Source organism: Brassica rapa, chromosome A04 (assembly GCF_000309985.2).
Source record: "Brassica rapa cultivar Chiifu-401-42 chromosome A04, CAAS_Brap_v3.01, whole genome shotgun sequence".
NCBI lineage: Eukaryota > Viridiplantae > Streptophyta > Magnoliopsida > Brassicales > Brassicaceae > Brassica > Brassica rapa.
In genome coordinates this window covers 1,931,947-2,035,178 of record NC_024798.2, presented here as the reverse complement: position 1 = coordinate 2,035,178, position 103,232 = coordinate 1,931,947, and the positions used below count along the sequence as shown (strand labels likewise).

Genomic DNA, 103,232 nt, shown 5'->3' with positions numbered 1-103,232 from the left:
CTATACTTTTTTTTGTTTAATGTGGTATTTCTATTTTTATATAATTTACTACCATTTTAAGATAGATGTACATTTTAAGATAGATGTTTAAATCTTAATGTACTTTTTCAGTTTTTAAAATGTTTATTTCCATTTCTTATATTTTTACTTACGTAATATCTATATTTTATATTTTAAAATAGATATTTAAATATTAATGTACTTTTTCCATTTTTTTAATTGTGTATTTACTTATATTATATATTTTACATTTTAAGATAGATGTTTAATGTTTCATGAACTTTTTCCATTTTCTTAAAAAATTGTGTATTTACTTATTATTATATATATAATTCATATATTATATATTTACATTATTTACTTATTATTTATTTTCCTGTATATGTATTTCTATTTCCTGTACTTTTTATTTACTTAATATCTCTATTTTACATTTTAAGATAGATGTTTAAATGTTAATTTACGTTTTCCATTTTTTTTAAATTGTATATTTCTATTTGTTATACTTTCTATTTACGTAATATCTATATTTTAAATTTTAAGATGTATTTTTAAATCTTAATGTAATTTTCCATTTTTTAAATTGGGTATTTACCTATATTATATATTTACTTATTAATTATTTTTATTTATATTGTGTATTTCTATTTCTTACACTTTCTATTTACTAATAATTTTATATTTTAAGATAGATTTACATTTTAAGATAGATGTTTAAATACTAATGTACTTTTTTCCATTTTTTTTAATTGTGTATTTCCTTTTATTATACTTTCTATTTGCGTAGTATCTATATTTTAAATTTTAAGATAGATGTTTAAATCTTAATATATTTTTTTCATTGTTTTTAAGTTGTGTATTTCTTTTTCTTATACTTTCTATTTACTTAATATCTATATTTTACATTTTTAAGATAGGTGTTTAATATTTAATGTATTCTTTCCATTTTTTTAAAATTGTGCATTTACTTATTATTGTAATATAATTAGTATATTTATATATTTATAATATATACTTATTATTTATTTTTCTATATATTGAGTATTTCTCTTTCTTATACTTTATATTTAGTTAATATCTATATTTTATATTTTAAGATAGATGTTTAAGTTTTAATGTATTTTTCCATTTTTAATGTACAACGACAATGTTTAATAGAAGAATTTGGACAAATAGTCAAATAGTTATATTTATGTTTTTTTTTTTCCTTTTTTTATAAAATGGTAATGTTACATTATGGAGATAAACCGTTTTTTTAGTGAAAAATAGTAATCTTACACATGTTTAATGTAGATTTCCATTTTTTTATGTTGTATGTTTACATATTATTGTTATTTTTAAATGTAAAATGGTAATCTTACATATGTTTAGTGTAGTATTTCCATTTTTTATGTTGTATGTTTACATATTATTTATCATTTTCAAAATTATATATAATGTTTTTTTACAAAATAGTAATGTTACATTATGGAGATAAGCCGTCTTTTTTTAGTGAAAAATTGTAATCTTACATATGGTTAATGTAGTTTTTCCATTTTTTATGTTGTATGTTTGCATATTATTTTTAAAAATAAAAATGTAAAATGGTAATCTTACATATGTTTAATGTAGTATTTCTATTTTTTATGTTGTATGTTTACATATATTTATTATTTTCGAAATTATATATAATGTTTTTTGTTTTTTTATAAAACGGTAATGTTACATTATGGAGATAAGCCGTTTTTTTAAGTGAAAGATGGTAATCTTACATATGTTTAATGTAGTGTTTCCATTTTTTATGTTGTATGTTTAGATATTATTTATAATTTTTGAAAATTAGTAAAACTATATTTTATGCCACGTGTCATTTTTTGGAAGTAGTTTTTTTTTGCTGATGTGGACGCTCTATGGAGCCTCAAAAGGTCCCTTTTATTAGTATAGATATAATGTTTTTTTACAAAATAGTAATGTTACATTATGGAGATAAGCCGTCTTTTTTTTAGTGAAAAATTGTAATCTTACATATGGTTAATGTAGTTTTTCCATTTTTTATGTTGTATGTTTGCATATTATTTTTAAAAATAAAAATGTAAAATGGTAATCTTACATATGTTTAATGTAGTATTTCTATTTTTTATGTTGTATGTTTACATATATTTATTATTTTCAAAATTATATATAATGTTTTTTGTTTTTTTATAAAACGGTAATGTTACATTATGGAGATAAGCCGTTTTTTTTAAGTGAAAAATGGTAATCTTACATATGTTTAATGTAGTTTTTCCATTTTTTATGTTGTATGTTTAGATATTATTTATAATTTTTGAAAATTAGTAAAACTATATTTTATGCCACGTGTCATTTTTCGGAAGTAGTTTTTTTTGCTGATGTGGACGCTCTATGGAGCCTCAAAAGGTCCCTTTTATTAGTATAGATTAACGGACAATGTAATATCATTAAAGCCCAATAATTTATGAGAAAGGGTCCAATAAATCACAGACTTCAATTTCACGGAGGCGCCTTATGTAGAAAAACAAAAGAAACACCTGTTGCTCGCCACGTATCAAAAAAGTAGGATATGCTGAAGTGGACGCAAGAAGAACCTTTCTGCTCAACTTTATTAATATAGATATATATATATAGATTAAAGTATCAAATTTATATCATGTGTATTGTGTAAGCGTATTATACATACAAACAACAAAAGAAAGTAACAAACGATGCATTTATTTGATATCACAATTTGGAAAATTTAACACTTGATTTTGAAATAAAATTTTTTTCCCAAGTTTGCAAAAGACATATTATAAATTTCTATAAATTTGAAAACTAAAGGTTAATATTTTTAATAGTTAAAAATTAAATGTTATATTCATAATCTATGTGTCAACTGATTGCACTTATACAGACCAAAAGGACATGATGTTAATTCGGTTTGTTTTCCCATTTCTTAAAATTTTAACATACAAAATATTTTTTTACTTTATTTCAAATATGAGAAAAACTTTGAAAATGAGTCTAAGTGACAAATTTACAATACAAAAAACATATCAAACATTTACACTTTCTAACGGACCATAGAAAATCCTATGGACAAAACGCTTTAACTTAGTTTGTTTTCAACATATTAAAATTTATCACCTTGATCTTTTCCAAAATGAAAATATTTTGTATAGTAATTAATAGTTTTTGCAAGGTTACTTTTATTTGTGAAAAATTTAAAAATTTAGGGTTAAATCTGAAAATATTTTGTATGGTTACTAATACCTTTTATTTTTACTTTACTTCAAATATTTTCATTATGGAACAAAATATATATATATTTTTTTTACTTTACTTCAAATATGAAAGATTTTGAAAATCAGCTTAAGTGACAAATTTACAATACGGAAAAACATATTAAACCTCTACACCAGTAACAGGCCACATAAATTTTATGGACATGTGTTTTCAACATACTTAAATTTATCACTTAGACTTTTTCCAAAATGAAAATATTTTGTATGTTTAATATGATTTGTGAAATTTTATAGAATTTAGTGTTAAATCTGAATATATTTTGTATGGTTAATAATAACTTTATTTTTACTTAACTTTAAATATTATCATTATGGAACAAAGTTTTGTTTTACTTAACTTCAAATATGAAAAACTTTCAAAAATTAGTCGTGGTATAAAACAGAACTACGAAATGACTTGATCCTCGAAAGATATACGTAGGCAGCTCGTCAAAAGACGAGTTCAGCTATCCCTCTAGAGGGAGTGGGTACGTATACTCCCACATTTTAAGAGATGCATCATTGTAATCAAGTTTGTTAAAAATACACATTTTTTTCTTTTATTGAACACTTACGTTCCAATTAACGCAAAAAAATTTCATGACACGCTTAAAAGTCTACAAACATTAGACTTTTGTCAATGGCCTTATCCGGCCCAAACCGAAAGCAATCATTCTTAAGCACCTAAAATATACGTAAAGTCTTCAAAACAACTGCGAGACGTCGCCAAGTTAAAATTTGAAACTCTGCAAACAATTGTCCGAACGTGACCATAAAAACCCGACAAATATTTACACCCTGCTTGTCGATTGGCCCCGACGAACATGCCAGACGTCTTAAACAAACGCAACCCGATCACTCTTTTGATCCTCGAACATCCAACACAAAGATAAAAAAAAATCGAAATTTAGGTATAGCACTTCCAGTTGGCTTAAAAATTGTCTCTGGAAAGATGCTCAATTCGTACCACACAAGTCATATAAGCCGAGAACCTATCGCGGACTTTAAATCGGTACGAATCAGGTAGAATAGATCGCAATAGGAAAATCGATAGCCGACTAATCACCGCACAAACCTTAAACCGAGAGTAAACCTAGGTCTTGCCCTAAACCCATTGCATTGGTCTCAGACATCTCAAGACATGATATCTAAACGATACGAGATCCTAAACCATGTCTCTCTGTTCACACCTCAACATTCCCAAAAATCGTAAAAATAAATAATTCTTGCGAGAAAATCACGAACGAACCGACAGACTGATCATCTCAAAGAAATTAAATATGAGACGGCAACTCAACTCATGTTTACTTCAAACCTACTCAAAACAATTCGAAATAAACATCCATTATATATAAAGACGTAGGGATTCGAAGCCACCAACGGCCAGTCCCAGTAAATGATAAAGCCAAAACATGCTCATGCAATGTCTCGAAATAAAAGCCACACTCTACAGAAAAAGACAGATAAAAGCCATACTCGGCCACAAACGTAGGATAAATAAACAACCTCCTCCCTCTGGACGATTACTGAACCCCTCAAGGTTCAAAGTAAAAGATCCTGGACGCTTCGGTACCGGGAGAAACCGGGATGGAGATCCCGAATCCTTGGCTCCTCCCATCGATCGGGGGAATGAGCGTCTCAGCGTGAGCATGTTCCTTCATGCCGCCCTCCATTAACCTCATCTCCTTCTCGAAAACGTAGTCATCCGCCTGCGTTTTCCAAAGACTCCCGACCGAACCGCGACACTCACGGTAATCGCCCACCAAGGTGAAAGCATTCTTGAGGTTCCCGTACTCGATCTGGAATTGAAAGGCGCGAGTCTTCATCACCTCGACGATCTCCCTCTTGCCCTTCCATTCCGCCTTACGAACAGCCCTCGCATGATGACGAGCGAGTTGCGCATCTCGCTTCAAAATCTCGCCTTGCATGCGAGCAAGATGACGAGCAAGTTGCGCATCTCGCTTCAAAATCTCGTCTTGCATGCGAGCAAGGTCCCTTTCTGCTTTCTCCGCTTTGAAGCGATATACCATGGCCTCTCTATGGCTCGCCTCAATATGGCCGAGCCAAGCAAGCTCTGCAGAACCAATTAACATGTTACAAGCGGGAAAAGGTATACTTAGAGACAGTCACCAAAATTCTTGAGAACTAACCCCGTTGATGATACGAGACCCTTCGGCGATGACTTTCAGCCTCCCCGATTCGTTCGTAGGCGGAGGAGCATCGAAGCCCGAGGGTAAACCAGCAAAGAAATCATCGAAGTCCAGAATAGGGACCTCGCTCATACCGCTTCCATCGTCGTAAGCAAAGTCCAGATCCCACCCAGGAAGCATAGAATCATCCACTGAAAACTCTATGTAGATCAATATCTTTCCCCTTCGAAGAATTCAATCCCGTCGCAACCGTGGGACCGAAGCAAGACCGGGTTGCGCAAACCTCAACGCGTTTCAAACTCTCTTCAGCGTAAAGGAAGTCTAGAAAAACATACTGTTCCTAAGAAGATCCCTCCGGAAACGGAGCAAGCGGGTTGATGAAGGGACGATCATTCGGCAACCTCCGGAACAATGGGATACATCTCTTTTCGACAGACGCAACGGACAGACGCAACGTCTATACGAACAAAGAAGAAAAACTTCATCCACAAGTTGAAGTTGGAAACAAACTCCTTGACCACTGACATGAAGTTCCGAGGGACCAGCCTATACTCCGGAAGCGGAGCAAGCTGAAAAGCGCTTCGAAATGGCGACGGTAACTCAGGATCAGAACTAAGGGAGATAGCATGCTCGTAACTCAGGATCAGAACTTCGATGAGGTACTGAATGCTAAGAGGGTTCAGTTGACTTATCGTCACCTCAAAACGATCCAACACGCGGATGCTAATCTCGAGAATCGGGAACCACAAGCGGCACGCACACTACGAATGCTTCGTAACAAGTAAAGTAACCCTCCGGGGGACTACTAGCGCACTCTCCTTGACGAGGAACCCGGAATTCCACCGCATCCGAAATCCGATAGAACGACCGCATGGTCTCGAGAAATTCGCTAGTACTTTTCTTACTCGACATTTCGTATTTTCTTTTGAGAATCAAGAAGAAAAGAATAGAGAGAAAAAAGGAACTATCTATGAGAATAAGCAACTGAAAAGATTATGAAGAAGTTACCTCCCTTCTTATAGGCATGAGAAATTACTATTTACTTGCGGCTTGCGGATTTTCGAACACGCCAAAAGTGGTAGGGATTCAAAGCCACCAACGGTCCGTCCCGGTAAAATAATAAAACGGCCAAAACAGACCCATACAATCTCTCGAAATAAAGGCCACATGCGGCCACAAACGTAGAACAGATAAACAAACACCTCCCTCTCAATGATCACTCCATCTCTCAAGATCCAAAGTAAAAGTCTCTGGACAAGGAAGCGCCGAACGCATCCGCATGACTATCCACTTCCTCGAACGCATCCGCATGACACTTCCTCGCCACCACCATCGGGAAACCCGGTCGCGACCTCTTCAGGACAGTATCAGGGGAAACATGGAATCCCAGAATCCTTGGATCTTCCCGTCGATCGAGGGAATGAGCGCCTCAGCGTGAGCATGTTCGTTCATGCCGCTCTTCATCAAATTCATTTCCTTCTCGAAAACGTAGTCGACGCGAGTCATCGGCTCGCGTCCTCCAAAGACTTCCGACTAAACCACGGCACTCACGGAAATTGCCCACCGAGGTAAAGGCGTCCTTGAGGTTCCCATACTCGACCTGGAACTGAGAGGCACGAGTCTTCATCACCTCGACGATCTCCCTCTTGCCCTTCCTTTCCGCCTTGCGGATAGCCATCGCATGGTCACGAGCAAGTTGCGCATCTCGCTCCAACATCTCGTCTTGCATGCGAGCGAGATCTCGTTCCGCTTTCTCCGCTTTAAAGTGATAGACCATGGCTTCCCTATGGATCACCTCAATGGCCGAGCCAAGCAAGTTAAAGCTCTGCGAAACCGATTAACACGATTACAAGCAGAAAAAGAAACTCCTAGGCAAAAGTGAGACCCTTCCGGGACGACTTTCGGCCTCCCTGATTCATTCATAGGCGGAGGACCATCGAAGCCGGAGGGAAGACCAGCGAAGAAATCATCAAAGTCCGGAATAGGAACCTTGCTAGTACCGCTCCCGTCGCCGTAAGCAAGGTCTGGACCCCATCGCGGAAGCATAAAATCGTCCATCGAAAACTCTATGTCACCAAGATCAATATCCTTCCCCTTAATATCCTTCCCCTTGGAAGAGTTCCACCCCGTAGCAACAGTGGGGGCAGCGTTGGGACTCTGATCATTGGGCTCAGAGTCGCTCCCCGTTTCCACAGAACCTGGACGCACAAACCTCAACGCCTTCCGAACTCACTTCGGCGTAAAAGAAGTCCAGAAAAACGGAACCGTTCCTGAGAAGATCCCTCACTTCGATGATATCCTCGGGGAACGGAGCAAGCAGGTTGATGAAGGGACGGTCATTCGGCAACCTCCGAAACAGTGGGATACAACACTCTTCGACAGACGCAGCATCTATACGAACAAAGAAGAAAAACTTCTTCCACGAGTTGAAGTTGGAGATGAACCTCTTAACCACCGACAAAAAGCTCCGATGGACCAGCCTATACTTGTCCGTACCCTTTACGAGCTGTAGCCTCAAAAGTGCTTCAAAGTGATCGACGGAAAGGGATAGACCATGCTCGTAGCTCAGGATCAGGATTCCAATGAGATGTTGAATCGCAAGGGGATTCAGCTGGCTTATCGCCACCTCGAAATGGTCCAACACGCGGACGATGATTTTGGGAATCGGGAACCACAAGCTGTCCCGCACCTGGACAACGCACTACGCAACCCACCATGCCTCATTCTCGGCAGGATCTATGTAGCGACCGAGCGTCTGTCCCGCTCGGTAGCTACATAGAGATCGAGCGGGACGGACGCATGTAGCGAGAATGAGGCATGGTGGGTTGCGCATTACGGTTCGATCACTCCTCCCAAGCAGGAGTACCAATGAGTTTCTCGAGATCATGCGGTCGTTCTACCATATTCCGAACACGGTGGAATTTCAGGTTCCCCATCAAGGGAAGCGTGCTAATAGCCCCACGGAGGGTTACTTTACTTGCTACGAAGCGTTCGTAGTGCGTTGTCGCTTTTGGTTCTCGATTCCTGAAATCATCGTCCGCGCATTGGACCGTTTCGAGGTGGCGATAAGCCAGCTGAATCCCCTTGCCATTCAGCATCACATTGGAATCCCGATCAAGAGCTACGAGCATGGTCTATCCCTTTCCGTCGATCACTTTGAAGCACTTTTAAGGCTACAGCTCGTCAAGGATCAGACAAGTATAGGCTGGTCCCTCGGAGCTTTATGTCGGTGGTTAAGAGGTTCATCTTCAACTTCAACTCGTGGAAAAAGTTTTTCTTCTTTGTTCGAATAGACGATGCGTCTGTCGAAGAGAGTTGTATCCCACTGTTCCAGAGGTTGCCGAATGATCGTCCCTTCATCAACCCGCTTGCTCTGTTCCCTGAGGATATCATCGAAATGAGGGAACTTCTCAGGAACGGTCCGTTTTTCTGGACTTCTTTTATGCCAAAGCGAGTTCGGATGGCGTTGAGGTTTGTGCGTCCAGGTCCTGTGGAAATGGGGAGCGACTCCGAGCCCGATGATCAGAGTCCCGACGCTGCCTCCACTGTTGCGACGGGGTGGAACTCTTCCAAGGGGAAGGATATTGATCTTGGTTACATAGAGTTTTTGATGGACGATTCTATGCTTCCGGGATGGGATCCAGACCTTGCTTACGGCGACGGAAGTGGTACTAGCGAGGTTTCTATTCCAGACTTCGATGACTTCTTCGCTGGTCTTCCCTCCGGCATCGCTCCTCCGCCTATGAATGACTCAGGGAGGCCGAAAGTCATCGCGGAAGGGTTTCTTTTTCCGCTTGTAACGTGTTAATCGGTTTTGCAGGGCCTTAACTTGCTTGGCTCGGCCATTGAGGCAATCCATAGGGAAGCCTTGGTCTATCGCTTTAAAGCGGAGAAAGCGGAACGAGATCTCGCTCGCGTGCAAGGCGAGATGTTGGAGCGAGATGTGCAACTAGCTCGTGATCATGCGAGGGCTATCTGCAAGGCGGAAAGGAAGGACAAGAGGGAGATCGTCGAGGTGATGAAGACTCGTGCCTCTCAGTTCCAGGTCGAGTATGGGAACCTCAACGACGCCTTTACCTCGGTGGGCGATTTCCGTGAGTGTTGTGGTTCAGTCAGAAGTCTTTGGAGGATGCGAGCCGACGACTACGTTTTCGAGAAGGAAATGAGTTTGAGGAAGAGCGGCATGAACGAACATGCTCACGCTGAGGCACTCATTCCCTCGATCGACGGGAGGATCCAATAATTCGTGAATTCCATCCCCGTTTCCCCTGATACTGAAGAGGTCGCGACCGGGTTTACCGATGGTGGCGAGGAAGTGGATCGTCATGCGGATGCGTTCGGCGCTTCGTTGTCCGGGGACTTTTACTTTGGATCTTGAGAGGTGGAGTGATCATTGAGAAGGAGGTGTTTGTTTATCTGTTCTACGTTTGTGGCCGCATGTGACCTTTATTTCGAGAGATTGTATGGACCTGTTTTGGCCGTTTTATCATTTTATCGGGACTGACCGTTGGTGGCTTTGAATCCCTATCGCTTTAAGCGGTTTTTATATATATGATGGATATTTTATTTCGAATCGTTTTGAGTAAGTTCGAATTAAATATGAGTTGTCATCTCATATTTAATTCCGTTGAGACGTTCAATCTGTCGGTTCGTTCGTGACTTTTCGTAAAAATTACTTATTCTTACGATTTTCGAGAACGTTGAGATATGAACGGAGAGACATGATTTAGGATCTCGTATCATTTAAATATCATGTCTTGAGATGTCTGAGACCAATACGATGGGTTTAAGGCAATACCTAGGTTTATTTTTCGGTTTAAGGTTTGTGCGGTGACTAGCCGGCTATCAATTTTTCTGTTGCGATTTCTACCTGATTCGTACCGATTTAAAGTCTGCGATAGGTTCTCGGCTTATACGACTTGTATGGTATGAATTGAGCATCTTCTTAGAGAGAATTCTTAAGCCAACTGGAAGTGCTAAACCAAAATTTCGGATATTTGTTGTAGCGCGCTTTCGTCCTTGCGTTGGACGTTTGAAGATCAAAAGAGTGATCGAGTTGCGTTTGTTTAAGACGGCTGACGTGTTCGTCGGGGCCAATCGACGAACGGGGTTCAAGGTTTTGGTGGTCGCGTTCGGATAATTTGTTCGTATTATCTCAGAATAAGATCTATATTGCTCTCTTTTTCGATTTCTTATTTTATTATTGTTCTGGTTTCGTGTTCTGATTGCTTGGCATGTGGTATTAGCAGATATTTGTGACCTTTGGGAAACTAGGGTTCTCATACTTTCCTAATTTAAACGGAAATCGACAATGGGAATTTCGGTTTCCATAGTGAAAATATTTAAAATTTAGTGTTATATCTGAAAATATTTTGTATGGTTAGTAATAATACTTTTATTTTCTACTTTACTTCAAATATGAAAAACTTCAAAAATTAGCATAAGTGACAAGATGTTTTAGCTTGTTTTTTTTTTCAAGATTTTGTATGGTTAGTAATAATACTTTTATTTTCTACTTTACTTCAAATATGAAAAACTTCAAAAATTAGCATAAGTGACAAGATGTTTTAGCTTGTTTTTTTTTTCAAGATTTTGTATGGTTAGTAATAATACTTTTATTTTCTACTTTACTTCAAATATGAAAAACTTCAAAAATTAGCATAAGTGACAAGATGTTTTAGCTTGTTTTTTTTTTCAAGATTTTTTTCCAAAATGTAAATATTTTGTTATTAATAGCTTTAGTTAAATCCAAAATGTGTCAAATGTTTTGTATGGTTATTAATACCATTATTTGTGATAATATTTATAATTTTGTGTTAAATCTGAAAATATTTTTATGGCTAATAATACCTTTACTAGTGAAAATATTTAGATTTTAATTTAAACATCCGAAAATAAAAAGTGAAAGAAAAACAGTTATCATAAAAGAAATGAAACAACCTGTGTGACGTTTTCCAAAGTCTTTATATCTTCTTGGGCCAAGACTTCAATCTCGAAGAAACTTCATCATCTTTCTTTGACAGAGATGCTTTCCTCATATCGAAAGGTTCTGAGATAAAGAGAAGAGAGATTAAGCTCCTCTCTGTAATACATTCCGCAAAGCTTTGCTCGAGAATAAACGACAGTTATTATAAAGAAATTAAGGAAGACTCTCACCAATCACCATCACCAGGGACTTAGAGACAAGCCAGAAACAAATTTTGCTCTCTCTCTCTCTGAACACATATCATTGTAGCTTCCTCCTTAGTTCTTTAACTTGCTCTCTTCCTACTACTACCAGTCAACAACCAGAAACGCATACTAAGAGATCGAGTTCAATGAAATCGATGAAGAAACACGATCTAATTTCAAAATCGAAATAGGAGTACGTAAGAGATGGTTGGTACCAGAGAACAGAACCGTGACGATGACGAGAGGGGAGAGAGCGGGTTAGCAAGCGGTATCTCCGTGACGAAGAGTTTCAGACGAATATGTTATTGAGTTGCGCACGGTGAAGACATGAATCATCTTCTCTCTGCACTTGTTGGTTCCTATCGGTTTCTCTTCTTTAACCTCCTCCATGGAGAAAATCATAAAGAGTGAAAGACAGAGAGTTAAATAGATTATGATTTGAAAACAAAAAGGGAATTGATCACAACGGTCATATTTTGTATTACTGTGTAACGGTCGTATTTTGTATTACCGTGTAACGGTCTTATTTTTCTAATTGGTACAATTTTTTTTTTTTTTGCGAGTGACAACTACATTTCCGTTTGTCAAATAAGTAAAAAGAAGAAATTGATCCGTTACAAACTTACAACAGTCATATTTTCTTTAATGAGTAATAATTTATTTATCAAGGTAAAAAACAATTAGAGTGACTAAACCATAATTATGCCTTAATGGGCTTATTCGCTGCCCGTAGAGAGAGAATCATACCATCCCGCCAGTGGCAGAAACCTTCCTTCAAAAGCAAGCAAATCTAGAAGATGACGGAGATCGAATCCATCTCATGAATATCAAGATGTGAAGAAGCCCTCTCTCACGCCTCTGTTTCGGAGAGTAATCTTTTGGCTCTTCTCTAGATCTGCATTAGTTCGATTAACTAGCATGAATGAGAATCTCTAGATCTTACCTGTTCACAATACTGTTTTTGCGATTCTGGAATTTGAAAAATTTGAATATACCCAGACGCCATGAGAACACCGTTCTCAGGTCATATGGGGATCTTCCAATCTCGAGCTAACACAATTGTTGTGACTTGTAGTTCTATGTGTATATACTCTCCTTCACTCTCAACTACATTATACAAACACACTTGTTACACATTATCCATGAATCATGTGGCTTATTATTTAAATAACCAATATACTTTCGAGGCTCTTGTGCATGCTGAAGTCTAGTTGAAGATAGTTGTAAGCTTATAGTACTACTGATCAAATCAACCTGAGATCATGAAGCAGGTTGTTGAAGATGGAGAAAGTGATGGGGTTTGGCACAGGAGGAATAATTGATCATAGGCATGGCATTTGACCCAGATCCAAAGACTCGGACCGGAACCAACCCGAAAATACAGGTTGGGGTCCGGATCCGGGTCCTGGTCCATGCAAAAGTACTTGTTGGGTCTTTTTTTTGGATCTGCGGGTCTCGGTTCGGGTCCGGGTCCTAACTTGGGATCCGATCGGATATCCGAAGCAGAGGCGGACCTACATGGAGAGTAGGGATGTCAGCTGACACCCTTTAAATAATAAAGAGTGTCTTTGTAAGCCATTTACAGTTATCTATCTTAGCGCAGATGGTAAAAATCTCTTTCTTTGACACCCCTTAAATCCGCAACCCAAGTTCGATAGTCTTGGTTTGCACCCTTTTCTGATTTTATTTGTTTCTTTTTGTAACAGGCCAAAAGCCCAATATGTTTTCTACATTTTTATTTGGACCCAAATTAATATTTGGGTTGCACAGCTCACTTTAGTTATTGTTTTTATATATTTACGTGGGTTTCTAAGCCAAAATTGAAGATTTTTCTTTTTTTTTTTTAACCAGAAGATTTGTATTTTTTTTAGTTAACAGTTTGACAATCCAATATTATATGTAATCAATATTTAATAAAAAAATTAATTTAAACAATTATTATTAAAATATATTAAAATTCATAAATAATTTATTTATGACACCGGTAAAATATATTTCTGGGTCTGCCACTGATCCGAAGTACCAAACAATTACTGTATATATGGGTGACTGGGTATTTTTTGGTGTTTTAGATATATTTTTAAGTTTTAGGTTTGGGTTTTCGGGTATAATTTCATGTTTCGGATAAAATTTTAGATTTTCAGAAAATATAATTCCGGTATACAGGTATCTTTTGGGTTTTTGGGTCTGATTTTGGATAAAATTTTGGGTATTTTAGAGTTTTCGTGTATTTTTTGAGTTTTCGGGTCTAGTTCGGGTATTTCGGATCCTTTTCGAATCCTAAATATCCGAACCGACCCGAATTCAAAATATACCTGAAAATTACTAATATTTTACGAGTATTAGAATTATGGATCCAAACCGATCCGAACTGACCCAGACCATACAAGACCTGATTCGGAACCGACCCAAAAAATTATAGATACCTATATAGGTCTAAATTTCCAAGACCTGAAAGAACCGGATCCGACAAGAATCGACCCGAGGACCCGGATGTCCATGCCTAAATAATGAAACTCAACTTCCATTTTCTTCACTATGGCATGGAATATTTTGTTGTAATTATATATGCAGGGCCGCTAATTATATGAGCATAGGCCCTCAATTTTTTTTAAAAAAGTCCCCAAATTTTCTTAAATTTGATTTTTCAATGAATTTTTTATAAAAGTCGTCTAAGGCCTCCAAAATCTAAGGGTCGGTCATGTATATATGTAAAGAAAAAAATGAGATAATTTGATAGAATAATCGTACAAATTGTTTGAAACTTGAAATCTACACACAATTTCCATGAGAAAACTAAGACGTTGCTGGAAGCAGGTATACACACAATATCACATCCCTTTGCAACCTTATGATTATATAGAGAAAATCTAAATTGTATGGCATGGTTAAGGAAGTGAAAACTAAGTATATACAATATAACCTCTTTAAATTAATACTCTATAAATTAATATACACTAAAAATCTCTATAAAATAATATAATTTTATAGTCCCAAATTGAATTTTTGGTTCAATTAGTATATCAATAAATTAATAAAAACATATAGTTTTGGTGTAGTCCCAACATTATTAATTTATAGAGGTTTCACTGTATATATATATGGCCTAGAACGCTACATCGATAAGCGGCTCTGTTTCTACTTACCCAGAAATAAGTAAAAGAAATTAGAGCCAAGGTTAGTTAATGACTAATCTTATAAATCCCATTTAAATTTCTTTGGTGACAAATCTAGTAAATGTGATATGCAAGAAGTTTATTTTAGATCTCAATAATAATGAGAAAATGATCAATTTAAATTGGCAAGTGAGTATAAATCATAAGTATCAAATTGATTTGCTTACTTAAAGAAAAAAAAATGGCGGACGAGCTAGTTTACCTTATAAGTAATTCAAATTTCATAATTTAAGAGTAAGCAATCTGAAAGTTTAAATATGTTTAAAATGCCATGATCATGAAGCAATATATAACATTATGCATTTAAAAAAGAATTAGCTAGATTGACCTCAAATTTTAAGCTAGGGACCTAGACAACCCAATAAACACACATACAAAAAGGGTTAATTTGTGTAATAACCAATTTTGGGAGCAAAATTAAAAATATAGTATTGATTTTGACATTATTAGATCTCGTAGCATTTGTGCATTTTTTCCCAATTTTGTCTTTCGTTTGAACCGGTTGCCAATAATAAAGAAAAAAATAGTGATCGATAAATTGCGGCGGTAGTGGTTAACGCAACGATGATAGTGGTTATCGCAACAGCGGTGACGGTAACTATGAAGATGATGAATACAGTAAGAGTGAATACAGATGAAACAAAGGCCATTAATCCAAGAGAAGCAGTCATCTTTCATGCAAAGATTACTACGACTGTGATGGTGGTCATGCTATGCTATGACTGCGGTGATTGGAAAAAGAGATAATGTTATGGAAGAAGATAAAAATAAATAGAATAAATCATGTTAAATGGTATAGCTCACAATAATGAAATTATAAAATAGTTTTAATATATTATACTACTATATATGCCCAAAATTAACAAATAACATAAAACATAATTTTTATAAACCCAAACTTTCCATAAACTAAACTCAAAACACTAATCACTAAACCCTAAAAAGAATTGTAAACCCTAATTCAAATATCAAAATATGCACATAATACATAATATGAAACATTATCAAATAGAATAATAACAAACAAAATAACATAGTACATATTTTTAAATTTTGAAGTATTTATGATTGCAAGAAGGAGATAATGCTTACCCACTTTCCATAAAATAAATACAAAACACTAATCACTAAATCATAAAAGGAAATATAAACCCTAACCTAAATATCAAAATATGTATGTAATACATAATATGAAGCATATTAAATAAAATAGTAATAAACGAAATAGCATAATACATATTATCCAAATATCATAGTACAACCGAGAACTTAAGATACAAATGAGAGCGACCGTAACATCGTCGTGATCCGGAGATTTCATGGCTATGGTGATGGTGGTTTACTGATGAATGTGAATATGAATATGAATGAGGTGAAAATAATTATGAAAAATAGATATTGATTAGAAAAATAGATAGTGTGTAAAGAGACGATAAATACAAAACACACTGAAAAATTAGTGATGATCGTATTGTAATAGTGTCAGAGAAGAAGGTGGTAAAAATGAAATCAGATTGCTGGTAGTTGATAATAGAAGAAGAAGAAAAAGTATTTTCATTTTTCATTGATTGGTTACTACAAGTATTATAGTATATATTACATTAATAATAGAAGTACTTTTTTTTAGTTAGATATTTAATTATGGTTAATTATAATTTTCCTCCAAAAAATCAGTTGACAATAGTATATTTTTTGTAATTATAAGTTGATAGTGGAAACATGATATATGTTTTATTGCTAGTTATAATTTGACAATATTACTCCTAATAAAAACCCTACGTTACTGATTTGAATTCCAATTGTCTTAAAAGCAAGTCCAAAAAGTAGATGATATTAGTCCATCCATCGAGAATCTTTTAAGTAAACGCTTACTTTTCAAGCCACTTATTGCGGTTTCAAAAACACGCTTTTTGTCAACTATTAATTTCCTATTGAAACGTGGAATAAATTTGCTAACTAACCAATAAAATTTTTGAGAAGGAAGTTGTCAAGAAAGGCTAAACCGGTTCCTTAAAACCAAAAAACGGTAAATTTACATCTCAGAATAATATTTTCAGTTTCCCCTAATTTCGACCCTATACTTTATAGATTTATTTGCAGTCCCAAATTTTTTCCAAGAAGTTGAAATTAAGTACCCTAATAATTTAATATTTATCTGGTTTTTAAAAAGTGTTACTGTATATCTATAACAGATAAAATCTAAGATTAATATTTTTTCCATTTCAAATTAAACATCTAGATAAATTTTTTAATTATATATCATAGTTTTTCACTAATTTATCTTTTATGTAAATTTAAAATTATAAAAATTTATAATCAAATACAAATAAAATTAAAGATTTAACTATTTTCAGTTTGTGTAAAAATATTTAAAGACAACTAATTTAAACCCGAAGTAGTTAACTGCATTAGTCTCATTGTCTGGAAAAAATAACAGAAAAAAACGAAATAAAAACAGACTTTAGGGGCACATATGAAACAGAATAAAGATAGCGGATACTTCGTTCGCTTTTCCTACAACCTATAAATTTGACGCAACTTGGGAACGAAATCTTCATCATCATTTGTCTACATCTCTTCTCTCTCTTCACGAGAAAGAGAACAAGAAAAAATAAAAAAATAAAGATAAAAAGATCATTCAAGAATGGGGAAATACACGGAGATGTTGGATGCAGGGGTGAGAATAGCGGCGAGGTTTCATTCTCACTGTCCTCAGACGGCGCGTCTCTATTACCATCCTCCTTCCGACAGCCATCATCACCATCATGGTGTCACCGATTTAATGGGAGGTGGAGTTTTGGGTGGGTCGGGTCAAGATTCTACCGGGTTGGTTGGTGAGTTAGGAGGATCCGGAACTGCTTCTGGTTGCGGCCTCAAGGCTTCTCAAGGTCAAGGGTCTGAAGATGCCAGGGATCTCTTGTTATTCTCTGTTGTTTGATTGATTTATCACAAAAAAATAATATAAATATTATAGAATTATTATAACTTTTTTGGTTGAAGAAGAGATTTGATGAGCCAATGTTTTGATATTTTCAAGTTTTTTTTTCTGTTGTTTTATTATTGCAAAAAATGTTCCTATGAATTTTGTGATACATTGTAACAATCTCTGGATTCCAAAAAGTTATTGGATGTTAATGAGAATTTGATTATTATTTTCTTTGTTTTACTTGTGTTTCTTGATTTTTTTTCTTCTGGGGGCCTGGGGCTAACAATGATCTGCCGATTCTGTATAATAGAGTCAACAACATGTTCATAAGCTGTCGGAATCTCTAACATATGTACAAGGGTAAGTTATATGCTATGATGATTGATGATACATGTGCTGTTTTGTATTAAAACGAAACGATAGAAGACAATATAATTAAAAAGAAGTTATGTTCTATGATGAATACATGTTTTTTTTTAAACATATATGATGAATACATGTTTTGTTTTGTATTAAAACGAAACGATTCTAAAACTCTGTTTTTGAATGATAGATGATAAAGACTGTTTTGTTTACATACAATATTGTTTTGGTATATGAGTGTTTGTTCATGCATATCTTTGCAAATAGTTTGGGACCTTCTCAGAGTTTTAGCTGGCTCCATCCTTTCAACGACCCATAAAGTGGCTGAGACTTTCTGAAACCAACAATGTCTTCAATCTCTATGAATGGTGATGCAACTTCGTCTTTGTCAGACGCCATTTCCTTCAAATGTTGGCTTCCATAAACGCATATGCTCATCGATTTCTTCTTTGGTGCGTCTACTTTTATGTATGTGTCAAAGAAATCTATCAGTTCTTCCTTCTTTAGCTCTCTTAGTGCAGCCACCTAACCACAAAACAAAACCCTCAAGAAGTTGTGTCAACGGCTTCAAGACTTTGTTGGTAGACTAACAAATTTGGCGTTTCGTAAGTCACAGGTTCTCATTTATGAGCAGCTAATGTCTATTACCTCTTCATCTTTTCGGTTGAACTTGAATGTCCCGTTTTTAATCTCTAGCCAATAAAACGAAGATTCCTCGTTCAAGTTCTTGTGTTTCTCAAGCTTCATGTCTATCAACGCTGTTACATTGCTCTGAGCAAAAAGCATGTCAATTAGAGGCTTATAGTGTGGGAGGGACACCTCTCTTTACCACAATGTTTCTCTTAAGCAAATCTATATAGTATCTGGTTGGGCTATCTCACCTTGAATTCCTCATCGCTTAAATTGTAAAGTTTACTCTCAAGATCCTTGAGTAGTGACTCAACCCTTGAATCAATATGTCCAGGACCCTATTAACGGTAAACTCAAAAAGTCAAGTAAGTATATATGCATTAAATATACAAAGTTTTGAGTGATAGAGAGGCAATAAAAGTTGGTACCTTAACTGAAGACTGGATAATGAACTGTACACCATAGACACCAGAGTGGTTGCTGTGTTACAGAAAATGTGGTTACGCATAAAACATAATATTCACACACACAGAGAAACCAATGCACACCTCTGATTAAGTGAAGTGATGTAACCAAGTTGCTCCACTGATCTAAGCTGGTGAAATGTAGCTTGCTTTGCAATGAGACGGAAAAGCTGAAGTTTGATATTCATTGCAAATTCATCTTGATGAACCTGTTCATAACAAAGAATTTTTAAGTAACATGATCTACAAGAGAAACTTTATAAGCCATGCAAGGCTAACTATACCTGAATATAATGCACTAGGGCAGAGTTTTCATCACTAGGGTTTGAGCCTTCTTGATGGTAGAAGCACTTTATTCTTTTCCCTAGCTCTACAACCCTATTTGTCATGCTCTGGGATGGAAATATCGGACGAGAAATAGGTCTTGGATCGTTAAAAAGAACATCTTCAATATGCTTGACCATGGACTCAGCTTCATTTTTCTCAACGTTTCCTGAAAAATAGTTGTATATATATAATTGACACCACAATGTGTACAAGAACGTAAAAACAAAAGGACTAGAGACCAAAGAATCATACAGGAGATTAAGATTGGTACCTGATATGTAGCACTCAACAAATGTCCTTGATAACAACATGGGAACGAAGTTGACTAAGTCGTCAGCTTCCAAATGAGTAAGAGCATCTAGTTTCTCTGTCCAAGGCCAAGTGCGATCTTGTAACACCATTGAGCAGTAACTCATTGCTTGCTCATATGGTTGTTTGAATTTGATATTTTGGTATGTCTTGGTGATTGTTTCCTATTAAGGAAGCAACAAAATATGGATTCAGTGAACATGGTAACAAGGGTTATTGGATGCATCATGCTTTGAGGAAACTTTATAAGTGCTAATGAAGAAAAAAGGACAAGGTTACCTTGATAACAGAAAACCTGTCAGGTTTAACTTCGAATTTTGCAATCTTTTGCATGATAGCTTCCAACAAGATCCTCAATTTGTGGTTAAAGCCAACAAGATAGAGCTAGAGATGAGAACCACTTTAGTCAAACATGAAACTCATTAAGCAAAGGCAAGGAGACGTCATAATTCTTTAATAAACACACCTCGAAACCATTGCCCGAAAGACTTAATCCATAGTAAAGACCAGCAGCCCGAGCATAATAAGCTGAAACATAGAAGTAATGATGACATAATAGTTTTCATTTTTCTATGATATAAACAAAAAAAAAACTAGAAGTCTCATAACTTTACTCTTGTTGAAACAATTAAACTAGGAGGTCTATCTATAAATCTTACCATATTCATTCAAACAGTCCACTAGCAACCAAACAAAAATCTTTGAAAGAACTACAGCATCAGGAGAAGTTTTTGAAAGGGGGCAGTTGAAATCTATCTTAACATACGCCTTCGGTATGAAGAACTTTGTATCAGGCTTGTACCACATTCTTGAGAATGATGTCTTTCTCAACAAAACAGGAAAGATGTCCTGTTCCAGAAATTTGTTAAACAACATGAACATGCTTCATACACTAAAACATTATACGACATTTGTAATAAGTAACTAGAGTGATGGAACTAAACCTTATCTTTAACATCCTTTAGTGAAAAATCTGTTGGAATAAAGACATTAGGTACTGGTAGATGCAGCTTTACATCAGGGGCAGACTGCACCCATTCCTGTAATTGTTAAGCACAAGTATAGATTGAACTACTTCCTCCGTAGTAGTAGTAAAATATTCAATCAAACAAATAACAAATTTGAGCACATGAAAGAAACTGATATATCAAAAGCCAACCTGAATGGTGAACTCGGTTATATTCTCAAAAGAATAAGCAGTGTTGTACCATGGCTCAGTCTCGTCAGTTTGTCCTTCAAATTTCTTTGATCTCCAAAATATTCTACAAATATAATGGCATTAGATTCTGCAACACAACTAGCCTTCGGATTTACAATGCTTGAATGTAATTCTAACATAATACATTCAGGTCTAAGCGCTGCATAACTAAAACCGGCCAAAGAAAACGCTAGGTCATTGTTTTCTTGTGAAAGAAGCATTCCAACAAAAGAGACTTACCTAACATTGCTTGGAGAAAGCTCATTTAGAACCTTTTGTACAAAATCTGGATTAAATCTTGAAGGTAGTGATGATCCAACGAGCCAATGCTTGGTTGGGTATATCTAAAGCACATTTGCAAAAGGAAGTATAACATTTTTGTTCACTATAAAGGCCACACATATATCAACCAGAACTAGATATATAAGAGGCTTAAATGAGACCAAAAGAATGAGAAGTCATTGAACAACTAAAAAGATACTATTACCTTCATGTTTCTTGAAATAGCCATTGCATAAGAAAATGGGTCTCTTTTGGCTTGATAATGAAATTCTGCCTCACAAATTGCAGATAGCTTCAACAACAGAAAAATAAAAAAAAATTATCAAACTCTTTAAGGACAGTGAATGAAGAGGAGTATTAGCAAGATTAATTATACGAATACCTCATCAAAAATCCACTGGGAAACACCAGACTGTTGTAAATGCTTAATGTGTCTGAACAACAACCCTAAAATATCTTGCATATGCTCTGTTAACCAAGCAAGACACAAAATCAAAACCAAATCCAGATAATATCAGGTACTGAGTAAAAACATCAGGCAAAGTGGTAGCATCTGTCTTTCTTTTTGTAACAACAAAGTGGTAGAACATAAGAAAGTTGTTCCAAATTTTTGTAGAAATATCTTTAGAAAACAAGGAAGAATACAAAACCCTACCATGGCCAGCATCAGTAAGATCAACTGAGACATCGAAGAAAGAATATTCCATAGTCAAGTCTGATTCACCGGCATTCAGTCCAGTTGCCCAACCTGCAAGTATTAGGAAAAACCATAAGCAAGACTACTATATAGAGAGAAGACAACCCATCTTTAAGATTTTCTTGGCTATTAGCAGCAATAGCTTATCCTCCAATAGATGGTAGGATTTCATTTTGAGAATCAAAAACAAAGAGCTGAACACTAGAACTGTTTTCAGTTTATTACCTCTTTCGGATAGAATATGTACTAAAACATTTATCAGTTTGGCACCAAAGTAAACCTACCTAAGGTTTTTAACGCATGAAACAAACTTCCTTCGCCTTCATGACCAATTAGATGACCAAGGTAGCTGCATGGTGCTTCTTCATAATGATGGATGCTAGGTGTTACTGGCCATGAAACGGTAAGCTTGTGACCTTGCTTTATAGGTACAGCCTTCACAAGAACCTAGAACCAATGAAAAAAGCACCATCAAAGATACCATGTAAGAAGCATTATGGTAGCTGAAATAAATGTTGAACAGAAATAAAGAACAAAAACCTGCAAAAGGGCCGGAGTACACGGCTGACCAGGATATATAGGGATACTCTTGTTGGTGTTTCGAATTTCCTGGAACGTCTCTTCCACTAGACCTTGAGTTTTATCAAGGTTTTCTGAAGACATCCAGAGCAAAAAAAGGTACAATGGCTATATATGTTACTACATTTTTATAATCAGAAATTAAAGAAACTTGAGGTTTGGGTTAGCTTTAACACCTACCCTTTCCATAAACAACCAGATGCATGATACTGGCGGAATAGTGCTTGTCATAGAACTTAAACAGTTCATTCCTTGTATCAATTCCTTTTGCTTCGGGCCATACGTGAAGAGTCTCCATGTTCCCTAAGAAATCATATTACTTTCTTAGCAAAATAGATACTGGTGTGTTAGCAAAATAGTTAACACACCAATCAAGAATAGGTCGGAGATGAACCTGTGCTAAACTTGTGATATGGATGGTCTTCTCTACTTAGATGCTTCTTTAACTGTGTGAACCAAAAAGGAGTACAAAACACTCAGCGTCAGATGCTAGATATACATCAACATGCTTGTGGGTTTGTGCATGGCTTTTTAGATATGAGTACTATTACAAGTTCAAAGAAAATCCTCATTGTTCATTCTTATGCACTTTCCTTTCCATAGGTAATCAGTAAGATCAGTGCTAATTAATAACTAAATGGATACCTGATCCAATCGCCGAAAATCATACAACAAGTTTTTCCGATACTCTGCGTTACAGAGAACTCGTTAGAATACAAATTGTAACATGAAAGTCGTTATCAAGAAAATCAAGAAGCTAACCAGAGTCGACAGCGTTGATCTCCCTCATGGTGGCATCAGCCGACATCAGTGGTTTGATAAAGAACTGTGCAAACCTGGTTAGTAAATAACAAGGAAATATAAGAATCCAACACTGTAAGTAGTACACAAAACAGAAAAAAATAATAATAATTGTACGTCTTACCTGTCCAAAGCCTCATCAAAAGAGTCTGTGTTGATATCGAAATGGTAGTTTGTGTTTTCACGGGATGTATAAGCATTTTTCCTCCCTCCATGCTACAGATAAAAATAATAATTCCAATAAGCATATCCCAAGATACCGATGCCAGACATCAAACTATGATCAAGATTTTATTTAAGAGCTGGAGAAGAACAATATTAGTACCTCAGTGATATACTTGGAGTAACCATCTTCCTCTGGATATTTTTCACTTGCATAAAACAGCATATGCTCTAGACAATATCACCAACATTAAACTCAACATCTTTTTTTACATGGAAGAGTAGATAAATAACTGTCTATTAGACTCAACTTTATTAGTTGTTAGACCAAAAAAAAAAAACTTTATTAGTTGTTAGAATGAAAGCAACAGAACAATGAAACAGTTAAAAAAAAACAGATTTCAGCATCAAAGTGATCGTTTTAAGAAACTTGCGTTGGTCGTTTAGATGTTGTAATGAGCAGAAAAACAAGTATCCGGACACTGTTCACTTAAAAACGTGGTTATTAGCCACTTCTAACGTCTTTTGACTTTTATAACCAATTTCAAATGAATTTTTCTATTTACTTGGTAACCAAAACCTATTAAAGTTTCTTATGAGAAATAGAATTAATTCATTTTCTCTATTCTTCTGCAATCTCATTCTGCAAATTCTATCATAGAGATTGAATCTTTATACGAAGAAAAGCATTTAACGTACCAAGGAAATGAGCTAGCCCATCCAGTCCTTCGGGGTCAGAGAACGATCCGACGCTAACGTTCATTGAAGCAGCACACTAAGAGCACGCACGTACACAGACAATAAACTTCATTTCTTTTTTGTTCTTTAAGCAGCAAAACAAGAACATGAATCGATCTTACCTTGTCAGTCTCTGGATCGCTGATTAACAACACCTCAAGAGAGTTCTTGAGAACAATCTTCCGATATTCTCTCTTGTCCGTACGTGGCTTCAATATCTCGCCACCTTTATCCGCGGGTACCGCCTCCATGTTCTCCGTTCCAGCCACCATCGCCTCTTGAGTGATTGGGAGTAGTTGAGTCTACGCTTAAGTCTTCGCTCTTGTAAGTCCAACGTTTTTATTTTTCTAAACTTTAAGACAAGGAAGCTGAGAAGAAAATGGCTAGTGGGTTTATAGTCTACGTCTGATTAAAATATCAGTGGTCTATCTTTCCCCTCACGTCATAGATATCCAACGACGATTACTTGTTATAGTTAAAAGTCTTCTTTCGTATACGTCCAACGTCTTAATTTCTTCTTTTATACTCCCTCCGTTCTACGAAAATTGTAATATAGTGCAAGACACTGATGATATTACTAGAGTCTACCTTAGGCTATTATTTCAACGGCCATAACGCAGCGCCAAAACTTAGCGCACGTGGTAGATGGCAACGCCACCGTTGATTTTGTTAAAGGTGGTAGTTCAATATGATATCCACCGGTTTATTGATAGTATAATTAGTACCCAATGTAAATCCAATTTTACACACGATTTCTAATATATTTCCTATACCGGAAACCCTGAACAGACCAAACGAAAACATATCTCAAAGAATGTGACTTTCTGATTTTTTTTTAAATGGCTGGTGCAATAGTAAAATGACCGCTGTTAGGGCAATGATTAACCAAGATCTCTTAGCCAGAATTCTTAACTAATAATTTGACACTTTTGGTTTTTTTTTTTGTTTTTTTTAATATTTTCCGGCTAAGATACGACTCTTATATCTCTTATTTAATAGATGATTCTTAATTTTTCTTAATTAAAATCTAAAAAACCAAGAACCGTCTCTTAGCCGAAGCTAAGAACCCCAGTTAAAAGACTGGGGTTAATCATGATCTTAGATTTTAGAGCATTAAACAATTTAACAATTTAATAAGTATTTTAATAAAAGTAGTAGTTTTAAAATTGTTTTTCTTTTAGATTTCAATCTAATGTCACTTGGTTATACTCAGAATCATGAGTGAACAAAATATACATAAAATTGATATAAAGCCAATTGTCCGTTTTGCTAAATATTCATAATTTTACGGATAAAATCAAATATTAATATCTAATACCCCGTAAAATGAATCGAATCAAAAATATTAGAATTTAAAAAATCAAATATCCAATACGATATATATATATATATATTTGCACACCTAAATAATTATATATATTATGTAATTAATATTATCTATGCAAGTTTTATAATATTATTATTCACTGAATACATTATTTAAAAATATATTTTTTTTATTTTGTAATGAAACATACATTTTTATTTATTTTACTAATCGAACCAAGTATCTGTTTGAAATAAATATTTTAACGGATAATCGGTTAAAAGATATTTATGGTAGCAAACCAATAATAAGATTGGTAATCCAAACAAAACGAAGGACAAATAACTACAAAACCTCAGATATCCTACTCAGAATCGGTATAGATTATCATTATACAGTTCGCACAAATATGTAATCACCTCACTTGCATACTTCTATGCTTTAGATGTACCTCAGATTCCTTATCAATATGCGTCAAAAGATATATCGATCACGAAAACCTCTTGCTCCATTTCCGTCAAACCCTCTTGTTGGGTTTAGATTTAGAAGCCAATACTCTCTTAACTCATGCTCAAATATTTATGTAATCTGCCGATCCTTTTTTTATTAGTTCACCAGATTCTTTTTCCAATTTCTTTTTTTTTCTGGTAAAAATTAGATATTTTGTACTGGAAAAAATTATTGAGCTGACACATTGATATATTAAAAATATATATAAGAAGAGGCACATATAAAACAAGATGAACAAACCCCACCATTGATATCACCTGACAAGAGTTTGCAGTCAAATAAAGACAAAGGCTAAATCTAACTCAGTTACTAGTGAGTTCATAGATAAAATGAATCTAAATCTAAATCTATGTATATGTAGTTATATTTTGTAATAATAAATGAATCTCCAAATTTTAGCAAATATATATATAAATGAATCTCTGTATATATAGTTAAACCAAAAATATATTTTCTAGAATTTTTATGTTTATTAAGAATATAATAAATGTTTATATTTTTAATATATTTTTCAATAACTCAATAAAATTAATCAATTCGAATATTAATAATTAATGTTTTTAAAAATATATAAAAATATTTTAAATAAAAAAAAAATTTGTGGAACAATAATAAACTTTGAAAAGTTTATTTTCAAAAACGGAAGGAATATATAGTTAAACCAAGGATATATATATATATATATAATTCACGATGATCACGTTTTATTTTGTCAGAATAAATAATGCTCAAATTTGAGTCAAAGGGGGCTTGACAAGAAGCAGACGAGAAGTGGCAGAGAGGGTAATTAATGTGTGATGGGACAACAAAAAAATTACCTCTTGGTTTTGCCAAATGCATGTGATTTTGGTTTTTACACACACTGAGAACAAGTTGGGAATTGCAAAATTTAATTTTATCACATACTTAGTCTTGTTTTCTTATTTTTTTTTAATTTTTGGATTATCCAATTATATAATTTGATGACGTTGAAATGAGTCATGTGACGTGAATATTGTTTTTAAGCCAGTGCATGAGAATCAGTTGAGTACATATATAGAAAATCCTACAGGAAATAAAAGGATATAATTATTATGACAATTAAAAGTTTAAAACCATAAGTCTGTAATGCTTTATTTTATTATAAAGTCAGATCTGTATAACTACTTAGGTGTGATTGAAAATCACATAGCTATAACTTTTCTAGGGAGAATTAATTTTTTACTCATCTCTACTTATTTTTGCCAATCAGATGAAAATAATTTTTATCTCTCTTATTCTTATTCTGCCAACTGATTTTAATTGATGAAACCGAAGAACATACAAAGGTGAAAATCTAAATCCGATGGAAACAATTTAACATCCCCGAAAGCATAACCCATTAATTTAAATAGAGGTATATACTTAACTTTATTACTCACTGTTTTGGAAGTGCGAAGCAAATTACGCTAAACTTTTTTTCTTTTTTTTTTTGTCTTTATTACTCCACTAGTTTTTCTCCTAATTACTGTACATGACTTATGGCTCAGTTACTCTATAATTAACCAGTCCACACCCTTAGGTAACAACACTCTCCACTTCCAAGTATTGAACCCTTACCTCCGCAAGCTCACCTGAAACTATTTCCCTCTCACTTACTCTCATGTTCGGAGTCACGACAAGACTGGATGATCTAATGGGTACCACAACCACGCCAACCACAATATACGTGGACCCACCTCCCCAAGACCAGCCGAGTCATAGCTCGGACCACCGTTCAATAGAAACACTCGTTGTCGTGTTAGCCGTCATCACCATTTTATCCGTTTTAGCAAGCATCTTCGCTCGGCTCTGCGGCGGCCGTCATTTATCTAACGCCGGAGACCACGACATCGAAGGTTGGGTCGAGAGAAAGTGCCGTAGCTGCATTGATGCTGGCGTCCTCACGGTCGCCGCACCTCCTCCTCCAGCGACGGCAGCAACAGTGGAGGAGCAGGGTAAGGCAGCAGCCGCGGAAGAGCAAAGCAAGAAGTGAAGTAAGAAAATGGGTAAAGCTATATTCTTCGATTAAGCTCTTAACATTATGTAATCTCATTAACTTTTAAGATGTCATTTTGTATGTACCTTATTCTACGAACATTGATTTGAGATTTTTCTCTGATGTTTAATGATAAATATTTGAAAAAACACAAAAAAAAAAGCAAAAGTTCTTGTCAACTTTTATGTTTAAACCCGTTGAGATTAGAGACCAACGGCATTATAGAAAAAAAAAAGACATTAGTATCATATTGGATTATAATTATATACATCAAAAGTTTATTCAGTAGACCTTTATAGGAAAGTAGGCCACAAAGCAAGAAGTCACTGAAAACGAGTTATTTTGGTTAATTTTGGTATTTAACAGCTTATTTTATATAATAAGTATAGGAAACACACACTAACATTTTAGTTTCAGTTTTTGAGGGACATAGGCACAAACTCGGGGCATGTGACTTGGTGTATAGACAACTATTTAATTTGTAGGTTTCTGTGGTAATTTTTATTTACCAAACTTTTTGTGGGACCTGACTTTAACGAAATTATTACTTTGAAATAATCAAACCACTTTATGAAATTTTGATTATATTTCCACTTTAAGTTTATAACTAATATTTAAAATAATCTTATTCACTCCGTTCATGAAAAGTTGACAAACAATCAAACACTATTGATTATGTATATACACTAGACAACAAATCTTTCGACTATTGTATATATATTAACCATATATTAGTTCTTTAATATTCTACATATCTCAAGAATCAGATATGTAAATACATAGTATATGTATCTATGTAAATTACATAATTTGATAATTAGTTAAGGGCATTGAGGGGAAACGGTGCCTTGATCCTTAACATTGACGACATTTTTGCAAGAAGCTGTTCCTCCTTTGATGTTCACATTCTCAAGCACTATACATTGGCATGGATGTTTCTCACTGCAGTTAAACATTATCGCCACATCCGTTGCGCTCGTACCACTGATGTTCCGGTATACCACATTGTTCACTTGCACCGCAGATTCCTAATCAACATATTTCGCATTTCAAGCCGAGTGAGGCTAGCTTAAAAAAAATGATTAATGAATCAGAAACTTGGCCAAATAAAATTAATCAATCAATTACTTGTTGCTCGCATTTTTCCTTGTCACACTAGTTCTGGTCGATTATGATCGGGTTCTTGACATTGTCCATACGAATGATTTGAAATTTAATGTTCTTGGCAGTTCCTGACCCTCCCTGAAATCAATAAGGGAGTCGTTATATATTGACAATTTCAAGTTCCATTCAAGAGACTTATACATTTGTGAAAAAACAATAAAAAACGAAAAGCAAACCAATTACCTGGTAAGTCTTAATTCTTACTCCATTGTCAGTCTCAGAGAGCTTAGCACCATCCACATTTATTCCCGAGACATAAGCTTTGGAATTGTCATCCCCCAAGCTTCTCATATAAAAAAATTAAGGTCCATATGTTGTATATATATCCACTTTATTTATTTGTAACAACTATATATCAAGTTAAGATATACATATATTATTAAATCTGACTTTTTTTCTGGTAAAAATATTAAGATTTTGTTACCAATTTTAGTTTTTGACAGAATTATAGAGACAACAAAAAACAGATAATTAAAATGCAACTAAACTAACTAGACATAAGCACTAACTGAACAAGCAAGGGATAATACAACTAGCTAACTAGCCCACACAGAGGACCCATCAGAGTCAGAACAAATCGCTTGCCGCAAAAAGATGAACTGCAGTGAATACGAGATCCTGAGCCTGGTAAAAGTTGGCGTACCCGATGAACATGTATTTAAGATAAGTTCCATCTAAGAACAGCTCGCTAATGACCTCCTAATCCAAATCCAACACGCACGAACCGCTAGACCAGAGACCAAATACACCCACGAGACAGCCGAGCTTTATTCAACATGAACAAACACAGGCTGCGATGGAGACAAATCTGAAACGAGATCTTCGGATCCTGCCAAAAGAAAGGGAATAATCTGCTGAGCAAGCCAAGAGGCCGACCAAGCACTGGGATGGCCATTACGTAACCAGGAGACCCCGCCGTCCACACCACCGACAGACCCAACCGGAGCTACAAGACAACGACCTGATCCAAAACAGAGAACCTGCTCCGGTCTTTAAGCGCTTCACAAACACCCTTCTTAGAGCATGGCGAACATGAAGCGGAACCAACAAAATCCCTAACCACTCACGAAGAGAGTAGACCACACTCGACCAGATTCATGAGAGAGAGGAAGCAAAAGAAGAGCAACCTCGGTGACGGAGACAAGCAAGCCATAGACGACAAACCCTAACCACGCCACAGAAAATGCAGACACAAGCCCACAGAAGAAACGATAGCCACACGACAATCCAAACCATGTGCACGAACCGACAGATAACCGTACATGTCGTCTCCCTTGAGCAGGGCAGACCGCATGAAGACACCAGAACCCTAGCGCCGGCAAGACGAAGAGAAAAACACCCCTCTCCACACGAAGATAAACTTCAGATTCAGACCATAGAGATCAAGGAGAGAGCAACCTACTAAACACACACCTCCACCGCACAAACACCCCACCAGATCTGAAAAAGGAGAAAACCAGATCAAAGAGAGGGATTTACCCTAAAATCCGACTACGCACTCACCACACCGCCTCACCGAATCTCCAGAACGGAGGCCACCAGCCTCGGATCTGCAACTGCTCCGGGATCTACAACCCCCAGAAGCCCAAGCATATCAATGGCGCAGACAAAGAAGGATGAAACGGAGAAAAAAAGAAAGAGGGAGAGGAGAAGAGGAAGCCTCCGGAGACCACGCGCATCATCGCTGGTCACAGGAGCAAAGGAGGCTCAAAGATTCAAAGGTCGGAGGAAAGGAGGAGACAAGAGTTAAGGGAGAGAGAGACACAAAAGTTATTAAATCTGATTTTATTACACTTATATTAGTAGTATTCGGAAAATAATTACCTGATCCCGTGACCGGACCGCAAGTTAATTCACTGATTTGAACATTTTGTGATCCATCCTAAATGGATATACAATCATCGCCTACAGAAAAGTAACCATGAATATTATTACTAGATAATATACGTGTGTACGGATCAATAAAATCGAATATTAATATTATGGATCATCTTTTCTTTTGATAAGTAATAATGGATCATCATCATTACCTGGTCCAATGTCTGAATTGGAGATTCGGATGTTTTGGGTATTAGTAATATGAATACCATCTGTGCTGGGACTATCGCCAGGGGCAGTGATCTCGACATTCTTAACGTAAACATTGTTGCATTTCTCAATAGAAATCTGAATACCCAATGTGCATATAACTATTGTTTAATTCTGATTGGAGAGAGATTGTATCTAACTTTTTAAAACGCTTGTTAAATTTCTCAATATAACCTTGTTAAAAAGCTTAACGTAAACATTGTTGCATTGTATCTAACTTTTTTTTATAGCCATATGTCATCACTAGAATGATTCTTAGAATTTTTAGAGAAATAGGTTGGTTCATCTAAATATATAATAAGTTTTTTATTAAACTAACCATAAATACATTATTAATGTGCTTCATTATTTCCTTAAATAAAATTATGGAATTTTCTAATGTTGCTAAAGTATATATGATAATTAATGATTTTGAATAATAAAGATTTGATAAAAATAAGATGTCTTATATTATATTTGTTTAATTTTAAAATATTAAAATAAATTAAAAAACCATAGTAACCATAGAATAAAAATTAAAATTTTTCTTTGTATGTTATATTTTGAATTTTTAAAAGCGATTATAAATTACTAAAATTGTTAAAAAAAATTCACATTCAAATTTTGTGATCCATGGTTTAAATTTTTTGTTATGACTTGATACAAATAATTAAAAAAAATCATATAAGTTGAAAGTCTCATTTAATAAGTATTAAAGTAAAAGATATATATATATATATATATCATTTTAAATTAAATTATATGACCATATAAAAAATATATAAATATCTTAATTTTGAAATTTACTGTGAACAATTTGTTTTTGATAAAAAATATTGACAACTTAATTTTCTAAAATATTATAAATCACTTAAACTATTATTCTCACAGTGAAAATTTGTTATCAGTAATTTAAATTTTTTGCTATAACACATACAACTGATAAAAAAAATATATAAGCAAAAATTAATATTTAATAAATATTAATATTAAAATATACTATATATATGTTACTATCATTTAAATTTAATTATATACAATATCAAATAGAAAAAATATTTTTTGGATTAATCAAATTTATTTATATGTTCTCACCAATTTAATTATATAAGTAATATTCACCGTCATTTTAATTATTTAATATTTTTTTTTCATAATATGTTAAAAACATATAATATATAAAAAAAATTATATATATAATGTTCATCCCGCGCAAGGCGTAGGTTTTAACCTAGTATTAGCAGTATTCGGAAAATAATTACCTGATCCTGTGACCGGCCGCAAGTTAAATTACTGATTTGACCATTTTGTGATCCATCCTAAATGGATATACAATCATCGCCTACAGAAAAGTAACCATGAATATTATTACTAGATAATATACGTATGTATGGATCAATAAAATCAAATATTAATATTATGGATCATCTTTTCTTTTGATAAGTAATAATGGATCATCATCATTACCTGGTCCAATGTCTGAATTGGAGATTCGGATGTTTTGGGTATTAGTAATATGAATACCATCTGTGTTGGGACTATAGTCAGGAGCAGTGATCTCGACATTCTTAACGTAAACATTGTTGCATTTCTCAATAGAAATCTGAATCTGCAGCGCATTTCTCACTCTTAGATTCTTCACATTCAAGTTCTTTAAGTTGTATAAAGTAAGAGCCTGCATTAGCATAAACACACTGACACACATATATATACATGCCAATTTTATAATCAAATGACCACTTATAAGTTTGAATGTGAAAAATGAACATAATTAAATGTATATATGTAGAGAGCTTTTGTATGTACGTACCGTTGGCTTTTGTGCATGGCTGCATTAAAAGAGAATGAACTTTATTAATTAATATTAGCATGATGAAAATTAATTCGGAGTATATGTGTGATATATATATAGTGACTAGTGGACTATATACATACCTTAGATCGGTCGATTTTGCATGAGTTTTGCCACCATATTTTTCCGTTGTGGTCAATAATCCCTGCCGAGCTGCCATCGATTGATAGATTGTTAACGTCCTCCAAAATAAGCCAATGGTTTTTATCTTTGTTGTAATCCGATCGTCTTTTTACCATGTGTTTTTTCACCCTCTTATGTTCTATTTTATGTTTGGTGGAAATTAGTCCAATACACTGGACGTAATACTGGTCTCTGTTTTTTGGTTCAATGCTATGTCTCTTTTCTTTTTCTTTTTGGTTTGATTTTGTTCCTCAAGCTGTTTCCCTGCACAAGCATGTTATTTATGCTACGGCTTTTCTCCTCATGATCAGAAACATACCCAGACTCAGTGACTGGCCTTTAGGGACTTGGTCCTTGCTGGAATCATCCAGGTAACTTCTTTTGTTAAGATTGTAACCTTTGCTAAAACTGTCTATTAAAAAAAAAAGACTTGCATGCATGCATGCAGGCAACTTTAGCTCTCCTGTCTAACCTCTCTCTATTTTGTTGCTCTCTCCATCCTTGTCAATGATGGACAATCTCCAACCTCAGGAACTTGTCATAGTTTTACTCTGTCTGACTGTCTGTCTCTTGCTTCAACTTAGAATGAAGTAAAGTCTTTGAAAGATTATGATCTTTCCTGATTTTAATATAGACTTGCATTGGTTTTACAGTTGAGTAAATCTACAGTTCTAGTTAAAATTGTAGAACTGGCCTCTTTGATGGCATTGGTTTTACAGTTGGAAGAAGTGGCCTCTTTGATGGCATTGAAGAGGGCGGAATCAGAGCTGCTTGCTTATTCTTACAGCTCTCATGAAATCAATGCAAGACAGAGTTAAAGCCTCCTCTTTCTGTCTTTTTTCAAACTTGTGGTGTTGCTCTGTGAATGAAATGGCCATGCATTGGTTTGTCTATATATATGGTTTTGATCCAGAATCTGATTTGTCTCTTTCTCATCAACAGCTAAACAAAAAAAGAGGTCCATACTCATAACCGCATGCTTGACATAATGGTATTTCCCAACTTTTTCTGCTTCTTCTGGCTCAGAGAGATGCAGCCATTGTTTCTCAACATTTTGCAATGTAGTAGGGTAATGATATGGATTTATCAATGTAGGGTAAAATCTCCCTTAGCCTAGCTTCACTATGTGTCTCTCATCTCTTTCTTGCAGGTGTTTTAGACCAAAAATAAGCTGAAGAATGCTTACACATGATCCCAATCCATGATATTTTCATTATATCTCTCTTTGCTCTTATTATCCTCCCAATTGAAGGCCAAATATTAGTATGAAAGTTTCATTTGATGGATTTTAAACTGCTTTTACTCCTTCGATGAATAAGGGAAATTAATTGATGCTATATACAATCCTAACACAATCTGAAACAGGGATTTCAAACATATAAAATTGCATTGAAAAGAAAGCAAATGTAGAGAAACAACATGGCTTTTGTATGCATTAAATCATGAGAAAACTACAATTGGAGTTTGAACTAATTGTAAACACTAAAAACATTTGCCCTTAGGCACAACCATGAAGTAGAGAGATTATTATCAGCACTCCAAAAATATCTGGTGCAGAGATCAAAAACGACTCTTCATCATCAAAAGTAATCTTCAAACCCCTCTGCCTTTTCACTGTCATAGTTCTCTTTTCCTGCAATATTATTGTTTTACAAGATGAGAAGAAGGATGATTCCATTAACAATGAATTCCTTCTGCAAACTTTTTATTATATTAAGGATTTAAGGTGAATAAAGTAGGCAAGTGTTTTGACTTGGAAAAACAATTTAATTTGTTGTGTTCTCTATAAGTACATATTTCGTTTAATAGGAAATGGGATTTATAGCTCCCATCATAATTATGCAGTTAGATAATAGATTAGATAATGCATGTTTATTTTTAACTGATATTAAATATTATTAAATTTTAAATTTTTGTTATAATTTGTTTACAAGTAAACAAATTATTTGTAATTTGGTTTAACTATTTTTAACTTTAAAAATGAATAATTTAATTTCAATAAAAATGTTATTTTTAATATTTTTAAATTACTATTACATCTAATGACTACATTTATTTTAATATCTAAGTAAACAAATTCTAGTAAATATAGTTTTTTTAATATAAGATACATTCAACTGAAAAACCAGTTTGTTAATTAATGTAATAAATTAACCGTTTGTTGTTCAACTTAGATATTTTAAATAAATTGGTAATTTAAAATTTAAAAAATTTTATTTTCTTTATACTGTTTACGAGTTTTTGTTAAAAAGGTCAAACATTTAATAATGTCTTAATTTTGTATTTGTTAACACACTCTCAATTAATTTTGACAAAACATATTTCTATAAATTATATATTCTCTATCATGGAAATATTGATATATTTGTAAATATTTATTGATTTACTTTTAGTAATATTATGATGATATATGAGTTATTATCATATTTTTAGAAAATTTATCAAATATATAAATTATATAAATGCAACTGTTTATATCACAATTAACTTTATGTCATGTCATATTTTTATAAGTCTATCTCATTTTTATTTTTTAGAAAATCATTTTCCATAAATAATGTTTAGAGGATATCATATGTTATATTTTGAGAACATATATAAGCTGGGTAATATTGTGCACTGCTTTCACAAGACAAGACAAGACAAAGTAAGTAACGACACTTGTTTTCCAGCACATGTAAAAATATACAGAGAGTACAGAGAGGTCGGCATGTCCTGTGAAGACGTCTTGATGTAACTTGAATTCATCAATAATTTTACCTCCCATGTTTGTGAATATGATCTATAGCATCTTCTACAATTTCAACCATAAGACTTAGATATATAAATTGAGAACCGGATCATTTAATTATACTACAATGTATGAGACACCAAGAAACAATAAAATAATCACGTTTTATACGTATAAAATCATCACTTTTGTGATCAGATTACCAATTTCATTAATAGAAATTTAATACAACGATAAATGCTTAATGTACATACATATGTTTTTTGTAAACAAAATTAATACAAATATATGTAATTTCAGCAGAGTAAAAAAAAAATCAAATGACCATGCCGTAATCTATGATATGGAGTATGGGCTAGTTGAGTATGGAGTATGGAAGGAAAGAATTCCTTGCCAGCTTATGTGTATTCGACTGCATTTCATCCGTTTTAATATTAATCCAACAGATGACAAAAAAAAGAGAGCATGGGCTAGAAAATGCGATCATACGTGTATTAATTTTACAATAACTAAAATTAATACATTTAAGGGGATAATAATGATCACATTTTCAGCAGAGTTCAATTAACTAGCCCATATTCCATGGTGATGATTGGTTCGACTGTGGTTTTAAAAATTCTATAGATAAATTGGTTGTAGATGTAAAGTTGTTATTGTAGATTTTTTCTACAGATTTTATTGTAGTTAAATTTGTTGTAGCTGTAAGTTATAGGCTGTAGATATTTAAAAATAAAATATATGAAATATGTGTTGTATATATAAAATTATTATTTTATATGAATTAAAATAATTTATATTAATGTTTTTTTTTTATAAATTATCAAAATTTATTGTAATTTAAAATGTGATATGTAAATAATATTTATATTATTTAAATATCTTAATAATTAAAAAACACTCAATTTAAAATTGAAATATTTATAAAAGTTTTTATTATGATTATATAATTTATTTGATATTATAGATATTTTTTTTATTTTACAGATTTTACAGCCTATAAAAAGATGTTGTAGCATTTTTGCCTAAAATACATAAAAAAACGTTTGGCTTTATATTTTTGTTGTAGCTTTAAAAATAAAGCTAAAGCATGATTGGTAATACTAAATAAAAATTTGATGTAGACTTTAATTTTTAAAAGTAAAGATACAACATGATTGGTAAAATTTAGTGATTACTGCATGGTCATATGTAGATTTTTTTTTGGTTGTCATGTCATACAACGAAATTGACGGATACCAATAAGAATTATGATTGTTGGGAACTTGTCAACGTAACAAAAATCAAATGCTTGGCAACTTCGCATCCACAAGGAGACCAAGTCCTAGTCCACGACGTTGTCTCATACACATTCATGCAGTAGCGGCCTCAGTGCCGGTCCTGAGATATTTCGGGTCCAATACGAAACCAAAAAATAGGCCCTATCTAATAAATTAAAATTTTAAATTATTAAAATTCTAATTTACATTTAAGAATTACAATATCCTTAAAATTTATAAAAGTATCAATTCTGAAAATTATCTTTCAATTTCATTTTATATAAGAGAATGAAAAAAAAAAACATTTATCATGTTATATGTTCAAAACACGTCCTAGAACTGATTTTTCCTTTCATATGCAAATAATAAAAACAGAAAATGCAAACCCAAAAAACCTATACAATTTGTAGACCCCATGCAAATGTTTCTTAGGTATCTGCTCAAGCCCGGGTCTGAGCGGCCTTGAAGGGAAAAGCTATGAAAGCATGTGTTTCCTGCCTTTTTTACAATAACTAAAATTTTGGTCACTAATTTTACAAAATTCTCTTGCAGCTTAGGTGGTTAATGACTAACAAAATATTTAGAGAGTTAAGGGTTCAGAGCGCTAAATCATTTACATCAGTTTTTATTATCTTTATAATGTTTTGGGTTTCCGGTCCAAAAATTTTCAAGACCACACCTGCATTCATCTTGTGTCACACATCATATTTTGGTTTACAAACAAAAGAAAAGCAATCAACCAAACAGAAATGGATTCTTTTCTGGACCACTATGTAACAAGTTTAGTTTAATTTTCTCTAAGGTAATATTGTTGTCTTCTTCCAAGTTCCATGTCCTAGAGTTTCATTCGTAGTACTCAAACCTGAATTTATAGCTGGACCGAATCTGGCGTCAACATCATCAGCTACCATATTCAAAAGCATATACATAACAAAATTTTAGCGAAACCTAATCTTTTAAGTGTAAGTAGTAAGTATATATACTGCTTTCGGCTTCCAATACTTCACCAACCACATCCTCTTTATACCTTTGCGTATGCATAATTGAATCGTAATTTATAATTCTTTTTTTTTTTTGCTAAATTATGGCTGCTGGCTGCTGCATATTATTAGGTGTACTTATTTATGTCGATAAAATATAACCCAGCTTATATATACTTTCAGTTATTTGGATTATTAAAGTACACTAATATTATTGGTTCTACTTTTATATCATTAGAATACTTTAGCCAAAAAGAGCAGCAGTTCGAACTTAAGTCTGACCAAACTCGATTGACACGCCATATAGCCGATGGGTTGCACACGTCTTGACAAATATATAGATTCTAAAGGTGTTTAATGTCGATCATGGATAATATTCTTTACGCAAATAGTCATAGTGGACTCGTCTTTGTACAAAGTATTGAGGTATTGAAGTATTAATGAGAATCATGTTTTGATGTCCTTATCCACTTTTCAATATTCAACATTGGAGAGTTAATGGTTTGGTCAAAATCATGTCATGTTTTTTTTTTTTTTTTTTGCTAAAGATGTAAATATCATTAAAAACATAATGAAAGTTTGATTACAAGGATCTTGTAATCTGATCTGCTCGAAAGCATTTCCGATTCAAGGAGTCGCAAAAAAGATAAAAAAACTCATTGAATCACAAAGCTACTAAGTTTCATCTGTAAACTAACAGGCCTTAGAACTACATTTTGACCTCTTGCAGCTGTATATGTTCCCATACATGCCTTCCTAATCCTTGGAGCAACCGATGGATGGAGGAGAAGGCTGAACAGATCCGAATTTGCCGATGCCAAACCAAGAGGTTCTCTCGAGCTGCGACACGGAGGGCCTGGCCTACCACTCTGGTGCTAGCTGAGGTGGGCTTCGTTGAAATCAGACCAACAGCCACACGGGTAAAACCCTCCTAAGCAAGCCAAGATGTCATTGCTGACAATGAAACATGATTCCTTACAAGCGCAGGCGGTAGATTATCTCCCCAAAACCGACCACGCGACACAAGATAGCAACAACATCTAAACTGCCTAAAAGAAACACAATCCGGAGCATGAAGAGGGGGTTGACGAACGGGAGGAGCCCAAGGACTCCTCACAAGCAGGCGTATCTAGGAGACGGCTTCATCTCTAACATCACGACCTCAAGGGAGCACCCTGGTTCAGTCCTCAAAGAACACTAGAATCCAACCACTAGAAGCATAAACACAGAGACGAAAGCCATTCTAGAAGATTACCATGGTTGCAGATGCTCGAAGTAAAGGTAAGAGGCTCTCGGCGGAGAACCACTGCTCCGCCTTTCTCGAAGGAAACAGAGTCCCTGAGGAGAGGCTCTACAAGCCTTGAATCATCACCTTCTTGAGACGTCAGGAGGCAAGAACGAAGGTGACAGGAAGGCAGCGACGCTTCGAAAGTCACCGTCTTGGAGTTCAGATCTACACAAATCTGACGCTGACAGCCTGTAAGGGGAGAAAAAACAAGGTCACTGAGGTTCTCAATCTGTCACCGCCTCGTCCGTGCTCCAGAGAAGGGCGATACGCACCACCACTTCCGATTAGATCTGCCAAAGAGCAGAAATCCAGAGACGACGCGACAAGGAGGAGATGACGACGGTTGATAGAGTCAGTGGAAGTGGTTGAGACGAAAACAAACCGACAGGGGGGGGACGAACGGCAAAAGGCACCGTCAGTCCCCTTGAAACGATGGCTAACGGCGGAAGTTTTTAGGGTTTGGCTACGGATGGGAGAGACTAAAGAGAGAAAAAGTTTCTCTCTCCATCATCATCATGTCATGTTTGAATGGAAATTTGAATTTTGGGTGACAAAATCTCATGTTTCTAACCAATCCCATATGGCCTTGTGGTCCTAGTCTAACATTATTGGTCCAGTTTCACATTTCACGTCATTAGATTAAATGTTACCATCTTCTCTACGTTAACTCATTGTAGTACTTTTTGTTAGTCGCTTGAAAATTCTTCCTAAGTCTACTGCTTTTGGCTTGTCTCCGGAAGAAGGTTTTAAAAACTTTAAGGTTACTTAAAGCCAAACTCTTAAAACTGCAAGATTCATGCATCAAATTTTGTTTTTAACTTTTACTCAAAAAATGTTTTTAAACTAAAATACCAGCTATATTGAAGAAAAATGGAATAATTGGTGGAGTGATTTGTAGTCATATTTCTCTGTAAGAAAAAAACCATCTACCTGAATTTATTTATATTATTAAAACTAAAGTACATTTTGGTAATGTTTAGAAACATGGATACCATTATAAATAAGAATTGTTTGGAAACATGAATAGTAGTATAAAAATTAATATTGAGTATTTTTAGTAAATTCATTAATTATATTAGCTTCGCAATACATCACATCATTAACTATATTTACCTTAACAATACATCAAATAATTATACTATCATAAAAAAATAGTGAAGATTTTTATTTATTAGTTAATCAACATTTTTGTGAAAATTATAAAAATCAAAAATGTAAAATAACCGGGTTTTGCATATGGTTAATTGTTCGGTTTAATCTGTTTTACTAAAAACTTTTTTTTATCTTAGTTCCAATCAGTGAAAAGTTACGTAGCCAAACACATAATTCAAAAGCATATTTTATGTGAACAAAATAATAACGTAAATCAAAATAATTAAAAAATATTATATTTATTGTCACTTAATGTTTCGCTCCATATAACTATTTTACTAAATAAAAAATTCTTTGTACTTTTCTTAGCCAAACATATAATTTTTTTTTAATTTATTTACAGAATCAATGAGGTATTGACATTCGGGTACTCATTCAAGTATAAGTTATTTCTTTTGGGATCAATTTCTTGGGATTTGAAATTAGGCCTCACTTAAATTTATGTGTAGGATTCAAGTTGGGTTCTCCTAGATCTGAATGATTTTGATTCTCATGTATAAGAACATAAAAATATCTAAATAATCAATGTATCTGAAATTAGTTCCGATATTTGTACCAAAAATAATCTTATTACCCGATTCAGTCCGGATCTTTTGAATACAATTATTTATACGGCAACACATCTAATATATATCACTAATCATGAAAAGTAAATATTAATGTATAAAAACGTAAAAATCAACCACGCGGGTCAAGCTGTTCTTAAAACAATGTTTTCTCCACATTAACGGTTGCTATTTTCAAATAAAACCACATTAAAGACCTTAGTCTTTCAATTAAAACACTATAAAGCCGTAGACCTAGCTAAAGTTTCCTATTAAAATAAAATAAAGTTTTATATGGAAAGATTTCATAGAGCTAGTTAATGAATCTGAAATTTGATTTTGCGTTCATAGAATATAAGTTATCTGGAAATCATATTTGTAGAGTCTTTATCCTTTGTAATTCTGTTGTGAAGCTTGACCAAACATGAGAGTCCTTAATTATAGCGATCAAATTTTTGAAATCCGTTCCAAAGCTCTGACATGTCAAATGCTAGAGCATATTCTCGATCGCCCATCGTATTGCTTCCACTTCTGAATACAAAAGCAAACTCTAGCTCTAGATAATTTTGTGTCCTCGTAAATTGAACTAAATTTAGTTTATTTGTTTATTTAAGACAAAATGTATTACTCAGAGTCTAAACATCAATCTTTCAAAAAAAAAAAAAAGTCTTAATAAAATCTTTTTTTAATAAGGAGAAAGTATAATTATATTCAAAGTTATCACAAGCTAATAAAAATGTAAACATTAATTGAATAATAATAATAATAATTACCTAATTTCTTTAAAAAAAAAAGAAGGATCGTGTATAGCTTTCCTCACACCCTCCATCCTGTCTCCAAGTTGTCTTGGGACTTATGCACATATATATATTCTTCCCCATAGCTGATTGAGAATTTTCCAGAGCCATATTCGATTGCCAAAAAAAAAAAGAAGAAAAAACTGAAATCTTTTTTCTCAATTCGATCCAAAAAGCCTTCGTCTTTCCTCAGCTTGTTCATATCCGAGGTAGGATTTTTTTTGTTCCTTCTGGGTTTGGTCTCTTTCGTTTCATAGATCGTTTTGTTCATGTAGTTTTTAAAGTTTTGTCTTTTTTACTTTTATGATTCTGCATTTTGGGTTTTGAATGTTTTTGAAGAAAACACGAAAAGGTCTAATCTTTTTGATTTAGACAAAAGTTGTTTTGCTCTGTCTTTTTTTTTGGTCTGCAGCCTCTTGTTTTGTTCTGTCTTTAGTTTGTTTTTGATCTCTTAATGTTGTGATTGTGCCATAGCTCAGCCTCTTCTTGGAAAGCATAGAAAAAGCCTCTATGGTGAGCCTCTTTTGGCGCGATTCACTTCGTTGCTATTCATTGTTTTGCTTGGGATGATTTTGGTTTCTTGTTAATAGGGAGGACCACCAGCTTTATTTGTGGATCATCTGGAGAATGGACACACCAATGGCTGTCTTCTAAAATCCCAAGATACATCAGTTCAAATTGGAGATAGATCCGTAAGCCTCTCAGTTTCATGTTTTTGGAATGTGAAATTGATTCAACATTATCAGCCTTTGGTTTGATCTCTTTTTTTCAGTTTGTGATTGGTGGAAGTCATGAAGAGAACCCATTGTTCCTTGGAGTTCAGATTCATGACAAAATCACTAACAAGTGGTATGTGTTCTATTGGTTTCTTCTTCCATTAATGTGGATTCTTAAAGGATTTGAGGGTGTGTGTTTCAGGTCTAGTCCTACTGTTCTTGGAACAGGCCCTATGCCCTGCAAGGCTTACTCTGCCATTGTTCTTAAACAAGGACGGATTCTAGTTATCAAAAAAGATTCAGCTTCTGATGACTCTATATGGTTCCTTGAGGTTAGTCCTTAGTCACACCTCAATGTTGCTACCATTAGAACTTTAGAGAGTCTTATTCTCATCATGTCTGAGCATTGATATGTAGGTGGACAGTCCTTTTGTCCGGGAACAAAGGAAACTCTTAGGCACTGAGGTTGTTGCTTGGAGCAAAGGAGTGAGAGGAAACGCAGAGAAACCTATTGTCATAAGCGGTCCTTCAGGAGTTGGCAAAGGGACGCTTATAACAATGCTCATGAAAGAGTTTCCTTCAATGTTTGGATTCTCTGTGAGCCACACGACTCGTTCTCCGAGGTGTATGGAGAAGAACGGTGTTCACTACCATTTCACTGAGAAAAATGTGATGGAGAAAGAGATTAATGACGGGAAGTTTCTTGAGTTTGCTTCTGTTCATGGTAATCTATACGGAACCAGTATTGAATCTGTTGAGGTTGTAACAGATTCAGGAAAGGTAATACAAAGAGCATCATCTCTTGTGTGTTCTCCTTCATGCTGCTGATTTTTAAATTGATCATTGTAGAGATGCATACTTGACATTGATGTTCAAGGAGCGAGGTCTGTGAAGGCGAGTTCTCTTGATGCCATGTTTATATTTGTATGCCCTCCTTCAATGAAGGAGCTTGAAGATAGGCTTCGTGCTCGGTAAAAACTCATACTTATACCATATAAGTTGTTGTAGTTGAAAGAGATTGTATTCTCAAGTTTCAAATGCTGTGAAAAACCAGAGGAACTGAAACAGAGGAGCAGATCCAGAAGCGGCTTAGAAACGCTGAAGCGGAGATCAGAGCAGGGAAGTCTTCAGGCATTTTTGGTCATATATTGTATAATGACAACCTTGAGGAATGTTACAAGAGCCTTAAGGTGACTTAGCCTGACTATTGTTTTGAAAAGAATCTTCTTAAAGCAGTTTGGTGATGAATAACAATGGCTTTCTCTGTTTCAGGATCTCTTGGGGATAAATGATGACGCTCCGGTGAATGGCTTAGAAGGTAATAAAACCAAAACTGAACACTAATGAGGTTGGAAAGTTAGCTTAATGGATTTTCTTTGTGATTATTTGATGAAAAGCAGTAGAAGGGATCAATCTTCCAAAGGAGCATACAGCAACAAAGATGGAAGATAAGATTCTGATTCAAGAAACAGGAGAAGCAACCAAGAACAACATGTTAGCTCCTGATTTGTTCTCTCTATTAGAGTTTTTTTTGTTGTTGTTAATGAAAGGTCTTTTGGTGAAGCAGGATCGTGTTGGATTTATCTTCAATTAACGGAGGAGCACCGGGAAGAACAAGAGGGATAGGTCTGGACACGGTGAACTCCAGCTAACAAAAAGTCTTTTGTTCTTTCTCCGCTGAAAGCTAAATAGGGAAACATTGCTTGTTGTTTTTATTCTTTGGTTTACTGAAAAGATTTCAAGGCTTTTTTGCGGTTGAAAGGTTTAGTAGATAGGCATTGATGATGATGATTATTATGATGATGATGATGATTCGAAAGAAAGACATGAACTCTTTTGAGAGATGATGGAGTGATATTTTTTTTGTTCTTTTTACTGATATAAAGTTTTTGTTAACTCTAAAAAATCTTCTTTTTGGTATTATTAGGACATAAACTAGATAAATAATCAGAAGGTTGAAGCGCTGCAAAGGTTTTTTTTTTTTTAATTGAGATTCCTCATCATTAGTGTTTAGTACATTTGTACATAGACTCACAGACAGTTAGTGGCAGTTTACATTTGAAAATCAGCCAATCAAGTAGCTGAAAAGCATCTCAATAAGAGAAGAAGAAAGACAAAGCTATTAAAGAGAAGATAGCAACATGTGGGACTTTGGAATTAAAATGGGTCCTCGAAAGATCGCAACTTGGATAGATTCGTTGGTCAAAAAGTCGGTGACAGTGTGAATGAAGGAAGGTTCGTTACTTTACTTGAAGAAGACAACACCCATGATCCATTCCTGCTCCACCACACACTTGTCAAGTGATACCCATGTGGCTCGGCTCTCACACCTAGTTAAAAATATCTTTCTTGGGCTAACCCAACAACATTTCATCTTGGTTAGTTTGAACCAGAGATATAGTTTAGTACTACTGTACTGAGAAGGTTAATTTTGGGAGGCCCAAGCCTTCAAGATGTTGGAACCACTTTAGTCCTCTCAGTTTTTTTTTCTCTCTTCTCCTTATCTATCTCCCTCCACATGAGAGCTACTTAAAACCAGGAACTAACCAAAGCATGAAAGATCTACTTAAAAAATGTTCTTGGATGCATTCTTCTGAGCAAGAGATAGGACTATAGGTTGGCATATATATAAACAGAAACAGAGCTAAGCAACAGATACTCTAACACCTATCCTTAGAACAGCTAATTGTCTCCAAAAATATAAACTTTTCAAGACCAATGATAACAAACCACAAGAGCTGCCAAAAAAATTGTCTTTCTAAGACTCAAAAACAACAATCATGATTGTCATCTTGACCACAAAAGCATTGGCATTCTCATAGTTTATAACATCACATTTCATCCTGTAATCATAGTTCCAGCTCCTTCATCAGACATGATCTCATGAAGCAGAGAATGCTGCCTCCTCCCATCAATAATACTCGCCGTCTTCACTCCCTGAGCAAGTGACCTTATACAACACTTCACCTTCGGAATCATCCCACCACCAACCTTCCCATCTTCAATCATCCTCTTCACTCCCTTTATATCAATCTCCTTCACCAAGCTCCCCACATCCTCCTTATCCTCCAAGATCCCCGCCACGTCAGTCAACAGAATCAGCTTCTCAGCTCCAAGCGCCGCCGCCAGCTCCCCCGCCACCGTATCCGCATTGATGTTATAAGCCTGACCAGCTTCATCAGCAGCCACAGAGGCAATCACCGGAATGTAACCGGAATCTACTAAGGGACGCAGCACGCTCGGATCAACCCTCGCGACTTCTCCTACAAAACCTAACTGGTCCGAGTTAGGAACCGGTCGGGCGGTAAGAAGACGACCGTCGTGTCCCGACAGCCCCACGGCGGTGGCTCCGGCGGCGTTGATCAAAGAAACGAGATTCTTGTTCACTTTTCCGACGAGGACCATGGAGACGATCTCCATCGTGGTGGCGTCGGTGACTCGGAGTCCGTCGCGGAACTCGGCCGGGATGTTGAGCTGTTTGAGGTAACGGTTGATGTCGGGGCCTCCGCCGTGGACGAGGATGGGGCGGAGACCGACGCACGCGAGGAGGACGAGGTCGCTCACGACGGAGGCTTTGAGCTCCGGCGAAGTCATGGCCGCGCCGCCGTATTTGACGACGATGGTTTTGCCTCGGAATTTTTGGATGAACGGTAGGGATTCGGAGAGGATCTCGAATCTGTAGTCCGGCGAAGGTGTGTCTGAAGACGGTGGTGAAACGGCGGCGTTTATGGATAAACGGTGGTGGTGATGATTGTTGCGAGGTGGGAAGCGGAGGGATGGAGATTTGGGGTTTAGGGGTTTGAGAGGATTGGAAATGGAGGAGGAGGAGGAGGAGAAGGATTTAGGCGGCGTGTTGGATGTGACGGTGGCCATATCTGAGTGAATCTTATCGGAGGAGGCGGCGGAGATAATACTGAAGCGAGAGAGTCTCTCAGGTTTAGTTACAAATTAGTTAAAATCTTCAATGTATGTTTGTCGCAGGCAAACAGTAATGAACCAATAGTTACTCGCCACGTGGAATTTAGACTCGAGCTCTGTCTCATTTAATAAATATTATATATATGCATATTAATATTATTTTTAAATAAATTATATACCATATAAAATACATAAGTATTTTAATTTCGAATTTATTTGAAATTTTTTTATAAACATTTTGAACAATTATTGACAACTTAGTATTTAGATTTTAAACTTTGCATTGAATGTATTTAAAATTATAAATTACTAAAACTATTAAACATCTCATAATTTTTTTATTATTATCATTGATTTAAAATTTTTGTTATAAAGAAATACAAACGATCAAAAATAATATGAGTATAAAATACTTTTAACAGATGTCAAAATTAAAAATGTACTATATATATGTTAATATCATTTAAACTTAATTTTATAACATATATAATAGAAAAAGTGTTTGTCTAGATAAATAAAATTTATTAAGTATTAGTACCAATTTAATTATATACGTAATAGTTACTAAATTTTTAATTATTTAATATATATTTATTATTTCATAATATGTAAACAATATATAATACTTAAAAATAATTTATATAAAATATTCATTTCGCGCAAGGCGTGGATCTTAACCTAGTTATACTATTACAAACTATGAGAAATATTACAAAATGATTATACAGCCGACAATTCTATCCGTCTTATAAAGATTCACGTCTGACTGCATCATCCTGAACCGTCTTATGAGATTCATGCTTGACGGTACTCCTTGCACCATGACGAAGATCTCTTGTATGCTTTTGTCCATAAATCTGAATAATTCATCTTTACTAGGATTCGAAATTCATGCATCCTGGTGTAGAAACATTAATGAACACTTACTCAAACCAATGAACTAAGGAGACTTCCACATCCAAAGAACTTATTTAAAAAAAAAACTTAAAATTTGAAATAGTTTGATCTGAATATCTGAATTAATATCTAAAAGTATTCAAAATTTAAATAAATACCTCTAACATATAATTTCATATTTATTACGATCTCATATAAAAGTATATGAATCCAAAGTAGCCACATGCATTTCAATTTTTTGGTTTGGTTAATTTATTTTCAATTTTTTGGTTTTAAAGATAATAAGTTTCGTTTGGTTATTTATGAAGTATCTGATAACAAATTTGAAAATTGGCTAATATCCGAATAATTTTGAGGTATTCAGCTATTGTTTCAGGTAGTTTCGTAAATTTAGATCAATTTTATGCATAATTCAGATTTTGCAAATAAAAATATCGGATAGTTCAGCTTCTAGTAAAATATCGGGTAACTCATCTTCTAGATAAAATATCGGATAATTTAGAATTTGAAATATTTTACATAAAATATTTTCATAATTCAGTTTTGGGATAATTCAATTTATAAATAGTATTGTTAGGATATTTGGCTATTGCAAAACTATGTATAATTAATATTTACATAAAAGTTGTGTTGCATGGAAACGTACGTGGTTGTGCGTTTCTCGCTGTGAAAACGGAATCGGGAGCGGAGCGGAAGCGCTCAGAATCGCACGGATTCACGATTCCAAAATTAAAGAGTTTGGAAGCGTGATTGAAGCATATAATTCTAAAGTGGGAGCATCGGAAGTGTAAATCGGAAGCGTTAGAGAAGATGGTGTTATTGTAAACATCAGTTGCTTACTCTGTTCATCTCATAAACACAGCTTACAAAGTTTAAATTTGTTGTGTTGCCAACTTAGTCCATTCTATAAATATAAAACCCAAATTCAATTTTTTAAATCAAAGAAATGTAATTGCTGCGAACTAAAAAGTCTCGTTACATAACTTCTAAGAAAATGTAACTTCATATAGCTCTGTTTTCTTTATAGTAATCTAACTAGTAACTATAATTTTCTTTTTGTTCACTTGTTTGTTTTGTTTGTATTATTCAACTATTTAATTGCTGTGGGTCAATTGATTAATTGATGTGCTCTGTTTTCTTTTTCAGTCTAAAAACCATATATATGTCATATAAATTTGATAGATATTGACATATTGTTATATGTTTCTTTGTAATTATACATACTTATTTTTATTTTCGAGTTATCATATATGCATGAACTGTAACTAAATTTTCACTATGAAAAGTATTTATATTTAACATAATTTTATTATGATGTTTATATATATATATATATATATATATATATATATATTATATATGCTTCCAACACGTATCTGTTTCTTAAATATTTAAAAAACTCACTTTTGCGCTTCCTAACGCTTCTGCTTCTACGTACCCGCTTCGAATTCCATGTAATCTCTATCTCTAAGTATTATTGAAAATTTTCTGACGAATTCTGGACGGGTAACTCTAGCGATCCATATCATCAAAAATTCTTTGAAATATATTGTTAGGAATCAATAAAAAATCCGATGATTTCTGACATTGGAGAATTAGACAAGGAGTGTCTAATATATAAAGAGATGTCCAACTCTAATTAGTACGAGGCCTTTTGGAGAAAGTCCAAAAGTAAATCTATACGGGCTTGCCAATTAGGCCCAAAGTGGACAATATTGTACTAATCGGGATAATATAGAGTTGAACATGAGATTTCACAATTCCAATAATTGGTATCAGAGCGATTGACGAGAAATCTGCAAGAAGACCAAAATACCCTTCGAGTAGGAACGGGACCCATCGAGTTAGGATTGGGAGGTGTGTGGTAGAGATCAAGTCAAAAGATCTTGGAAGTCAGTTGTGGGACACGAGATAAATGTGATCATTAGTTTGAGGGAGAGAATGTGAGATAACAAACTAAGTCTCACATTGGAAAATTAGATAAAGAGTGTCTAATATATAAAAAGATGTTCAACTCTAATTAGTACGGGGTCTTTTGGGATGGAAACCCAAAGTAAATCCATGCGGACCAGTCTCCTAAACCCAAAATAGACAATATCGTACTAATCGAATAATAGAGAGTTGGACACAAAATTTAATAATTCCAACACGGAATCTGTCAAAAATAGTTTGACGGATTTCCAGCGATCCATCAAGAATCAACTGTTCTGGACAACCAACTGGTTAAAAGCCCTTCCTATTCCATTTCGTCTATGCATGGCAAACATTCTTATCAGTGCTTGTCAAAAGCTCCCTGAATCTGCCAACAAGACTTTAGCTCGAAAAGATCTTCTGCCTTTCATTCCCTCGAGGTACATTGGACTGCTTGCACTCATTTCGGATTCGGTTAAATCTATTTGTAACTTGTTTTACTGAATCTGGTGCAGCTCGTATCTACGCATGAGGTTCGAGCAGATTGTATACAGGTCCTGGTCTCGACCATGTACCATCTAAAGTCCACACTTCTCCCTTTTGCATCTTATCTACTGAAACTTGCCTTAAGATTTCTTGAACAAGGATCCGTAAAGATACCCGAATACACAAGTCACAGAAACGATGTTATGAAGTGTCGTTGTCTTTCCACATGAAACTAGTCACGTTATGCTCGTGATATATGGTTTTGTGTAGGAGACGCTGGCTGGTGCAAAACTGATGGCATCACTCATGGCGAGTGAAGACGTGATACTGGAACACATATCAGAAGGATTGCTCGAAGCAAGATCAGTTTTGTCGAAAGCAATTGTCAGATCCTTCTCAAAACGTACGTGAAGTCTGTGATAAGCTATTGGCATGTATAACCCTTCGTAATATCTTTTCAGAGAAATACCCTATGATAGCAGTAAAATAATTTTGGTCACAAAAATATATCACAAAGAGAAAAATGACTAAAATATTTCATTAAAAAGATAAATATACATTTATACCCATAAGGTTAACTAATTCAAACTTTAAGGTGTAGAGTTAAAGGTGTGAGAGTTTGGAATTGAGATTTAAATTTTATAAAATAAAAAATAAATATTAAAAATTTGAAAATAAAAATTTTAAAAATAGTTTCAAAAAGTATTTTCGAATTACAAAAAGAAAATTAAAAAAAAATATAAAAAAATTTCAAAAATTTTTTTTTTTAATAAAAAAGTTCAAATTTGAAAACATATAATCTAAAACTATAAATTTATTTTATTTTTATTTTTTTTATATCTAGAGTATTAATGTCATTTTACCTATCAAATAAAATATTTTAGTTCTTTTTCTCCTTGTGATCTATTTTTGTTATCAAAACTTGAAAATTGTCTATTTAATAGAATTGCTCATCTTTTTATCCACTAGGATCAGATTCTATACATATCTTATTATATAAAGCTTGGTTCTTCAAACTTGCTAATTAATATGATCGCGACACATGTCAATAATATATTTAAGATTGTGACATGTGTTAATTTATCTCATAATTAAAAACATATATATTAAGGTATTAACAATCTTATTATATAAAGCTTGGTTCTTCAAACTTGCTAATTAATATGATCGCGACACATGTCAATAATATATTTAAGATTGTGACATGTGTTAATTTATCTCATAATTAAAAACATATATACTAAGATATTAACAAAAACGAATTTATTAAAAATCATATTATATATATTATTTAATAGTAATTTTCCTTTGTTTAAGATCTTACTCAAAAGATAATTGCAAAAGATTATTTGATAATAATTTTCCTTCTAATATTGTGACATGTGTTTAAATATACAATGACTAAAAATATATATATATTAAGATAATAAAATGATTTTTGAAAAAAACTACTTAAAAAATTATTTAAGAGTAAAAAAGATTTAAAAAATAGTTAGTAGTAATTGTTTTAGAAAATTTCCTTTTTTCAAAATCCTAAAAAATAGATTTGAAAACAAATTATTTAATATAATTTTTTTCTTATTTTTAAGAAAATTCCTTTTTTATTATTTTAGTATATGTATTTTTGATTATGATATAGTTTAACACATAAATGTTTTTAGAAAAATAATGACCATGTGCAACAATCATGTTAATCATCAATTTTGAAGAACCAATTTCAATATAATATTTTATAATTATATTTTCATTAAAACTAAGAAAACAATTCTATTAAATAAAAATATATACACTAAAATAATAAATTATTTGTACAAGTCGTTTTTGGTATACACTAAAAACGAAAATTATATAACTTTTTTCAAAAAAAAATCAGATTTTAATAAAGGAAAATTAACATTAAACACTCTTTTACAATTTTTTTTAACAGTATTAAAAAAATCCGATTTTAATGAAAGAAAATTAAAATTAAATAAAAAATATTAAAAAATCATTTTATTATTTTTCCTTTTTAAAAAAAAGGAAAAATACAAACATTTAAAAATTATAATGTTTCCTTTAAAAGAAAATTAACATTAAACACTATTAACATTAAACACTCTTTTACAATTTTTTTGGTTAAAAAGTTTTTAAAAGGATAATTACTATTAATATTTTTTACAGTCTTATTATTATTGTTATTATTACTTATAGTTATAATTGTTATTATTATTATTATTTTTCATTATAATGTTTTTTTTAAAATATACAAAAGAGTGAGAATTATAAAAGATAAACATTAAATTTTCAGAAAAAAATGTTAAACAAAAACAAATTGTAAATTCCTACAAGTACAATAAATTATTTAATAAAAACATGAAAAAACTAATTTTAAAATAAATAATATTACTTTTTTAAAAGCATAATTAAAAGAAAATTGTAAAAGTAATCTTATTATTTTCTTATAAGTAAATAAATTTCCTTTTTAATTGATAATTGTATGTTAAAAAATTATGACAAAATAGCTACAAATATTCAAATCTATATTTAGGTTTAAGCTTTCACATATTATTTTACAAAACACAATAGTATTTACATGAAAAGTATTACATGAGTATTTTCTTTTAATTTTTTGATACAACTCAACTTTTTATTATCCTTATTACATCTTATGATGCTATCATAACTTTTAATTTTGATGTTATTGGCGTACATGAGTATGTGTAAATATGATAAAAATGTTATTGTATGTATAAGATAAAACATATAAATAATTAAACATAATTTTTCTATTAAAAATAAAATAGTTGTATAAAAATCTAAAAGAATTTTTTTTTATTAATTTCCTTTTTAAAAGTCCAGATAAAATAAAAACGTAAAAATAATCTTATTTTTCTTATAATTAACTAACTTTACTTTTTTAATAATTTTGTGTTATGAATATAAACCAAAATTAACTTTAAATATTTCACCTGATATGATTGTGATATGTGTCAATTAAAAAATTAGACTGTGAATACGTCAATAAAAACTTTCATTATGTGAAAATAACTTCTTATTTTCCTAAAAGCATAATAAAAGAAATTTCTAAAAGAAAATTATTTTCTAATATTACCAATTAAAAAATTTTCTTTTTGTTTAAATCGTGACCAGAGAGAATTGTAAAATTTTATTTAATAATAATTTTTACTTCAATTAACGAGAAAAATTGTAAAGATATTAATGTTATTGAAAAAAAGAATTTTAAAATTTGCAACTTTTAAAAATAGTTAATATTAACTGGAAATAGTTATTTGATAGAAATTTTATTTATTTTTAAATCCTAGACAAAATATAATTGTACAAGATTATGTAATATTAATTTCCTTTTCTAAAATCCTACAAAACTGCAAAATAATATTTTATAGTTGTTTTCCTTTTTATAAAAAAAAATCCTAAACCAAAGAAATTTGTATAATATTTTTAAGTCCTAACCAAAAGAGAATTGTAAAACTTTGTTTGATATTATTTTTAAGAGAGTATTTGGTGATGAACATGATGATAAAAATTATTTAACTAACAAAAGAAGTGTAAAATTAGTATTGATATGAATTGTAAAAATAGAAATTTTAAAAATATTCATTAATAACTAAAAATAATTATTTGATAGCAATATGTTTTCTGAAGAGTAGATAATTATAATAGGTTATATGACAGTAATTTACTTTTTTTTAATCTTAATCAAAATTGTAAAAGAGTATTTAATATTTTTATTTTATCTTTTAATTGTAAATAAAAAGGAGATTTATAAAATATAATGTTTTTCTTTTTAAAAGAATCATAGCAAAATAAAACTTTAAAGACTTATTTAATAAAATATTAAATTAGTACAAAAGAACATGTATAATGTTGTCATTGATTCGATCGGTGTATTTAATTTTTATTTTTTTTACTTTTTATTTCTTATTTCGGATTGTGTTCAGTTTAAGTGTTTACGTATATTATTTTCTCTAATCCTTTGTATAAAGTTTATAACAACTAATCTATACACCATGATTATAAAATACAAATATTAACTTGAACTTATGTGTAAAAACGAGTTTCAATTATAAAATAAATCTCAAGCAATATATGCAAAAAAACAATCATAATACTATAATAAAATGATTTATTATTTTATGGTTTTTATTAAATTAAAACATCAAACAAAACCCGTTGCAACGCAACGGGCTCATATCTTGATTTTTGGACCCGTACGTTGCAACGGGCTTTATTTGATATTTTAATTTAATAAAAAATATTAAAAAATCATTTTATTATTGTTTTAAAATTATTTTGCATATATTATGTGAAATTTATTTTATAATTAAGAACTCTTTTTTACACATAAGTTTCAGTTAATATTTGTTAGAGTTAGAAAAAACATTCAAACGTAAAAATTTAAACCGGATCCAACCCGAAATAATAATTATAATGAAATAAAAAGGAATTTGGAAGTTAAATAAGGCCAAGAAGAAATACCAACATTATACACTTTCTTATGTACTAATTTAATGTTTTATTAAACTTATCTGATGTTAAATAATTTTCTGGATTCATTATTTATTAAAGATATATTTTCATAATAATATTTTAATTAAAATAAATTATAAACTACTACATAGTAAAAATAAAAAATGTAATAAGATAACGATGAAGCTTGATTTGTTTTTGACTAAACATATGTATGGTGACACTAATAATAATCAATTTTTATGAGCAAACATGAAAATATATATATCAAACATGTGTTTGATTGTCGTATAACCAAACACATAAATAATTAAATACCAATCACGACAACATTCTAAGTTTTGGTTTTTGTTAATTTAATAGCTTTAACATCATACTTGTCATCAAATTTTTTTCTTAAATACTATTAAATATGTATGTTTACTTTTGTTTGGATTTTTATTAAAAAAATCCAATTTTATTCTATACATATATTATGATATATTTTACCTTTTCTCCTTTTTTGTGTGTCACGTGACGAAGAAATTTGTATGTAGATATGTGGCATTTGTAGCAAGCTATGAGCCTAATCTTCTTCTTCTTTTTTTTTGTATTTTTTCTCATGGAAAATTAACTTTTTAAGCAAAAAAAAAAGTATCATTTAAAATTACACCAAAAAGTATCAATTTAAAACTTTATTTGATCTAATCTCGTATGACTTGTTTATGTTCTGCTGGAAGTTGCTAGACTGAAATCGAGTATAACTGAGCTGAATTAAGCCTACTGCTACATATTTTGTAATACCATAACAAATCTTATTGGTCTCATATTATTGGTCTCGAGTATGAGCATGCGGTCAAATAAAAAGTCGACACTCATATTATGAAGTCATATCTTATTGGTCTCACAAAATCGACACTCATATTAATTATGAAGTGTCGTTTTCTTTCCACATGAAACTAGTCACGCTATGCTTGTGATGTTAAGGAAATATCTTATACTAAAAGGATCTATATGTAAATACATAACTCTACGGTTTAACCTACTTGTACTACTGTATAAATACTTTGTACATGTCTAATAAAAGATTCATTCAGCCTTATATCTCTATATGGTATCAGAGCAGGTTAATTAACCTAAGCCGCCATCCCTCTCTTTTCAAATTTTCCTTTTTCTTTTTCTTCTCAAACCACGATGTCTGGATCTACCTCCTCACCAGCATCCATTGCCGAAACTATCACGGTTTCGAACACCACCACACTGCTGAACATCAACATGACAAACGTCACGAAGCTTACTGCTTCCAATTTCCTCATGTGGAGCCGTCAGGTTCATGCTCTTCTCGAAGGATATGATCTTGCAGGCCACATTGATGGCTCTCTTGAGATTCCACCTGAGACGATAACCAATGATGCTGCTGAGATCGTCATCAACCCGCGGTACACTCTGTGGAAACGACAAGATCGTCTCATCTACAGCGCTCTTCTTGGTGCTATGACCGCCACGCTACAGCCTCTTCTCTCTACGACCACTACTTCGGCTGAGATCTGGACCACACTTTCCTCGACCTATGCGAAGCCCAGCCGGGGACATATCAATCAGCTACGACAGCAACTGAAACACTGGACCAAAGGTACTAAGTCTATTGATGAGTACTACCAAGGTCTAACAACAAGATATGATCAACTTGCCTTGCTTGGGAAAGCTATCGATCATGAGGACCAGATTGAACAGTTACTTGACGGTCTGCCTGAAGACTATAAGATCATTGTTGATCAAGTAGCTGCGCGTGATACTCCTCCGTCTCTTACGGAGCTTCATGAAAAGCTCATCAATCATGAAACTAAACTTCAACTCTCGAAGCAGGATCTCTCACCAGTACCGGTCACTGCCAACTACACCAATCACCGCGGTTCCTCTGGTTCGCACAACACTCGCAACCAGAACTCACGACGTGGTGGCTACCGTGGAAACCAAACTTGGCAGCAGCAGCAACAGTTCACCCCGTCGCCAACTCAATCTGCAGGACGTGGAGGATATCAAGGAAAGTGCCAGCTCTGTGGCGTCTTTGGCCATAGTGCTCGCAGGTGCTCGCAACTTGCGCCACACGGAAGCTCCTACTCTCAATCACAGACGTCTCCAACTCCATGGCAACCTCGCGCGAACATGGCTCAGGCCACTGCCTACACTCCAAACCAGTGGATCCTCGATAGCGGAGCTACTCACCACTTGACCTCCGATTTGAGCAACTTGGCGTTACATCAACCATATCATGGTGGTGATGAAGTTGCCATTGCTGATGGCTCAGGTCTTGCTATAACTCATACTGGTTCTACTCTTTTTCCTACGCCATCTAAGTCGCTTGCTCTTAACAACATACTCTGTGTTCCGAGTGTTCATAAAAACCTCATTTCGGTTTATCGGCTTTGCAATACTAATCGAGTTTCGGTGGAATTCTTTCCTGCTCATTTTCAGGTGAAGGATCTCAACACGGGGGTCCGGTTGCTTCAAGGCCGCACGAGGAATGAGTTGTATGAGTGGCCTTGGTCGTCCCTGAACCCAACTGCAAGCTATGTGTCCTATCCAGATACCAAAGCTACCCTCACCCAATGGCATAGGCGACTTGGCCACCCCTCTTCTTCTATCCTCAAAAATGTTGTTTCTCAATTTTCGTTACCTTGTTTTCAACACTCTTCAAGTGCTTTTCCTTGCAATGATTGCCTACTTAATAAAACGCATAAGCTTCCTTTTCATGAGACTACTATCCGATCAACCAAACCACTTCAATACGTTTTTAGTGATGTATGGCAATCACCTATTCTTTCTTCCCAGAACTACAAATATTACCTTGTCTTGGTTGATCATTACACTCGATACACCTGGCTCTATCCTTTAACAGCCAAATCCCAAGTCAAAGACATCTTCATCTCTTTCAAACCTCTTGTTGAAAACAGATTCCAAACCAAAATTCAAACCCTTTTCTCTGACAATGGGGGCGAGTTTCTAGCCTTAAGATCATTCCTAGCCACTCATGGAATCAGTCACCTAACCACACCACCCCATACTCCTGAGCTCAATGGTCTCTCAGAGAGAAAACATCGCCATATTGTTGAAACCGGCCTTTCTCTTCTCTCTGCCGCAAGCCTGCCTCTCACCTTTTGGCCTCAAGCCTTTGCAACCTCTGTCTTTCTTATCAATAGAATGCCAACTCCAGTCCTTCTTAACCAGTCGCCATTTCAAAAACTATTCCAGACACCTCCCAACTACCTTAAACTCCGAACCTTTGGCTGCTTGTGCTATCCATGGTTACGACCTTATGCTCCCAATAAACTTGAAAACAGATCCTTACCTTGTGTCTTCATAGGATACTCTCTCACTCAGAGTGCCTATCTTTGCTTAGAACCAGTTTCTGGACGTGTCTATGTCTCAAGACATGTTCGCTTTAATGAAACAGAGTTCCCTTATCATTCCCTAACTAAACCGACCCCACCAACCCCATCCCAGCCACCCACTGTTCCCTATGAACCCCACACAGTCATACCAGCGCCATCACTCATACACTCTCCTCAAACGGCAGTGAACAATCAGACTCCTGCGTGTGATACTTCATCTCCTGCGCCTGTGCCTGCACCTACACCTCCTACGGGTTCTTCAGCACCTGCAACTACAGGCTCGCCAGGCCCTGTTTTGGCTCCTCTGCTGCAACCTACAGTGCCTCCTCCTGTTCCAGTACCTGAAGTTCAACCTCCTCCTCGACATTCCATGACCACTAGATCGAGGAACAACATTGTCAAGCCGACTTCAAAATATAATCTCAATGTTGAACTTCAATCTGATCCTCACTGGATCCCATCTACGTGGCAACAGGCCATCAAACATGAGCGCTGGCGCAAAGCAATGTCTAGGGAGTTCAACTCTACTAATGAGAACCATACATGGGACCTTGTAGAAGCTACTCGCAAGATGAATATTGTGGGCTGTCGATGGGTGTTCACCATTAAATATAATCCAGATGGTAGCATTGATCGTTACAAGGCACGAATCGTGGCTAAAGGCTTTCATCAACAACCTGGGATTGACTTTAATGATACCTTCAGCCCGGTGATTAAATCAACCACCATTCGGTTAGTCTTGGGTCTTGCCGTTAGCTCTGACTGGCCAATACGGCAAATAGATGTCAACACTGCGTTTTTACAAGGTCATCTCGATGAAGAGGTCTTCATGTGCCAACCACCTGGGTTTACTGATTCAGATCGTCCCTCACATGTCTGTCGTCTGCGGAAAGCAATTTATGGACTCAAACAGGCTCCTCGTGCTTGGTACTCTGAACTTAAATCTTTCCTACTCAGTGTTGGGTTCCAGAACTCACTTGCAGATACATCTCTATTTATACTGCGCCATGAGGGCAAGTTTGTGTACCTCTTGGTATACGTTGATGACATTCTTGTCACGGGCACAAGCACAGACCTTGTGCAACAGGTTATTGATGCTCTGGCCGCAAAATTCTCTATCAAAGACATGGGACATCTGAGTTATTTTCTGGGAATCGAAGCTACTAGAACACCACAAGGGTTACACCTAATGCAACGGAAATATGTCACTGACTTGCTACACAAGACAAATATGCTTCATGCTAAGCCTGTTGCGACCCCTCTTCCTTCGTCTCCAAAGCTCACCTTGAACTCGGGTTCTCCACTGTCTGATCCTGCTGAGTACAGAAGCGTCGTCGGAAGTCTTCAGTATCTCGCCCTTACTCGTCCTGATGTCTCGTACGCGGTCAACCGTCTCTCGCAATTCATGCATAGACCTACAGTGGATCATTGGAACGCGGTGAAACGTGTCTTGCGTTATCTCTCTGGTACTCTTACTCATGGCATTCTCCTACGCAAACAGTCCGCTCCTCTTCTTCATGCCTACTCCGACGCCGACTGGGCTGGAGACAGCGATGATTATGTCTCCACCAATGGCTATATTGTCTACCTCGGTTCTCAGCCTCTGTCTTGGACATCTAAGAAACAGAAAGGAGTTGCTCGCTCATCTACTGAGGCTGAGTATCGTGCTGTAGCCAACACGGCCGCAGAAGTCCGATGGGTATGCTCGCTGCTCACTGAGCTAGGTGTCAATCTTTCCTCTGCACCTACCGTGTATTGTGATAATATTGGTGCTACGTACTTGTGCGCCAATCCTGTGTTTCACTCTCGCATGAAACATATTGCGATTGATTATCACTTTGTTCGCAGTCAGATCCAGTCCCATGCTCTCCGAGTCACTCATGTCTCCACGCATGATCAGCTTGCTGATGGCTTCACCAAACCTCTGCAACGAAACCAGTTCCAGAACTTACGAGCCAAGATTGGTGTCACCAAGGTTCCTCCATCTTGAGGGGGCGTGTTAAGGAAATATCTTATACTAAAAGGATCTATATGTAAATACATAACTCTACGGTTTAACCTACTTGTACTACTGTATAAATACTTTGTACATGTCTAATAAAAGATTCATTCAGCCTTATATCTCTATATGTGATATATATTGTTTGTGTACTCTTCATAATATGAGTCTCGATTTTATTGGTCTTATTGGTCTCGAGTATGAGCATACGGTCAAATAAAAAATAATTGGTCTAATGTGATGTATAATCACTTTTATTTGACTATTAATAAGTAAATGGATTTCAATAAGCAACGTGTTCATTAGATGTGGGGGGGAATGATCATGCGATATAGATGAAGGGAGCGGCGAATAAATCTGAAGAATCTCTAAAAACACTTAGTACATCTTCACGAACGAACACGTGATTCTTATGTGTGTGTTGCTCGTGACTTTGCCTCTCTTTTCTCACTTCACTCCAATTCTCTTCGTAAAGAAGACAACCAAAATGATAGAAAAATTAATTAATAAAATCCAAAAGCTTTAAAGTGTCTCAGGAAAAGAATCATAGGGAAACACCTTTACATTTGTCTTACTATTTATCGCTCTAACTATAGCATATTAGAGGCATATAACCAAATTGAATCCAAATGAACAATTATATTCAAATGTTAGAGAAAACAAGTTGAGTCAAATATTCGTCTCAATCTTTTTTACATAACAATGTGAATGAATTATTTACAAAATTTTAACATTACTTTCCAACATTTGAATAACCACACAATAACAAATTAAAATTTTAATAATTTATTTAAATGATTTGATTGGTATCATGGTTTCATAATGAACAAAGTTTCAATGCAACAGAATTAAGCAAATTTAGATGTACAATGTCATTTTTATTCAAGTTTGTCCAATTGAATCAGAACCAATAAAAATGTTTACACTTTTCTTTTGTTTTCATTTGTTTGTAGTTGGATCAGAGCATTCTTTCACACCAAATACATAAAATTGACATTCAATTTTAATGTGATTGAATTAACTAAATATTCTTAGTTCAACTGAATAACATATGCAGAATTTCAATTTTACCACAAGTTTGATACTATTTTTTTTAAATTTACTTAATAGATAACCATTTTCGAAAATACCTTAAATTTGTTACTAAAAAAAGATTAGATAATTTTTTTAAGATTAGATATTTAAATCAATACATAGTGACAAGTCAAGTGATGTTTGGAAAAAAAAACTAATATTATATAATGTGATTTTAAAATCCGGATAAGGGTTTGTTAATTAAAAATGTGACTAAAATTATACTTTTTTCAAAAAAAATTTATCCATACATAATTGAAATTGTATTAAAAGGTGCCAAGATTTAACCGAACAGTTAAAAAAAGGTTTCAAAGGGTAAATATTTCTCTGAAAATGTATGCCTAAGAGCATTTCCAAAAATACTCTCTATTTTAGAATTTACAAAACTCTAAATTTGAAGTTTCAAAGTGTTCTTCTCTAAAAGTAAAACTTCAAACCTAACTTCAAAATTATTTGTATTTTACACTATGGTCTTTATTTAATATAAATCCAATTAAGCTTTTATAAATAACTAGCACATATATAAAAATATTCAGATAATATGAATTAATAAAATCTTACACTAAATATATAAAATTGTAAATAGAAACACATAATTCAGTATTAAACTACAAGAAAAATACCACATTATTCGATAAAATTATTTCAGTAATGCTCCATCTTCGGTTACACAAAATATGTTTGGACAATATTTTGGAGGTTCCAGTAAAAATTTACCAGACTATTATTGATGTTGTAATATTTAAATTTGTGTAATAATTATTTTTTCATGTATCTTTTAAAATATTTTTTAATTAAGTTTCTTTTGTAACATTATTGTTGTCTAATTCTAGTTTTAAAATATTATAATCTTATTTTGAAATTTTTATTTATTTTATACGAAAATTTTGAATTAATTTTTTTTTTTGAAATATTTATGATGTAGAAAAATTTTGAGGATCAAAACGATGAATGAAAAATACTTAAGAATTATAAAATATTATGTATAATTAGTTGTAAGGATCAAAATGAAAAAAAAAAAACTTTAAAATTTAAAGTTTTAAAGTTTGGAGAGCTAAAACTCTATATCTGAAGTTATAGTGTCTTTTTTAAGATGCTCTAATCGTTTCTAATGGATTGCCAAAGTGGATAATAATCTTTTCCGACAAGAAAAGAAGAAGACATGAGACTTTTCTCTCTCTCTCAAAATAACAGAAGAAAGCAACGGTCACATGCGCGGGTAAACAAAAAATAAACAATTTTCTGTGAAGTGATAGAGAACCGTGACACTATTTAAACACTCAACTCTTTCTAAAGTTTCGCATCATCAATCATCATATCCTCTCTTCTTTCTACTACACTCTCTGCAACACACAAATGGAGAAACCATCCTCAATGAAACAATGGAAGAAAGGTCCTGCTCGTGGCAAAGGCGGTCCACAAAACGCTCTCTGTCGATACCGCGGAGTCAGGCAAAGAACGTGGGGCAAATGGGTGGCTGAGATCAGAGAGCCCAAGAAGAGGGCAAGACTCTGGCTCGGCTCTTTCGCTACAGCTGAAGAAGCAGCCATGGCTTATGACAAAGCCGCTTTGAAACTCTTTGGCCACGACGCTTATCTCAACTTACCTCATCTTCAGAGGAAACAAGGGCCTTCTGTGAACAATACTCAGAGGTTTAAATGGGTGCCTTCAAAGAAGTTCATCTCTATGTTCCCTTCTCGTGGTTTGCTTAACGTGAATGCTCAGCCTAGTCTTCACATTATCCAGCAAAGACTAGATGAGCTGAAGAGAAACGGACTTCTATCTCAATCCTATTCTTCTAGCCCTTCCTCTGCTAGCTTTCTTGATGAGCAGAAGAAGCCAGAGATGGACCTGAACGAGTTTCTTCAGCAGATGGGGATCTTGAAGGATAAGAGTCAAGCAGAAGCAAGTGAAGTAGCAGTGAGTCATTACACTCCACCATGGAAAGAACAAGAAGAAAGTGGAGGTCCTTTCACAGATCAGAGTTTAAGCTGGGAGACAATGATTGATGAGATGCCAGGAAGTGAAACCTCAGCTATGCATTTCGACTGTAGCAATTTCGGAAGCTATGATGATTTAGAGGATGATCTAGGTTTCCCTTCCATCTGGAACTTCTGTGGAAGCTTAGATGAGTGAGAGTTACTTCTTGTGGATCAGGTTCAGAAGTACACGTGTGGAGTTAGGCTTAGTGTAGTGCTTTTTGGACTAGTGTAACATGATAGCTGCATGGATAGAAAAGGGATATGCTCAGAGTGCAGTCTAATGAGTCAGTGTACTTCTGAATATGAACGAGTTGTTCTGTTTTTTTTTTAATATATTAATTAAGCATGTTCTTTCCTTTCTCTATCCTTCAGATCAAGAGTAATTAAAAAGTAGTGAAAAGTCAGAGTCGTAAAGAATGTTATGTTTTGTGCATGTAACCATGCACAAAAGCTTACCTACCATGGATAACAAACAGTGCATAAATATCTACCTGTAAAACAAGATGTGCCTTCAAATAGACCAGCAGCACAAACTTGCTGTCAAGAAGAGAAAACGACAAAACCGAATAACACATAAAGACTCATCACATGATGCATTAGTACCCTAATAAAGGTTTCAATGCCAAGACTAATCAGAATCTGAGGGTGGGAGGCATTATCCCCGTGACATTAGTCTTAGAGACTGTCCTATTCGTTTCAGCAAATGTTTAAACAATATCTACACATCTTCTGACTGGCTGAAAAGGATCTTGTATTAATAGAGTAAAGAACAAGCATGAAAGAGTAAACTAGAAAAAAAATCAACAAACTCATTCCTTATTAGTTATTACTCTTCAAACAATGCAGCAGATACATTAGTCACTACAAAGCGAGTAATCATCTCAAGTAACTTGATGCTTCATCAAATCTTTAAGTCTGTGGAAGAGCCAAAAAAAAAGCCTAAACTAAAACTCATTTATATATAAGGGCATCACGACCGGGTCCAATACCAATGTAATGAATGGGCACACCCACTAGTTCTTCAATCCTCTCAACATATTGCTGTGCAGCCTTTGGAAGATCATAGTAGTTTCTGATTGAGGATATGTCCGACTTCCATCCAGGTAACACTTCATACTCCACCTACCATACATTTTCACATTTAAACAAGAGTTTTCAAGACTTTATCAGATACTACAAGAGATCAACACTTACTTGCAGTTCTTCAAGAAGGCGAAGATCACCAGGGAAGGAGTCAACACGAGTGCCATCACTCTTCTTATAAGCCACACCCAGCTGGATGTCTTCCAGGTCGGAAAGTACATCAAGCTTAGTGAGATTAAGCGACGCAAACCCATTGATTTGGCAAGAGAATCTCAGGGCAACAAGGTCAAGCCAGCCACACCGACGAGGACGACCAGTTGTAGTCCCAAACTCCTGTCCAGCCAACCTCAGAAGGTCACCACCTGGTCCCAAATTCTCTGTAGGAAATGGTCCTGAACCAACTCTTGTAGTGTACGCTTTCACCACTCCAATTAGATCACCAACGGCTCTTGGAGCGATACCAAGACCTGTACAGATCCCACCAGCTGATGGACTAGAGGAAGTAACAAAAGGATAAGTACCAAAGTCAATGTCCAGCATTGTAGCTTGACCACCTTCTACCAAAACCTTCCTCTTCTGAGAAATCGCATCGTTCATGAAATGCACCGTGTCAGTTATATAAGGCTCTAATCTCTCAGCGTATCTCTTATACGCTTCAACTTCTTCCCTAAGCATCTCTGGAGTATACTTAAACCCTTTAAACCTCGCAGCTGCATCCGCTAGCAAAACTTCAAGCTTCTGAGGCAAAGTGTCCATGTGCCTTAAATCACCAACTCTAATACCATTCCTTATCACTTTACTAGAGTAGCAAGGACCAATGCCTCTCTTGGTCGTACCAATGAATGATTTTGCAAGCTCGGATTCTCTGAGACCATCAACCTCTTGGTGGAAATCAAACAAGAGATGAGCGCGGTCTGAGACCAAGATCCTTCCTTTACAGGAAACGCCGTTGGACTCAAGACCATCAATCTCCTTGAAGAGACCTGGCAAATGCACCACAACTCCGTTGCCAATCACACAAGTGGTGTCCTCGTTGAGTATACCTGAAGGCACAAGGTGTAAAGCAAACTTCTTTCCCTCTGAGTTGTATATAGTGTGCCCAGCATTAGCTCCACCCTAATGGTTAAACATCAAAACAAAGAAAGACTTAAACTTTGTAACTGCCCTTGATACAAAGTTAACAACTTTCATTCCAAAACAAATAAAGATTTAAACTTTGCAACTGCCCTTTAAACAACTTTCAATACAGAACAAAGAAAGACTTAAGCTTTGCAACTGCCCTCTATACAAAGTTAACAACTTTCAATACAAAACAAATAAAGACTTTAAACTTGGCAACTGCCCATGAAACAAAGTTAATAACTTTCAATACAAAACAAAGAAAGACTTCAACTTTGCAACTGCCCTTGACACAAAGTTAACAACTTTCAATCCAAAACAAAGAAAGGCTTAAACTTTGTAACTCCTCTCTATACAAAGTTATTAACTTTCAATCCAAAACAAATAAAGACTTGAACTTTGCAACTACCCTCTATACAAAGTTTGCAACTTTCAATACTAATGATTGTGATTCTCTAGGATTAACGAAAGGATCACAAAGAATCTGAGGATAAAGGTGTGAACTTTTTACCTGACAGCGAGCAACGATGTCGAAGTGTTGAGCTAAGATGTCAACGAGCTTGCCTTTGCCTTCATCTCCCCACTGGCAACCTAGCACGCCTGAGACTTGACTCAGTGCACCAATCCGTTCAAGTGGCTCGGTGGTGGTTGAATCAGCGGTAACGCTCAGTGACGCTGAGATGGTTGGACGTTTAGGAGAGCAGGGGAGGAAGCTGCGAGGGTGGTGGGGATGAGGATAACGGCGGTGGTGTGGAACTCCGACAGCGAATCTCGGCTTGGTGTCTAGAGAGAGAGAGGATAGAGACATCTTTGGAGAGAGAGAGAGAGGATGAAGCAAGGGGTTTCAAGTGTTAGGGTTCGGTTCGCCGGCACTCGACAAGAGCTTGTTCGAACTGTGTTCAGGTGAATTTAAAATGACCGTTGTGTCCTTTGGCTCATCATGGAATATGTTCTCTGAATCAACAAAAGTTGTACCGAACCGGGTAGATTGATGTTCTTAAACTCTTATATAAAAATTAGTGCCTAAAACTGGTATTTCATTAACTTTAACTCATAACTAGCCTGCGAAGTCAGGCTAGCACACAGAACAAAACAGAGAACATCATGTGACTATATATGTTACATGAATTAAGACAAATCATCTTACATAAGGAAATTCCTTGTTATTTGTTCTTTAGATTATCTATTTCCCCTTTCCCTCCAACATGTTGGAGAACATTAACAAATCAGTGAACAAAAATGCAGCTAGAAATATATAACATGAAAAGATTAAATTTATTCTTTACTTCTTTTTTTGATTTTTTCATTTGTTTATATAAAAAAATCAAACTTGGTTAGAGAGATCAACCACCTCACCAATATTCATATGTATATTCAAACTCTATTATTTTATAAAAAATACATCAAAGAACTTCAAATGTAAAAGAAGTAAACGTATTGGTGCAGAAGCAATGAAGAGTCGATAAATCATCTACTTTTTGAATGTCCTCTTGCTATCCAAATGTGGGCTTTGTCGGATATTCCATCGCGTCCAGGACTGTTCTTGAGTACCTCAGTCTATGAAAACTTTGATTTTCTCTTGCTCAGAGCCCCAGCAAGAGGAGTTTCGACGCAAAGTCTAAATAAGTTCCCGTGGATTATGTGGTACGTCTGGAAAGTACGGAATGATAAACTCTTTAACAGAGTCAAGGCGTCACTCTTGTATACTCTTCGCAAAGCTACTTAAGAATGCGAAGAGTGGATGGTGGCACAACAAGCGATGAAAGTAGGAAAGGCGAAGGAGCGCCCACTCGTATCGAACCAGGAGGAGATGAATTGGTTGCGCAAACCGAGATGTCAAGTTGATGCATCTTGGGCTACCAATCAATCTACTTTTGGGGGTGGTCTCATGATGGAATTGCAAGATGGGACCACGATGTCTGGCTCCCTTGGGGGAAAACAAGTCCTTATTCCCCTGCACGCAGAGATGAACTCGCTACTCTGGGCTATGCGATCATCTCTTCACTTGAGGCATGATTCTATGCATTTCGAGTCGGATTGCCTGCAAATGGTAAAGCTGATCGAAGAAGAAGATTTTTGACCATCTTTGGTTCATAATGGTAAGAATTTTTTCATACTCGTTTTTTTATTTACATTGTTTTCCTTGTCTTTTATCCCTCGTGGGTTTAATGCTTGAGCCGATTTCCTTGCGAAAGGAGTTTGTGATAGAACCAAAATAAGGATCACTCTTTCGGTAAGGTTGATATGAACTCAGATCCGAGAGGATTGAGAACAGATGGATCGAGGGGTGACACTAAGGGTTGCGGATTAGCCCAAAGATACTACCAGAGATTCGAAGGTTGCCGGATGTGACGCACCGGTCCAACACAACGAAGTGGTTCGCTTGGAGATGACCTCACCAAGAGAAGTATGAATGTTCTAAGCAAAGAACAATGAGAGAAGACTCAAAATAAGCAAAGGAAAATCGATGTGATTTTATTAAGGGGGATCATCACATACTTATAAGGTTTGTGAGTCAAAGAAACATAAAGACATTTGTGGGAAAAGACAACATAGAAAATAGAAATGAATGAAAACAAGACATAGAAACTAGAAATGAAGACTTTGACTAAAGACTGGTCAAGGTGCGGATTCTTGTGTTGACTGGTCCAGATTCACAAAGACGTCCAGGTTCATCCTTTGGTGATCAGGTCGTTCGCGGTAAGGAGCAGGACGGACGTAAGGCTGCCCGCATGATTGATCGTCGATGATCCATGAACGGATGAAGAGATAGCTCGACCCAAATCTTCAGAGAGCTTAAGTATCCTTCCTTTGGAGTAGTTGGAAGCATCGATCATCATGAAATCATCAAAGTGGTTGGAAAGGTCGTGATCAGCCTGATCCGGACGTGCGGTATGTCCCAAACGGGCCAGGAAAGACAGGCTAAGTCCGGAATCTGATTCTTCTCGATGATCATGGGTTCTGGCTTGACTGTTGGCTCTAGAATGGCGAATGGGTCGGGGAAGAACGCCTGTGGTTTGGCTGATTTGGTCATCAGGTCGTGGATCCATCCTTAGGTCACGTCCGGGTGCACGCGGGTCGATCCGGTACACGGCTCTGTCCGTTGATCTGGAACGGCTAAATGGCTGAACCTCAGTTGGACTGATCTGATCGTCCTGGTCACCATGCTGAGTCTGCTCCACGTCCTGGTCCAGGTCCTGGGTTCTATCAGTTTGTGTGAAAGCTTCTGAATTTTTCCATGTAAATGTTATGGTTCCGTCGGGATTAGCTGTTCAGCCTAACCCAATTGAACCGGTTCAATAAAGCATGGTGTTCACAGTCAAAAAAAAATTAAACGTTTTAACTTTTAAGTATAATTTGGTTTCTACCAACTTCAAAATATTCTCACATAGAAAATTCTCACAGTTCATGGTTTATTTACACCGCATTAAACAATCCGAACCATGCCAAGTATTTGAACTGAAATAAATGAAATCCACAAAGAAGTGAACTCCAAAAAAACTGAGGAAACTCTGAGAAAGTAAAAGTTTGATTAAATCAAGTATTTATTGGTATTGTAGTGGAGGATTTCTCTGCATATATAGAATTGTAGACTAGAGATCAATTCTTGCTATACGCATGGATACTTTCCCTAGTCACAAAAGGGTCCATCTGATTGATTATAAAAGATAACGGACTTATGAAAAATATAAAACAAATTGAGGGTCTAGACTGAAATAATGAGAGTAACGCCCATTCCGTGTTAAGAAAGTGTTGAAGTGTCATCTCCTTATATAAATCAAACCAATAAATTTGCAAGCTGTCGGGTGTTCAAACTCGCCGTTTAGTTTTACGTAAATCTCGGAACGAGTTTTGCGTTATTGGGAACTTGCTCCGTCGTTGATTCATTCCCTGTCATATTAGTTTACATGGCAATAGCTGCAGCTGTAATAGTGCCTTTAGGCCTTCTCTTCTTCATCTCTGGTCTCCTCATGAACCTCCTTCAGGTGTTAGTTACTCCGCCTCGTGAACCTCTCTTCTGATATTTCTTTACCTTCTCCGTATTGATTCACTGCTTTATAGGGCTTCCGTACGCTGAATACAGCTTCTTCATATTTAGGGTTTAAGTACTGTATCAAGTTCCTTGAGAGTTATATATGTTGATTCTCTATACTAAGGGGATGTTTGTCTCCATGCCTAGAAGCTTAGAAGAACCTTGTCTTTATACTTCGTTTGCTACAGTTTGATGTTTACAATTTTTTTTTTTTTTTAATTTCAGGCAATTTGTTATGTACTCGTTAGACCTCTGTCTAAGAACACATACAGAAAAATCAACCGGGTGGTCGCAGAAACTTTGTGGCTTGAGCTTGTCTGGATCGTTGACTGGTGGGCAGGAGTCAAGGTATCTTCTTTTCCCGATTTAGTAACAATACCATTTTTTTTGTTACGGTAGCTTATATAAGTCACGGAACAGATTGAGACCATCCCTTTATTTAATTACTTTGCACATGACCTTGGACTTCCCCTGAGACTTGCTTTTCCTTTTGCCCTAGATCAAAGTGTTTGCTGATGATGAGACCCTCAGTCGAATGGGTAAGTTCCTGCTTATTGGGAATCAAAATATTTTTTATTTTATTTATGTTCTAATCTGTAACTTGACTGTTACTTTTCTTTCAGGAAAAGAACATGCTCTTGTCGTTTGTAATCTACGAAGTGATATCGATTGGCTTGTGGGATGGATTCTGGCTCAGGTACATGATTTAATCTTGGTGTTTCATGCGTCTTGTTTCAAACAAATTTGGCTTGAATGCATAAGTGGGGATCCAACATAGACAATGGGACCATGTATTTTGCTTTCTAGTTTCTAGTTAATATAGATTTCTTAGGTAGCAGGTTACACTTTGGAATGATCCACTGATGAGATAAGAAAGAATATTGCATCATCGTGTCTGCTCTTAAAGAGTCCAGATATGCTGCTTACATCTTGTAATTCATTGTTTCATGTCTTTATTTCGATGCAGAGGTCAGGTTGCCTGGGAAGTGCGTTAGCTGTAACGAAGAAGTCTAACAAGTTTCTTCCAGTATGTGAATTTATTAGTTAACTTTTTTGCTTGCTAGATCTCTTAAAAAAACAGTAGTCTTGAGTTCTATTTCTGAATATCTGCTTTAAGTTAGAAACTCAATAACTGTTGATAAGAAGATAATTGCTTTAGGTTCATACACTTCTTCTCCTTTTTATTCTGTCACATACTCTAAGGTATTCATAAACATAGAACTGTCACACATATACAGGTCATAGGCTGGTCAATGTGGTTCTCAGAGTTTCTGTTTTTGGAAAGAAATTGGGCAAAGGATGAAAGCACAATAAAGGTATGTGTTTATATTTTTCTTGTGCAACTCATTTCGTTTTTGCTTCTGTGTAAAACTCTTATGTTATACCTCATAACCATGAAGATGCACGATCTTCATTTACAGACCATGAATAATTATATCTGTTTATCTAAATTATAGTCAGGTCTTCAACGCTTGAAAGACTTCCCTCAGCCTTTCTGGCTAGCCCTTTTTGTGGAGGGAACCCGCTTTACAGAGACAAAACTTAAAGCAGCACAAGAATACGCAGCGTCCTCTGAGTTGCCTATCCCTCGTAATGTCTTGATTCCTCGTACCAAAGTAAGTTTGAATGTTCTTGTAGTTGTGGATCTTTTTTATACTTATGCTTTCATCACATCGACTTGGTGATTGATATATTTGTGTTTTCTGTCGTGATAATAAACTTGGCTTGTATTTTTTATTTCAGGGTTTTGTGTCAACTGTAAGTAATATGCGTTCATTTGTCCCAGCCATTTATGATATGACCGTGGCTATTCCAAAAACTTCTCCACCCCCAACAATGCTAAGACTATTCAGAGGACAGCCTTCCGTGGTAAGCAAATAAAAACAAGAATAGGTCTTCGTTAAGTAACATATATTAGCTGCACTCTTCTCACATAGTATTCACTTCATTATTCAACTGAGACGAATATAACACTTTGATGAATGAAATGTCACCTTTGCTTTCATAATGTGTTAGTAGAAATCATAGGGCTCATTTAAACCATTGCTGCTGGTTTCAGGTGCATGTTCACATAAAGTGTCACTCGATGAAAGACTTGCCTGAATCAGATGACGAGGCAATTGCACAGTGGTGCATAAATCAGTTTGTGGCTAAGGTATAAATATTATTTTACTGATTTTTTCTACTTTTCTGTTGATGGCAACATACTCGGTCGAGATTTTGCAGAGAAAATTTCATTTTGGACACACTCATCTTATCTCGGCTCTGTGGTACAGGATGCACTGTTAGACAAACACATAGCGGCAGACACTTTCCCTGGTCAGCAGGAGCAGAACATTGGCCGTCCCATAAAGTCTCTTGCAGTGAGTTTCTCAAAACATTCTTTTGGATCCATCCATAAAAAAGCTCACAAACCTCTTCATCTTTTTTTCCAGGTGGTTTTATCATGGGCCTGCCTACTAACTCTAGGAGCAATTAAATTCTTACACTGGTCAGATCTCTTTTCCTCATGGAAAGGCATGGCGTTGTCGGCACTTGGTCTAGGTGTCATCACTCTCTGTATGCAGATCCTGATCCGTTCCTCTCAGTCAGAGCGTTGGACCCCAGCCAAGACAAATGACCATCACCACGCAGGATCATTCTCCCAAACAGATGTGGAGAAGGACAAGTAAAAAAAGATGATTCTAACAGATCAAACGACATACACAACAAGAAGCTTGTCAGTTTTGTTATAAGTAACCAAAAAAAAAATATCAAAGTGAAATCCTTTAATATCATCGATTTTTGTCCAGTTATCAGTACTATCTACACTTCTGTAGACCTTAGGATTTTCTGTTTGTTCTTAAGTTCATAGTCCTTGTATAACTGGATAGTTTCTATTATTAGATTTGAATTTGGGATTGATCTTTAGACTTGCTTTATCGAAAACAGCTTATTTTTGCAGCTTATGCAAGTCATATTACTGATAAGTTGAGGAAGATTACGGTAGCAGATATTATAAAGAGTTTGGAAGTGTCTGTAATACCATTCGCAGTTCATATGGGTGAAAGTTACATATGGAAGTGTCTGTAATACCATTCGCAGTTCGTATTCACAAGCTTAAAAATCTCTATAAGCCTGATCATTATCCGAAGCACACTGATATAACTGAAGCAGACTTGCCAGACACAATGACGGTTATGTTTTTGAGGAAGTTGGAAGATGCTAAGCATGCTATAGACACTCACATGAAAATGCTCTGTAGAATCAAAGGGATAAAGGTTGACAAAGAGACCGGTCCAAAATCTGGAAATGAAACAGATAATTATGATGAGGCCGAGGGTATAGAGGCTGATCATCTTGATGCAGATGCACAGAAACGTAAGAAGCAAGAAACAGAAGAGCAGGTTATGAGGAAATTTGTGACGTTGAGAAGGACGAACCATCGTTCACTAGTGGAGTAGATAACCTTGAGATGGATAATGAGGATGAGAGCACAGAAGGTTGGTTTATACACTTTCTTAAAGCTGTTGCCCTTATGACTCTAATGTGTGGTAAGCTTCTAAAGGTTGGTTTATACATTTTCTTACACTCAGGTTGCTCACAGTGCCGTGCCTAGACTATATGGAGCCTTAGGCAATTCTAAAAATTGGGGCCGAAATAAAATTTACTTTTTTTCTAATTGTTGAGTTAGTAAAAAATAATATGAAAATAGTTAATGAAAGTATTTATTAAGATTGTTTACATGTATGCAAAGAATGATGACCCAGAAAATCACACCCATGATAATTAAAAAAGAAGAAGTTAAAACTGTAATTGCAAAGTTATAAAAGTATCCAATATCATAATACCAAATGAATAAGAAGAATATATGAAAGAACTATGAAGAAAAATAAAACATATACAGAAAACAATGAATAAGTGAATATTCAAAAGCTAATATATAAAGTAAGGCCGGTCTGCCCTATAGACGGGATAAATATTTAAAAATAGTTTAAATTGTTAGAGTAAATATTTAATATAAATTTTTATTAATCAAAAATATAAATATTAGTTAAATTTTGTACATGTTTTTTTAATGCCAAATAAAACATGCTATGTTGATAATTAGTTATGCTTTTTTTCTTGGAGTGACATTACATCATCTTTTTCTGAGTATTCATGTTGTTGTACACTTGTACTGGAAGTTATTATCATATAATAACTTATGTGGTGCATTTTATATTTAGTATAGTTGATTATTTATATATATAAGTGAGAAGTTATTAGTATTTTTTAAGTTGTGGTTGAAATGTAAGAGTAAATTGTAGGCTAAATATCTATTATTATGTTTAATATTTATTTTTTTCAAATTATAAGTATTTTGGTTGACAAATACAAATATTAAGAAAAATATCTTTATATATTTAGCATTTAATTAAATATTAAAATAGACCAATGATAAATTATAGGAAAATTATCTCAAATATACATTTTTAAGTTTTTGCCATAAAAAATAGTTCTCAAAGAGAAAACGACCAAAATATACCTTTTTTATATTGAAATTTTTATTTTTTAATTTTATTTTTTAAAATTTGAAACCCTATCCTCAAAAACTCACCCCTTAACTCTAAATCCTAAATGTGGATTAGTTAACCCTATCATAAAAATACATTTTACCCTTTAATAAAATTTGTTTTGATCATTTTCCTCTTTGAAGGCCATTTATATGAATATAAATTAAAAAAGCTATCCTAGCAAATTTCTCTAAACTATATTCTAAATTTGTTTTTCAATTTTGTTTTAATTGATTTACTTTTTATATTGGATTTTGAAAATAACATAAACTGTGAAACAATAAAAAAGTCTTCAAACTATTTAATTAAATAGTAAAAGTGACCAATGGTAAATTATATTACGTTTGTCTTAAATTAATTGTTTTGGTCTTAAATCAAACCTGGAGAACATATTGTTGGAACTTGGAGATAATTTATCTAATTTCTCATAATATGTGAATTAAGAGCATTATAAGGTTTAAATTCAACTCTCTCAAGACATTAACAAAATTATCTTTGCACAACAATAGTAGTGCTTAAAGATTTATATTTAGGACTTTTCGTGGTTAGAAGGTTTGAAAGTATAGATGAAATCTACTTCTCCATATTGTTACTATAAATAAATGTTTTCCTCTCACACTTACCACATAGTAAAATATGTTACATATCCTGTGAAGTAAATCACGGAAGTTCACGTCCAGCATTAGCATACAACATTCACTTTGAGAAACTGTCTAATATTTTTTGCTTTCTCGTGAAATAAGGGCTTACAGTTTCAGAGAGCTCAGAAAACTCAGCAAGAAAGCTGTTAAAGATATCCTGATATTGGTTTAAGCTATATTGCATCACCAACTATTCTTCATACATTGCTTCGATCATCGGTTCTTACAGCAAACTCTCTAATTAACAAAACCAAATCACAACTTGAAGTTTGTCAGGAACCAGAAACCACTCAAATCAAAATGACACCAAAGAGACAACAACAAAAGTTTCATCTATCCTTCTTGTCCGGGATGGCGATGGTTGAATCTGAAAGTTTGAAGTGGTGCCCTAGAGGAGCGTCGACTGTGAAGACTGAAGAGGAAGAAGGATGAATAAGATGGTGAATATATATAATCAGTAACGACAATTTAAATCGTAAAAATATGCAGAGAAGATGGAGAGGCCAACCTTTTCATCAATCAAGAGCATGTCAAGTTGTCAGCTCCATTAGCTCTCCTTTCTTCATATCTCGTGCTTCCATAAACGAAAGAGAGGTGTGGCCACTGTCTGCGGAGAACGTCGAGACTGAATTGGCGGAGAACGGCGAGACTGAATTGAGTGAGGCACTGGTTTTGACGAAATGATCGGCACTATTTATAGGACTAATATCTCTAAGTCCAAAGGAGGTTGAGGTAAGGGAAACTAAATGTGACGTATTGAATGGTGGCTTGAAGGAGTTAGTGGAGAAACTTAATTACCTGATTTCAGTGATGCGTAGAGGCGTTACGAATCTGTAGAGGAAGTCAATGGTCGGTTTAAAATAATCAGAGGTTGAAGAAGCGTCTCAGAGATTTGGAAGAAGAGACTGAAGAGCAGACGTCGCCGAGCCGTCGTAGAAGGAAGGAAAGAGCCCAAACCAAAAGAAAATATCAGTCCAAAATACAAAAGATATATAAGCCTAGCGGTTAAAGCCCAAAAAACTTCAGTTTAAATGAAGCACCGTGTTTTATATATCGGGACAGGTGTTGCGCTCTCCTTACACGAATTGATGACATGACATCCGAGCTGGACCCCCCAGTGATTCAGAAAAAATTAGACCAGAAAAAAATGATATAATTAAATTTGTAGAAAAGTATTAATAAACGTAGACATATAAAAATACTTTTAGACCAATTGAATGTAAAAATGGAGCCCTAAAATTAACCATATGAAGAGGGGCCTGAGGCAGTCACCTCTTTTTGTAACACATAGGCATGGCTCTGGTTGCTCAGAAACACAGCGAAGAAGGTTTACATCCAGAAGCTGGGAAGATCAAACGGTGCACAGTGCTTATTGTGGTGATCCTCAAGTGATATGGGAAGAGTTGCACAATCAACTTCTCAATTCTGCTGAATGACGTTTGAAGCATCCACTAAGTTCATATTGTCCAAGCAGATGGAGAAGTGGACATACTAGAAACCCCTCGGCTATAATATGTCTTGGTATGGAGCACAGAGATGAAGTCATCAAGACTTGATTCGTCTGTCAAATCCATAAGTGGAGCCTACTGCCGAATTTTCTCTATGGTTTGAAAGTTATACTATAGACTGTGTTCCCATTAATGGATATAGTATCTACCGACATATTGAGAAAACGTTTGGAGGGAAAGAGCTGCATCTTTAGTGACTTTTTGATCTGATTTGATGTGTGATTACATGCAATAATAATGCTATTAGCCTACTTTTGTATTTGTTTTACCTAATTTATGTTTGGTACCTTTTATTTTCTTAAATAATCTGTATCGGTTTTGGATACAGATCAAAAAGTATTATACCTAAAATTTAATTAATTTTTTTCTCATTCTGCTCTTCACCTTATATATAGTTTCTTATAACAAAAAAAAAAGTGGATACTACAATTTTAGAATTGCATAAGACAAAAGAAATGAATGATTTAAAATTATTTTATATTTGTCTATAGCTACTTATATTTTTATAATAGATTCTAAAATTTATATTAAAATAAACATATTAAATATATAATTAAAAGTAAAATTTAAACAGAAAACCCAGACGTAGCCCGGACCGACCCTAGTGCCAAATAATTTTAACACTTGTAACACATAAAAAAAAAATTAGTTCAAATTTCATTAAATTGTTCAATAAGCTTTAGTGTGTATGTTAATATATATAGAGGGGGTTTAGCGTGTTGTTAATTAAATGGTAAGATTAAAAAAGACTGTAAATCATTTTTTTTAAAGATAAAAATATTGGGTTTGTTTAAAAATATAAATCTTTATTATTTATTAATAGTATTAAACAAACCTTCTATATTAAAAAATTTTAGGGAAATTTTTATAGGAATTTTTTGATATTCTATAAACAGGATATTCTAATTTAGTGGATTATTTAAATTTTTGTTTGTTTAAATTGCAAATCTGGTTTTATTAATAATTTATAAACTAAATCTTAATTTATAGTTGTGATTATCTTTATTCATATTTAAATAGAATATCCATATTTTAAATAAAATTGAATAAAATATTAAACAAAAGTGATTTAAATTATTCACTTATCTTTAGTTATAACTTAAACACATATCATCTATATTTTAATTTAAAACTAGATCTTTACCTGGACAACCGTGCGGATAATTATTTTAACTTTTATACACATACATATTTGTTTTACATGATTAAGGATATATATTATAACATTGCATTTTAAACACACAATAATTTTATAGTTCACTTGCAGTAATTTAATTTATTATTTTAAGTTGTTAGTGGTATTTTTCTTATTAACCTTAAGTTATATTTACGGGAAATGACACTTAATTTAATACTAACTTAGATATTTCATAGAGGGTCTACTTATATTTTAGATTTTGGCCGTACATATATGTTAACCTATATTGTAGGTTTTGACCATACATATATGTTATATCAAATTATTTGTATGATTTAAATATTTGACTATACTAAGTCTAATTCATAAAACATATGCTTTATTTAAATTATTGAACCAAAAATTGAAGGTATATTATGCTGTCTATTGGTGATTTCGATTTTTATCTTTTGGTTGTATTACTCCAAAACTCTTAGGATTATTTGCAATGAGTTTTCGGTATTAATTTTTTTTTTGCAAACTTTCATCTATGATACATCACGTTATACAATTAACATTTATACCTACCATTTCATTTGATAATGAACAGATTCAAAATAAACAGATTCAAAATAAACATATTTACATGAATTCTTTTTTTCAATCATTCGTCAGTCATTTAAATTAATGATATAAATTAGTACAATACATATTGCACTTTCAAAACTGCACAAGATAAAAATAGTACAAAAAATAATTGCATTAGTTAATAATATATAAACTTGGTCTATATGTAAATAAATTAAAATGATTACATTTATGTTCACAAAAGTATTCATATACTCCTATTATTAAAATATAATATTAAACCGATCACTATATTTAATAACGCAAATCAATTATACTCTCAAACTGATTGTTTTGGTACAAGTTTTTAAATTAAAAATCATATATGTTAGGGATCCAGGATTTTATTGAAAATGTTATATTAAATTTATATTGTAAATTTAATACAAAATTATACATGAGTTTAATTATAATTACAAAATTAATTAGATATTTAAAAGGTTTGTATTAGTGAACATAAAAAAATATACTTATATTTTAAATAAATACGAAATAAATTAAATATTTAAGGGTTTTTTTTAGTTAAAAATTAAAAATATATTTATATATTTAATAAATTCGAAATTGATTATATATTTAAAATAAAAGGTTTGTTTGAGTGAAAAGAATAAATTTATACTGTAAAAAAGGATATGAAAAGATTTTATTCAGATGAAAATTTAGAGAAAATAAAGGAATATATATATCTGATTAGTTGGTTTAAAGTAATTTAAATATTTCAAGTATTTATACAAAAATTCATTTAAGAACTTTCTAAAGGGCAGTCCAACAAAAAATCACACATAAAATGAGTCATGACTTCTATTTTAATAGTATTGATATTAGATAATACAAAATAAATGAATATATAGTATTTTTACAATAGGATAATCAAATATATTTTCTTATGTTACACATGTGCATTTTCACTAAAATAATATAACTTTTCGTATACACTATAGTACTAGATATATCAAAACCGATTTAATTATTAAAACCAGTATATAATTGAATATTTAGTTTTGCATTGAACAATATTATATATTTATCAATACATGTTAACACATTAACTATACAGATATTGATATATGTATAATGTATAAACTATTCAATATAATAACATAATTCTTTTTAATTTATCTGTACATGAGATTGGATGGTATAATATGAGATTTATTGTTGAGATTTTATTTGGTAATACAAAAGTACATTAATTTTTTCAAGAGATGGTCTAAACAAAAGATTACACATGAAAAAGTCATAAGTTCTGTTCTAATAGATAAGACTATACTTTGTTCAAAAACAAAGATAAGACTATACATGAGACTGAATGGTATCACATGAAATTTTCTGTTGGGATATTATTAGGTAATACAAAAGTAACATTTAATAAATTTTCAAGAGATTGTCCAAAAATAATTACACATAAAAAAGTAATGACTTGTGCTTTAATAAATAAGATGACTCTAGTTTTCTTATTCCATGTATATTTTTACTTATAATATGAGTCACATTAAAACATTATAAGTTAATTCAATTCAATTCCATTAATGATTAATGAAAATTAATTTTTGAGGTTAAATGCATAATAATATTTATCTTTTTTTTTGTCAACGAATAATAATGTTTATCAATTGTGTCATAAACATTTTATATAGTCAATTATACTTTCACTACTGTTTTGTTAATTTAAAATTTACAGTAAAAATTAATTATCATTTTACAATTCATTTAATATATTGATTAATAAGCTAGCGTTCCTAGGCCTGGGTTCGCGGGTCAACCCGTCCCGCACGACCCGCCAACCCGCAGATCGATTTTTTTTAATTCAAATTTCGACCCGCTCAATCCGCAAAGAAATAAACTTATACCCGCATCCGTCCGCTTTATTTTGCGGGTAACCAGCATGACCCGCGGGTTATATTTTTAATTAAAAATAATAATTATTTAATTAGTTTTTCTATAAAATAATATATTTATAAGTAATTTTTTTATAATATTTTTTTTAAAATTGAATTATTTTTTAAGAAATTAATTATTTTTCTAAAAATAATCGTATTTTTCAGAAAAAAGATTTTATTTTTATTTTTTATTTTATTGTGCGGGTTGGCGGATATCCGCAAATCAAAATCCACCAACCCGCACCCGCCCCGCATAAAATAGTCTTAACCCGCATCCGCATCCGCGACTTGATTTTTTCAAAACGCTCGATCCGCATTCGCTCCGCGGCGGATCAAATGGGACGGGCCCCGGGGGCTTTGATTTAAATTCCCAGGCCTAAGCGTTCCATAAACAATGTTAAAACTTCCGTAAAATATTACTATTGTAAAAAATATAATTCTGCTTACTTAAATACTATAATATTTTAAAATTTTAAAGAGAGATATATCTTTTCAAACTATATGTTCTGATCGATCGCTTATGTTGCTTGTATTTAAGGCTGCTTATCTGGGCAATCTAAATATATGACTATTTAAATCATATTCAATTTGTATTAAATTTTTAATAAGAAAAGCAAATATTCTTGTCATTTGCTTGATCAGAGGTATCTGCTGTAAGTCTAATTTGAAAATCTTAAGCCATATTAGCTGTCGGTATTGTTTTTTCTTGGAGATTAATTGGGTTTCTAGTAAGGGGTGTTCAATCCGTATTGCGGTTTGGTTTCGGTTCATTTCTTTGGTTTTGGATATTTCGGTTTATAAAAAATAGCTACCATCTTAAAACCATATCTACTTTGGTTTGGTTTGGATTATATACCGTCGGTTTTCGGATTATTCAATTTTATACCAAAATACCATAAATATATTTGTATTTTATAACATTTGTTTCAAAAAATATTATCCTTTATAATTTTGTATATTTTGTTTTATATAATTAGATACTGGCTTTAATAAAACATTAAGATATTTTGGTTTTTAAATAGACTATTTTCTCTTTTTGTTTTACTATTTAAAATAATTAGCAAACATATTAAGTTGAATATTTTATATAGTAAAAAAATAGTAACCCATAATATTATTAAATGAATATTAGTACACATATATGTCAACGAAAAAGTAAAAAATTATGTTTTGTTTAATTTGATAAAATGAAAAAAATAACTTTTGGCTTAAAATGAAATATTATATCACCAAAATCAAAATTTTCAGTATGAAGATAATATCAATAAATAAATTATATAAATATTAATTATATAGAATTTACATATATTATACTACTATATTTCATTAATCGATTTATTCAGTTTAATCGGTTATATACCAAATCATATTCATATACTGTGGTTTCTTAAAAATAACATTCATTCGGTATTACCCAATCCAAAATAGTTTTTCTATTTTGCTTCGGTTCAATTGTAATTGGTTCGGTTCTACCGGATTGAACACTCTTAGTTTCTACCGAGATATCTTAATACAGCAAATAGAAAAGGGTTTGTAATTTGTTTTCTTTCACTAGTTCTGATTTGAATCACCAATCCATAGTATTACATCAAATATTAAGAAAAAAAAAAGATTAGTAAGATGAAGGGGAATGGTATTTGGAGATAAACACAGCACAGAAGTGGAGAAAATTTCCCACGTCTTCACTCTTGAGATTGCCTCTCGTGCTGTCTCGAAAGTCACCCTTGTAAATTTGGTCAATCACGTCCTGACATCTCTTTTACTACGTCGTACTCTCCATCTCTTTTTAAAAATATTTTATTTACTGATTGTTACTATTTTTTTTTTACTAAATGATTGTTTTTTTTTTTTGAAAAAAGGTTTAAATGATTGTTACTACCTTTTTCACAAATTAATTATAAATATATATTATTGAGTTGATCTAGTATTATATTTCTGGTTTCATTCCACTTAGATCGATGTCCTCCATCGCTGCAAAAATGCTAGCATGTTTCACTAACATTGACTCTTTCTTCCCCAACCCCCAAGGCTTATATAATATAGACTATATATTCGCTTCATTTTTTTTTATTACTAAGCTAGGATGAGTAGACCCATATCGAGGTTTTTCGTAACCGAGTTTCTTGGATTTTGAGTATCCCTTGGTTAGTTTAGTAATGTGGATTCTCGAATCAATGATATAATTGAATATTGATGGTAAAAGTGCATAGATAGTTATTGAAATATGAATTATGAACAAGTGTTGTGTATCACAAAGTAAAGTCTTGGAGACCAAAGTTTCTATTTGTTTATAGTTTAAGAAAAATCAAGTTTATGGTTAGGAAAAAATTAAGGGAATTATTTTGTATGATAAATATATATATGATATCCTTTTAATATATAATTTATGATTTTTCGTTGTCACGAAACTCTATAACTTTAAATATAGAGCTTTTTGCTGTCTAAAAAAGAACTTCAAATTTTAAAATTTAGGTTACACCTAAAAATTAAGGGAATTATTTTGTATGATAAATATATATATATGATAATCCTTTTTGCTGTCTAAAAAAGAACTTCAAATTTTCGCGATAAAGAAACTCTATGACAAATTTTGTGTAACCTAAGATGGAGCATTACGAAAATAATTTTAGGGAATAATGTGGTATTTTCTTGTAGTTTAATATTTATAGATTACATATTACTATTTATAATTTATATACTGTAAAATTTTGTTAATTAATATTGCTGTAATATTTTTATAAATGTGCTAGTTATTTATAATTTTTTTATGGATTTACATTAATTATGATAAATATAAATATTATAATGTAAAATACAAATAATTTTGAAGTTAGGTTTGAAGATTTTTTTTTGGAAAAAAAAAATAACGCGATTGCCTATGACACTACGTCATCTGTACATGCAATTTTCCCTGCAGACAGGCACGGATGATCGCGGGTAAGAGAATGAACGGTGTATTGGAACGTTTTAGATTTGCACAATTATGAATATGGTATATATGTTTTTATTGGATTTCTTTGTGGACTTGATTCGAGAAATTGAAATGCACTCATCTATTTCGGTTTTAGTTGTTAAAACTAAAATCTAGTTCCAAGTCAACCTCAGTTCGTGAAAGTGATGTTATAGAAAAAGTAACCCCCACAATAAATAAAAAATCTGGACAATCAAGATTTTATAGATTGTAATCCAACCTCATGTATTTGGCCTCGTCTCAAACTTATCCTCCTTCGAGCTAGAATCAAACTAAAGAACTCAAGGACGGTATGAGTGTCTGTTGTTGTAAAATATATTCTGACCTGACCAAGTCTATGTATCGAAAAAATTGTTTATCCAGCAAAATCGATCTTTTTGCTTGTATCTCTTTATCATTTCATTGAAATGAATTCACATGTTTAGCAAAAAAAAAAAATCAATCTTTTCTAACCAGTAGAACAAATTTATTAGATTATGGACTTTACATTAACTATGAATACCATAACAATCCAAACTATTCTAAAAGATAATTACAATCAATGACGTAAAATATCATATGACTAGGTTAAGACCCGCGCCTTGCACGGAATTAGGGCTGTTCAATATGGTAAAACCGAACCGTACCGAACCGAAATAGACAATATGGTTTGGTACCATATAAACCGAATGGATATAATTTTATAAAAACCGTAGGATTTGGATATGGTTTGGTATATAACCGATTAAACCGAATAAACCGAACAAAACCGATTAAAAGTAGAAACATGTAAATATGTTTGTTATATAAGTTAAATTTGTGTTAATAGCTATTACCATAATGTTATAGTAATAAAGAACCTTATATAATTTGTAAAACACTTGAACTATAATTAAATAACAATACATCGCAATTCAGACATCTTATTTTCTAAGTCTTTTTTTTTTATCTTTGTGCTTTATTTTAGTATTCACTAAATTAATATGAAGATGATAAATTTGATGGAAAATAATTAATGGAAAATTTTCACAACTTTTTTCTTATCTATAAACAAACAAAGTTTCGTGTTCAATCGAAAAAGCATGATTTTAATGAACACTACATATGGAAGAGTGGAAAAACTGTTTTTTTCATGTTTCTTTTTTGTTTCATATTTTTATTTTCAAAATTTCAGGCTCTGATTTTTATTAGAGATTTGATGATTTTATTTGATGGTAGAAGCATTTTTACGTTTTTGTTCATTTATTTGAACATGTAATATATTTTTAATAAATGACTGTGTTGACAATATGACTCTAAAATTCATTTTATATGATCTCAAACTAAATAATTATGTTTTTTGGTATAAAACCGAATAAACCAAAAACCGACGGTATATAAACCGAACCGAACCGAAATAAATATGGATTTAGAATGGTAGTTATATTTTACTAACCGAAATACCGAAAACCGAGAAAAACCGAACCGAAACCGAACCGATATCCGGATTGAACACCCCTACGCGGAATGAACATTATATATATAAATTATTTTATATATTATATGTTTATAACATATTATGAAATAATAAATATACATTGAATAATTAAAAAGTCATTATCTACTACTTATATAATTAAATTGGTGTGAACATATAAATAAATTTAATAAATCAAAAAAAAAATTCTATTTGATATGATATATAATTAAATTTAAATGATAGTAACATATATATGGTATATGTTAAAATCTAAATTAGTGATAACAAAATTTTCACTGTGAGAATAATGGTTTAAGTAGTTTATAATATTTTAAAAAATTAAGTTGTCAATATTTTTTCAAATTTTTTATCAAAAAAATGTTCAAAGTAAATTTCAAAATTACGATATTTATGTATTTTTATATGGCATATAGTTTAATTTAAAATGATACATATATTTATATATATTTTATTTTTGATACTTATCAAAATGAGACTTTCAACTTATATTATTTTTCAATTATTTGTATCATGTCATAACAAAAGTTTTCAATTATAGATTACAAAATTTAAATGTGAAACTTTTAACAGTTTTAGTAATTTATACTCGTTTAAAAAAATTCAAAATACAATATATAAATAATTTTTTTTTAAGTTTTATTATCTGGTTACTATGATTGTTTAATTTATTTTAATAGCTTAAATTAAACAAATATAATTATAATACACACTTATTTTTATCAAATCTTTATTATTCAAAATCATTAATTATCATATATACTTTAGCCACATTAGGCAATTCCGTAATCTTATTTAAGAAAATAATGAATGTATTTATTGTGGTTTAATAAAAATCTTATTATATATTTAAATGGACCAACTTATTTCTCTAAGGATTCTAAGAATCATTCTAGTGATGACATGTGGTTACAAAAAAATGTTGCAATGCTTCTCAAATAATATATAGGGGATATCATGTCTTAGAAGGACGTTTTAATAGGGAATGTAATGATGCATGAATAAAATATGAAAACATAAAAAGTAAATAAAAATATATAAATTTCTGCTTAAATCATTGAAGTCTTGTAGTTTAAATTTACCTATTACCAATTGTTACTTTTTGTTAAAGTTTATATCATTGGAGCAATTCTTTCTTGCTTAATTTCACTAATTTTCTCGTATGTGAGCCCGCCAAACAAGAAAAGGTGGTCTAAAGATTTTATTTAAACTTTATTTGAATGCTGCACTCATCTTTCCTCATTTATTACATATTCACCCTTTTGCTTTAGATGAAAAGAGAGAAAAATAGGAATTTAACAACATAGCGGTGAGTTATTATATACCAAAATATGATTATATTAAATACTAAAATGATAGCTTAAACGATAAAATACGCTCCTATCTATCATACCAAATTATGTATATAAGTACTAGATTGTCTTGAGTGTTGTGTGTATACGATCGTGTAAATCTAATCAAAAGAATTGGTAATATACACGTTAGGTGAATCCTAGAGTTTGTGGTACAATTCCTTTAAGTTTGAACTGTCCAGAAAATTTTAATACTTTCTATTTCTCTTCCACAATGTCCCCACCAGCATATTATATATTAATTGCACAATTGTATTAGGGTCCGAGTTTATAATGGAAAGAATCGTGCAGAACATTAAAAAAAACAGATAGATCAAGTATAACAAATATGGTCAATGCAGGAAACAAACGAAGCAGATGAAGTACACAATGAATAAAAAGTAGACTAACTGCAAAAGTTCAAATAATAATTTCCAAAAATATATATTCTAAAATAGTCAAAAAAATTCAAAAATTAGTTGAAATTTTATAGTAGTATATTTTTATAATAGACATATGGTGATTCTGTTTTGCATTTTGTTGGAAAGCAAGCTTCAGAAATAGATTAGAGCCCTTGATTATATCAATCATCTCGTAAATTTTGAATGATAAGTTTTGGATCTTAAACCGCACATAACACAATTTGAGAAAGAATATAAAATGACATGGATAATCCATATATAGTAATTAATATTCACCTTAAATATAAGAGCTATGTCCAATTTCCACCGCATATCACTATACCAAACAAAATTTAAGAGTTATAACCTCTAACAAATAAAAAGTGGCGAAAAACAAAAATAAAAAGTAAACAAAGGAGAAACTGTAAGCTAAACGAGTACACGTTAATTAAGTGAAAATACCCAAAATATATTCAATGAATGCCCTTATACACACATGACACATGCCGATCGGCATCCATTACCCTCATTCGTGTCTTCACGGCGGACCCAAGAATTAGGCTCCATAACACCAAAAAAGGCATTTAGACCGTAATATATCATTTAATATATAATATATATGTGTATTTAATTATTTATTGCGGTTCTACCATTTCAACCTCAGCAAACAGAATCACTATTTAAACCTTTAGTTTTAGTATCCATCAAACTGTTCAAAATAAGAAATATCACATGCAAGAATATGTTCTATTATTTATAATCTCATGATCACACATGTACAAATTTTAATTTTATCATAAATACTGAAAACGTCACATCCAAAATAAAACCTAATAGCACAAAGAGGGGAGACCCGCATAGTACCATGCATGGCTTTTCTCTCCTTCTCTGCTATATATATATATAGTCACACATAGATACAAATAGTCACAAGGTATTAAAAATAGTCACAAGGTCTGGATTGGAGGGGCCAGTCTCTTGTAGATACAAATTACTTGCGATGTCAATATACGAAACGCATTTAGTAATTAAAGTACACACAATTCTACATAACCCAAAAAAAACAATCATTTGTTTTCATTTCACCGGCTATAGAAATAGTTATCTTCAGCGTTTCTTCGACCAATATTTCATTCTTTTTTTTTTGCTAAACTGTAAATATCATTAGTTAAAATGAGCAGTTTGTTTTTTTAAAGACTTTTTACACACATCTTTTTTGGCAAAAATAAAATAAAAACAAGAAAGATAGTAGTTTCATGTGAAAAAAGCGTTCTAAATCATCTGATCCATAGCTCCATCAGGTTGCTGAAGTTCATCGATTTCTTGTTCATCGATTTGCCAATAATTTAATTGCGTTGGTGTGTGTCTAATATAGAATTATAGATGGATATTGGGTAAAGTTATTGGAGAAGAAAGTAACAGTGAGACAGGATCTGCGGACATTCACCGTTTTGAGGGGAAGCCGACCATTGATGCGCACACCAATGCAATTGCTTCCCCCTTCTTTCTGAAGGAATTTTGTTTCTCTTTGGTTTTATCAGATCATATCTCCCAAAATAAAATGGTATTAGTAATAACACAAGCAAAAAATATATATTATATATATATATGGTTTTATCAGATTAAGCATGCATGTACATAGAATAACAGTAGGCAATCACAACCCCAAAAGCTTAATTATTGCAATTAAATTTGAGTTTTCTCTAGGGTCCTCGTACTTGATTAGCAATTTTTATTTTTGTCGAATTCCCATGTGTGTGTTTCGACTTTGTTTCCCTTTTTATATATGATTATGAGATCTATGATGAGGACAGCCGTTTGTGAAAATGTATACGCTAAAACAGATCTCAAAACCTGGAGATATCTCGAAGAAACATGGAGTCAAAGTAGCTTGGCACCAGATCTGTTTGCCTAAGGAAGAAGGGGGTCTTGGTTTGCGCAATTTCAGTTTGTGGAACAAGACTCTAAACCTGAAACTCATATGGCTACTCTTCTCTAAATCCGACTCACTATGGGTAGCTTGGATGCGCAATCACTATCTCAGACAAGGAAGCTTTTGGAACGCACCTATTAGAACTGCCTCCTCCTGGATTTGGAAGACAATGCTCTCCCTACGCCCTCTTGCTAGAAGATTCCTTCGGTGTGATGTATCAGACGGGCAGAGCTCTAGCTTTTGGTTTGATCACTGGCTTGATATAGGTCCTTTAATTGATGTTGTTGGACAGGACGGTCCCCAACCGATGGGTATTCCTATAGAAAGCAGGGTCTCAGATGCTGTTACCTCCCGCGGGTGGCGTCTCCCTCCCTCCCGCACTCGTAATCCAAGTCTTGCAGCGGTAAGGGATTGTCTTCTCCGAACTCCTCTTCCGTCTTCGGTTGAGCACTCGGATTGTTTTGAATGGATTGTTCCTGGGTCTGCGACTACTATATTCTCATCGGCGCTAACGTGGGATCATCTTAGACCAAGAATGCCTCGACCTCCTTGGCACACTGGTGTTTGGTTTAAAGGATGTATTCCAAAGCATGCGTTCCATTTTTGGGTAGTGATTCTAAACAGACTACCAGTACGTGACAGGTTGGTCAGATGGGGATTAGAAGTCTCAGATAAATGTTTGCTCTGTACCCAAAACATAGAGACTCGGGATCATCTCTTCTTGTCGTGTGATTACAGTCGCGAGGTATGGAACATTGTGTCAAGACGTTTGGGGGCTAGCTGGCTCTGCGATAACTGGGGTGCTTTTATGAATTGGATTAGTGATACTGCTTCTCCTCCTGCTACTCTGCTCAAGCGTCTGGTCTTCCAGGCTACAATATATCTGATTTGGCGTGAACGGAACTCGCGACTCCACGCTGGCCCATCACTTCTACCTTCTCTACTGTTTAGGCAGATTGACAGGTGTATCAAGGATGCAATCTTGGCTCGTCTCAACCGCAAGGGGTTCAGAAATCTTCTAAGCCTCTGGTTTGCTAATGAGTAACTGATCTATTACCTGATCTCTTCCCCTAGTTTCATGTAGGCTTTTTCCACTTTTTTTTGGGTTTTATGAAACTATAATAGCTTCGCCGAGCTGATGTAAACAAAACTGTTCCTTTTGGTATAAATTCACATTTTATCAAAAAAAAAAAAAAAACAGATCTCAAAACTAGCAAAAATGTGGGATAATAGCTCCATTTTAGCACAAAATCATAAACACTTAAATATCTATGGTATTAGTATCGTTGTAGGCAATTAAAATACAAATATTTTTCATCAGTATCTTTTATCATTTCATTTTTTGTATTTTTTTTGATAAATTCTATCAGCTGATCCGGTTAGTCTTGGAAGGAACGCACTTAGTGTCATAGAGTATACTGGCTACTACATTGCCTGACCCGAATTTAGAATACTTTTTGACTAATGTCAGGAGGTGAAACGATAATCTGTTACGATCCACCATGTAAGCTACTTGGACCGAAATTCAAACCCAAACTGACAAAATGATGATAATTTAGTTCTAAGAAAAAATTCCAATGACTGATGTAGATACACACCAAACCCCGAAAAAATTGCCAATAGGCTACCACCACTTGATTAATTTTATACAATTCATTGTGGAATACTAAATAATAAGAATAAACAATTTGATATTTTATACAATTCAAATATTAAAATCGATTGTACCCTTGGTTTAGATTTCTAAATTATTTTAAGAATCAATCTGTTGAGATAAGTCATTATTGAATAAATAATAAGAATAAAATTTTTGATATTGTGTATCTATGCCTTTTATTTTTGTTTCTTTTATAGAATTGTTCATTATAGTGGTATATATATCCCCTTAAGCTACATGTTGGGGTGAAACAAGTTTTTATCTTAAACTTTGATGTAATATATTCGTTTATCTATAAATAAGTATCAAATCCTTGAAATTATCTTGTTTAAGGCCCAAAGTGATTAAAATGGCCTTCTGTTTTTTTTTTTTGCTTGGAGGAAAGCAGTGGCATTATCTTTGTGATGTATATGCACCTCAGATGCTTTATTATAAGTTTTTACATTTTTTTTCCAAATACGTACTTTATGTTTTTTTTTATCAACCGATTAATTTTAATTTAAAAATAAAGAATTTTATGGCCTTAGACCCAAATACAAATGAGAGACAAGTTTTCACAATAGAATCTGTGTGCCCATTACTACTACGAGGGGTGTGAATGCAGTGCCGTGCTTACACTTTTGGGGGCCTAAGGCTAATTTTCAGAAATATGTTTTTTCACAATTTTTCATATATAAAATAACTGAAGTTGTAGATACACTAAATATGACTATGAAAAAAAAAAGAATCGATTAAGAAGAACCGAACTAAAATGTAAAGAAAAAATTATGAACAACCGAGCTCCTTATAAATATATGTATACACTCCTTATTCTCTATGAACTACTACTATGTTTTGAATATTTGAGGCCCCAAATACTGATGAAAAATGTGGGGGCCTGAGGCTCTTGCCTTTCTTGTATAGTGGTGAGCACGGCTCTGTGTGAATGGAACGACAAAGTGGTGAGGTTGATGTCGGAGGATAGATCAGAGAGTCGACGTTCGAAAGTACTCCAAAGAGGTCCGAAGGTTTTCTTCCCATGGTAATTACTCTAATAAGCAATTAAGAGTCTGTTCTGAAACAGATTTGAATGAGATTAAGAGAGGAGGCATGGATCAAAGCTTTCCTTACCGCAAGAGCCTCTGCCATAAGAGCCGAGAAGACGTGCGATTGAGCGCTCGAGCCTCTGGTGAGTTCTTGACCTTCGATGTCCGTGAAGATCCATCCTAAGCCAATTGAATTTGATTATGATCTTCATGCCGCATCTGTGTTAGCAGTAGATCAATGGATTGAGAGGAGGAGGCATGTTTCTTTTTATATATAAATAATTATGTTTCACTCATAGTAGATATAATAAATTCCAAGTATTACATACAGCCAATTTATTAAGATGGAGTATCTTTTTTATGTCATACTGGCTAAAACTTAGTGTCTTGGGTGCTTGGTTTTCTTTCGCGTGATAATAATACATACTCTTCAACCTGGCTAGCCCTAATCTCAATGGGTATCCATTTAATCTTCACTTACATCTAACCTAGTTTTTCTTACTAATACATTTTAACCTAGTTGTATGGAGTTAATCCATTGTTTTAAGTATATAACCCATAGATACTTGCATGATTTTAATATGGTAAAATTAGTAATTCAAAACCCCTATAACACAGTGGACACAATATTGGCATCTGTTCTATAGACCTGACGTAACCATATCTATAATTAATTATTAATAAAACTAGATTTGTAACTAGAAATAAATAATTAAAATTTTATAGTTTTGCTTCGTTATAGTCTAATAGATTACGTCAACAAATTTTCATATGCAAACATAGTTTTTTTTTTTAAATCATAGCTCCACATTAAAGTACGTGACTTTAGATTTGAATATGGCATATGAACAAAACTTTATCAATACGGGAAGGAGTTTTAAAAAATCTACCTATAAAAGTTGTTTGGACCATTTCATTTAACTCATTATTTTTTGGTCTTACTTTAAATTTAGACTAACAATATGTTACCATATATTTCTCTAACAATAATTTATTCAATTTTTTTTATTTATTCAAATCTCACTCATAAATCTTAATCATTACTATTACTATATTTACCATTTTGATTTTTAATCGTAAATGTATTGAAACTAATGTTTTATATTATCACTTTTATCATATAATATATGATTTAAAGCAAGAGAAGTTACACGACATATATGTGTACATTTTAACTTCATCTTTCCTTTATAATAAAGTAATCATATAATATATAAACTTTCCCACTAAAATCTCATATCATATACTAAAATTTCAACCGTCTATAGTTTGATAGATATTTTAATATTTAAAAAAAGTTTTCTGAATATTCATGTTACCTTCACAAAAATGTAGAAATTCATTGGTTCTGTTAAAGCTAACCCGACTTCACGATATCAGTATTGATTATTCATGATTTCGAAAATTATTGGTTTAGATATTATACTTTTATATACTTTTCACTTAAAAACGAATCAACACTATTAAAAGAGAAAGAGTCTTAAAAAATCTAATATAAAAAAGTTGTTGAAGTCATGTATAACTATTTTTTTTTGGTAATACCATTAATCATTCTAACCATACAATATTTTAAGTATTTTTAACATATCCTAATATTATTCTTTATGATACATTTACTCAGAAAAATATTTCATCAACCATGTTTTTGTACAATAACGTTAAAACTCTATATCAAAAGGTTGTTAGAGCTGATATGGACGTAATGGGTCCAAATATGTTCAGTATTTAGGATCCTAAAAATTTTGAAATATCTAAAAAATCTGAAAAATATTCGAAACTCCAAGCAAATACGCAAAAAAATTTAAATGCCTTAAAATTTAAAATCTGACATGATGAACTGAAAAATACCAATTTTTTTTTTAAAAAAATTTACCCGAAATCAAAAGCTATAATCGTAAACCAAAAACTTTAAAAAATATCCATAATACCGGAAACATATTCGAAATATCCAAATATACCTAATAAACACAACATATTTATTATGAGGTCTAGGGTAGGATCCATACTTAAACAAAGCCATGCGGATCGAAAAAAAACCCAATAGGTTATCTTCTCTGGACCTGAACTAAACCTATATTTTCGGATCGGTTCGGTTTATTTTTTTGATCCGGTATAATTCTCATGTCTAAAAGAAACTTACGTAAAAGTGTACATATAAAATCTCAAATAAACTAATTCATAGATTATATAACTGTTAAAAATTATATTTTTTATTATAATAAAATTTTGAATTATAATATAATAAAAAAAACCCGCGCTTGGAAAGCGCGGGTCAAAATCTAGTTACATCATTAAATGGTATTGCGTTGCCACCGTTATGATCAATGTATTTAGACATACAAATTTGGTTAAGGATCAAAAGTTCGAATTAATTTTTACGGTTTAAAGGAAAAAATGAAATCAAATTGTAAACAGAAGTTCCACTTAATAATTGTAAGTTGAACGAAGAATAAGGACCTACATATCTGACCGAAAAAATTACTTTGCGAAGACCAATTAATATACATTCGTATTTGACTTGCTCATATATTTTTTTTTGGGTTGAAGTATGTTTTATTAGTTTCCACTCCAGGTTGAACAAAATAAATTCACTCCATAATTAATACTCTCTCTCCCCCATCCCATCACAATCTCCATCTTCATCTCCATCTCCATCCCTGCGTCTTATTGTATAAAGATAATCCCGCAAGAGTAAAAACTATTCCTTTCTCTCTTCACCATGGCTGATCCTTATTCCAATTTCTTCACAGGCTGGTTCAAGCCCAACCCGTTTCACAATTATCTTAATTCATCCAGTAACCCTTCTTCTCCTCTTCCTCCTCCTTCTTCATTCTTCTTGATCCCTCACCCCGGAGACCTTCGCCGTCCACCACCTACTACTCCTCCTTCCCCTCCTCCCCGTGAAGCCCTCCCTCTCCTCAGCCTCAGCCCCGCCAACAAACAACAAAACCACCATGACCTAATTCAAGAACCACCTTCAACCTCCATGGATGTTGACTACGGTCATCATCACCATCAAGTTGATCATAATCTCGATAAAGATGATCATGACGTCACCGTTGCTCTTAGCATAGGCCTTCCAAGCCCTAGTACTCGAGATATGGCCTCTTTGTTCATGATGTCTTCTTCCTCCTCTTCCTCGAGGACCACTAATCATCATGAGAACATTAACGACAAGAAAGATCCTCACAACGACTACCATCACGGAAGCGCCGGAGGAGGAGAAGATGACGATGAAGATTCAGCCGGCGGATGTAGAATCAGTAGACTCAACAAGTATCAATATTGGATACCTACACCTTCTCAGATTCTCATTGGCCCTACTCAGTTCTCTTGTCCTGTTTGCTTCAAAACCTTCAACAGATACAACAACATGCAGGTTCTTAAAATAAAAAAACCACTCTAATATATCTTTGTGTATTTATGTATGCGTATGTTTTGAAGAATTCGTTTTCTTTTCCATTTGTAAATCGATTTTATCTCTTCATTTCGACTAAAACCAAAAATTAAAACAAAATAATTCGTTTGCTCACTAGTTTTCTCTGGAAAAAAAAGTTGACACCTTTAATCGGTAGATGTATATACATAATGTTTTATATGCATGAATAATTCATTGCATTACTTTTTTTTTTTTTTAAGTTTAAAAAGAATTCATTGCATTACGAAGAACCGAGAGGCCTGAGACTGTGAAAACTGAGGTTGAGATTTAACAAGACAGTAAATGTTCTTTATGTCTTTAGTACTTTCAGAGTCTCTGTGGCTTTACTGCTTCTCTCTACAGTATTGGCAAGTGTGTCATCCTCATTTTGTATGAGAGTCTTCTAATGTCTAACGTGTAAAATAACAGTACGCATATAATTTCACATACTGTATCAATAACATACGTAAGGCTTTATTTGCTCATATAAACTTCATAACATCTGACCAAAAAAAAAGCTTCATAAGATCTTGTATTGAACATATGAACTAATCATCTTATTTCTTAGTCTACCTTGAATTATTATTTTTACCATAAGCATGCAATTATACATCTTGTTATAGATTCTTTTTAGTTTATGAAATATATTTCTATAGTTTCTTACATATCAGCATTTGTGTAACATCTTTGTTGGATAAATTCTTTTCTAACATGTATATGCTTCAAGGTTGATTTGCCAGTGAATCTATATATGCAGGTTAGGGTAATTGTAAAATCTTATATTTGATACATGTAACTAAAATGATGGCTACTTAACTCATTCGTCAACTGAAGTTTCAAAACTCATACTTTATGATTTTTTTCTTTACTATATGAGTTTATTCAAACCCTACTACATATACACGATTTTGTTTGCAGATGCATATGTGGGGGCATGGATCACAATACAGAAAAGGACCCGAATCTCTAAGGGGAACGCAGCCAACTGGAATGCTGAGGCTTCCCTGCTACTGCTGCTCACCTGGCTGTCGCAACAACATTGACCATCCAAGAGCAAAGCCTCTCAAAGACTTCAGAACACTTCAAACACATTACAAGAGGAAGCATGGAATCAAACCCTTCATGTGTAGGAAATGTGGAAAGGCTTTCGCTGTCCGAGGGGACTGGAGAACACATGAGAAGAACTGTGGCAAGCTTTGGTATTGCATTTGTGGATCTGATTTCAAGCACAAGCGATCTCTGAAAGATCACATCAAGGCTTTTGGAAATGGCCACGGAGCTTATGGTATTGATGGATTTGATGAAGAAGATGAGCCTGCCTCTGAGGTAGAACAATTAGACAATGATCAATGAGTCAAAATAGCTTATATACATTAGTATAAGTACGTAGTAAATTAGTATATATATATATATATATATATATATTAATCCTAAGAAAACCTAAATTTATGGACCAATACTTAGCAAAAAAAAAAAAATTTATTGACCAAGTTTTGCTGGAGGTAACTAGGGCTTCTCTGAGTAAGATATCATCTAATTGATCATAGATAAAAATAAATAAAGCGTCATATCACTTGGAAAATTTTAAATATAGTATCTCTAGTTTCCTACTTAAATTTATTACAAGGCAATGTGTAAATTAACTAATGAGGTATCTTCACGATATATATTTGTTTATATAATTTTGCGTTAATTTACTTTTGTTTCTAACGAAATAAATCATAAATGTTTGTTATATTTGCTACAGAATAGTAAAATACCAGAAAAGAAGATACTATATATTCGTGCCTGGCATGCATTGTTAGCAATGTTCACTATATATACTACATTCTAGAGCATAATGAATATTTCCAGAATTTAATTCGAGCAAATATATGATAGATTCTATATTTTTTTGCTTTTTCAAAGATAGTTGTTTTCTGGTGGAGTTATCTTTGGTATTATTTTATAATAGTACTCAAATAATGCTACTTAATTGTCTAGTAACATCATGGAGAATAATGAGAGAATGGACACTAGAGAATATGACAACTCAAGTGCTGAACTTTCTTAGGATCATCAAGTTATACGTTATCATACTTCATTTATTTTAAAATGATGTAATGATGCAATACGTATATCATATGGTTGAAATGGTTGGCAATAGAATTAAAGATTCAATTTGGTTTTCTTCCTGCAAAGAGCTTTTAATTTTTAACAAGCTCTTTATTTTTTTATCTTTTCCTTTTTTGTTAGTGGAGAGTCATATTTGCTCGTTGAAGTAACATTACACCTGTTTATCTATACACATGATTATCTCTCGATTGTGGCTTGTAGATACGCACATAGATAATAATCTAATTTTCATCACGTAGAAAGGTATGCGTATATTCTTTTTTTTTGAAAAAAATTATAAAGGAATGCGTAAACAGTAAATATCTCAACAAAGAAAAACAGTGAATATCTCTTTAGTGCTGTATATGCATACGTGTGCAAGCAGTAATGTATACATAGGTGAAGAAGAGGCAAAAATTAATGTGAATGAGAGTGATAAAACAAAGGAGAAGAGAGTGGAGCCCTAATGCAAAGGGTGTGATGGGTTGGGCAGATTTGGGAGCAAAGATTGATGGTATCAACAGTTCTTTTTTCTTCTCTCTCTCTCTCACTGTTATTTGATTTGATATCTCATTTTTTCTTTGACCATATCTCTCTATGACTCTATCTATACACACTCTCTCTCACGCAGATGACATAACTTTCATAAGTACTCCAATTAAAACCCCACACCCTTGCTTCTTTTGTATTCGTTAATATTCAAGGTTACACCTTCTTTTGTTTTTGATAGATTTCAACCAAAACTAAAATCTTACACTAAATCACTAATTAAATTTGTGTCCCTGTACCGTAACTTAGTGCATAAATAATACGAATAATCATTTCTACTAATGTAATTTATAATTCTGGCTATTTTTAGACCAACTTCTATGTAAAATTCAGATTCATAGAATATTTTATGCATTCTAAAATATTGATCTGAGCATCGATTAACACAAAACATGTCTATAAACAATAGTAAATGTGAAGATTTGTTAAGGATAAAATTTTATTACATCAAATATTCAAATACATGAAAATAATTCGGCTAGAAAACCTTTAAGAACATACATACTATATAATAAGATGCCCTTTTTTTTGTCAACATATAATAAGATGCCCACGACAAAAAATTTTCACAAAGCCTATTTTGTAGTGAGTGATATGCATATATAAATATAGTCTATGTATTGTTATTACTTTGGTCACAAGCTGCAATTAAACAGTTGAAAACTGAAAAAATTATAAACACATGCACATCTTAAATTATGTAGGATTCAGATAAAATTTATTATCAATCAATTCCATACTCATTACATATTCATTATTATTATTATTTTCATAATGCTCTTATATATGATCAGTTAGTGCATTTAGAAATGATGAATGAACTTCTTTCTTTTTATTTGTAGATTACAAGCTAATTTTTTTGAATCCGAGTATTTTTGTTTACTTTCATTTCAACTTGTAGCAGTGTCACTACTTATGCATCTTTAATCGGTGCATTTATACCTCGTTCATTTTCACTTATCATGTTATATATTATAATGCACAATGTCCTTTCACTGCCACTTTTTTATTTAAAGATTAATATTATTAAAATACACTATTGTTTTATTTTTAGTTTGAATATTTATATATTTATTTAAATATGTAAAATTTAAATTTATAAGAACATATGTAAAATATATAAGAAATATAAAATTGTAAAAACTAAAATGTTAAATAAGAAAATTATCAAGATTCTTTAAAAGATAAATAAATACAAATACTAAATACACGAAATCTCAATATAAGGTTTCGAACAGTGAAACCTCAAATATAAAATTTTACTGTTAAAAACCTTATAATTTGAAGTTTTGAAGTTAAAATACATAAAATTTTATATTTCAAGTTTTAAAGCTGCTCTTGAAAAGTACAATGAAATGTATGAAAAATAACATTTAGTCCAGGAGTAGAAATCTTAGTCGTTAAAACCACACATATGTGATTTAATGGGAGGCGAATTTCAGTGGGCTAATGACTTGGGTTCGAAGCAACCCCACAATATTAAACATATGTGCTCAGATGACATGAATTTTTAATTTCCATTATGAACAACCATATTTGTCTGATGCCGATTGATAGACGCCTATGGAATTAATCGGTTGGGATTCGATCCGCTAAATATTTCCCAAATATAAAAAAAAATTGTTTGTAGTCGCTTCCATAAATCAAGTTTCAGAAAAACGTTGACCTAAGATTTTAATATACGATCGGTAGAAAACCTATACCTCTAAATTAAACTTTGTCACTTTAAAGTTTTTCGCAGTCTGTGTATTACTATAGTTTCATAATAAAATAAGTACTAGTATAGTTTATAAACAACTTCGCTGAACAAAAATTAAAATTGATTAAAAGCAAAAAGAAAATTTATATACTCCAGTATTTGACTTTTACTGTTGCCGGCAAGAATCCGAACATTGGACTTCACATTGGTTATTTAAACGTAGGCATTTTCATTGTCTGAAATAAACTTCAATAAAAGCCTTAAATCCTGCGCATTTTATAATCCCGAAGCTATACTAAATTCATTAAACGAGATTTTAATTACTTTACAATTTCCTGTGATCATGTTGAGAAATGCAAATGTTTAAATTAGTAACTCGAAATTTAGTTATGTATTTTTACTGTTCATATACCAAGGCTGATCTGAAGGTCTGCCGTGGCTCAATCTCTACCTTCCACATTTAATGTAATATAATGGGGCACACACACTGTTATACAGTACTCCCTCCGTACCTTAATGACAGACTTTTTAGAAAAAAAATTTGTTTCAGAAAGATATATTTTTTGTGTTTTCTATGAAAAATTGTAAACTTTGAAAAAATTAATTAACTTTATTGAATTACTATTGGTTAAAAGTTATTAAAAATTAAAAATTACAGAAAATAATACATTTATTATGGTAGTTTAATGTGTTTTTTTAATATGTATGAAAATATTAAAAAATCTATCTTTGTGGAACGGAGGGAGTAGTATTAAAATTCTACTCCATCCATTTTAGGTTAAAATTTGTTTCGTTTTAAATTACGTTTTCAATACATTTATTTGTGAGTTTTTCCAATTTTATTCTTATTCTTTTGGTTCATAGTTCGATAAAACAATGTATTGTTTATGGGAAAACATCAAATTATCGATTTTCTGAATTTATATAAAAACCCTAAAACTACAAGTAATCTGAAAGGAAACAAAAGGAAAGGAGTATCAGGTAAGAAAAATCTTTCTTTAACGTATTCGTTTTGTCTAATACTTATGAGTATTGATCTAAAGAAATCGCCAATAAAACTAAGTGGTACATAAAGAAGATAAATGTTGCTATGCATAATTTTCGACACCTTTGTTTGAAGGAGGCCCGAACATGCAAAAAGAAAAGGGGAAAGAAGCCAAAATGAGTTTGACTCATGATTTATCACGGCTACCTCAAAAGAGCAAACAAAAAAGGAATACATTAATTTCATCTTCATTTTCAGAACAGTTGTATAAACAGCATATGTCCTCGTAGTAGAAAAACAAACATATCTAAATATTTTATTATTTATAAAAAAGTATATTACATTTGAATAAGTGTAATACAATATCTCTGTACTCACACACACAAAATGTAAAAATACAAAATGGGGGTCTGTAATATGTTGGTATTATTATGTGCCTTTGAATTCAGCCCCAAACACCTAATTGGCGAAGAGTGTAAAATTGAGATTCAAAATATCGTCAAAATTTTTCATTCGCCTAAACCTTCTAAAGATAATTATTTACATGTAGTTGGATCATTACTATATGTAAAAAAAAATTGTGATCCGATCGTAGTTAGAAAATTCTAAGTTGTATAATTTCTTAGGACCTTTTTGTGTTTTTAAATTTCATATTAACAACTAACACGAAAATCAGCTTGATCTTTTAAAAACCATCTGTTAGCCTCCATTATTAGACAAGCAGAATTGAACATAAGATGGTTTTAGCAATAGTATGATCCATTTGGCAAAGAAATGATGATAATAATCTTAAACCATTTCTTTCTTGTTACAGAGATTATATATTTACATAATCGTTAGAGATATAGTCTCGTTGGCTCGTGATCATTATCCGAGCGTGTTCTTTTGTCCATATTCTTTATTTGATCAACTTTATTTTACTCCTGTTAAAGCTATTTAATCATCATGCTTTGTAGATTCTCCAAGTTGTATGTAGTATTGGGTTTCTTTCACCAGCGAATAGTATTCCTAAGGAAAAATGAAAGTTCAATAAAACAATATCATGAAACACTTTTTCTATTTTCGTTTTCAAAGAACCACTTTTCTGTCAAGTTTTATATTTAGTACTATTAACCATTTAAACAAAAACAAACACATTGAAATGAAAACATCATTAAGGGAGACCTTACACAACTAAGCTTCCATACATGGTATGATAAAACAATTAATTGTAGTGAAAATGATAGATACACAAATATCACATGGACTTGGTTAACAAATCTCTGTGACATGGCTGTATATGTTCACTTATCATCGTTTAACTTAATTATGTGTATTCTATAATTCTCAGCGACACTGATTTTTAATAGACAATTAACAAGTGAGTTGGAAGAATTGGAAGGCGAAACTGAAGAAAATGCAAGTAAATGTTCATTGAGCAACTCTTTATCAATTTTCATATTAAAAGGTTTGATATGCATTATCTTTACGATTTGCTAACAAAAATGTATTATCTTTACGCAAGCTGACAAACACACATACAGGAGCCACAGTGTATGTCAAGCACTGAAGCTAGAGGATGTGAATGTATGATCATCGCAGAACGGAGGGGTATATGCTATCAGGAAAAAAAGAAATAGAAAAACAATAAATATCATATCTGATTTTTTTTTGTCGGAGATTTATTTAGATATTACAATTATGAAAAAGATCACAAAGACGATTCGATAACCGACAATACTACCTGCCTTATGAGGATCTACGCCTAACTGCATCATTTGAGCTGTCCTATGAAGATCACGTCTGATCGGATTTACTTGCATCATGTTGAGAAACTCTTGTAAACCTTTCTTCAGTAATCGCATAATTGTTGAATAAATCGTTTGCTCCGGAAATTGAAACCTAAATTTCCTGTGCAATCTACAATAAATTCCATAGTCTGGGATTTGAACCTCAAACCTGGATGTAGAAACCTTTTTAAATCATAACCACTTTCCACATCATCATATCTGATTTAACCGGTGCTTTTATATAAGCAAAAATGAATGTTTATGTTTACTTATATATATGATTGGACATGTCATCGACTTTTATCTTTCCAATTACTTTGAGGAGATATTCTATTTTGAGGTTATCACCCCCTAAGAAATATCCACACTTTTCGCCATTTCCAATTTTACTAATCAACTTACCTACATTAGTTACCCCTAAGATTATATATATACACCTATATACAATATTTTTTTTTTCCGCCAAGGATTTAATTTTTATTAATAAAACGGGCCAAGCCCAACATACATGGCCTAAGGCCCAAATACACAAAAAAACCTAAAAGCCCAAAAGCCAAACGGCTACAATCTATCACTTTAACGGGCCCGCGGCCCAAACTAAACAAGACCGAACGACGTCGGCAGGACAAACGCATCAAGGAAGCTGGCTGCTGTACACGTGGAAGCATCTGCGCCTTCGGATCGACACGCGTCGCACACCGCCTCGACCTGACCGTCTCCGCCTCGAAACGCCTCCAGATCCATCTCACCGTACCTTCGTTTCGCCGGATCTCATAACCCGCCTCGATCTACCTTCTTCTCCGATGGTCCTCCACCGAAAGCGTCATCGGACAAACCGCGCTCTCATCAGAACCACCCACTCTTCTCTCGGGATTAAAACCCGAAACCACAACCTCACCTTTCCGCCGACAAGAACAACAACCCAACCAAACTTTCACCGCTAACACCCAAACTTCCTACGGGTACCACGCCGGCAGTGTAGAGCTATAGTAGCCTCCACCCTCCGGTAACAAGACGGCGACGACGGAGCTAGGTAAGCCTCCCCCTCCCGGAAACTGAAACCGACGACGGCGGAGCTACAGGAGCCTCCACCTCCCGGAGAAAAACCGACGACGACGGAGCTGTAAAAGCCTCCCCTACCCGGATTCGAACCTTGATCTAAAAATACTTCCTCTCCACCGCAGAAACCCTTCCCCACGACCGCGTCTTCACTCCAGACAAGAACCCGCCATGCACCATAGAATAGGTCTGATCCACAGCTCAGACAAGGCGATAGTGGGGGAGGGATACGAAGAGAGGCACTAAGATAACTTTTAAACGGACGGACCACAGTTCCGGCGACGGCACGGTCGCTCACGCGCCGGCCGTACGCCGGAACCGAATAGATCTACTTTCTCTCACTAAGATGGTCTTTCTCTCTTTAGCAGGTAAATTGCTTTCCAACACCTATATACAATATTTCGTAGACAATGTACTGAAATAATCTTTCTATCCTCAAATTGTGATAAAAATTAGCCACCATGCTAAAACAACAGAAGTATTAAGAATAAATAATCAACAGTTTACAATAGACAGTTTTGTATATTTTAGCTTAAACCCATTTGTAAACTGAGTAACTTTTTTTTTTGAACCATAAAAATTATTAAAAACTGAGTAACTTTCATCTTTATAATATTTTTTACGTTTTCCTAAAATGACACTTGCACTAATTAAATAATTCACCTGCAGAGTTAAATACATAATAATAGTTTGATATCCTTAGACTCGATATAGTGCACATATTGCCGGACCGAATATAACTATTTTGTTTTGATCTAAACATCATAACGAGAAACCTAACAAATCTATCACACTTTAATTTTTTTATATGATCGATTGGATGATTGATATCAATTTCATCAAGTGGAGGATTTTTGGTCAACTTAGTAGTAACTACACATTTTCATAGTAGTGTGTGCTTGCTTTGACAACAACAACAAAAGGACCACATAACATATGTAAATTGTCAGTGAAGGCATTTTCATTCAGGTAATCTTTCTTTCATGAACAGTGGACTTTGATATGATACGAGCAGGTCTCTCTCTATGCCTTGATTAGTTTTCCTCTTTTTCTTTTCAATTTCTCGTTTATTTTTTTCATATTTTTGTCTTTTATTTTAAACCCTCTCTTTTTGTCTGCAACAATGTGCTTTAACTTTAAGTGAAATGTGTCTTTATCTCCCTTTCCCATACCTCCTTTGTCTTCTTTTTGTTCAATTACTTTCCGGAAACCAACCAAATTTTAAAGATGAATTGCTTAATGTTATGAAAAAAGGAGAGCCAGTTGATCATATGTTTTTTTGTATCACGTTCGGTTAATGTAATACATCTTTTCATTATTTTAAGGACCAGGTGATTTCGGCTACGTTGAGATTAAAGTTAAAAAAGTTACGGAAATAAATTTTCCCTTTTAAAGGATACTTTTATTTGTTATCAGCTCATACTCCATTACTCAATACATCCATTACTAAACTATTTAGTAAAGATTTCAAAAGTTTGGAGCCTAATTTTTTTTTTTACAAATTTGGAAGACTATATATAT

General features: G+C 33.4%; 9 protein-coding genes, 1 long non-coding RNA gene and 1 pseudogene across 15 annotated transcripts; 6 read left to right on the top strand and 5 right to left on the bottom strand.

Annotated features, from left to right (window-relative positions):
- Window positions 1-16,641: 16,641 nt before the first annotated feature.
- Window positions 16,642-17,918, top strand: LOC103863043. Its single transcript, XM_009140785.3, has one exon. The coding sequence runs from the start codon at window positions 17,402-17,404 to the stop codon at window positions 17,693-17,695; it is 294 nt and encodes a 97-aa protein (XP_009139033.1). The 5' UTR covers window positions 16,642-17,401; the 3' UTR covers window positions 17,696-17,918.
- A 197-nt stretch (window positions 17,919-18,115) lies between these two features.
- LOC103863042 (insulin-degrading enzyme-like 2) lies at window positions 18,116-24,591 on the bottom strand. Its single transcript, XM_009140784.3, has 26 exons — window positions 24,356-24,591; window positions 24,195-24,270; window positions 23,659-23,726; window positions 23,458-23,549; window positions 23,295-23,368; window positions 23,178-23,221; window positions 22,927-22,978; window positions 22,713-22,835; window positions 22,494-22,606; window positions 22,238-22,400; window positions 21,912-22,004; window positions 21,639-21,724; window positions 21,462-21,548; window positions 21,215-21,318; window positions 20,936-21,038; window positions 20,721-20,816; window positions 20,436-20,625; window positions 20,243-20,304; window positions 20,056-20,160; window positions 19,739-19,940; window positions 19,425-19,633; window positions 19,225-19,349; window positions 19,105-19,156; window positions 18,928-19,014; window positions 18,695-18,817; window positions 18,116-18,571 (listed from the first exon to the last, which is right to left on the bottom strand). Exons 1-26 carry the CDS (start codon window positions 24,503-24,505, stop codon window positions 18,326-18,328), a joined length of 2,925 nt encoding a protein of 974 aa, XP_009139032.1. The 5' UTR covers window positions 24,506-24,591; the 3' UTR covers window positions 18,116-18,325.
- Window positions 24,592-25,730: 1,139 nt separating this feature from the next.
- Window positions 25,731-28,328, top strand: LOC103863041. The gene has a single exon (XM_033290585.1). The coding sequence runs from the start codon at window positions 27,671-27,673 to the stop codon at window positions 28,040-28,042; it is 372 nt and encodes a 123-aa protein (XP_033146476.1). The 5' UTR covers window positions 25,731-27,670; the 3' UTR covers window positions 28,043-28,328.
- A 404-nt stretch (window positions 28,329-28,732) lies between these two features.
- LOC103863327 lies at window positions 28,733-31,134 on the bottom strand (annotated as a pseudogene).
- Window positions 31,135-41,320: 10,186 nt separating this feature from the next.
- LOC103863040 (guanylate kinase 2) lies at window positions 41,321-44,622 on the top strand. Of its 2 annotated transcripts, XM_033290582.1 has the most exons (11): window positions 41,321-42,210; window positions 42,460-42,513; window positions 42,591-42,692; window positions 42,773-42,849; window positions 42,919-43,048; window positions 43,134-43,496; window positions 43,566-43,687; window positions 43,771-43,906; window positions 43,989-44,034; window positions 44,117-44,210; window positions 44,284-44,622. In XM_033290582.1, the coding sequence occupies exons 2-11, from the start codon at window positions 42,511-42,513 to the stop codon at window positions 44,366-44,368; spliced, it is 1,158 nt and encodes a 385-aa protein (XP_033146473.1). In that variant the 5' UTR covers window positions 41,321-42,210; window positions 42,460-42,510; the 3' UTR covers window positions 44,369-44,622. The 2 variants fall into 2 exon arrangements, with proteins under 2 accessions (XP_033146473.1, XP_033146474.1); XM_033290583.1 differs by lacking the exon at window positions 42,460-42,513 and having other exon boundaries at window positions 41,349-42,209.
- Window positions 44,623-45,319: 697 nt separating this feature from the next.
- On the bottom strand, window positions 45,320-46,848 carry LOC103863039 (acetylglutamate kinase, chloroplastic). The gene has a single exon (XM_009140779.3). It carries the CDS (start codon window positions 46,587-46,589, stop codon window positions 45,555-45,557), a length of 1,035 nt encoding a protein of 344 aa, XP_009139027.1. The 5' UTR covers window positions 46,590-46,848; the 3' UTR covers window positions 45,320-45,554.
- A 13,053-nt stretch (window positions 46,849-59,901) lies between these two features.
- Window positions 59,902-63,211, top strand: LOC103863036 (dehydration-responsive element-binding protein 2F). Its single transcript, XM_033290584.1, has one exon. The coding sequence runs from the start codon at window positions 62,196-62,198 to the stop codon at window positions 62,973-62,975; it is 780 nt and encodes a 259-aa protein (XP_033146475.1). The 5' UTR covers window positions 59,902-62,195; the 3' UTR covers window positions 62,976-63,211.
- A 394-nt stretch (window positions 63,212-63,605) lies between these two features.
- LOC103863037 (adenylosuccinate synthetase, chloroplastic) lies at window positions 63,606-65,952 on the bottom strand. Its single transcript, XM_009140778.3, has 3 exons — window positions 65,535-65,952; window positions 64,016-65,020; window positions 63,606-63,943 (listed from the first exon to the last, which is right to left on the bottom strand). The coding sequence occupies exons 1-3, from the start codon at window positions 65,829-65,831 to the stop codon at window positions 63,773-63,775; spliced, it is 1,473 nt and encodes a 490-aa protein (XP_009139026.2). The 5' UTR covers window positions 65,832-65,952; the 3' UTR covers window positions 63,606-63,772.
- A 227-nt stretch (window positions 65,953-66,179) lies between these two features.
- On the top strand, window positions 66,180-72,946 carry LOC103863035 (1-acyl-sn-glycerol-3-phosphate acyltransferase 2). The gene is made up of 12 exons (XM_009140776.3): window positions 66,180-67,220; window positions 68,235-69,009; window positions 69,282-69,404; window positions 69,556-69,595; window positions 69,680-69,753; window positions 70,024-70,083; window positions 70,295-70,372; window positions 70,514-70,672; window positions 70,800-70,925; window positions 71,116-71,211; window positions 71,333-71,419; window positions 71,492-72,946. The coding sequence occupies exons 2-12, from the start codon at window positions 68,932-68,934 to the stop codon at window positions 71,726-71,728; spliced, it is 1,158 nt and encodes a 385-aa protein (XP_009139024.1). The 5' UTR covers window positions 66,180-67,220; window positions 68,235-68,931; the 3' UTR covers window positions 71,729-72,946.
- A 1,424-nt stretch (window positions 72,947-74,370) lies between these two features.
- On the bottom strand, window positions 74,371-79,211 carry LOC103863034. Of its 4 annotated transcripts, XR_004457707.1 has the most exons (5): window positions 75,505-79,211; window positions 75,273-75,337; window positions 75,031-75,137; window positions 74,741-74,943; window positions 74,371-74,644 (listed from the first exon to the last, which is right to left on the bottom strand). It is a non-coding gene; the product is annotated as an uncharacterized LOC103863034 (long non-coding RNA). The 4 variants fall into 4 exon arrangements; XR_631861.3 differs by lacking the exons at window positions 75,273-75,337; window positions 75,505-79,211 and having other exon boundaries at window positions 75,031-75,195; XR_004457708.1 differs by lacking the exons at window positions 75,273-75,337; window positions 75,505-79,211 and having other exon boundaries at window positions 74,741-74,934; window positions 75,031-75,195.
- Window positions 79,212-92,406: 13,195 nt separating this feature from the next.
- Window positions 92,407-99,391, top strand: LOC103863033 (zinc finger protein WIP2). Of its 2 annotated transcripts, XM_033290520.1 has the most exons (3): window positions 92,407-93,517; window positions 94,475-94,882; window positions 95,540-99,391. In XM_033290520.1, exons 1-3 carry the CDS (start codon window positions 92,858-92,860, stop codon window positions 95,540-95,542), a joined length of 1,071 nt encoding a protein of 356 aa, XP_033146411.1. In that variant the 5' UTR covers window positions 92,407-92,857; the 3' UTR covers window positions 95,543-99,391. The 2 variants fall into 2 exon arrangements, with proteins under 2 accessions (XP_033146411.1, XP_009139023.2); XM_009140775.3 differs by having other exon boundaries at window positions 92,408-93,517; window positions 94,475-99,391.
- Window positions 99,392-103,232: the final 3,841 nt, after the last annotated feature.

Coding starts and splice junctions, on each gene's coding strand:
- LOC103863043 (XM_009140785.3), top strand. CDS start 17,402: ATGGGGAAATACACGGAGATGTTGGATGCAGGGGTGAGAATAGCGGCG.
- LOC103863042 (XM_009140784.3), bottom strand. CDS start 24,505: ATGGTGGCTGGAACGGAGAACATGGAGGCGGTACCCGCGGATAAAGGT. Junction 24,271..24,355: donor GCGATCCAGAGACTGACAAG/GTAAGATCGATT, acceptor GCGTGCTCTTAG/TGTGCTGCTTCAATGAACGT. Junction 22,005..22,237: donor TCATGCGTTAAAAACCTTAG/GTAGGTTTACTT, acceptor TAATACTTGCAG/GTTGGGCAACTGGACTGAAT.
- LOC103863041 (XM_033290585.1), top strand. CDS start 27,671: ATGTTCGGAGTCACGACAAGACTGGATGATCTAATGGGTACCACAACC.
- LOC103863040 (XM_033290582.1), top strand. Junction 43,688..43,770: donor GAAGATAGGCTTCGTGCTCG/GTAAAAACTCAT, acceptor GTGAAAAACCAG/AGGAACTGAAACAGAGGAGC. Junction 44,211..44,283: donor GAAGCAACCAAGAACAACAT/GTTAGCTCCTGA, acceptor TTGGTGAAGCAG/GATCGTGTTGGATTTATCTT.
- LOC103863039 (XM_009140779.3), bottom strand. CDS start 46,589: ATGGCCACCGTCACATCCAACACGCCGCCTAAATCCTTCTCCTCCTCC.
- LOC103863036 (XM_033290584.1), top strand. CDS start 62,196: ATGGAGAAACCATCCTCAATGAAACAATGGAAGAAAGGTCCTGCTCGT.
- LOC103863037 (XM_009140778.3), bottom strand. CDS start 65,831: ATGTCTCTATCCTCTCTCTCTCTAGACACCAAGCCGAGATTCGCTGTC. Junction 65,021..65,534: donor ACATCGTTGCTCGCTGTCAG/GTAAAAAGTTCA, acceptor TTTAACCATTAG/GGTGGAGCTAATGCTGGGCA. Junction 63,944..64,015: donor GCCTTCTTGAAGAACTGCAA/GTAAGTGTTGAT, acceptor AATGTATGGTAG/GTGGAGTATGAAGTGTTACC.
- LOC103863035 (XM_009140776.3), top strand. CDS start 68,932: ATGGCAATAGCTGCAGCTGTAATAGTGCCTTTAGGCCTTCTCTTCTTC. Junction 71,212..71,332: donor TAAATCAGTTTGTGGCTAAG/GTATAAATATTA, acceptor TCTGTGGTACAG/GATGCACTGTTAGACAAACA. Junction 71,420..71,491: donor GTCCCATAAAGTCTCTTGCA/GTGAGTTTCTCA, acceptor CTTTTTTTCCAG/GTGGTTTTATCATGGGCCTG.
- LOC103863033 (XM_009140775.3), top strand. CDS start 92,858: ATGGCTGATCCTTATTCCAATTTCTTCACAGGCTGGTTCAAGCCCAAC. Junction 93,518..94,474: donor ACAGATACAACAACATGCAG/GTTCTTAAAATA, acceptor TTTTGTTTGCAG/ATGCATATGTGGGGGCATGG.